Source organism: Amblyraja radiata, chromosome 4 (genome assembly GCF_010909765.2).
Source record: "Amblyraja radiata isolate CabotCenter1 chromosome 4, sAmbRad1.1.pri, whole genome shotgun sequence".
Classification (NCBI taxonomy): domain Eukaryota; kingdom Metazoa; phylum Chordata; class Chondrichthyes; order Rajiformes; family Rajidae; genus Amblyraja; species Amblyraja radiata.
Genome location: NC_045959.1, coordinates 97455812 through 97599990, shown reverse-complemented (window position 1 = coordinate 97599990; position 144179 = coordinate 97455812). Strand labels below are relative to the sequence as shown.

The following is a 144179-nucleotide window of genomic DNA, read 5'->3' as shown; positions in this document are numbered from 1 at the left end:
CCCTGATCACTTTAGCCACAAGGGCCACATCTAACTCCCTCTTAAATATAGCCAATGAACTGGCCTCAACTACCTTCTGTGACAGAGAATTCCAGAGATTCACCACTCTCTGTGTGAAAAATGTTTTTCTCATCTTGGTCCTAAAGGATTTCCCCTCTATCCTCAAACTGTGACCCCTTGTCCTGGACTTCCCCAACATCGGGAACAATCTTCCTGCATCTAGCCTGTCCAACCCCTTAAGAATTTTGTAAGTTTCTATAAGATCCCCCCTCAATCTCAATACGTCACCTATCCATGTTCTGCAGGGACGCTGCCTGACTCGCTGAGATTCTCAAGCATTTTGTGTCTTTTTAACGTTACTGCAAGGAATCTCGCAGGACAGATGCAGCAGTCGAGAACATGAAGCAGCACATGGGATTGTGCTGTTGTTGCTAAGACAAAAACATGGTTGTGGGAAGGGCAGGAGCAGCTGCTCAATGTTCCAGGGTACAGATGTTTCAGGTGTAATAGAGACACTTACCTTCAAATTTCACTTGGACCATCTCCGACATCTCCCTTCCGTTTCTTGATCTCACTGTCTCCATCGTAGACTATCAACTGACATCTATTATAAACCTGAAGATAGACACAAAAAGCTGGAGTAACTCAGCGCTTCCGACAGCATCTCTGGACAAAAGAAGTAGATGACCTTTCGGGTCCAGACTCTTCTTCAGACTGAGAGTTAGGGGAAAGGGCAACGAGAGATATAGACGGTGATATTGAGGGATATAGAACAAATTAATGGAAGATATGCAAAAAAGCTATGATGATGAAGGAATCAGGCCATTGTTAGCTGTGTGCTAGGTGAAACGAGTACAGAGTATAAGTCTCAACAAGACCTCTTTGGAGCTGGTATGACATGGGTGCAGGTGGATGTAGAGAGAGGGGATGCAAGCATTTCCTGAAGTTAGAGAAAACAATATTCACACTGCTGATATAAATCTACTGACTCCACAACTATGTAGACTACACTTCTTCCTACAAGTTTCCCCTCAGGTTCCCACCACATCCTTCCCCACACACCTTAAACCTATGTCCTCTGGTTTTGATTACTCTACACTGGGCAAAAGACTGGGCTTTCACCCTATTTATTCCCTCATGATCTTATACACCTCTATGAGATCACCTCTCATCATCCTGCGCTCCAAGGAATAGAGTCCTAGCTTGTCCAATCTGTCCCTATAGCTCAGGCACCTCAAGTCCTGGCAACATCTTTGTAAATTTTCTATGCACTCTTTCAAGTTTAACAGGTGACCAAAACTGAACACAATACTCCAAATGCAGCCTCACCAATTTATTGTACAACAGGAACTTAATATCCCAACATCTGTACACAATACCCTGACTGAAGGCCAATGTACCAAAAAGCTTCTTGTCCGCACAATCTACATGTGACAACGATTTCAGGGAACTGTGTACCTGCGCTCCTAGTTCCCTCTGCTCTACCACACTCTCCAGGACCCTGCCATTTATGGTGAAGATCCTTTACAGGTCCGAGCATCATTTTTCAAATTGATCTATGCCCCACACATACTCATTCTTCTTCCTCCATTTACCTTGCCGCAAAAGAATAGCACATTCAATCTTTAATTCTGCCAAGGCAAATACGACCCAGCCAATGAACACACTAACTTAATGGATCTCAGTTATCTTACCAGGCCAGTAACAGTGCAAGAAACTGGTTCACATTCATATTCTCAAGAATAGCTAGGGGTAGGCAATAAATATTGGCCTTGTCAATAATGCCCAGATCAAAAAATGATTCCATAAAGAAAGCCGATATCTCTGTGTGTGCGTTGTGTGAATTATTTAAAAGAAACATTTGTCATGTCCTCAATAACGTTCAAATTATTTGTTATTCAATCTGTAGTTTTGTGCATTGATAAATCGAATATCACAGCATGTGATCAGAGTACACCTCAGGCTCTTTTGTGTACCCACTGCCTTACGTACTCTAATATCGATCCCTTGGCATTGCTAAAGCAGTACCAGTGGAGAGACTATGAGGCTGGAATAGTTCTCGCAACAATAGGGAAGTCGAGTGTTAAAGTTTATGATGCATTTTATTGGAATCGAACAAGAACAAAAAGTTTACATTGATAGAAAGATTAGTGAGCCAAAACCATAGTTTAATGTAACTGGCAAAAGATCAGAATCAGAATTGTTTTTTTATGCAGTGATCTAAATGCACTGCACAAGAGAGAAGTGAAAACATTATCAAAAATAACTGGGAAAAATATTGAGGATATACATGATAATGAAGAAAGGAGATGCTTGTTATCGAGTGAGTGCAGCTAAGAATCCAGTCTGAAGAAGGGTCTCGACCCGAAGCGTCACCCATTCCTTCTCTCTAGAGATGCTCACATTGAGTTACTCCAGCTTTTTGTGTCTATCTTAAAAATCCCTACTTGTTTCTGGGATGGCAGAAGTATAATTTAAGGTGAGATTGATTAGGCCATGTTCTAGGCTCTTGAGTTTACAAGAATGAGAGTTAACCTCACTGAAAATTCAGAGAAGGCTTGACAAGCCAGACATGGAGAGTTTGTGTCCCTAGGCAAAGAACAATGGGTCATATCTTCATAATAACTGATGAATCAATTGGATAATTGAGGAAATGTTTCTTCATGCAGAGAGAGCATGGATCTCTGGAAAGATGGGGAGGTGTAACCATTGATCATATTCAAAGCAAGGGCTGATAGATTTCTGAATATCTAAGGGCCTGTCCCATTTGGCCGTCATTTGCGTGCCATTTACGCTACCTCCAAAAATCTGGTCGTCGCGTTATGACGCACGGGTAGCGTGAGGGTAGCACGGGATGGGCGCATGGAGAGGCGTGGAGGAGTGTGGAGTTGCGCGCGGTATCGCGCGGCACTCCAGGATTTCGTGCTGCACAAAATCTTTGCGCGCCTCCGACGTGACATATCGCGTACGCACGCGGACGTATTGCGGTCGCACGCTGACGTCCTGTCCTCGTACGTGTAGTGCGTGGTGACGCATGATTACCTCACGTGCGTAACCATGCGCCGCCGCGCGCCGCCCATACGCAGTCGGCCCGCCTTTTACGCATCATGGATATAAGTACGTGCGATTTAAGAGTACATTGTGGATAATTATTTTGCATTTTCAGAACAATGGGAATGTTGGCAATCTTTGGCAACAGGCAATTCACATGAGGAATGAGAAATTGAGGGTTTGGCAGATGTTTGTATTCAGAACGAGCTGGAAATCCTTGCACACAAATTCCTGAAAGGTTACATACAATACATACCAATATAGAAATGGAAGAGCAAACCAGATAAGTGATACAAAATGCTTGAGTAACTCAGCGGGACCGGCAGCATCTCTGGATAGAAGCAATGGGTGACGTTTCGGGTCGAGACCCTTCTTCAGACTAAAGAAGAGTCTCGACCCGATACATCATCCATTCCTTTTCTCCAGAGATGCTGCCTGTCCAACCGAGTTACTCCTGCATTTTGTGTCTATCTTCAATTTAAACCAGCACCTGCAGTTCCTTCCTACAGATTAATTTGGTCTGCAGCTTTCTACTTTTCATTCACCTCTTTTTTTGAATAGGGGCATTATATTAATAAGGGGCAGCAGTTTTTCCAATTCAAGAAACTGGAACATTTTAGAAAATCACCATAAATATCATAAACTGGGTATTCAAATGACGTCACGCGCTCCAGACGGCTGTGCGGACGCATGATGACGCTTGCAACTGTCGCGCGTCAGTCACTACCGGCCTGTCGCGTAAATGACAGCCAAGTGGGACAGGCCCTTTAACAAATTGGGATATAGAGATAGGACAGGAAGATTGTATTTGATTAGCCATGATCTCTTTGAATGCCAATGGCAGAGCGTGCTCTGAAACAAACGGTCTATCCTTACTCTCCTTTAGTTTAGTTTAAAGATACAAAAGTACAAACCTGCGCATCTTTGGAATGTGGCAGGAAACCAGAGCATGGGGAGAAAACCCACGCGGTCACAGGGAGAATGTAAAACTCCGTACAGACAGCACTCGTAGTCAGGATCAATCCCGGGTCTCTGGCACTCTAAGGCAACAACTCTACCACTGTGCTGCCCCTTGTTACTTGTGTTCTTATGAATTCCTGTTATTTTTTTCAAAGATACTAATGTGTGGAATGGCCTGATGTTAGTGATATATCAATATATTTTTTTCCTTTTGTCCTATGCATCTTAGGAAACAGTCAATCTCCTAGAAGGCATCTTAATCTTCAAATAACAATGATTATGATGTGAAATATTTGTTATTAAATGGAACTTTAAATTGTGAGAACCTCCATTCTGTTCATCTCTATGTATGTTTATCGCCTTCAAAGTACTTTCAATTAAAGTTTATTAAGTTAGCCTTTCTTTTCTCTTGATGTTGCAGCACACAATCAGAGCTTTGGCACTGCGGGTTTTAAAAGAGATTTTGAAACATCAGCCAGAAAGATTCAAAAATTATGCGGAACTCACTATCATAAGAACATTGGAAGCTCACAAAGATCCCCAAAAAGAGGTTGGTTTATTGCTGATCCTTTTGAAAGTGAAGACTAAACAAACTTAGTCTGCTGTATTCTTAAGACATAAGAGTCATAGCTTCATAGTGTTATACAGCGTGGAAATAGGCCCTTCGGCCCAAATTGCCAACTCCGACCTATCTACACTAGTCCCACCTGTCTGCATTTGACCCATATCCCTCTAAACCTATCCATGTTTTAAACATGCATTTTCTGGACATGCAGTCTCTTCTGGGGCAGAGAGAGTTTGGGTTGCAACTGAACTGAAGTGAGACTAATATCTTGGCTGGCATATTTGCTCGTGCTGCTCAGGACGGTTTAAACTAGATAGGCAGGACAAGATCCAATGCAGTAGTGAGGCAGGTGTGATGTTGGAGGTCGGAGCAGGTCAGTGACACCAAGTTCAGTCAACAGGACCACAGCAGGGATCAAGGAAAGACAGTTGTATTAAATTGTATTTATTGCAATGCAAGAGGCTCAATAGGTAAGGCGGGTAAACACAATACATGGATAGATGCGAGCGACTGGGTTATTATAGCCATTACATTAACCTGGCTAATGGAGGGATAGCGCTGGCAGCTTAATGTTCCAGGGTACAGTTGCCACAGATGAGATAGATGTGGGGTAAAAGAGGAGAAGGAGTTGCTTTATTGATTAAGGAGACCAAGATACCCCATCTAAGATTCTTCCATTTAATCACGTATGGCCCATATCACTTTAAACCTCTCCTATTCATGTGCCTGTCCAAATGTATTTTAAATGGTGTTTTGGTATTGTCTCAACCTTTCCTCTAACAGCTGATTCCTACACCCACCACCCTCTGTCCCCCCTCATGTTCCTGTAAAATATTTCTCTTTTCACCTTAAACCTACACTCTCTAGTGCTCCATTCCCATACCCTGAGAAAAAGACTGTGTGCAGGTGTCAACTGCTCTACATCGGTGAGACCAAGCGCAGGTTTGGCGATTGTTTCGCCCAACACTTCCGCTCAGTTCGCATTAACTAACCTGATCTCCCGGTGGCTCAGCACTTCAACTCCCCCTCCCATTCCGAATCTAACCTTTCTGTCCTGGGCCTTCTCCATGGCCAGAGTGAGTCCCACCACAAATTGGAGGAGCAGCATCTCATATTTCGCTTGGTTAATTTACACCCCAGCAGTATGAACATTGACTTCTCCAATTTCAGGTAGTCCTTGCTTTCTCCCTCCATCCCCTCCCCTTCCCAGCTCTCTCTCCACCTCTTCCTTTCTTCTTCATCCCCCACTCCCACATCAGTCTGAAGAAGGGTCTCGACCCGAAATGTCACCTATTCCTTCGCTCCATAGATGTGGCCTCACCCGCTGAGTTTCACAGGCATTTTTGTCTACCTTCGATTTTTCCCGCATCTGCAGTTCTTTCTTAAACAGTGTGCATTAATCCAATCTGTTTCCCCTCGTGATTTTATACAGTTCTACAAAATCACCCCTCAGCCTCCGGTGCTCCAATGAATTAAATCCTAGCCAGCCCGAGCACACCATATAACTTTTGCCTCGAGTCCTGGCAATATCCTCGTAAATCTTCACTGCAATCTTTCTATCTTAATGGCACATGTATAGCAGGGTGGCCAAAACGGAACACCACATTCCATATGCAGCCTCACCAAAGACTTGTACAACTGTAACAAAATGCCACTTAAGGGGATCTATGTGCTTGTACTCCTAGATCCCTCTGCTCTACAACTCTCCCAGGGCCCTACTGTTCATTGTGAAGGTCCTGGCGTAGTTTGACTTCCCAAAATCAACATGTCACACTTATCTGAATTAGACTCCATTAGCCATTCCTCAGCCCACTTGCCCAGCTGATCAAGATCCTGCTGTAATTCTTGACAACCATCTTCACTATCTACAATACCACCTATTTTAGTGTCATCTGCAAACTTACTAATCATGCCTTGTATACTCACATCCAAATCATTAATACAAACCACAAACAGCAATAGGCCCCGGGGTATGCCACTAGTCACAAGCCTCCAGTCCGAAAAACAACCTTCCGCCACCACCCTCTGCTTCCCAACATGATCCCAAATTCCATATCCAATTAGCTAGCTCTCCCTGGATCTCTGACTATGACTTGAATTGTGCAAAGTAGTCCACAATAAATACAGCCTCAACAATATTGATGAAATTGGTGCGTATGGATACGTAAGAGCAAACTACATAGAGGGATCTGTTTTGTAACACACGGAATGTGGATGATAAACCTGAGGTAAATCAGACTGAAGGAGAGTCTCGACCCGAAACATCATCCATTCCTTCTATCCAGAGATCCTGTCGGTCCCGCTGAGTTACTCCTGCTTTTTGTGTCCATCTTCAAATGACGTCACGCGCTCCAGACGGCTGTGCGGACACATGATGGCGCGTGCGACCGTCGAGCGTCAGTCACTACCGGCTTGTCGCGTAAATGACGGCCCAAGTGGGACAGGTCCTATGACACCAATGTTTATTTTAACCACATCGCACATACCTATGTGGATGTTGATATTGATTTCCCAGCACCACACCAGTGTTACATGGGTGTAAGTAATATTGTGGTAGCTAACAAGATTCCTGAGTTCTAACATCTGTTTCTTCTTCTTTAGGTGGTAAGAGCTGCTGAAGAAGCTGCAACAGCCCTGGCCACATCTATCAACCCTGAGCAATGCATTAAAGTACTTAGTCCTATTATCCAAACTGCAGAATGCCCCATCAACCTTGCAGCCATCAAAATGCAAACCAGGATCATCGAGAGAGTCCATAAAGAGACTCTAAACCAGTTATTACCTGAAATTATTCCCGGGTTGTTAATGGTATGTAACAACATTGATTTTAAATACAAATCATTTATCCATAGAATTAAAATCCCCATAAAACAGGTATTGTTGAAAAGTTGAATGGTAGGCAAATAATTGGCTTCTTAATATCATTAATGTAAAGGATTTAGATTATATATTGACTGAATCTTAAATGGGGTTTGGATGATTTGAATAATATGTTGGATAGATCGAACATATGTGGGGCACAGTGGTGCAGCGATAGAGTTGTGCAGCTGGTAGAGTTGCTGCCAGAGACCCATGTTGATCCTGACTATGGGTGCTGTCTGTATAGATTTTGTATGTTCTCCCCCTGACCTGCTCTGGTTTTCTCCGGGAGCTCCTTTTTTTTCCCCACTCTCCAAAGACGTACAGGTTTGTAGCCTAACTGGATTGGTAAAACATGTAAATTGTCTGTAGTGTGTGTAGGATAGTGTTAGTGTGCAGGGATCACTGGTCGGCGTGGACACGGTGGGCTGAAACGCCTGTTTACGCACTGTATCTCAAAATTAAGCTAAACTGAACTGCTGCCTTACAGCTCCAGAGACCCAGGTTTGGTCCTGACCTCTTGTACTGTCTACATGGAGTTTGCATGTTTTGCCTGTGACTGAGTGAATTTCCTTCGGGCGCTCTGGTTTCTTACTGGATATCCCAAAGACATGCTGGTTTGCAGGTTAATCAGCCTGTATATGCCCCTAGTGTGTGGGGAGTGGATGCCAAAGTGGGATAACATAGAACTATATGAATAGGTGATCAGTAGTCGGTGTAGACTGGGTATGCTGAAGCGCCTGTTTCCATGATGTATCTTTCAATATAGTCTAATTTCATTCTCTCAGGTTTAAGAGCTTAGATTATTTCTAAACTGTATTTTGTTTATTGAACTACTAATTATGTAATATCTGTGGCCCTAAACTATTCAGTCCTTTCCCAAGGGAAGTAGCATCCTAGGCATTTTACCTGGGACTGGCAGAAGTTTGCACACCACAGTTAAAAGTTCTCTCAGGATCCTTTATTGCTAACCCACATCAAAGGCCATCCATCTCCCTCCATCCACACTGCCTTTCGATAAAAAATCATGGCAGATCTTTTACCGATCACAACTTTCATCTACCAATCCCACATCTCCAGATGTCGTTGCCATCCATAAACTATCAACCTCCAACTTCAATAGATTCAGTCACTCAGCCTCCACTGCCCTCTTCAATAGAGAATTCCAAAGGCTCACTTCCATCTGGGTGATAACATTTCTTCTCAACTCTGTCTTCGAAGTTTGAACTCATGGTTGTAGGCACTGTGACCAGAGACGTGTTCCCTTCATCTACCTAGTCCAACCCCAGAAGAATTTTTCATGGCAGTATAGATTCAGTCTGAATATATGAATATTGATTTCTCTAACTTGAAGTAACCCTTGCTTTCCCTCTCTCTGTCCCTCCCCCACCCTAGTTCTCCAACTAGTTTTCCTGTCCTCTTGATTAATTTACCGATTGTATGCATCATTGTCATCTTCCCCTCAGCAAACAATGAACCATTCTATATTTCCTTGATCATGTCTGCTTTTAATCTGTCATTTTCTCATCTTTCCCTTCCATATCTCTAGTGTTCCTCTCCCCTGACTCTCAGCCTGAAGAAGGGTCCCCACCCAAAACGTCAACCATTCCTTCTCTCCAGAGGTGCTGCCTGCCTCACTAAGTTACTCCAGCAGTTTGTGTCAAACTGCTTGATACCATAGTCATGGAGTCATACAGCGTGGAAACAGGCTCTTCGACCCAACATACCCACGCCGACCAACAGCTACACGTCCCACCTGCCTGCCTCGATTTCCCAACACTGGGCATGAGACTGTGTGTCTAGCCGATCTATTCCTCTCATAATTTTATACACCTCTATAAGATCACCCTCATCCTCCTGCGCTCCAAGGAATAGAATCCCAGCCTTCCCAACCTCTCTCGATAGCTCAAACCCTCATCCTGGCAACATTCTCATGATGCAGCTTCACCAACATCTTATATAACTGCAACATGACCCCCCCCCCAACTTCTATACTCAATGCTCTGATGAACGCCATTGTGACAAAAGCCTTTTTGACCACCTTATCTACCTGCGACTCCACCTTCAAGGAACCATGTACCTGCACTCCTAGATCCCTCTTCTTTACAATACTCCCCAGAGCCCTACCATTCTCTGTGTAGGTCTCTGCTCTAGATGTCAGCAGATCTATATCGGTGAGACCAAGCGGAGGTTGGGCGATCGTTTCGCCGAACACCTCCGCTCGGTCTGCAATAACCAACCTGACCTCCCGGTGGCTCAGCACTTCAACTCCCCCTCCCACTCCGTATCCGACCTCTCTGTCTTGGGTCTCCTCCATGGCCAGAGCGAGCAACACCGGAAATTGGAGGAACAGCACCTCATATTCTGCTTGGGGAGTCTGCATCCTGGGGGCATGAACATTGAATTCTCCCAATTTTGTTAGTCCTTGCTGTCTCCTCCCCTTCCTCAGCCCTCCTGCTGTCTCCTCCCATTCCCCAGCCTTCGGGCTCCTCCTCCTTTTTCCTTTCTTCTCCCCGCCCCCCACCCCCCATCAGTCTGAAGAAGGGTTTCGGCCCGAAATGTTGCCTATTTCCTTCGCTCCATGGATGCTGCTGCACCCGCTGAGTTTCTCCAGCTTTTTTGTGTACCTTCGATTTTCCAGCATCTGCAGTTCCTTCTTAAAAACTCTGTGTAGGTCTTGTCTATGTTAGACTCCCAAAAATCCAACACCTCACATTTCTCTGTATTAAATTCTATCAACTATTCCTCAGCCCACCTGGCCAACCGATTAAGATTCTGCTGCAATTTACGATATCCATCTTCACTATCTGCAATACCACCCACTTTTGTATCATCTTGCTAATCTTGCCATGTGCGTTCTCATCCAAATCATTGATATAGATGACAAGCAGTAATGGTCCCAGCACCAAACCCTGAGGCAAACGGCTAGTCACAGGCCTCCTGTCCAAGAAGCAACCTTCCACCATTACCCTTTGCTTCCTTCCATGAAGCCAATTTTTTATCCATTCAGCTATCTCTCCATGGATCCCATATATTCTAACTTTCCAGAGCAGCCTATCAAGCGGAGCATTGTCAAATGCTCTTCTGAAATCTATACATACAACATCTGCAGCTCTGCCTTCATCAACCTTTTTGATCACATCTTCAAAAAACTCAATCAAATTTGTGAAGCATGACCTCCCATGTACAAAACCATGATGACTTCCTTTCCAGCCCTTGTCCATCCTAATGCCTGTATATCCCATCCCTCAGAATACTCTCTAGTAACTTTCCAACTACAGATGTTAAGCTCACCGGCCTATAGTTCCCAGCACTTTCCCTGCAGCCCTTCTTGAATAGAGGCACAACATTTGCCACCCTCCAGTCTCCTGTATTTAATGACAATTCATAAATTTCAGCCAGCGTTTCTGCAATTATTGCAATCTCTAATTTCCCACAATGTCCTTGGATATATCTGATGCGCCTGGGAGATTTGTCTATCTGTACCTGTACCTGAACAGGTGTTGCTCAATGTACCCCTCAAAGAGGCAGGCGTAACTGGGGCCCATAGGAGTGCCCATGGTTACACCTAGGATTTGTAGGAAGTGGTTGCATTACATATATTTATCTGCCTATTGGCTCATTTGCTCAAGAACCTGTTGTAATCGCAGATAATCCTTTTCACAGGCCATAAAACCACCAGTGCCAGCTACATTCACATCCTAATTGTTAATATATACAATGAACAACTGTGGATGGACCCAGCACTAATCCATGTGGTGCATCACTTTTTACGGGCCTCCAGGCTAAAAGATAACCCAATCTTTCGGCACTTTATGTCTGGCCATCAATAATACAATATATCTGCCAGCATCTTCCTGTGCGATTTTTTTTCCCCAGCTTCCCGTAACATCCTAGGATAAACTTCACCAGGTCCCAGGGATTTATCTACCTTAATGCGTTTTCAGACTACTGCAATGTAGGCTCTCTTCATGATATCACCATTAACTTACCCAAATTTCCACATCCATGTCTTTCTCTAATTTAAGGTTATTTTAAACAAATACCTAAACAGTGGATAGTTGTGTACAGTCCTTATGTTAGCAGTGTAGATAGCATGGATAGGGTGGGCATTATATTCTGAAGCTCAGCCACAGTATGCCCTGACTAAAATGACAGGTCATTGCTGTAAAAGTCTTTAGAAAGAGATTTATGAAATCTACAAAAATACAAGTTATTTTAAATAAAGTTAGTTAAAATACTTCAAAATTAATAAGTAATTAACAACATTAAAATGGAGATGCCTTAACATGTTACCTCAGGTTTGGTGAAAGAATTAAAAAGACTGGGGTCATTTTTCTTATGTCAGGCCTTTCCTGTTATAAAGCTGAGGAGCATCCAGAATCTATGCTTAGAGAATTACTGCGCTGCTGCTGGGCTAGTGGAAAACTGACAATCAGATATAGTGTCATTGGACCGTCGAGCGTCTCAGACTTACACACTTGACTGCATATGTGCACAAGTCCAATGCTTCCTGACCCATCAAGCAGGGGCGGAAATCGCTATCAAAAGATGGGGGGGGGGGGGGGACACACACACACGCAATTTCTTGGCGTGTGCGCGCACACACACACACACACACACACACACACACACACACACACACACACACACACACACACACAGACGCACACACACAGACAGACAGACAGACACACACACGCACACGCACACACACACACACACACAGACACACACAGACACACACAGACACGGCTTTGGCTTCGGTCGTGGGCCCTGTGGACGGTAACATTGGGAGCTGACCTGGTTGGTGACCGACTCCGAACTCCACAATTGTAGCTTCGTCCGCCCCGAATCGTGGGGCTTCAATCGGCCTGTTCGCGAGGCCTGTCATCGCCCGGCGCAGCTTAAAACCGATTCAAGCTCCGCTCTATGATCTTTGCTCCACTAAGACGTCTCCCTCCTCCAATCACCGCGCTCTATCCTCAGTCCCAACCCCCTACTTCCGCTTCTGACCGACACCTTCCTCCAATCATCACGCTGAATCTTTACGTCCCGCCACTCCCCTCCCCCCCACACTGCCTGCTGACTGACGTATCTCTCGTCCAATCGGCGCCCTCCCTCGATCATCAGTCCCACCCCCACTGTCTCGCGGAAAGCGGAGATTATTAATAGATTTTTTTTTCACCAAATTTCAAAATCCAAATTACAAAAAATGGGGGGGATTGTCTCCCACCTCTCAAAACATGGGGAGTACGTGTGTCCCCTGTCCCCCCCCCCCCCCTGGATTTCCGCCCGTGCCATCAAGAGTGGAAAGTCGGTGGTTCCCTTCTGAACCACTGGTTAATCCATCAGTTCAATTTCTACTCGTGTTCTGCATTTCTGAAAAGTGTGCCTTAAATATTTGCAAGCAAATAATAAGAAAATATGGAATATGTAGTTTAGTTTAGTTTTAGAGATACAGCGCGGAAACGGGCCCTTCGACCCATTGAGTCCGCGCCGAGCAGCGATCCCCGCACACTTACACTATCGTACACACATACAGCGCGGAAACGGGCCCTTCGACCCATTGAGTCCGCGCCGAGCAGCGATCCCCGCACACTTACACTATCGTACACACTTTACACTTATACAAAGCCAATTAACCTATAAACCTGTATGCCTTTGGAGTGTGGGTGGAAACGAAAGATCTCGGAGAAATCCCACACGGTCATGGGGAGAACGTACAAGCACCGTACAGACTGCACCCAGAGTTGGGATTGAACCTGGGTCTCTGGCATTGCAAGCACTGTAAAGGCGTTGTCCCACTGCGGTGACCTAATCCGCAAATTCAGAAGAGTTTTCCTCGACTCGTACTTGCAGCCTGGTCGACACGAGGTCCTAGGAGGTCTTTGTAACTCTTCTTCATGCTCGAGAGTACCCGTGTACTCAAGGCCTCAGCTAGTTCGCGGCGTATTTTTCAACATGTTGAAAAATGCCCATGAGTAAATAATGGTCGCCATGGAAAAAATCGATACTTTTTTTACTCGTAGGTTTAGTCGAGGTAGGTGGTAGTAGGTCGGCATGTTAGTCGTAGGTAATCAAGGGTAATCAAAGGTAATCGAAGGTAGTCGTAGATAGTCTTCATCATAGTTGAAGGGTGGTCGGAGGAGGTCGTCTTCACTCTCCACTATTCGGTGTCCAATTTTCCCGAAGCTAGTCGTAGCTAGTCTTCAACATAGTCAAAGGAGGTCGAAGGAGGTCTCCTACATAGTCGAAGGAGGTCTTCTAAACTCACCAATTAGGTCACCGCAGTGGGACAGCCCCTTAAGGCAGCAGCTTTACCGCTGCACCACCATGCCGCCCTATAGTACTGAAATGTTCCTAAACAATTCATTTTGAGATATCAATGTAACTCATAATGTAATTTTTGCAGGGTTATGACAACACGGAGAGCAGTGTTCGTAAAGCAAGTGTGTTTTGCCTCGTAGCCATTTATTCAGTTATTGGTGAAGATCTTAAACCCCATCTTGGCCAACTCACGGGCAGCAAGGTAAACTAAATGTATCATATTTTTATACATTTGCATCATACACTATGACTATACATGTTGTTAGTAATTGTTTTTTTGTACTCAGTTGGTATGCCAGCACAGTAGTCCATTAATATTTACATACTTTTCTTCAAAATTATGTTAATCTCTTTCAGGCTAATAGCTGTTGCAGCAGTTTAGTTTATTGTCACGTGAACCGAGTGAAAAGCTTTTGTTCCGTGCTAGACAGTCAGTGGAAAGACAATACATGATTACAATCGAGCCGTTTATAGTGTATAGATATAAGGGAATAACATTTAGTGCAAGGTAAAGTCAGCAAAGTCCGATCAAGGATAGTCCGAGGGTCACCAATGAGGTAGATAATGGTTCAGGACTGCTCAAAACAGCAGGACAATGGTATCAAATGTTTAATTACTGAGTTTATCACCAACTTCATTAACTTCATAACAGAGATTTGCATGGGGGGAATTTGGAAAGATTACAATTAGCAGTACACTAGTACCATGCAAGTTGCTGGAGCTGTAAGTGACAGATCTCGAGGTTTAGGTGGACTTCGTCCAAGGCTCTTCCCAGACTTCGGGGAAGGTTCCAGTCGATCTGAAAATAGCAAACATAACTCGATTAATCAAAAATGGAGGAAATCACAAAGCAGGAAACTACAGCCCTCGTGCTTCATTTGTTGAAGAGAAAATGACAGCATCTGCTATGAAACATGTAACAGCAGATAATCAGGGAATGTAAACATGTTGTTGTGAACGGGTAATAACATTTGACCAATTCTTTGGAGTTATTAAAGAGGTAGCATGCGCTGTGGTTAAAGCTGTGTGTACAAAACACCCCCTGGGTTATGTAAGGATTCCAGTCTGCGATATGATTTCTCCATGACAGAAATATCTCTTTACATTGTAATCCACATTACATAATTGTTATAGTTTAAGAAAGAACTGCAGATGCTGGAAAAATCGAAGGTAGACAAAAATGCTGGAGAAACTCAGCGGGTGAGGCAGCATCTATGGAGCGAAGGAATAGGTGACATTTTGGGTCGAGACCCATCTTCGGTTTGTTATAGTTCATTCATTTCATTATATATGTACCCTAACACAACCATAATTTGACTGAAATGTTAATTATTTCTCTTTTTACTGATGTTGTCTGACGTTTTGCTTGTTTCCAGCATTTTCTGTCTAACATCTGGTACTCATGATTGGTTTGTTAGATAAAGTATATTACAATGAGCTGTATTTTTGTTTAAACAATTCATATTCACATATTCTGGTGCAAAATTTTGGACAATATTTGAAACACAAAAATGCATTGGGATATTTGAAATAGGCAAACATAGCAAAGACCAATCCTCCAAACTCCTAACTTCATATCCCTGCTATGTGTTTTAAATATTAGACCAATTCAGAAGGTGTCATAGTATTGTTATAGTTATAGTAGAAGAGGATTCCAATATTCCTAATACTCCTTTAAATGTGAAGGGATTAGGAATGGTGGAATTTTTAAACTTCATTCAAGAGGGCTTCTTGTGGCAACATATCATTAGTCCTATTAAAGATCAGACAGTGCTATATCTAATGTATGAAACCAAGCTAGAGGTATGAATATTGATTTATCTAACTTCAAATAACCCTTGCATCCCCCCTCTCTCCATCCCTCCCCCACCCAAGTCACACCAGCTTCAAAGTCGTCTTGTTGAGTCTTATTGTCTGTAACTCGTTTTCACCTTGGCCACAGCTAACAATGGCCTGTATCATCGTTACTTATTTTCATATCTTTCATTAATTTGTTCTATATCTCTGTAACATCACCATCTTTATATCTCGTTTCCCTTTCCCCTGACTCTCTGTCTGAAGAAGGGTGTCAACCCGAAATGTCGCCTATTCCTTTTCTCCAGAGATGCTGTCTGACCCGCTGAGTTACTCCAGCTTTTTGTGTCTATCTAGTAGTTGAAGTGTCCGCGCTCGAGCATTTTGGAGATAGGAACCACCATTCTGTAATGTTCTAGGTAATTATAGAAAGCAAATTATGAATTATCCTTCTAAATTATTTTAAGGATAGTATGGAAATTACGGTTCCGAATTGGCAGAAGACCAATTTCAACATTATTAGACAGGACAAGGCAAACATACTAGGAGAAGCTACTTGCAGGTAAATCTACTTCCAACAAATTGGAGTCTTTTATAAGTAAAATAGCGCGAGAAGAGGGCCCATCTTCCAACAACGCAAGAACTGCAAGTTCATGGAACCTCAATGTCAAGGGATATTAAGGGTTTGGTTAAGGAAAAAAAGGGGTTTAGGCTTAGATTTATTATTGTCCCATGTACTGAAGTACAGAGAAAAGCTTTGTTTTGCATGCTATCCAGACAGATCAGATATACCAGACACAGTTGTAAGCAAATTAAACTCAAGTACTAAAGATAGAGCAAAGGGGAAGATACAGAGTGCAGAATATTTTTTCTCAGAAATGTAACGCATTAGTTCCATTGATGACGTTCAATGTTCTCAATGAGTAGCGGTGAATTGGACAGTACCTTAGCTTATGGAAGGACGGTTCAGAAGCCGGATAACAGAGGGGCAGAAACTGTTCCTGAGTCTGGTGGTGCGCAATTTCAAACATCTGGCCCTTCTGCCAAACTGGAGCATGGAGAAGAACAAATTTGATTATGCAGGCTGCTTTCCCGAGGCAGCATGAACTGTAAATGGAGTCAATGCTAAGACATCCGTTCTGTGTGATGGATTGGACTACATTTACAACTTCTTGCATTTTCTTGCTGTCTTGGGCAGAACTGTTCCCAAACCAAGTTGTGTTGCAACCCGACTGTATGCTTTCTATGGTGCATCCGTATAGTTTGTAAAAGTCACTGGAGACATTCTGAATTTCTTCAGTCTCCTCAGGAAGTAGAGACATAGTGTGACAAGGTGTGCCTTATTGTGCCGCATCAATGTGGTCGGTCCGTAACAGATCATTGGTAATATTAACGGCAAGGAACTTGAAGCTTTCAACTATTTCCACTTCCACATCATTGATGCTGATTGGGGCATGTATTCTTTGCATGCTGAAGTCAACATCTAGCTCCTTCACCTTGCTAATGTTGTTTCCGGATCTATGTTGCCTGACTATCCGTATCTATCTAATGTTGTTCCTCGACAAGTCCTACAGCAAGATTGTTACACCTAAGGTACTGGAAGAGAGAAGGTGGGAGACAGTGAGAAAGGGAGGGAAGCATGGAATGCCAACGTCCCCGGGTGTTGTACCTCTTGTGAACAGGTTCACCCATTTAGAAGCTGTCGGGACAGAAGATGTGTTTACACTGAGCGGCGGACTGGCTTGCGATGCGAATAGGGCTGTTGAGCCAAAACCAAAAAGGCCTAAGGCAGGCAACGCCATTGTAGTGGGAGACTCCATTGTGAGAGGTACGGACAGGGGTTTCTGCGGCAACAGACGGGATGCGAGGATGGTGTGCTGCCTTCCTGGTGCCAGGATCCAGGATGTCACGAACAGAGTGCAGAAAATCCTCAAGGGCGAAGGTGAACAGCCAGAAGTGGTAGTGCATGTCGGCACAAACGATGTCGGAAAGAAGGGGATGAATATTCTGCAGCGTGACTTTAGAGAGCTCGGAAAAATGCTGAAAAGCAGGACCTACAGGGTTGTTATCTCCAGTTTGCTTCCAGTTCCTCGTGCTGGCGAGAGCAGGAACAGGGAGATATGGGACCTGAACGTGTGGCTGAGGAACTGGTGCATGGGGCAGGGATTTAGATTCTTAGATCACTGGGATCTGTTTTGGGGTAAGGGGGAACTGTACAAAAGGGACGGATTGCATCTTAACAGGTGTGGGACCAGCATTCTGGCAGGCAGGTTTGCCACTGCTACACGGGTGGTTTTAAACTGAATAAGGTGGGTGGGGTGTCGAATGGGATAGTGGAGGATGGAGTTAAAGGGAAAGGGTTTCTTAAATGTGTGAGCGTAGAGACAGAGGGGTGTAAAATGAGGGTAGAAGCAATAGGTAGCAAGGTGAAAAGTAAAAGTGGCAGGCCGGCAAATCCAGGGCAAAAATCAAAATGGGCCATTTTTCAGCATAATAGTATAAGGGGTAAGAGTGTTGTAAAAACAAGCCTGAAGGCTTTGTGTCTCAATGCAAGGAGCATTCGTAATAAGGTGGATGAGTTGAATGTGCAGATAGCTATTAATGACTATGATATAGTTGGGATCACGGAGACATGGCTCCAGGGTGACCAAGGCTGGGAGCTGAACATCCAGGGATATTCAATATTCAGGAGGGATAGACAGAAAGGGAAAGGAGGTGGGGTAGCGTTGCTGGTTAGAGAGCAGATTAACGCAATAGAAAGGAAGGACATTAGCTTTGAGGATGTGGAATCGATATGGGTAGAGCTGCGAAACACTAAGGGGCAGAAAACGCTAGTGGGAGTTGTGTACAGGCCACCTAACAGTAGTAGTGGAGTTGGGGATGGCATCAAACAGGAAATTAGAAATGCGTGCAACAAAGGTAAAACAGTTATAAGGGTGACTTCAATCTACATATAGATTGGGTGAATCAAATTGGCAAGGGTACTGAGGAAGAGGATTTCTTGGAATGTATGCGAGATAGTTTTCTAAACCAACATGTAGAGGAACCAACGAGAGAGCAGGCTATTCTAGACTGGGTATTGAGTAATGAGGAAGGGTTAGTTAGCAGTCTTGTTGTGCGTGGCCATTTGGGCAAGAGTGACCATAATATGGTTGAGTTCTTCATTAGGATGGAGAGTGACATCGTTAATTCAGAAACAAGGGTCCTGAACTTAAAGAAAGGTAACTTTGAGGGTATGAGACGTGAATTGGCCAAGATAGACTGGCAATTGATTTTTAATGGGTTGACGGTGGATATGCAATGGAAGGCATTTAAAGACTGCATGGATGAACTACAACAATTGTTCATCCCAGTTTTGCAAAAAAATAAATCAGGGAAGGTAGTGCATCCGTGGATAACAAGGGAAATCAGGGATAGTATCAAAACAAAAGATGAAGCGTACAAATTAGCCAGAAAAAGCAGCCTTCCAGAGGACTGGGAGAAATTCAGAGACCAGCAGAGGAGGACAAAGGGCTTAATTAGGAAAGGGAAAATAGATTATGAAAGAAAACTGGCAGGGAACAAAAACTGACTGCAAAAGCTTTTATAGATATGTGAAGAGAAAAAGATTAGTTAAAACAAATGTAGGTCCCTTGCAGTCAGAAACGGGTGGATTAATCATGGGGAACAAGGACATGGCAGACCAATTGAATAACTACTTTGGTTCTGTCTTCACTAAGGAAGACATAAATAATCTGCCGGAAATAGCAGGGGACCGGGGGTCAAATGAGATGGAGGAACTGAGTGAAATCCAGGTTAGCCGGGAAGTGGTGTTAGGTAAATTGAATGGATTAAAGGCCGATAAATCCCCAGGGCCAGATAGGCTGCATCCCAGAGTACTTAAGGAAGTAGCCCCAGAAATAGTGGATGCATTAGTGATAATTTTTCAAAACTCTTTAGATTCTGGAGTAGTTCCTGAGGATTGGAGGGTAGCTAATGTAACACCACTTTTTAAAAAGGGAGGGAGAGAGAAAACGGGGAATTACAGACCAGTTAGTCTAACGTCGGTAGTGGGGAAATTGCTAGAATCAGTTATTAAAGATGGGATAGCAGCACATTTGGAAAGTGGTGAAATCATTGAACAAAGTCAGCATGGATTTATGAAGGGTAAATCATGTCTGACGAATCTTATAGAATTTTTCGAGGATGTAACTAGTAGAGTGGATAAGGGAGAACCAGTGGATGTGTTATATCTGGACTTTCAGAAGGCTTTCGACAAGGTCCCACATAAGAGATTAGTATACAAACTTAAAGCACACAGTATTGGGGGTTCAGTATTGATGTGGATAGAGAACTGGCTGGCAGACAGGAAGCAAAGAGTAGGAGTAAACGGGTCCTTTTCACAATGGCAGGCAGTGACTAGTGGGGTGCCGCAATGCTCAGTTCTGGGACCCCAGCTATTTACGATATATATTAATGATTTGGACGAGGGAATTGAATGCAACATCTCCAAGTTTGCGGATGACAACGAAGCTGGGGGGCAGTGTTAGCTGTGAGGAGGATGCTAGGAGGCTGCAAGGTGACTTGGATAGGCTGGGTGAGTGGGCAAATGCATGGCAGATGCAGTATAATGTGGATAAATGTGAGGTCATCCACTTTGGTGGCAAAAACAGGAAAGTAGATTATTATCTGAATGGTGGCCGATTAGGAAAGGGGGAGATGCAACGAGACCTGGGTGTCATGATACACCAGTCATTAAAAGTAGGCATGCAGGTGCAGCAGGCAGTGAAGAAGGCGAATGATATGTTAGAATTCATAGCAAAAGGATTTGAGTATAGGAGCAGGGAGGTTCTACTGCAGTTGTACAGGGTCTTGGTGAGACCACATTGCGTACAGTTTTGGTCTCCTAATCTGAGGAAAGACATTCTTGCCATAGAGGGAGTACAGAGAAGGTTCACCAGACTGATTCCTGGGATGTCAGGACTTTCATATGAAGAAAGACTGGATAGACTCGGTTTGTACTCGCTAGAATTTAGAAGATTGAGGGGGGATCTTATAGAAACTTACAAAATTCTTAAGGGGTTGGACAGGCTAGATGCAGGAAGATTGTTCCCGATGTTGGGGAAGTCCAGAACAAGGGGTCACAGTTTAAGGATAAGAGGGAAATCTTTTAGGACCGAGATGAGGAAAACATTTTTCACACAGAGAGTGGTGAATCTCTGGAATTCTCTCCCGCAGAAGGTAGTTGAGGCCAGTTCATTGGCTATATTTAAGAGGGAGTTAGATGTGGCCCTTGTGGCTAAAGGGATCAGGGGGTATGGAGTGAAGGCAGGTACAGGATACTGAGTTGGATGATCAGCCATGATCATATTGAATGGCGGTGCAGGCTCGAAGGGCCGAATGGCCTACTCCTGCACCTATTTTCTATGTTTCTATGTTTCTAATACTCTCTCCCTAGTCTGGGTCAGTAAACCACTGAGTTGAACACTGGAGTCCTAACCCTTCTTTATTTGTATGCAACACCGCGGGGCCAGCCTCGGATCCACTCACTCGAACCCTCAGCAGCCTTGCGTAAACAGAACAGGAGGAAATATCACCCTTATATACCCCTATATAGTGGCGGGAAAACTAACGGCATGAATCTACAAACCAATCACGGCACTTATTCATTACACAGAAACATATTCAGAGAGGTAACCCCTCTGAGACCAATCACAAATACCTACAGAAACAAAGTAGAAACATAAAACTCCCCTAACCAATCACAAACACGGGACAAGCATCAGTGTATTGAAACATAACAAAAACCTCTTTTTGTAATTCTTCGTGATTCGGCCACAGAGCTGCCGTCTGCAAACTTGTGGATGGAATTAGAGCCTAATTTGGCTGTACAGTTGTAAGTGTATAGGGAGTACAACAGGGGACTGAGAATGCTTCCTTGTGAGCATTGGTGCAGAGAATTATCATGGAGGCTGTGTTGTCACCTAACCTCACTGATTGAGGTCTTGAGGATCCATTGGCAGAGAGAGCTGATTCCTAGGCTCTGGAGTTTGGAGATCAGGGTGGATAGGATTAAGGTGTTGAAGGCTGAGCTATAGTCGATCAGTAGTAGTCTAATGTAGGAGTCTAGCGTAGATGCAGCTGTGGGATAGGTGTAATTGTGGTGTAGGTGTAGCGTACTGAAAACAGAAGAGGTCCTTCATGAGTATGGACAGTGTAGGAGGGTACTTAAAAACATATTTAAAAGGGTAAAAGCGGCCATGAAATATCATTGGCGGATTGGATTGAGTAAAATCCAGTTATTTTGTGTATATTAATGGACGTTCAGGAACAAAGGGGCAATCTGTGCGAGGAACCGCAAAAAGATGAAATCTTAAATTAATGCTTCCTTTTCATATTCACTACAAGGAAAAATACAGTATCTTAACATTTTAACGAGTGAGATCATGTCATAATTGATCAAAGCAGAATTAGGCCATTCATTCATTGCTGATCTATCTCTCCCTCCTAACCCCATCTGCCTTCTCCCCATAACCCTTGATACCCGTACTAATCAAGAATCTATATATCTCTGCCTTAAAAATATCCATTGACTTGGCCTCCACAACCTTCTGTGGCAAAGAATTTCACAGATTCACCACCCTCTGACTAAAGAAATTCCTCCTCATCTTCTTCCCAAAGGAACATCATTTAATTCTGAGGCTATGACCTCTGGTCCTAGACTCTTCCACGAGTGGAAACATCCTCTCCACATCCACTCTATCCAAGCCTTTCCCTATTCAGTAAGTTTATTGGCAAAATAATGATAGTCTAGAGCATATTATCATTCAAAAAAAGGAAGTATTGGCTATTTAGTAGACAAAAGGATGGATGAAACCGCAGGGCCAGGTGAGACGTATCCTGGAATGCTATAGGAAGCAAGGTAGAGATTGCTTGTGCCTTTTTTTTACATTTTTGCATTGCCATCTGGTGAAATGCCACACGATTAAAAGACAACAGATGTAGTTTCTTTATTCATGGAAGGTAGCAGGAATAAGCCTGGAATTACAAGTATATAAATCTTACTTCATTGGTAGAGTCATAGTCATACTGCACGGAAATCAGCCCTTTGGCCCTTCTTGTCTATGCCGACCAAGATGCCCCATCTGAGATAGACCCATTTGCCTGTGTTTGACCCATACCCCTTTAAACCCTTCCTATCCATGTACCTGTCCGAATATCTTTTAAATGTTGTTGTTGCACCTGTCAAAACTACTTCCTATGGCAGCTCGCTCCATATATTCACCATTCATTGTATGAAAACGTAGCCACTCAGGTTTCCATTAAATCATTCTCCTCTCACATTCATTCTATGCCCCCTATTTCATGATTTTCCAACTGGGAAAAAGATGCTCTGTATTTATCCTATCTAGTTTAGTTTAATTTAGAGATACACAATGGAAACAGACCCTTCAGCCCACTAAGTCCTACGCCGACAATCGATCACCCGTTCCCACTGGTTCTATGTAATTCCACTGTCACATCTACCCCCTACACATTAAGGGTAATTTACAGCAACCAATTAACCTACCAACACACAAGTGGTCACATGGAGAGCGTGCAAACTCCACACAGACAGCACCCGAGGGCGGGATCGAACCTGGGTCTCTAGCACATTGATCCAGCAGCTTTACTGCTGCGCCACTGTGCTGCCCACCTATTCGCATAATTTTATACATCTCGATAAGATCTCCCTCAGCCTCCTGCTCACAAAGAATAAAGTCTTAGCCTGCCTAACCTCTTCCAGTATCTCAGGCTCTTGAACCCGGGCAACATCCTCGTAAATCCTCTCTGCACTCTTTCCAGCTTAATACCAAATTTCCTGTAACAGTGTGACCAAACTTGAACATAACACACGAAGTGCGGCCTCATCAACATCTTGTAGAATGTTTTGTGTAGAAAAGTTATTGGAAAATATTTTGTGGGATAGGATCAAAGGCAGAAATTGATGAAGCAGTCAGGGTTGCGCAGGTGGGAGATCCTGTCTGATGCATATTTGAGTGAGTTTTTCAAAGGTGTAACTAATTTACAAAATGGGTAATAGGAAACAATTGTGAAGGGTGTTTTTATGATAAGAAGCCTATGATCAGGGATTGGTTCTGGGACTGAAACATCTCCAGAGATGCTGCCTGATCCGCTGAGTTCCTCCAGCACTTTATATTTTACTCACGGTTCCAGCACCTGCCATTCCTTTTGTCTCCAAAAAGATATTGATCAATTGGTAAATCAAGCAGATGATGGGCAGGTGGAATTTAATCCAGATAAGTGTGAAGTGATGTATTTTGGGAGATCAAATAAAGGTGGAATATACACTGTGAAGAGAGCCAGGGCATTCCAAGTAGGAACTGAGGAACGGGGGGATCTTGGTGCACAAATTCAAAGGTCCCTCAATATGGCCACATGAACATTGGATGCTAAAGAAGGCATATGAGATGCTGCTCTGAATTAGCAGAGCATGGAATATAAGAGCAGTAAAGTTAGGGGTTAGCTTTATAACACTGGTGAAGTCACACCTGGAATGTTGTGTAGTTATAGTTCACAGAGTAGAAAAGTTCTGGAGAAGCTGCAGAGGATGTTCACCAAGATATTTTCTGGGATGGCGTGGCTCAGTTGTATGGAGATACCCAAAGGTAAGTTGGGTTTTTTTGGAACAGAGAAGGCCAAGTGGGAACCTGACAGAGGTATACAAAATTCCGAGGGTCATAGATAGAGTAGATAATAGTAAACATTTCCCCATACAGAGGAGTCTGTAACCAGAAAGCATAGAATCAAGGTAAGGAAGCAATATAATTAAATGATTTTTTTCATCGAGAGGGTAGTTGGAGTTAGAGTTTGGAACTGGCTGAGAGGTGGTTGAAGCAAAAATTCTCACAACATTTAAGAACTATTTGGATGAGCACTTGAATGGCTAAAGCCTGGAACACAGAGTGAAGAAGATTAAACGTTATTGCCTTCCATCACAGTGAGGGATATGGGGAGTGTTTATGTAGCAATGTCATAAAATAACTTTTATGTAGCAATGTTACAACATTTTGAGATTTTAAAAATCAAGTCTGCAATTTATCTCATCAGATAAAGCATAAAAAGAACTTTAATTTGACACCTAATTCACTTTCATATCTTCAGTATTAAAAAAGGTATGGCCATTTTCATACTCGGAAATTAGCATCTTGTTCCCTATTGCTTTTCCAATGACTTAACTCAAAAGCTGTGATCAAGGACAGTCAAAAGCCCGTAACGTTCTTAAAAATTAAGAGAACTGAAAGAAATGTTCAGTAATTATAGATTGAAGCATTCTGAAACAAATATTAAACAATCTTACTTGGATGACCTGAAATTAAAGCATATAATTAGTTAGTTACCCAATTGTAGCTAATTACAAAATTCAATTACGAGATCTAAACATCTATCCATTTCTTAAGAAAAGATTAACATAGCCTTAGTGTCCAAGTAACATTCACACAAGAATTCACAATGTAACATGATTTTAAAATCTTATTGTCATGGATTTGTAGGCCAAATGGAAGGAATTTAGTGTTTAATTCCCGTAAATTAATGGCCATTTAAATAATCTTGCGAGTGGGTTTTTGAGGAACGCGATCGATTGGAACGTTGCGGTTGCTGTGAATTTAAACCCCATATCGGCAGGAAAAATACTGCCGGTTCGTATGGGTCCTAAATCACCGTTACGCAACGTAAAATGTGAATTAAAGGCATCTTAAGAAGCACTTTTATACATAAAATAAACGGCTTTCCTTTACCTGTCCCGTACGTGAAATCCGTCCCCGTTGTCGGCGTTGACGGCTTTAGAAACTGATTTTTAAATTACTCCAGCGCTGAACTTGTTGGGCGATTAAAAAAAAAAATTCACAGAACGGCCATCGGAACAATTCTTCAGCAAAAGCTTGCACTCCGAGAAAATATATCCAGGACAGGTAGGAGAAAAAACTCATTTTAACCCCGCCCCCCCCCTCAAAGGCGCCAAAGTCGCGCACACGATCAGTGGCAGAACTGCAGCGCCGCTGAAGGTAAGTTTTGTAACATACCTATTTTATGTAGTTGTGTGTCATGTTGCTTTTTTTAGTATGACTGTATGGTAAATCGAGTTTCACTGTACCTTAATTGGTACATGTGACAATAAACAGATCTTTGAACCTTTGAGTGCTGGTGAATGGGACTAATGTTGATGATACTTGATAGTTGGCATGAACCAAAGGCCCTGTTTCAATGCTGTATCACTCCATGACTTTATTGTTGAATTGAAGTTCTAACTTACCATCCGAACATCCTTAATTTCATAATTTCTTAAACTAGATGCATAGAGTCAGAGCTATACAGCACAGACACAGACCCTTCGGCCCAACTTGTTTGTGGCAACCAAATTGTCTAACTGAGCTGCAACCTTGTTTAAAATCAAGTTTATTGAAAAAGTAACCTTTATTTGTTTTGTGTTTCAGATGAAATTGTTGAACTTGTACATTAAACGTGCACAAACTGGTTCCAGCACAAGTGGTTCGGCATCAGACCTCACTAGTCAGAGCTAGAGTTTAGCAGCTGCTTTAAAATAGGTCTTCTGGGGAAGGAAGAACTAGCTCTTGTGTGGAACTTGATTCATCACGACTGGAACAGCAATGACTTCCCTCAGTCTGCATGTGACTGTTGCACCAACATTTTTTCCAGATTTGAGGAGACAGTACTAGCCAGTCCAGATAACACTCAAACCTTCTCACCCAAGATCTCTGCGTCTTATAACTGAAGTTTACCAGTATTACTGTCATATAAATGAAATGCTAATTATGATTAAAAAGGAATGCATTCAGCTTCAGAAAAGTTTTTTTTTGCTTCTATCCAGCAGCTTTATTGTTTCCATTTGCAGCATAATTTGCTTCTGGTTAGATTTCACTAATAATCACTGAAGCAGAAGCCTCCAGTAAACCAAACGGAACCAGATTGAAGCAGAAACAAACTGCCTTGTTTCGAGTATATGCTGTCATAACAAAGCTTTAGGGATTGTAACTTTGTTTCATGCAGAGCCAGGATCTAGTATGATCTGGTTTTGTGTGTAACTTACCTTTTCACCAATTAGCTCTGCTGTTACTTCAACACAAGTAATGCAAACTATACAGAAGGAAGGTGGAAGAGTTGAGCATTCCTGAAAAGCAACTACCCAACTAGATGAGTTTTTTTCTCAGCAGTAAGATAAAGTGTCTATGTGTTCCCAAATGGATATGAACCACACATGCCATCACACCTTCTTCAAGCAGGGTGCATCGGAATGGAGTGCTCTCCACAAGCACACTCAGTACGTAACATTTATATCTAGTATGTATTTCTTGTTCTCATAAAATGCAGGTGTTCTTCAGGTAGAAATGCTGTTGAGGGCTTTGCCTCAGCAGTAACTTTAAGTAAATAGACACCAATAACAGTGATAGTTGTTACTGGACTGCTTGTCTGTATTGACTGCATTTGGATTTTCCAGGAATCTCACATGCAGTACGAAAGTCAAACGATTTTGATAGTGTCCATTGTGGAAAGCAAGTATGACTGATAAATAGAAAAACGGCAGCAGTTTACATTAGTATTTTCTCTACCTCCTGTAGCAAATACCTGCTAAGTTCCACTTTTTAAGAAAAAACAAACAAAATTTTAAAAATATGAAAATACTAAAATACAAAAAAAATGCTATTAATTGGTAGCTAATTTGAGTCATAAATCTCCTTCAAGTGACTAACATTGTCAGACAATACTGGAACGTAATTTGTTGCCAGCTGTTCAAAGATGATGATGCTCATGGAGCTGGATGTGTAAAGCTGCAGAGAATGCACCAAGTGAAATGAAATCTAACCAAAAAAGCAAAACATGAATCTGATGGTTGTTTTGCTGCTGTTAGAAAAATTGCTCTTTTTTGTTTTACGGAAAATTTATATAAATTTATTTAAAGATTTTAAGGGAACCGTTTATCTGTCATCACAGTTTTTAAGCCCCTGCATCAAGAATATAGTGGTACGTGAATGTTTATTTGGACAACACTATTATTTGATGTATTTATAGTTATGTGCTTACAAATGTGCATACACTGGCAATAAACTGTATATATCATCAATATCTCATTTATGTGACTATTGTCTTGTACAACTGTAACAGGATATCCCACTTCTATATTCAATATCCTGACTGATGAAGGCTAATGTACCAAAAGCCTTCTTAACCACTCTATCCACCTGTGTTGGCACTTTCAGCAAAACTGTGTGCCTGTACTCCCAGCTCATTCGGCACTACCACACTTTATCTAATCTGCCAAAGCTCCTTTGTCCTCTCGATGCCCTCCTGATTTCCTCTGTAAGTATGCTCCGCAGCTCCCTAAACCCCTCCAGGGATACACCTGATACTACCTGATTCCTGACCTAGGACTCCTTTTTCCTGACCACACTGTCATGTTCTCATGCCATCCAGGCTTCCTTACTCCAAACTGCCTTGCCCTTCATTTTAACGGGAACAAGCCTTCAGGTGGGATACTGTCCTGTCCTCCTGTCAGCAGGCCCCAGTTGTGCCATCCAACGAGCCTTTGGGCAGGTTCCCAGTCCCATCGTCTGACGAATCTTTGGGTGGGTTCCCAGTCTGCAGTCTTTGGAGCCTTCAGGTGGGCCCGTTGACTGGCGAGCCTTCAGGCGAGTCCTGCCGATCGCCGTGCCTTCCGGGCAGGCACCGTAGCCACGGCACCTCGGGAAGGCCACCGCCATCGTCCGTGCAGGGCCCTCTACATACTGCCTGAAGAAACTTTCCTGAACACATTTGACACATTCCACTCTGTCTAAGCTTTTGACACCATGGCAGGCTCAGTGTATATTTGGAAAGTTAAAATTCCCTACTATAACAACCCTAGTAGTCTGCAGACCATAAGGAACTGCAGATGCAGGTTTACAAAAAAAGACACAAGGTTCTGGAGTGACTCAAGAGATTCGGGCAGTTTCTCTGGACGGACATTTCAGGTCGGGTCCCGTCTGATGGGACTATTTGGAGGCCTATCGTACACTTCCAACAATGCTATCATCCCCCTTTTATTTCCCACACATATAGCTTCAGTGGATGAACCATCCACAATGTAATCTTGAAAGATTGGTGTGACATTCTCCTTAATCAGTAAAGCAACTCGCCTCCTCTTGTACCCCCATCCCTATCTTGCCTGCAGTGCCTGTACCCTGGAATTGTAAGCTGCCAAGTCCCTCCCTTGCCAGGTTTCCATAAGAGCTATAATGGCCCAGTCACATGTACGTATCCACGCCCTGAGTTTAGCCACCCTACCCGTCAGGCCGCTTGCATTGCAAGTTAATTTTAGTTTAGATCAGTTTAGAGATGCATCGTGGAAACAGGACTTCGGCCCAACGAGTCCACGCTGACCAAAGATCACCCTGTACACTGGCACTATCTTATACACTAAGGATAAGTTACAATTTTCATCTAAGCCAATTAATCTACAACCCTGTACGTCTTTGGAGTGTGAGAGGAAAGCAGAGCACCCGGAGAAAACCCACATGGTCACAGGGAGAATGTACAGACTCCATACTGACAGGTGCTGTAGTCAGGATCGAACCCGGGTCTCTGGCACTGTAAGGCAGCAACTCTACCACAGCGGCACCGTGACATCCCATCCCAGTCCTTTCACGCTGCCTGTCGTGCTCCTGTGTATTCTGACCACAGACCTTGCTTGCATTGAATTCCAGCCTCTGACCTGCTTTGGATCCCATCCTTTTCTATTAAGACGGTGATTTATATATAGTTGGAACTTATTTTTTGACATTAGTAAAAATATTTAATTTTTGAAACCGGTCTTTTGGAAAATAATATATAGCGACAACCAATCCATCCATAGATAGGATGACAAAAAGCTTAATTTAATTTTGTTTGATTCCTGCAAATATTTTTACAGCATAAATAATGTATCTCTGTTTTCTCGATACTTAAGCCACAAGATTGTCATTCATGGCCACTGTTGTTTCAGGTTCATGGCTGATGAATTGGCCCACATTTACTGAGTGGTGAACACATGCACAGTTTTCGTGGCATTTGCATTGACCCCACATTTATAAAAATAATGGAGGATCTAATAGTCAAGCAGACAAGACTATGCAGAGTAGACGTTGTGACATCAGACCTTGTGCAATGCTGAGAAGGTGCTCGTGATGCTAAATTAGACCACAGTGATACAACTAACACACAGATTCACACACATACATGCGCTCAGGTATCTCGACATTCAACACAAAATCATCAACTGCACTCTGTGAAGTAATCCAATTAAATGCAGATTTATTGATTGATTGAAAGGACAAATGTTTGGAAAGATTGGCTGACGCTTGATCATTGACAATGTTTGGAGTTGGAGGTGTTGTGTTCAAAGGCACAGTTTATTTTCGGACTAGATCAAAACCAGTTGTGTAGGAAGGAACTGCAGTTGCTGGTTTAAACCAAAGACAGACGCAAAAAGCTGAAGTAACTCAGCGGGTCAGACAGCATCTCTGGAGAAAAGGAATAGGTGAAGTTTTGGCTCGAGACCCTTCTTCAGACTAAGAGTCAGGGGAAAGGGAAATGAGAAATATAGACGGTGATGTAGAGAGATGAAGAACAAATGATTGAAAAATATGCAAGAAAGTAACGATGATAAAGGGAACAGGCCATTGTTAGCTGTGGGCGACGTGAGAACAAGCTACAGACAATGAGACTCACCAGGATGATAGTGAAACTCGTACAACGATGAGGGTGGAGGAGTGGAGAGAGAGGGGATGCAAGGGTTACTTGAAGTTAGAGAAATCAATATTCATACCACTGGGTTGCAAGCTCCCCAAACAAAATATGAGATGCTGTTAAAGACTGGATAGACTCGGCTTGTACATGCTGGAATTCAGAAGATTGAGGGGGGATCTTATAGAAACTTACAAAATTCTTAAGGGGTTGGACAGGCTAGATGCAGGAAGATTATTTCCGATGTTGGGGAAGTCCAGAACTAGGGGTCACAGTTTAAGGATAAGAGGGAAGTCTTTTAGGACCGAGATGAGAAAATAATTTTTTACACAGAGAGTGGTGAATCTGTGGAATTCTCTGCCACAGAGGGTAGTTGAGGCCAGTTCATTGGCTATATTTAAGAGGGGGTTAGATGTGGCCCTTGTGGCTAAAGGGATCAGGGGGTATGGAGAGAAGGCAGGGATGGGATACTGAGTTGGATGATCAGCCATGATCATATCGAATGGCGGTGCAGGCTCGAAGGGCCGAATGGCCTACTCCTGCACCTATTTTCTATGTTTCTATGTTCCTCCAATTTGTGACCAAAACCATTTGCCAGAAACAAGGCATGCTATCCTGGTGGTTGAATGGGAGCTGTGCCTGTATATCAACTGCGCAACATGGCCAGAATCTGTTACTAGTGGCAGTTGAGAATACTGTTGTCGTGATTTTTTTTACCTCCATTGCTTTTCAGCCCAGTACCATTTTTTAAATTGTATCTGCACACTGATGCATTAGATAGGAAATGAATGCTACTACTCAAGGCAAGCTGATTTAAACTGGGTGGAGAATAGCACAAATAATGATTACAGAGGCTCTCGAGGATTATGGTCTTCCTAGTGACACCTGGAATCACCAAATCTCATAATCATGTCGCAAAAAAGACATGACATTTATGGGAACTCAAAGGATATTACTTCATAATGTTCAACTTCAAATAGTAATCGTGAATGCTCGATACCTGGGGAACAACTCTCTCAAAGTGCCTGCTATTTTGGAACCACACACCAAATATGGCTACTTGGGGCAAAGGATAGCTAGTGGACACCTGGCTCCTAGCTCCAATGCATGGACTGCAAACACCCCTCATTATGAGAGCCTTTATACCACCCAGAATATTATAGAGCAAAACAATGGGGTCTCAAAGCAACAATTCCACTGTTTGGACCACACTAGAGGAACCTCACAGTACTGCACGCATCAATTACCTCGATTCATTGTTTCTTCGTGTGTCCTCCATAAACTAGCCATCATGCTTGTGGAAACCTTACTATTAAAAGGAAAAGAAAGATCCATTGCCAAGAGCTCCTTTCTGGGTAGGCAGCAAGAGAATGGCTGATATAGAGATATCAACAAAGAGAAACCTAAATCCATTGATAGACACAGAATCCTGGAGTAACTCAGCGGGACAGGCAGCTTCCCTGGAGAGAAGAAATGGATGACGTTTCGGGTTGAGACTTCTCTTCAGACTGAGAGTCACGGGAAAGGGAAACGAGATATAGATGATGATGTAGAGAGGTATAGAACAATGAATGAAAGATATGCAAAAAAGTAATGATGATAAAGGAAACAGGCTACTGTTAGCTGTTTGTTGGGTGAGAGGAAGACGCTGGTGCGACTTGAGTGGGGGAGGGATAGAGAGAGAGGGAATGTAGGGGTTACTTGAAGTTGAAGAAATGAATATTCATAGCACTAGGTTGTAAGCTCCCCAAGTGAAATATGAGATGCTGTTGCTCCAATGTGCATTTAGCCTCACTCAGACAATGGAGGATTTGTTGTTATTAAAAAACAGGTCTTTTCATAAGAAATTAGACTTAGAAGTGCTTAACATTAAGTAGTTTTGGTTCAGACAAGTACCAGACAATAATCATTCACAAAGTGAGAAAGTTAAACGAGCTTCCTGTTTCATCACGCGGCATTACCTTTGTTGAATCTGCCACCATCAAGATATGAATGATAAACCTTTAGCCAGATACATAACTGGACCAACCATATAATTGTTTGGTGTACGAAGGAACTGCAGATGCTGGTTTGCACCGAAGATAGACACAAAATGCTGGAGTAACTCAACCTCACCCATTCCTTCTCTCCAGAGATGCTGCCTGTCCCGCTGAGTTACTCCAACATTTTGTGTCTATCTTCCACATAAATATTATTCTGGATACTGGGTATTCAGCAAGTAACTCACCTCCTGACTCCACAAACCCCTTTCACTATTTACAAGTCATGGGCTTGGTGAAATATTCACCACCTGCCTGGAAGAGTGAAACTCCACCAAATCACAAAAGGCTCAGAGTCATGTGGGATACACTTGATCGGCATTCACTTTCCTGAGTATTCCACGCCTCTCTCACTGACACAATTTGGTTACATTATTAGACACAAAATGCTGGAGTAACTCCAGTTTTACTTTAGTTTAGCTTTGAGATACAGTGCGGAAACAGGCCCTTTGGCCAACCGAGTCCACGCCGACCAGCGATCCCCGCGCGTTAACACTATCCTACACACACTAAGGACAATTTTACATTTACACCAAGCCAATTAACCAACAAACCTGTACGTCTTTGAGGTGTGGGAGGAAACCAAAGATTTTATAGAAAATTCATGCAGGTTATGGGGAGTACGTACAAACTCCGTACAGATAAGCACCCATAGTCAGGATCGAACCCGGGTCTCTGGCGCTGCAAGGCAGTAGCTCTACCGCTGTGCCAACATGCCGCCCAGTTGAGTTACTCCAACATTGTCTATCTTTGGTTTAAATAAGTAGGTATGTTACAATACTTACCTTCAGCGGCGCTGCAATTCTGCCACTGGCCGTGTGCGCGATTTTGGCGCGTTTGAGGGGGGGACGGGGTTAAAACGCGGTTTACTCCGACCTGGTCCTGGATTATATTTGTTGGAGTGCAAGCTTTTGCTAAAGAATCGTTCCGACGGCCATTCTGTGTGATTTAAAAAAAAATTTGCCCGACAAATTAATCGCTGGAGTGATTTTAAAATCAGCTTCTGAAGCCGTCAACGCCGACAACGGGGCCGGATTTTATGTAGGGGACAGGTAGTAGTTTATTTTTATGTATAAAAGTGTTTCTTAAGATGCATTTAATTCACATTTTAAGTTGCGAAACGGTGATTTTTTTTCCCGAACGAACCGGCAGTGTCTTTGCTGCCGATACGGGTTTAAATCCACCGCAACCGCAACATTCCAATTGATCGCGTTCCAGAAAAACCCACTCGCAAGCTGATTTAAATGGCCATTAATTTACAGGTATTAAACATTAAATTCCTTCCATTTGGCCTATAAACCCATGACAATGAGATTTAAAAATTATGTTATATTGTGAATGCTTGTGTGAATGTTATTTGGACACTTAGGCTATTTAAAAATGTTAATCTATCCTTAAGAAATGGATAGATGTTTAGATCTAGTAATTGAATTTTGTAATTAGCTACAATTAGGTAACTAACTAATTATATGCTTTAATTTCAAGTCATCTAAGTAAGATTGTTTCATATTTGTTTCAGAATGCTTCAATCTAAAATAACTGAAAATTTCTTTCAGTTCTCTTAATTTTTAAGAAAGTTTTGGGCTTTTGACTGTCCTCGATCACAGCTTTTGTGTTAAGTCAATGAAAAAGCAATAGGGAACAAGATGCTAATTTCCGAGTATGAAAATGGCCATAACTGTTTTAATACTGAAGATATGAAAGTGAATTAGGTGTCAAATTAAACTTCTTTTTATGCTTTATCTGATGGGATACATTACAGACTTGATTTTTTAAATCTCAAAATTTTGTAACATTGCTAAAATAAGCATCTGTGGTTCCTTTTTATTACATTATGGTTACATTATTTATCATCTAGAAAATACAGTATTACCATTCTGACAACTTTGTGTTCAGCACTTTTAGGGAGGTGGTCACACCTCAACTGAAGTGTGCAGAGGTAGAGAGGGGAATGTGGCTGGCAGGCAGACTAGCAGACTAGAAGGAGCAAGCAGAAGTCCAGCTAATGGTCCCATTTGTACACTGGTGAAGGCAGATGTTTCTATACTTGTCTATGTGACTTTGGAATGATGCATTGTCTCCCTCATGCAAGTTAAGGATGTTGCTGAACAACAGCAGAGCATCCTGAAAGAGGGTGCTCTGGCAGCAAGGTGGCGCAGCGGTAGAGTTGATGTGGCTGCCTTGCAGTGCTTGCAGCGCCAGAGACCCAGGTTCAATCCCGACTACAGGGGCTGTCTGTACGGAGTTTATAATGTTCTTCCTGTGACTTGCGTGGGTTTCCGCCCACACTCCAAATACACCAGGTTTATAGGTTGATTGGCTTATTGTAAATATAAATTTCCCTGGTGTGCGTATGGATAGGTTTAATGTGTGGGGGAGGCGGGTTCATCGTGCAGAAGATTCAGTGGGCCGGAGGGCCTGTTTCTGCACTGTATCTCTAAACTAATTAAGGAAGGCATGATCATATTGAATGGCGGTGCAGGCTCGAAGGGCCGAATGGCCTACTCCTGCACCTATTTTCTATGTTTCTATGTTTCTAAATAGCCAAAGGTCATGGTCCATATTGGTACCTCCGACGAAAGAGGGATGAAAAGGCAAGAAGTTTACAAAACAGGATCTCAATGTCACATGCTAGCAAACACAGACACAGAAAGATAAAGCAGTTGAATGTGTGGCAGGAAATATGGTGTCGGAGAAAGGTTTTCGATTTCTAAGGAAGATGGGACCACAACGAGCTAGAGGAGATGCATCTCAACAAGAACAGGTCCAGTTTCCTCACAGAGAGCTTTGTTAGTCCAAAAAGGAAGAGTGAAACGTGTTGGAACCCAACAACCTAATCAAAAGGGAGAAAAGCAATGATGGAAATAAAAGGTGAGGGGCTACTTAGGAAGGCAAAGCAAAAGGAAGAGGCGACAATATAGACTGTCTAATGCTAATTAGAGTGTAGGAAGGAACTGCAGATGCTGGTTTATACCGAAATGCTGGAGTACCTCAGCAGGCCAGGCAGCATCCTGAGTTACTCCAGCATATTCGATAATTAGAGTGTATTGGGAATGGGCAGAACATCCAAGCACAAGAATGTACCTGCAAATAGAGGTTTTTTTAAATGTCAAGATATGGACAAAAACAAACAAAAGCAGGTGAGAAATGCAGCTAATATATGATTAGGATTGTAATGGGCCTGTCCCACTCAGGCGATTTTTCAGGCGCCTGCCGGCGACTGTCAGAGTGGAACAAACACATCGCAAAGGCGGGGGACAGGGCAAGCAGGGGGAGCGCTGTCTGAAATTGACACGGTGCAAAGCCAAGGTGATACAGACACACACTGCGATGAACAGGAAGGTTGGAGCTGTAATTAAGATGGCTAAAGCACAGTGTACGGTAAGTCCTTTAAAAGGGGGGGGGAGAGGAGGGGAAGAAGGGGGGAGAAGGAGTGGAGACAACTTTTAAGAGGCCAGGCAATTTTTAAGAAGCCAGAGATACATGGCTGTGAAGCTCGGCGGACATTAACATTACCGGTCGGTTATCCTTGGTTCTGAAAACTACTGCTTACGTATTTTTCCCCAATGAGCCAATGAAATTCACCGGTCAGCACCGGCTACAACCTGCAAGAACCTACGAGAACCTTCGACCTCCTGGCAACCCAACTACGGCTCGAGAATTCTCGCTACTCTCCGTGGCGGCTTCATTCTAGACGCCGCTAAATTTTCAATATGTTGAAAAATTCGCGGCGACCATAATGAGGCCACGGCTAGTTTCCAGAATGCGAGAACTCCTCACGACCATGAAGGCGACTCCCCGGCAACCACCTGCGAACGTGTGGCGACTGCATAGTCTCCTGCAGTCGCCTAAAAAGTCACCTAAGTGGGACAGGCCCATAAGGATTTTATTATTTCAGTGAATCTGAAACTGAATAAATAGAAATGGTAGCAATATTGATTAGAAATAATATTACAGAGCTGGAGAGAGACTGTTGCGGAGAGAGAAACCACTTAATTGGAGCTAAGAATCAGAAGAGGAAACATTATAATGCTGGGCACATACCATCAAGTGGGAAATTTATAGGGATGTAAATCCACCACGATATATAGAGGTACAAAAATAGGAAAACTAATTATCCCAATGGAAATGCGGACGATAATTGTGTTAAAGGCAGAGAGAGTGAGGAATTTCTGAAATGGATAATTTTCCACTACAATATGTTTCTGGTCAAAAGCAGAATGTCAGATCTGGTTCACAGATAGAAGTAAACCAAAGTAAACCAAATTTCAGTCGGGGAAACATTTTGACATTGGGATTTTAAGATCTAAATTAGCTATTAAAAAAAGAGAAAGTACAATCCAATCAAAAATAAGTGGAGGAAAGGCAACTTCATTGGGATAAGAGTAGCCCCTGTTAAATGGAATCAAAAGTTGTAATAAAACATCAGTATGACTTAAAGGAAGAGATAGTTCAGGTATAGTTGAAGCACATTCCCCGGAAGGGCGATGTAAGAACACACAAATCTAGAACTCTGCATGCAAGAAACGGAGAAGAAGGTAAAACAATAAAAGTGGGTACAAGAAGAGTTGGGTTACAAACACCAGCAAATAGAGAAATAGGACATTAAAAAATGACAAAGGAGAAGTGAAAATAAATTGGGACTGCAGTTCATACTAGATTTCTATTAGGATTAGTGAAAATGAAACTGGAAGAAGTAAAGAGCGGGGTGAGGACTTGCAAGTAGAAAATAGATTTAACAACATCATCTCAGTGCCACGTACAAAAGCAGGAAGGAAGCGCAGTCAACTGCATGGCAGAAGAGATAGTGTCACAATAACAGTTTTACATTTCTGAGGAATTGGGACCATTCCTGAGTCCTTCCACTGTTGTTGGATACAAGGCGCTGGAGTAACTCAGTGGGTCAGGCAGCATCTCTGGAGAAAAAGGATGAGTGAAACTTCAGGCTGGGAACCTTCCACTGTTGTGTTTTTTTGTTCACGATTTCTAAATATGTAGATGGCACAAAACTTGATAATATTCTTTACTGTGAAGAAGATTGCAGCAGGATATAACCAGGTTAATGGAATGGGCGGGCACATGGCAGATTAATTCAACAATACGACGAATGAATAAACAATAAACAATAAGACAACAAATTATTAATTATACTAGGCAACCAGAGCATAATAGTGCAAGCCAAAATACATAGTACAACCTATAAAAAGTCCATGATAGTTTAATGCTGAGGTAGGGTTGTGGTTAGAGTTGTGTAGGGTAACTCAAGTGCCTAATAGTGATGGGAAGAAGCTGTTCTCATGGAGATAATGGTTCTCAGGTTTCTGTACCTTCTTCCCTATTGTCCTAGTAGAATGACAGCATAGCCAAGATGATGTGGGTCTTTGCTGATAGTAGGTGCCTACACTGCTAGTGAGCAATATCCACCACCTTCTACAGCCTCCTGCACTCTTAGGCCTTTGAGTAACTGAACCAGCCGTGATGTGCACAAGCATAATTCAGTTTAAAAAGATGTACACAAACACTTGTTTAAAAGGATATTGGGATGAGGATAGGTTGTGAGTGGGATATTTGTTATACTGATTGTATTGGGAAGGGTAATTATAGAGTGATGGGTTGTATATATGACTAAGATACTGTATAGTATATGAGGGTTTTTTCTTTTTTTCTTTTTTGTATGGCTTTGTAAATATTTGATTAGTGTATAAAAGTAAATAATTTGGTGTACATATAGCTGCTGGTGTACATATGGTGTACATATAGCTGCTAAATTTGTATAAGATAATTACAAGCAGTTGAATAAGGGGTGGGAATTAATAAGCTTTGGCTTCTTCCTGCTCCTTTTCGGACACATACGATTTCATTTATTTATAGATATTGTTTATGACACTTTATAAATATTTTTGTTTTGTTTTTTGTATGCTGTTTCACACTTGCTTTTTATTCTTTTATTCTGTTCGAAATAAATAATGTGCCCCCGACCGTACACCTGTAGAAACCTGGTAGAGTTAAACATCTGAGAAAGTAGGCATCAATGAGCTTTCTTTGTGTATGCATTAATGTGCTGGGTCCCGGACAGATTGCCTGAGATGTCCATGCCCAGGATCAAGCAGCTGTTGACCCCGCCACTGAAGACAGGTTTGTGGACCCTTGACATTCCCTTCCTGAGGTCACCAATTAGATCCTTGGTCTTGCTAATGTTAGGAACAAGTTTCTTGTCCTGGCACAGTTCAATTAGATTATTAACCTCCGTCCTGCACTTTGACTAATTGTTACCCATTATTTATCCAACAACGGTGGTATCGTTAATGAATTTATGGTTGACATTGGAGCTGTGTCTGGCTACAAGTCAATGGTGTGGAGAGAGTAAAGCAGGGAACTGGGCACACAAGCTTGAGGTGCTCCTGTGCTGATGGTTAGTTCGGAGGGGAGGAAGGGTAAAGAATAAGGGACTTAAGGTGTGTGTGCACAAATCATTAGAAGTGTCAGGAGAGCTTGAAAAAGTGGTTAGTAGGCTGCACATGGTTCCGTGCTTTATCAATAGAGACATGGAGTATCAAATGTCGAGACGGAGTGCAGGAAGAAGATAGAGAAACTAGTAACATGGTGTCAGGACAACACCCTCTCCCTCAAAGTCAGCAAGATGACAGAGCCAGATATCGACTTCAGGAAGCATAGTGGAGTACATGCCCCAATCAGCAGCAATGATGCTGAAGTGGACATGGTTGATTACTTTGTTCCTTGGCATTAATATTACCAATGATCTGCAGTGAACCAGCCACACTGAAGCGACACCAACGCTCTACGTCTTTGAGAGACTGAGGAAATTTGGCATGTTGTCCAATGACTCCTTCAAATTTGTACACCATAAAAACAGAGAGTCAGATGATGTGGGTCTTTGCTGATATAACCAGGTTGGTTTGGAAGCTCCCCCCAAAACTGTGAGAAATGGCAGGAATTTGTAGATGTAGACCAGTCCGTCACATCGACCAGACTCACCATTGACTCCATCTACACTTCCTTCAGTGCCTCCACCTGAGTTCCAGCCCCCACCTGCATGTAAAAAACCTGCCCCACACATTTCCATTAAACTTCCCCCCACTCACCTTATAGCTCGCCCCTCATGTGTTGGTTATTTCCTCCCTGGAAAAATGTTTCTGACTGTCTATCCTATCTATGCCTCTCATCATTTGATATACTTCTATCAAGTCTCCCCTCACGTCTGACATTCCAGAGAAATCCGGAAGTGGCGGCGCTGTTGACAGCTGCGGCTCGCCTGCAGTCCGTCTGTTTTTACTTTTTTTGTTGTTTTTTTTTGTCTTGTTTTAGTTAAATTTTAGTTTATTAGGTTGTGTATTTGTGTGGGGGGGGGGGGGGGGGTGAAACATGTTTTTTTGTCTCTTCCTTCGGGGGAATGCAACTTTTTCTTGTCGTATCCTTCTCTGCCTCCGTCTGTGCTGAGGCCTAATGGCGGAGCTGGCGGCCTCCAACTGCGATCGACCTTGAGGCTCCGGAGGCAGAGCCAGCCAGGACTTACCAATGCAAGGCTGGCCGAATTCGGAGCTGTGGTGGTGTTCCGGTGGCGATGGCCCGGCATCGGGGCTTCGGGGCTGCGGCGGCGTTCCGGGTGCGGTGGTCCGGCTTCGGGGCTGCGCCGGCGTTCCGGCAGCGGCCACCTGAATTCGGGGCTCGGCCGCGGGCCCAGTGGATGACATCGTCGGGAGCTCGCAGGTGACAGGTTGATGACATGTTTTTCCGGAGCTCCCGCAACTACAGCTGCGTCCGCTGGACTGGAGGGCGGCATCTTCGGCAGCTTCTACCACCCCGGGCCACGGAGCTTGAACCGGCCCGTTTGCGGAACTCGGTTGAGCCGCGGGACTTACTCACCATCATCCTCCTGTGCTCCAGGAATGATGTCCTAGTCTGCTCAACCTCTCCCGATAGCTCAGGCCGACGAGTCCTGGCAACATCCTCGTAAATCTTCTCTGCACCCTTTCCAGCTTCGCAACATCTTTCCTATAACATAGTGCAAAAAATTGAACACAATGCTCTCAATTTGGCCTCATCTACATCTTATACAACTGCAACATGACCTCCCAACTTCTATACTCAATACTCCGACTGATGAAGGCCAATGTGCAGAAAGCCTTGTTGCCTATCTACCTGTGATGCCACTTTCAATGAACTATGTACCTGCACTCCTAGATCCCTCTGCTCTACTACACCCCCCAGAGCCACGGTGTAGGTCCTGCCCATGTTAGACTTCCCAAAATGCAACACCTCACATTTCTCCGTATTAAATTTCATTAACCAATCATCAGCCCACCTGTCCAACCGATCAAGATCCTGCTAGAATTTTTGACAACCATCTTCACTATCTACAATATCACCCACTTTTGTGTCATCCGCAAACATGCCATGTACTGTACGTACCAAATCATTGATGTAAATGGCAAACAGTAACGGGCGCAGCACCGAACCCTGAGGCACACCACTAGTCACAGGCCTCCAGACTGAGAAGCAACCCACACCATCACCCTCTGCTTCCTTCCATGAAGTCAATTTTCTATCCATTCAGCTATCTCTCCTTGGATCCCATGCGATCTAACCTTCCAGAGCAGCCTACCATGCGGAACCTTGTCGAATGCCTTGTTGAAATCCATGTGTACAACATCTACAGCTCTGCCCTCATCAACCTTATTTGTCACATCTTCAAAAAACAATCAGATTTATGATACACGACCGCCCATATACAAAACCATGTTGACTGTCCCTAATCAGCCCTTGTCCAACTAAATGTATGTATATCTTATCCCTCAGAATACTCTCTAGTAACTTTCCGACCACAGATGGTAGATTTACTAGCCTGTAATTCTCAAGCTTTTCCCTGCAGCCCTACTTGATCAGAGGAAGGACATTTGCCAACCTCCAGTCCTCCAGCATCTCTCCTGTATTTAATGATGGTTCATAAATCTCAGCCAGGGCTCCTGCAATTTCCTCTCTAGCTTTCCACAGTGTCCTCGGATATATCTGATCAGGCCCGGGAGATGGTAGCCGGACGTGGTGTCGAAGGACGAGAAGCCGAAGCAAAGAAGTAGAAGCCAAATAACCGAACGGAAACAAAGCCGAAACGGCAACTAACCGAAGGTGGGACGCCTAAATGCAAACTAACCAAATTTGCGGGATGCCTAAAAGCCCGAAAGGCTGTGTCGCCTACAAGCCAACTAACTGAATGGCCCCTCTGCCGAAACGTCAAATAACGGACATGATGTCGCCCGGAAGGAGGGGGGGGGGGGGGGGGGACTTATCAGCGATTGGTCCAGACACCTGGGTCCATCACATCACTGGCCAGTGGAGATGGGAGGGTGGGGGTTATTTTCCCATACAAGCCACAGGTGACTGGGCACTCTGAACCCGAGCACCAAGTTGTAAGCGGCCGAAGAAGCGCATCCTTCGGGACAGCCCCAACTCTCCCACGGCCACGGCCGCCCTCCGCCTAGTTTCGCCCGTGCGGCCGCACTGTGACGGGCTGTGTGTCGGCAGCGCCGGGTGGAGTAGAGGTGTGGGACAGGCTGGTCCCTCTGCCCACCCAGAGTCATCGTACCAACCCCCACATCAAGGTAATTCACCCCCCCGGACCCCGACCCACACACGGGGTGATTTACCCCCTGGCACCCACACCAGGTGATTCACCCCCACCTTGGCCGTGGGGACAGACGGCTCGGGGCATTGGCAGCCATAGGATATCACTTTTAAAACATGGGGGGGGGGGGACACCAATTCCCTGGCGGGCTGATGACAAGTTTGCATGACAACGAACAATTTTATCTCCACCCACTCCCCCCCCCCCCCCTGATAACATGAAGCACATTTTATTTATTACCGTCTGGTTGCCTGCGTAGCGCACACAACAAGCTCCCACGCACAAAACGTCAGATAATCTGTAAACTGTTTTAACCGAAGATGGACACAAAAAGCTGGAGTAACTCAGCGGAATAGGCAGCATCTCTGGGGAGAAGGAATGGGTGACGTTTCGGATCGAGACCATTCTTCAAACCTGAAAACTGAGTCTGAAGGGTCTTGACCTGAAACGCCACCCATTCCTTCTCTCCAGAGATGCTGCCTGTCCCACTGAGTCACTCCAGTAGTTTGTGTCTATCTTTGGTGTGACAGTTGTCTCATTTCATCGGCTTCATGTATTGCGTGAATGGAAGAGACGCTTTACATGCCGCTTGCATCTATTCATCCAAGTGTGCTCTTAATGAAATCTCACATCTTTGTGAGGGAGGGATGGAATGGATGTAACCACCGGCTAAAGCAAAGGCATAGTTAAGACAGGGAAATAATCCCACGATTTAATTAACCAGGTTCCCGAATGTAAGAACTATTTATATATGTAACATTTTTGTTTTTAAATCAATGTAACTCTTTTTTGATTTTTAAAGCCGAGTTAAAACCCCGTCCTGTGGGAAGGGCTTGCGGCAGCTGGTTTCATAGTGCCTTCATTGTTGGTAGGTGCTGTCCTTTCACATGGACTGCTTACAACTTGGTGCTCAAGTCCAGAGTGCCCAGTCAACTGTGGCTTGTGTGGGAAAATGACCCCCACCCTCCCGTCTCCACCGGCCAGTGGTGTGATGGACGCGGGGGTCTGGACCAATGTGACAAGTCCCGCCCCCCCCCCGACGACATCATGTCCGTTATTTGACGTTTCGGCAGAGTGGCCATTCAGTGAGTTGGCTTCTAGGCGACGCAGCCTTTCGGTGAGTTGGCGTTTCGGCAGGGCGGCCTTTCGGTTAGTCTGCATTTAGGTGTCCCACCCTTTCAGTTATTTGCTGTTTCGGCTTTGTTTCCATTCGGTTATTTGGCTCCCACTTCTTTGCTTCGGCTTCTCATCCTTCGACACCACGTCCGCACACGCGGGAGATTTGTCTGCATTCATACACGTCAGCACCTTCAGCACCTCTTTCTGTTATTTGCACTACCAGTTTATTTATTCATGTGTGTATATATTTATATCATGGTATATGGACACATTTATCTGTTTTGTAGTAAATGCCTACTATTTTCTGTGTGCTTAAGCAAAGCAAGAATTTCATTGTCCTATACAGGGACACATGACAATAAACTCACTTGAACTTGAACTTGAACTCTTCGACCATAATACTGACTTCTCTCAATACACTTCCATTGACTGCTCCATGTTCCCCCAGTCCAAAGATGCTGTCTTTCTCTTCAGTAAATACGGAGGAGAAATACTCATTGAGGACCTTGCCCACCCCTGTGGCTCCACACAAAGTTGAACGCTTTGATTCCTGAGGGGTCCCACTCTCCCTCTAGTTACCCTTTTTCCCCTTTATGTACTTATAAAATCTCTTAGGAATATCCTTAATGCTATCTGCCAGAGCTACCTCTTTTTGCCCTCCTGATTTCGTTTTTACCTTGCTCCTTAGTTCCCAAAACTCCACCAGGGGTACACTTGATCCCAGTTGCCCATGTCTCCTTCTGACTCTTGACAGAGCTTCAATTTCCCTCGTCATCAAAGTTTCCTTATGCCCACTACCTTGCCCTTCACTCTAACAGGAACATGCATGTTCTGGACTCTTGTCAGCACACTTTTAAAAACAATCCACTCTCTGGACGTCCCTTTTCCTCTAAAAGACCTGCTCCAACCAACAGTGCATCGAATGTATTGAACTCATTGGGAAGGATGCGTTGTTGCAAGCGATACTGCATGACTTCACCTTGTAGCCCCTTACAGCACAAAACCCTTGCCACAATGTACAAGTGCCCATGTGGTTATTGTGGGACTCTCGCTTGGATGGTGGGCATGTTGAGCTGCGTGAAAGCACTGTCCTGCATACTCCATTTTGGTTGGCATTTGTTTAGTATGAGTTTGGTTTATATTTCAGCTCAAAAGGATGCAAGAAACAGCCACCTGCCTGCTACTTGGAAATTAGCCCATTCCTTTCCCAAGAAATATTTACAGTTGATTCAGTCTAAACATGCTGTGCCTAACGTTTACCTTACAACAATACACATGGCCAGGTGTATCTGTTATTAGATACACAGTGAAATCTAAAACACTTGACAATCAGTGTAGTCACTATGGGCAGCTGCTTTAAAGCACAGGGCGTCAAGGCCCAAGCTTCCAATGTCCTGGTTTAAGTTGGATACATGGGAGGTTGGTCTTGGAGGGGAGGATGCTCCTCAAACTGCAGAGCATCCTGGACAATGTATCTCACCCCCTCCATGACACACTGGTCAACCTAAGGAGCACCTTCAGCAACAGACTGATTCCACCAAGATGCAGCACAGAACGCCACAGGAGGTCCTTCTTCCCTGTGGCTATCAAACAGTGGAACTACCCCTTCTGTCGTGGGGTAGACCGAGACTGACTGCCCTCCCCACTCCCCACCCAATCTTTGCACATCCCCCAATTCGTTGCACTCGTCATTTTAATTTAATGTTTCATGTATTTTGTGCTTTTGTGATTGTTGGCAGATCAATTTCCCTCCTGGGATGAATAAAGTTCTATCGTATCGTATCGTATCGTAGGCGCACAGTATTTTAGATGTAGTCATCTGGACTTAGGGATAAAAGACTTAAGTTTGAAGATTTGTGGTTCAGGATGGAAATATCAAACACTAGAGAGGGGTAGCTTGAAGGTGAGAGGGGTAAGGTGTGCAGGCCAGATTAGTTTACACAGAGTGTGGTGGTGGCCTGATTGCACTAATAGTGGAGGCAGATATGATAGTGGTGTTAAAAGCTTCTGGATAGGCACGTGAATATACAGGGAATGGAGCGATATGGATATGCGGGCAGATAAGAGTTGTCTTGCCATTATGCTTGACACAGATACCATGGTCCATAGAGCCTGTTCCAGTGCTGTACAGATGCTCCCCGATTTAGGATGCTTTGACTTACGATATTTCGACTATACGATGGGGCAAACCAGACACGTGCCGTGAGTAATTACTCAGCGTAGGCAGTCAGTCGGCTTTTTTAAAAATTATCTTAAACCGCGCAGGATCAGATTGTTCTCCTCTCCGTAAGCTGTCAGTCGACTTTTTATAAAGTAATTTGCCTTCAAAAGCCATATCTCTTAATAAAGTACCGTATTTCCCGGCAATGAAGACGCACCCCCATTTTGAGTCGCTAAATTTTGATAAAAGGCTGGCGGGATATAGAATTTCTCACGCTCAAACAAATAAAAAATAAAATTAAAGAAAGTAACATTTCAATTTGCCCAAGGTTTCCAAATCTCTTCCATTCTGAATTACTGAATGGGTGGGGGGTGGAGGGCGAGTAACCTCAATTGGTCCCTTGATCGCGCTGACACAGGAGTAAGCTCCACTGCCCGCTGTCCTGTTATCCATCGCCCACTGACCCACTCTTCAGCTGGTCCCCTCACTGTCCCCTCCCCTACATTGAAAGGCAAGGACCGGGCAGTGAATTCCATGCAGTGTCACCCAGCGCAGCAAGTGGGGCCATGTCCTGCTCCCGGCGGCAGCCGGAATTTAAGGATTTGCGGGAAGCGGCTGACATGAGCGAGGCCGGTGAGCGGCAGGAGAGAGGTGTTCAGACGGAGAGCACTGCCAGAGGTGAGCGGGCCGGCAGAAGGCGCTGAGGTCCCGGCAGCCGCTCGCTGCCACCCGAGCTACTTCCCTCCCCGGCCACAATGCGGTGGCTCCGCGCGCGGAGCGTCGTGGCAGGGTGGGTGAGTGAGTGAGTAGCTGGCATGATCTCCGAACCCCTCCTTCTCAACGCTCCTGCCCTCCCCGCATGTTTACCCCTGGCCAGGCTCCCAACTCGCTGTGAAAAGAACCCTCCCCCCCCCCCCAGCAGTGCTGTCCTTTTACAGCCGCTTCCCACTTTACAGCCGCTTCCCATCAGCTGCCAGCAACGAGGGATAGACTTGGCTTTCCCTCAGAACAGCAACATTGTTATTGATGTTTCTGTACTGAGTCTATATTTCTTGGCTAACAACCTAACCTTCGGCCTCCAAGACGCAGGTAAATTTTCGTGCCTTATTTTCGGGTAAAAAATAGCCGGAAATACGGTAATTAAAAACATATAGCTCAAAGAAATTTACTTACCACAATATTTGTACACAAACTCCATTCTTCTCTCTTTGTTCCTTAAGATACTCTTAAGTTAATGACAATCCATGTTTGAAAAACCCGCCAAAAAACTTGGGCTGCACATGCACGTGCACGCAGTCCACGGTGCAAAGGCAGAATTTCACTCCCCTTGTCATTGAAGGCTTGAAGTAGCATCGACAGCACGTGAGTTACACATGCTTTTGTGTATTACATGTACTATTTATAGTAAATAATTACCATTTTATAATTTTAGTCAGGGTAGGCACTGCCTACCTTGCCTACCCTGATGGCACGTGCAAACGCTCGGCAACAGCAGCGAGCCCACGTCACTTCCGGTCACGTGATCGCTTTGTATTAAATGCGTTTTCGACTTGCGATATTTTCGATTTACGATGGGTTTATCGGAAGGTAACCCCATCGTAGGTCGAGGAGCAGCTGTACTGTTCTTTGTTCTATTCTAAATGCCGAAAGGTTCAGAAACGTAGTGAACAGTGAGAAGAGTATTAACAGACTTCAGGTAATGTCTGCCCTGATGCTGATGGAAGAATAGAAAGGATATTAAACATAAAAGCAGGAGAGTTATGTTGAAGATTTCTAAAGCACTGGCTAGGGCTTATCTGAAGAATTGTGTGCAATTCAGTGCAACATGCTTTGGGGCAAGTGACAAGGTCTCAGCGATGCAGAGGTAATGTATCCGACTGGCATGAAGGATATAGGTCCTCACTTGAGCAACAAAACTGTAAATACTGACTTTATTCTTAGAACAAATATGGTGAAGAGAAAATTGAAAAGTAATTAATTAATTTTCCTTTATGTGTGAAATTAAGAATTTTGATTTCACACTTAAAGGAAGATTAATTAATTATTACAGATGATTTATTACTGAGGACAGAATTAAGGGCAGAATTAAAAAGAGGAGAAATTAGAAAAATGAAAGTCATCTTTGCATAGCGAGATGTTTCGATCTGTAATGCACCACTTGAAAAGTCAGTGGAAACAACTTCAGATAGATTAAAAGGGAAATGAGAAGAGTTCCTTTTTACCCATTTGTTTTCAAATATAATACTTTGCACAGCGATAGGGAAAGAACAGGGAAGTACAGCACAGTGTGTCACATAATATCATTCTGTTTACCACGATGATTCTTCTGTTTTGCCAGTGTCATTAGAGTCATAGCGTGATACAGCGTGGAAACAGGCCCAACTTGCCCACACCGGCCAACATGTCCCACACCAGCTACACTAGTCCCACCTGCCCGCGTTTGGTCCATATCCCTCCAAACTTGTCCTATCCATGTACCTGTCTAACTGCTTCTTAAAAGTTGTGATAGTCCCAGCTTCAACTACCTCCTCTGGCAGCTTGGTCCATTCACCCACCATCCTTAGTGTGAAAAAGTTACCCCTCAGATTCCAATTAAATCTTTTCCCCTTCACCTTAAACCTATGTCCTCTGGTCCTCGTTTCCCCTACTCTGGGCAAGAGACTGTGAATCTACCCGATCTATTCCTCTCATCTCTCAACTACCTCCTCTGGCAGCTTGTTCCATACACCCACCACCATTAGAAAAATTAACTAATCCAGTCAAATGGATTGTATAATGATTATAATTAGAACACACTAGCATTATTAGTCAGTATTACACACTGGAGTCATCTACAGTTGTTGCAATGTTTTGCTGAACTTGTTTTGGAATTCAGATCATACTGCTTTTTTATGTTGAAAAATGACAATCAGGATAGCTGAGGAAATGTTCTGTTGAAGTTTGATTTGTGAAATTGACATGTTCTCATGAGAAATTAGGACGTTTGGAGGCATGATGTTTACTCTTCCAAAGGGACTGGATAATGTAACCCATGGTTTCACCTTTTGCCACAGCAGTAGAACCCGAGCATATTGTCTGGGCTTGACTTAAGTTACTATCAAAAATAATGTCCAAAGCTAGGCCTGGTGTTTGGCAAAGAAACAAGCAAAGCCAGTGTAGTGGAATATTTAAAACAGAAGACACAAAGTGCTGGAATAACTCAGCAGTTCAGGCAGCATCTCTGGAGAACATGGATAGGTGGCATGTGTAAGAAGGAACTGCAGATGCTGCTTTAAACCGAAGATAGACACAAAAAGCCAGAGTAACTCAGGCAGCATCTCAGGAGTGAAGGAATGGGTGACGTTTCTGGTCGAGACCCTTCTTCCGACCTCTATAATCAGCCTGAAGAAGGGTCTCGACACGAAACGTCACCCATTCCTTCTCTCCATGGATAGGTGATGTTTCGGGTTGAGACCCTTCTACAGGCTGATTGTAAAGGGGTGAGGGAGAAGAAAGCCTGAAAAGGGAAGAGGGCGGACAAAGTGTGGCAGGTAATAATAGGTCAACACTGGTGAAGCCACTCATAATTTTATATACTTCTATGAAGCTTCCCCTCAACTTCTGACGCACCAGAGAAAATAATCTAAGTCTATCCAACCTCTTCTTGTAGCTAATAACTTTGAATAAAGGCAGCATTTTGCACCCGCTCATAAGCATCCACATACATCCTTCCTGTAATGAGGTGACCAGAGCTGCAGGCCATCGTCCAAAAGCAGCGTAACCAAAGTCCTATAAAGCTGCAACATGGCTTACTGTCTCTTGGATTCAATGAAAAGCTTCTATAGATTCACTATTGGAAGCGAGTTAATAATCTGTACAATTAAGTAAACACCAGTGAAAACCAGGAACTGCAGATGTGGCGACACCCTGGTGCAGCGGGGACGGCACAGTGGTTTAGTTTAGAGATATAGCATGGAAACAAGCCGTTCAGCCCACTGAGTCCATGCTGACCAGCGATCCCTGTACACTAGCACTCTCCTACACACTGGGGACAATTTACAATTCTGACCGCGGCCAATTAACCTATAAACCTGTACGTCTTTGGAATGTGGGAGGAAACCGGAGCACCCGGAGAAAACCCACGTGTTCACGGGGAGAACGCCACCCTGGTGCAGCGGTAGAGTTGCTGCCTTACAGCGCCAGAACCTGGGTTTGATCGTGACTACGGATGCTGTCTGTATGGAGCTTGTACATTCTCCCTGTGACGGCATGGGTTTTCTGCGGGTACTCCTGATACCACCCACTCCAAACAGGTACAGGTTTGTGAGTTAATTGGATTCTGTAAAAAAAATTGTCAATTGTCCCTAGTGTGCAGGATAATGCTAGCGTACGGGGTGATTGCTGGTCAACACAGACTCAGTTGGCCGAAGGACCTGTTTCCACACTGTATCTTTAAACTCTAAAGATGCTGGTTCATAAACAAAAGGACACAAAGTGCTGGAATAACTCAGCAGGTCAGGCAGCATCTCTGGAGAACATGGTTTAGTGACGCTTCGGGTCGAGGCCCTTCTGATGCAGGTGAGATGGTCTGAAAAAGGGTGGGGGGGGTTAGTTTTATGTTAACTAAAATTGGAGAATTCAGTGTTCATGCCGTTGGGTTGTAGGTCGCCCAAGCACAAATATGAGGTGCTGTTCCTACAATTTGCGTGTGGCCTCACTTTGTCAATGGAGGAAGCCCAGGACAGAAAGGTCACTGTGGGAATGGGAGTTGAATGGTCAGCACCCGGAAGATCCAGTGGCGGACCAAGCATAAGTGTTCAGCAAAACGGTTGCCGAGTCTGCTTGGTCTCGCTGATGTCCACCGGATGCAGTAGATGTGGTTAGTGGAGGTTCGCGTGAACCTCTGTCTCACCTGGAAGGACTGCTGGCGTCCCCAGATGGAGGCAGGGGAGGGGCGTAAAGGGACGAGTGTTACATCTCCTGCGGTTACAGAGGAAAGTACCTGGGGAGGGGATGGTTTGGGTGGGAAGGGGTGAGTGAACCAAGTTGTGGAGGGAGCGGTCTCTGCAGAAGGCGGAAAAGGGTTGAGATGGGAAGTTGTGTCTGATGGTGAGATCGTTAGAAAGGATGATGTGTTGGATATGGAGACTGGTGGGGAGAAAAGTGAGGACCAGGGGGAACTTTATCCTTGTTCTGTCTGGAGGGAGGTGGAGCGAAAGCAGAACTGAGAGGAGAGGAGGAGAGGAACACAGAAGAGACGCGGGTGATGGATCCATCAATGACAGAAGGGGGAAATCACATTTAATAAAGGAGGACATTTCAGATGTCCTAGAATGGAAAGCCTCATCTTGGGAGCAGATGTGACGGAGATGGAGGAATTGAGAGTAGGTGATTGCATCTTGGTAAGAGGCAAGGGTTGGAAGAAATGTAGTCCAGATAGCTGTGGGAGTGGGTAGGTTTGTATTAGACAAAGTATTAGCGGGTTTTGAGGATTCACATCAATGATGGAGGAAGAACACTCAGGCAATATAACATTTAATGCACAAACATTTATTAAAGCAACAATCAAGCAATGAGTATATAGCAATGAGCAGATAGCCATAGAATAGCAATGCAACTTCAATTAAAGCAACAATAAAAATTCAAATAAACTACAATATAAATAGCAGCAGAAAATGTCCCTCCCGAAGGCTGTAACTTCAAATGTTTGTCAGGAACTGTTTAACAGCTGGAGGTTGGCGCACTCAAAGTATCCTCTGAAGAAACTGTCCTGAGGCCACTCTGGCAGCTCGGCCTGAGGTGAAGCGTGGGGAGCTCATGTGTAACAGGTATCTTGTACTTAAAAGGCTGCACTTCTACCCAAATCTCAAAACAAAAGACAACTATGTTTTAACACAAGAGTTATTTGTTGTCCAGCTAGTCTCAAATAAAAGTTATCTTATCTCACTACTAATGACCTTGCAGGTGTCCCCACGGTTCACTGGTTCTTCTAATTGAGCCCAAGCATGTTCCCAAACACCTAATTGTTTGGCTAAGCTAGCCAGCTTGCTTCACATGTGGTGCTGTGAGCAGATCAACGCCATCCTTGCTGAAATGCTTCTTTAACTATTATAAAACTATTATAAAATTATAAAAGGACTGGGCAAGCTAGATGCAGGAAAAATGTCCCCAATGTTGGGCGAGTCCAGAACCAGGGGCCACAGTCTTAGAATAAAGGGGAGGTCATTTAAGACTGAGAAAAAACTTTTTCACCCAGAGAGTTGTGAGTTTATGGAATTCCCTGCCACAGAGGGCAGTGGAGGCCAAATCACTGGATGGATTTAAGAGAGAGTTAAATAGAGCTCTAGGGGCTTGTGGAGTCAAGGGATATGGGGAGAAGGCAGGCACGGGTTATTGATAGGGGACGATCAGCCATGATCACAATGAATGGCGGTGCTGGCACGAAGGGCCGAATTGGCCCCTCCTGCACCTATTTTCTATGTTTCTATGTTACATTGCAGCCGGTAACCTGGAGGCATTGGCAGGTGTCGTGGTCCCCATATGAATACTTGTTTGGTTCTGACAATCGCCCAAATTTACTGCCTAGCCAGTGGAAGTGATCAGTAATGACAGCTGGCCACAGCATCCATATCACTTGTACAAAGAGGAAGGATATGAGGCAGAAGATCCAGGCCGAGATATGGGCAGGACAAAGCCAAAGATTTGCAGTGATGTCAGGCTTTCCCTGCCTCACAAGGAAGTAATCTTCCATATTTACCAATAGTCTAGATTTCCCCCTGGGCTATAGTTAAGGCTTGTCGTGGCTCCGATAACACCATTAATTTACAACTTTCAAATGTTGATGAAACCTTTGAAAAAATGTTGGTAAATAGGAATAGGGTAGAATGACTGAATCTCAACTTTACAACCAATTCCTGCCCAAGTGTGATTTGAAATCAGGACTAAAACATTTGTGAGTGTAGTTGATTACAAGTTCATCGGTTGGGGTGGGAGATTGCAACCTTCACGTGGTCCACCCTGTTTCGGCGAATGCAATCAACCTGGCGTGCGCAAACAGAAGATCAAACAGAATAAGTTGTCTTGCAACTTTAGGCTGTGCACGCCATACACAAGAAGAAGAAGTTCATCAGTGACAGGAGCAGAATTCGGCCATTTGGCCTTTCAAGTCTCGTCATCGTGGCAATCCCTCGAGGATGATGGTCTACGTTCCGTTGTTTTTATGGACTCTCAGGTGGCTTATGAGTCCAATCCTGGCTTTTGAAAGTACTTCAACATTCAGGTAATTCCAGATGGCAGATCAGACTTTGGTTGTAGCTGCCTCTATTTTCGTTTTCTTCTCTTTTCTTCTAATTCTGCACATCTGTTGGCTTCAAAGGTCACTGTTCCTTCTTGGGTTATGGTTCGCCAGAGTTTCCTGTCCTTAGCATTGGTTTCCAATTGTCGATGTCGATTTCACATTTCTTCATGCTGGCTTTTAAGACGTCTTTGAATCTCTTCTTTTGTCCACCTCTTTTACGTTTTCCTTCTTTAAGCTGGGAGTAGAAGGTTTCCTTTGGTAGACGCTCGTCTTCCACCCGACCAACATGATGACCGACCCATCTTAGTTGGTTCTTAATGACGAAGGCTTCGATGCTAGATGTTTTTACTTCATTCAGCACGCTGACTTTGGTTCTTCTGTCTTCCCAGCTGATATTTAAGCTGCTTCGAAGACATAGTTGATAGAACTTTTCAAGTGTTTTCAGATGGCGTCGGTATGGTGCCCAGATTTCTGATGCATACAGGAGCCTTGGAATCACCACTGCCTTGTACACTAACATTTTGGTGTCTGTTCGGATGTCACGGTGTCTGTTCGGATGTTAATAACCCCATTCTCCTGTGGAGAAAAAGATGAAGACTGGGAAGTTAATGGAAGTATCTTGAGGACAGTCAGTATTAGGGTCGGGAAGGTGTTGAACATCCCTAGGCATATGAAGGGAGACAAATCTGGGCCTGATCAGATATATCCGAGGACACTGTGGGAAGCTAGAGAAGAAATTGCAGGCCTCTGGAAGGGATATATGAATCATGGTTAGATATGATTGAGGTGCTGGTAGACTGGAAGGTGGCTAATGTGCCTCTATTTAAGAAGGAAAAGCCTGGACACTATAGATCAGTGAGCCTAACTGTGGTCGGCAAGTTACTGGAGAGTATTCTGATGGATAAAATATATATATGTATTTGGCTAGGCAGGGATTGATTAGGGATAATCAAGATGGTTTTAGAGATCATGTCTCACAAATCTAATCGTGTTTTTGAAGGATGTAATCAAAAAGGTTGATGAGGGCAGAGCCATAGCTGTTTCTATATGGATATCAGCAAAGCATTTAATAAGGTTCCGCATGGTAGTGTTAACGTTCGATTACTTATCACAGACATGTCAGACACTACTTAAGGCAAGATTATTTTATTCGCTAGTCGGAGTGCGCTGGAAGCACCTTAGCTTCCCTGTCGCAAAGTCTCCGAACAAAGAAAAATTAGTACAGTTATAGTTATTTCTTATCAATAAACACATTCTACCAAGTCTGATATAGCATGATTGAAAGATTCTGTAGCCTTACAGGAAATAAAAAAGGCTGGACCCATATCAAACTAAACCAATAACAAGTTATTAGTAATCTCTGCAATATCAGCAAACTTGGCTCAGGCATCTGCACATGTTTCTACTGTATGCATTCATTTTAGTTTCTTGACCAAGTTTCTAGACAAAGGATAGTCAACTTCATTTTACTAAATTTGTTGCAAAATTTGTATAAGATAATTACAAGCAGTTGAATAAGGGGTGGGAATTAATAAGCTTTGGCTTCTTCTTGCTCCTTTTCGGACACATATGATTTCATTTATTTATAGATATTGTTCATGACACTTTATAAATATTTTTGTTTTGTTTTTTGTATGCTGTTTCACACTTGCTTTGTATTCTTTTATTCTGTTCGAAATAAATAATAAAATAATAATAAATGTTGTGTCAAGTTTACCATAGATTCATATTATCTGGAGTTATGCGCCCTGTCCTTGATTCTAGAAATGTGTTGCATAAAATCTGCCAGTAATACCAGATTAGGCACCGAGCATCTTGTTTTAAACAATGCTTTCTCATATAAAATATAGATTGTTGTTAGTAGAGAGCTAGAGACTAAAGCAAAGATACTACTTCTCAAATTCCTGTGAGAAAACGACTGAAGAATTAATATCTTAAATCTTGTTAAATAAAGCATTAACTCGTTCATTCCCTCCTTTTATCAATTAATGATAACATTCACAGTCCTCGGTATCTATACATTGGCTGCAAGCAATTAATAATAAGAATTAAAGTAATTATCAGCAAAAAGGTAGATCCTTAATGTATCACATTACCCCAAACTCCACCGAACCAATGGTAAGGCCACTAATTCCCATTTTTCTCACCATATCCACACATGTCACTGCCAATCTTACAGATCTTTTCAATTTCTTCAGAAACATGGGTAGAAAGGACAGTGATATTAGAGGATTCATCTGGGATATAGATGCAACACCAGGGCTCAAAATTAGCGGTTGCCTGGTTACCAATGGCAACCTACAGTCCGGCTGGGCAACCCAAAAGCCATGCAATTTTGCCCGGCTTGACAAGCACCTATTGTTTAATACTGAGCAGGCCCCCTCTCTATCTCTCTCTGTCACTCTCCATCTCCGCCCGCCACCCGTATCCGTTTCGGGTGACGTTTCGGATAGAGACCCTTCTTTAGATTTCCTCTGGTTTTAGTGTTTTTAGTTTAATTTAAAGATACAGCGTGGAAACAGGCCCTTCAGCCGACCAAGTCCATGCCGATCACCGATCACCCGTACACTAGTTCTATCCCACATATTAGCGGAGTAAGTCAAGAGTCAAGAGTGTTTTATTCTCTCACATCCCAGTTAGAAAGGACGAGGCGGAGACAGTAGGCTGTGGGAGAGCTGGGAATGGGAGGGAAAGGAGGGAGAAAGCAAGGATTACCTGAAATTGGAGAAGCCAATGTTCATACCGCTGGGGTGTAAACTACCCAAGCAAAATATGAGGAGCTGTTCCTCCAATTTGCGGTGGGCCTCACTCTGGCCATGGAGGAGGCCCAGGACAGAAAGGTCAGATTCGGAATCAGAGGGGGAGTTGAAGTGCTGAGCCACCTCGAGATAAGGTTGGTTATTGCGAACTGAGTGGAGGTGTTGTGCGAAGCGATCGCCAAGCTTGCACTTGGTCTCACCGAGGTTGATCATACGTTGAATAATCCAACCAGAATTTTGTTTGGATTTGGAAAGAAATAATAGAAATTGCATTCATTGCAACTTGTAAAAAGAGATGAGATGCTGTATTGTAATTTTGCTGTATGTCATTGTGGTATATATCATGTCTTGATTGGTGAATATGTTTAGTTTGTGACTTTATTTGAAGCAGAAATAATATGTGAATGCTTCATTGACCATAATTCTGACTGGTAACTACGCACTTCATCCAAGCACATTATCGCACGTGTCATGCAAGCCGTCTTAAATGACCACCTAAACTGTCATTTGGCAACCTAAAAAGCTGCCACGGTTGCCCGGCTGGCAACAGGGAAAAAAGGTTAAGTGAGAGCCCTGAACACTCTCGTCCTATTATGGCGCAGATGCCCCCTTCTTCTGCCAAGATAATGTCTCATATGCTAGGGCTACGACAGTTGCATTTGCCATGGCAGAGGCCATATGGAGCAACTCCCTAGCTGACTTGGCTATTACATGGGAAAAGAGATCAACCAAAATCTCTGTGCTATTAACTCTCGGGGTATTGGCTACCTCTTCAAGATCCTGGACCATTCTCTTGCAAGGAACCACAGAGGTTAGATAGCAACACCCTATCCAGTGGTCATTCCTTCCAAACTCCCTTCTCTCCCAAGTGTTGTAGTCTCCCGGTGGCATCCCTGGCAACCATGGTTATGCCCATAACCCACACACAAAGTATGTTCCATTTACTGGTTGTGGTGGTCTCTGAGGAGAGATTGTGGTGCATGAGCTGTTTCCCAAATATATCCCTTTCTCTGGGTTGTTGCAGTGACATGAGGTATTTATTGGTATACAGGGATTGCTTATTATACTCAACCTTCCAGCCTGGTTTAAACGGGGGGGTGTTAAAATTGTTATACTTAGGTTCCCTTTGCTTGTTGGTCACTCTCCCATATGCTTGTGAGGTTACTTGGCAACTGCTAGACGCCATGATGTTGTGAAAACAGAATAGGGCTTTCGGCTTTCAGTCTGGTTCAGGGGTATTGGCCCTAGTGGTGCATCTGCTCTGCTGTTGTGCACACCCAACGGTTACTGCCATTCTCCCTGCGAGCGAACTCATAACTCATAGACAAAAAGGTAGTCCAGGGCATCTGGGCCATTCCCAGAACACCGAGGAGAGTCATTAATTTTATTGTCCTTTCTCCGGTTACCAATCCTTTTACAATTGATTAGGTGTGTTGAAACAAGGATGATCTTCAACTTTCACTACTGTAGGTGTGGTCAGTAGTACTTGGAAGGGCCCCTTCCAACACAGTCTCAATTTCTTCCGATCCCAGTAACTTATCAGTACGTAGTCTCCCGGCAGTATGGACTGTCCCTGTGGCTTCTGTGCCTCTCGTACTTGGGAATACAGATCTGGCAAGGCATGAGTTAATTGCTGTGCATACGTAATTAATGCATCGTTGAGGGCCTGTAGGTCAAAACTAACTTCCACAATAGGGACATCTTCTGGTTGGTTCATAGCTTTTCCAGTTATCAGTTCAAAAGGCGTTAACCCTGTCTCTCTAGCTCGCTGTTCAGAACCGTCAGAATAGCTGGGAATACCTTAACCCATTCCAGTCCAGGTTTTACTTAAACTCTTAAGTGTCCTATTCATTCCCTCCACTGATCTAGAACTCTGGTGGGGATGAAAGATCACTTTTTAACTACTTACAAGGCAGACCCTTTAAAAATAGATCATTATTTTTTTTAGACTATTTAAAAATATTCCCAATTGTTCGAATCTATCTCCTCAAATTTACAATTTCAAATTAACAGATTTTGTTCTGAGATAAAGGCATCTCCAATCTCATCTAACACATCTACCTGGATGCCACGTGGCCATCGTGGAATTCAGGTCTCTATTTGAACTCAATTCAAAAGGTAAGAAATAGGAAGAAAAGAAACTTAAAATTAAGAGAAAACAAAGAATAAACTGTTAATTTTCATAGATTGCAAGATCATTCAGTTACATCCTATTTCATCTGACGGACCATATCATCAAAAGGGGAATATATAGGAATATATAAATATAACCTGGGACTGGATGTCAAGTATCCCGATAGACTTTGGGAGAAGTGAAACAGACAGAGCGAAAACAAAGGAGAATAGAGCTGCAAGTATCTAGGCAGCATAGTCTTGAAAAGAACAGAGAGAGCTCTCTAGTCTGATAAGGGACAGGACTTGGATGAGTGACAACTTGAAAGAGCATCCTAGAATACTTTGAGAGAGCTCTGAATTAGAACAAATACTTTCCTTCGAACATTGAAAGAAAACTGGTACAAAAGAATGGGCAAAACATACATCAGGTACACAAATTTGTCCGAGAGGAGTGAGCCAGAGTGGCGCAGCCCCCTCCTTTCCAAAAAATCGCGCTGTGCAAAGGCAAGATTTTAGAGGCGTCCCTCTGTATCAACTTTACATATCCATGTCTGACATAGCTGTTCTGTCTACTAGAATCTTTGTTTCTGTGGGGACCAATGTGCAGAATTCATAATCTGCCATGCGGGCAGTAAGTCAGCTAGGACATTCCTCTGGGAGGCTTGATGATGGAGTCTTTGTAGTCGTGGCTCGTATGGGCATTGCACTTAGTAATGTCAGCTGGACTGGGAGGGCTAATGCTTCCAGTAGGTTCGTCACATAGAGCGGCTGGGAAATTGTAAATGTCTTCTTCTTGTTGGAGTGAGAAGTTAAAATGAACAAAAGGAGTAGTTAAGTGTAATGGTGGGAGGGCTGTTGTAGTTCAAAATGGGAGTGCTCCGAGCTGTAATTGGACAGTGATCCAGATTGTGATTGGCCAGACTCCCCGTCATTCAGGGTCCTGCCACACCTCACACTTTCTTAGTTACTTACAAACTTTCCTCCCTCTCCCTCTCGAGTCGATCTATTGCAAGAGTTTATTCAAAACGCTCAATTTCACAGCAGGCAGATTCTAGTCACTGAAAACCCTAGTCACAAAGCCTTTGTTTGAATCCCCATTGCTCATCGCGTTCTCCTTATTTCTGTGTTTGCAGACACAAGGTCAATTTATACAAAGTTCTGAGAGCAGCCTCGATTCTCGACACCGTGGTTTTTGTGACACCCTTTTTCAGTCTTCTTTGATTTTTCTGCTGTTGCTTTCTCTGGTGCTCTATGTTGTTTAACTCTCACTGCCCTTCATCTTCTGCCTTAAGTCCTCTCCCTGCTTCTTTCTCATCTTCCTTGTCAGTTTTTCCTTCTTCTGGGCTTGCCCTTTCCCTGTCGGAGTACTGGAGCCCCTCCATCTTAATGGGGTAACTCCTGTTGTCAGTGACTGGTGGTCAGGGCATGGGGGAGGTGGTCTATACTATTTCCGAATTTGTTTCTCTCCCTGAATTTGTTTCTCATCCCCCATCTATACAGGGTTGCAATGTCAGATAAAGGGTCCCGGGGATATTTTACTTAGGTTTCCGTTTTCACGTTACCAATTGTTTATTATCTTATCTTTTTGTTAATGCAGCAGACAATTGTCGATAATCTTTATATGACCCTGGGTCTAAATAACACATGCGTTGTACTGGAGTTCCTCCACCACTCTTATCCAGAGCTTATCCCATATAATATGTTTACACAGACTATCCGATTTATCCATTTAATGTTTGCACAGACCCTGACCTATCTAATTAATGAAATTAATGGGAACCATTGTGGGGGGATGTTTTTATGTCTTTATGTTGAAGCTATTTATTATTGCTATGTTTGTATTCTTTTTTATGTGCTGCATTGGCAAAAAGAATTTCACTACACCTAGGTGTATGTGACAATAAATACAACCTTTGAACCTTTGAACCTTTGAAATAAAATTTACACAGATTATATCCGACCTGTCCAATCAATAAAATTATATTATTCTCAGATCTGACGTTATTCACAGGCTTATATCTGACATCATTCTGACTTAACCAATATTCAATAATCCCCCACAAAAAAATAATAAAATAAAAAAATAAAAATAAAATCTTACCTTACGCTGTCTGTGATAAGGATTTTGGTAGGGAACCAAATCGACCCTAGACTGAGGGACCAGAATTTTCCCGGGAGTTTTCTTTGGGAGGTCGGTCTCAAAGGGTCCGACAAGTGCACTCTTCTCCCCTTCTGATCCCGGTCGAATTGCAGCCACTTATTCAGTCATCTGTGACGGTCCCATGCAAAATCCTGCCGACCAAAGCCAATGTTAAAGTTCGATTACTTATCACAGAGAAGTCAAACACCACTTAAGGCAAGATTATTTTATTCACTAGCGGGAGTGTGCTGGAGCAACCTCAGCTTCTCTGTCGCACACTCTCCGAACAAAGAAAAGTTAGCACAGATAGTCATTTCTTATCAATAAACACGTCTACCAAGTCTGATATAGCATGATTGAAAGATTCTGTAGCCCTACAGGAAAAAAGGAAGTCTGGACCCATATCAAGCTAAACCAATAACAAGTTGTTAATAATCTCTTCAATATCTGCAGTATTCTCGAAACTCAACCTCAGACTGAGGGACCAGAATTTTCCCGGGAGTTTCCTTTGGGAGGTCAAATTGGCCCACTTATTCAGTTATCTGTGACTGTCCCATGCAAAATCCTGCTGACCAAAGCCAATGGTAAAGTTTAACAAAATATTAAGAAATTATCCTGCAGTCATTTTCTAACAGGAATTTGAGAAGTGGAAATTTATTTTAGTCTCTAGCTCTCTACTAACATCAATGTATATTTTATATGAGAAAGCATTGTTTAAAAGAAGATGCTCGGTGCCTAATCTGTTATAACTGACAATTTTGAGTAAGCACATTCCTAGAATCAAGGACAAGGCACATAACTCCAGATAATAACTCAGAAACTTACAAAATTCTTAAGGGGTTGGACAGGCTAGATGCAGGAAGATTGTTCCCGATGTTGGGGAAGTCCAGAACAAGGGGTCACAGTTTAAGGATAAGGGGGAAATCTTTTAGGACCGAGATGAGGAAAACATTTTTCACACAGAGAGTGGTGAATCTCTGGAATTCTCTGCCACAGAAGGTAGTTGAGGCCAGTTCATTGGCTATATTTAAGAGGGAGTTAGATGTGGCCCTTGTGGCTAAAGGGATCAGGGGGTATGGAGAGAAGGCAGGTACAGGATACTGAGTTGGATGATCAGCCATGATCATATTGAATGGCGGTGCAGGCTCAAAGGGTCGAATGGCCTACTCCTGCACCTATTTTCTATGTTTCTATGTAATAATGAATCAATGCTAGCATTTACACAAAATGGAGTCGGCAATAACTTGTCATTGATTTAAATTATATATGGGTTCAGCCTCCCTCGTTTCCCTTAGGCTACGGATCTTTCAGTCAGATTTAAAAGGTGTGCTAATTGATAAGAAATGACCATAACTGTACTAACTTTTCTTTGTTCAGAGAGAGTGCGACAGGGAAGTAAGAGATATAGCTGTCAGCACACTCCCACTAGCGAATAAAATAATTTTGCCTTACTTGGTGTATGACTTATCTGTGACGAGTAAGAACCTTAACTTTAACAATATGTCCCAGATAGAACAATGAAATTCTTACTTGCTGCAGCACAACAGAATATGTAATCATAATAAATAATATAACAAAAACTCAGAAAAAAAAGAATAACAGTGCAATAATAATAATATATTGCAGTTCCGAGCTTATGAGGTTTTAGTGTTCAATAGCCTGATGGCTGTAGGGAAGAAGCTGTTCCTGAACCTGGACGTTACAGTTCTCAGGTTCCTGTACCTTCTCCCCGATGGCAGTGGCGAGATGAGTGTGTGGCCAGGATGGTGTGGGTCTTTGATGATGTTGGCTGCCTTTTTGAGGCAGCAACTACGATAAATCCCTTCGATGGTGGGGAAGTCAGAGCCGGTGATGGCCTGGGCAGTGTTTACAACTTTTTGCAATCTTTTCTGCTCCTGGACGTTCAAGTTGCCAAACCAGGCCACGATGGAACCAGTTAGTATGCTCTTCACTGTGCACCTGTAGAAGTTCAAGAGAATCCTCTTTGACAACCGAATCTCCGTAATCTTCTCAGGAAGTAGAGGCGCTGATGTGCTTTCTTTATGATTGCATCAGTGTGCTGGGTCCAGGAAAGATCGCCCTGTAACCCCCTAGCATACTCTTTGCAGTTCTCACTGCCACCCAGCTTTGTGTCATCTGCAAAGTTGTGTCATCTGCAAATTTGCTAGTGTTACTTTTAATTCCATCATCTAAATTATTAATATATATTGTAAATAGTTGCGGCCCCAGCATCGAGCCTTGCGGCACTCCACTTGCCATTCTGACATGGACTCATTTATTCCTACTCTTTGTTTCCTGTCTGCCAACCAATTCTCTATCAATGTCAATACCCGACACCCAATACCAAGTGCTCTAATTTTGCTCACTAATCTCCTGTGTGGGACCTTATCAAAGTTTTTCTGAAAGTCCAGATACACTACACCCACTGGCTCTCCTTCATACATGAGAATATCCTGAGTTATGTAATAATTGTAGTGTAAAATATTTTAGTAAGTAAAAGATTAGCTTGACTTCTTTGGGTTCTGAATAAGCTGAAGTTTGCAATTCTGTACTAGAGGAGCTGTGGTTATCAGGAAGCATACCAAGCTTTTCTGATAGTGCTTCCTGTTATGCTCGAGGGAAAGACAATTGACACTGGTGGGATAGAGTCCACATTCCCTGTGGACTCGGAATTTCTGTAAACAGAAATCTTCTGTGGTGTTACTGATATTGATCCTTGCATTGTTTAAGAAGGAATTGCAAATGTTGGGCTTTTGACTAAGTTCCTCTTGTTTAGGGGTTTTGTAACTAAAATTTGTGATTGATTTAACCACATTATGACAAGTGTATTGTATAGTGACAAGTATGCTTTGAGACGGGTTCAGCCTGATTGATTTGAGTATTGTGTTGAATGTCATTGCTGCAACTCTGTATAAGCATGTGACCACGTTTCCAAAACATTATAAAAGATGCTGTATGTCTTCATTCATTAGAGTGGTGGCTCAGGGACAGTTAAGTGTCTGTTGCATACTTGACTATGTATCCCTGACACCCTCGCTGGCTGATGATCAGTAAAGCTTGAGTTGACTTGTTAGTTGTCTGTTTTTAAGAAGTGAACCTTAATATCCATTTTACTTGTCACGTCCTCAAAAAATTCCAGTCAAGTCAAGCAGGATTTCCCCTTCATAAATCCATGCTGACTTGGACCAATCCTTTTACTGCTATCCAAATGCGCCATTATTACTTCTTTCACTATTGACTCCAGCATCTTCCCCACCACCGATGTCAGACTAACTGGTCTATAATTGCCCCTTTTCTCTCTCCCGCCTTTCTTAAAAAGTGGGATAACAAAAGCTACCCTCCAATCCACAGGAACTGATCCTGAATCTGTAGAACATTGGAAAATGATCACCAATGCATCCACGATTTCTAGAGCCACTTCCTTAAGTACCCTGGGATGCAGACCATCAGGCCCTGGGGATTTATCAGCCTTCAGTCCCATCTGTCTACCCAGCACCATTTCCTGCCTAATGTGGATTTCCTTCAGTTCCTCCATCACCCTAGATCCTCTGGCCACAAGTACATCAGGAAGATTGTTTGTGTCCTCCTTAGTGAAGACGGATCCAAAGTACCTGATCAACTCATCTTCCATTTCCTTGTTCCCCATAATAAATTTACCGTTTTCAGTCTCCAAAGGGTCCAACTTTGGTCTTAACTATGTTTTTCCTCTGCACATACCTGAAGAAGCTTTTACGATTCTCCTTTATATTCTTGGCTAGCTTACCTTCGTACCTCATATTTTCTCCCCGTATTGACTTTTTAGTTATCTTCTGTTGCTCTTTAAACATTACCCAATCCTCTTGCATCCCACTCATCTTTGCTACATTGTACTTCTCTTTTATTTTTATACTGTCCCTGACGTCCCTTGTCAGCCACAGTCGCCCCTTACTCCCCTTGGAATCTTTTTTCCTCTTTGGAATGAACTGATCCTGAACCTACTGTATTATTCCCAGAAATACTTGCCATTGCTGTTCCACTGTCATCCCTGTGAGGGTATCTTTCCAGTCAACTTTGGCCAGCGCCTCCGTCATGGCTCCATAGTCCCCTTTATTCAACAGTAACATGGACACCTCCGATTTACCCTTCTCCCTCTCCAATTGTAGATTAAACCTGACCATATTATGGTCACAACCTCCTAATGGCTCCTTAACCTCAAGTTCCTTTATCAAATCCGGTTAATTCCCATAATGTTGTCTCTTGTCTGGACCCTGAGTCTGAAATAAAGTTTAATAATAATAATTTAATATGCCCAGAAATTCCTGCCATTGCTGTTCCACTGTCATTCCTGCTAGGATCTTTTTCCAGTCGACCTTGGCCACCTCCTCTCTTATGCCTTCATAGTCTCCTTTGTTCAACTGCAACACTGACACTTCTGATTTAACCTTCTCCCTCTGAAATTGCAGATTAAAACATCATATCATGGTCACTACCTCCTAGCGGTTCCTTTACCTTGAGTTCCCTTATTAAATCTGGTTCATTAGACAACACTAAATCCAGAATTGACTTCTCTCAGTTTGGCTCCAATACAAGCTGCTCTAAGAATCCATCTCAGAGGCACTCTATAAACTCCCTTTCTTGGGGTCCAGAACCAACCTGATTTTCCCAGTCTGCCTGCTTATTGACATCTCCCATAACCACAGTGGCATTACCTTTGTTACATGCCAAGTTTAACTCCTGCTGCAACTTGCACCCTATATCCAGGCTACTGTTTGGGGGCCTGCAGAAAACTCCCATTAGTGTCTTTTTGTCTTTATAATTCCTCAATTCTATCCGCAGCGACTCTACATCTTCAGTCCCTATGTCACCCCTTGCAAGGGACTGAATTTCATCCCTCACCAACAGAGCTACCCCACCTCCTCTGCCCACCTGCCTGTCCTTTCTATAGGACGTATAACCCTGAATATTCAGTTCCCAGTCCCGATCCTCCTGCAGCCATGTCTCTGTAATCCCCACAATGTCATATCTACCAATCTCTAACTGAGCCTCAAGCTCATCCACTTTACTTATACTTCGCGCATTCATATATAATACTTTAAATCCATTACTCACCTCACCTCTCACATCAATTCCTAATTCACTCAATCATCACTGTAGATAAGCACAAAAAGTTGGAGTAACTTAGTGGCTCAGACAGCATCTCTGGAGAAAATGAATAGGTGACGTTTCGGGTCATGAACTTCTTCAGACTGAGGGTCAGGGGAAAGGGATACGAGATATATAGATGGTGATGTAGAGAGATATAGAACAAATGAATGAAAGATATGCAAAAAAGTAACAATAATAAAGGAAACAGGCCATTGTGAGTTGTGTGCGAGGTGAAAACAAGTTCAGACAATGAGACTCAACAAGATGGCTTTGAAGCTGGTACGACCTGGATGGGGGAGGGACGGAGAGAGAAGGTTGCAAGGGTTACTTGAAGTTAGTGAAATCAATTTTCATACCACCGGGTTGTAAGCTACCCAAGCAAGATATGAGATGCTGACTTAGGATACGTCAATTTCCAGATACATTTCTTTGTGGAGAGCTCAAATTAGGATTGTAGCTTCTTAAGGATGAGGTGTGAATTCTGGACATGATCATAAAAACCTTTTACTCCGTCGGTCAATAGGGAAGGAGCAACAAGTTCCTCAGATTCAGCTGCCCAAGCAAACCTGTGTCTGTCTTATGATTGCTCCATGATGGCATGCATGTTATGAAATTCACCAATGGGTTTACAATGGAAACAACCTTAGTGAGGACTGGTGACAAACACGACTGTTTCATTGCCCCAACACTTTTCTCAATCTTTCTCACTGCACGTCTGCTCCACACGTCAACAAACTTTGCATGGGATGTTTACAAATACACAGGACAAGATGTTAAAAGTCCAAAGTGCCAAATATCAACTTACTCCCGATGGTAATGGGAGCCTTCTGCACTCACCTATGCTCCTCCGATGTTGAGAAAGACTAGGCAGACACGTCATTGGGGTAATCAAGTGGGCACTTACTTTCATCGACATTTCGCTGATTGAACCCACGACGTCTCCAGTAGGCTCAGCGGTGCATTCTGGTGTCCCCGAACCACCCCCCTCTGCATCTGTCTAGTCGGCTATTTGGGAGACCAAATGGGGTCTTTCCTCTTCAGCCAGAGCCACTCTGCCACCCGTGATGTTTCTTTGATGGCCTGGCATAGGGCTTGTCCGCTGATCCCCAGGTCCTTCATCAGTCTTAAGGTAGATGTTGCCACGAATCCTCGACATCCAACTTCTACCGGGCAGATCTTAGCTCTCCAGCCCCGCTGTTCTGCCTCCGCTGCAAGCTCTGTATATCGCAGTTTCTTTCTTTCGAAGGCTTCCTGCACAGCATCCTCCCAAGGGACTGTGAGCTCCACAAAATACACCATGCGCTGAGAGTTCGACCAGAGCACAAGATCAGGCCTCAAGTTGGTGATGGCTATCTCTGATGGAACTGTAAGCCATTGGTCCACATCCACCAGCATCTGCCAATCCCAGTCTGCCTCCAGCTGTCCAAACCTGGTCCTTGGTGGAATTTTCCATTTCCTTTGTCCCCCCCCCCCCCCCCGAACAAAGGCAATTGGCTTAACTGGGTTGGTTGTTCTGGGCGGCAAGGCATTGTTGGTTGTTCTCCTGCTTTCCAGAGTCGCTGCCAGGCATTTGAGCACTTGATTATGTCTCCAGGTTTACCGTCCTTGGGAGAGGCTTACTTTACACCCAGTGAGGATGTGCCTAAGTGTGGCTGGTGTTGAACACAGGGGGCATGATGGATCTTCGCCCATTTTTTGGGCTAGGAAGGACATCATAGGTTGCCCGAATGAGGAAACTTATCCTGCTCGCCTCCATCTCCCACGTGTCCTTCCAGCTGATCTTCCTCTTTTCCACACTCTCCCATCTCATCCACTGGCCCTGTTTAGCTTGCTACACAGCCTTGGCACACCTATTCGACTCCTCCTGTCGGCGGACTTCGGCCGCGACCAACTTCCGGCGCTCCAGTGATGATGCCTTGTTCAAGCAAGGTCGCTTTCCGCCAAGCCCCAAGCCACTTCTTCCGTGTTTAATTTGCCCTATCATGTCGCCTTGGTGTAGAGCAGATTTTGCCTGCTGTGTCGCATTCTTAGCCGTCCACTTCTTTCCTGTTGCCAGGGTTGGAGCAGCAGCTCGGATGACAGTGTCCCTTGATTCTGTCAGGGTCATCTCTAGTCTGACTTTGGTGCACTTGAACTCCTCTGTGAGACTAGAGAGAGGCAGCTGGAGTACCCCCTGACCGTACAGGCCTACGCTGCTCAGGCACCGAGGAACACCTAACCACTTTCTCACGAAAGAGCTGATTGTTCTTTCTATCTTCTCGACTCTTGTGAGGGTGATGTCATACATGGTTAGTGGCCACATAAGGCGAGGTAATAACCCAAACTGCAGGCACCAGATTTTCAGTTTTCCAGGCAGCATGGATCGGTCAATGTTCCCCAGACCTTTGATGACTTCTTGCCTAAACTCGTTAGCCTGATCAGTGTCCTTCAGTTTAGAGTTATGCCATCTTCCCAGACTTTTGATTGGCTTCTCTGACACAGTTGGGATAGGTTCTTGATCAATGAAGAACCTTTGATCTGTCAGTTTGATTATAGAAATGCTTCTTGATTTGGATGGCTTGAATTTCATTCTGACCCCAGTGATGTTCTCTTGAAGCTTCCCTAAAAGGCACCTGGAGCAAGGTGCTGTTGGTGTTATGATTGTCATGTCATCCATGTAGGCCCTGATGGGTGGTAGACAGACTCCAGACTTCAGCCGCTCGCCACCCACTACCCACTTGGAGGCCCTTATGATAACTTCCATAGCCATTGTAAAAATCAATGGGGAGATGGTACACCCCGCCATAATGCCAATCTCCATGCAGTGCCATGTGGTCGTGAAGTCAGGCGTGGTGAAACAGAGCTGCAGATCTTGAAAATAAGCCTTGACAAGGCTTGCGATAGTCTCTGGTATCCTGAAGAAGTCAAAGGATGCCCAGAGGAAACTGTGAGGGACAGTTCCGAACGCGTTGGCAAGGTCAAGGAAAATGACATGCAGGTCTCTCTTCTCTTTTCTTGCAGTCTGGATTTGGTGCCAAATCATGCTGGTATGTTCGAGACATCCAGAGAACCCTGGGATGCCTGCTTTTTGGACTGTTGTATCCACAAGGTTGTTTCTCTCTAAATAGCTGGTCATCCTCTGAGCTAGGATGCTGAAGATTTTACCCTCTACATTGAGGAGACTGATAGGGCGGAATTGGCTGATATCTGTGGATTCCTTCTCTTTCGGAATCAGGATTCCTCCTGCCCTGCGCCATGCTTTGGGTATGACTCTCTTCTCCCAAGCCACTCTCATTAGCCTCCACAGGAAGCAAAGAACATCAGGAGCACCCTTGTAGAGTCGATACGGAACCCCATTTGGCCCTGGGGCTGAAGATGCTCTTGCCCGCTTTACTGCCTGTTCCACCTCCCTCCACTTTGGAGGTCTAATGTCCATCTTATGCTCTGGTTGTTCAATTGGTGGAATGTCCGCTGGCATAGCTGTCTTCTGGTGTCTCTTGTCATCCGCATGCATTCTTTTCTTCCAGATGCTCGTCCAGCTCCTGCCTTGGTGATTTCAGGTTCACTCCCTTTTCTTTGATGAAAAGTGATTTTATGAACTTATAGGGGTCCTTGATGAAGCGTGATCTCGTTCGTTGTTTCTTTTTTCGTGATTCCCGCAGGTACTCTGCTCGTCTCAGGGTTGCTAAACGTTTTTTTATGTTTCCCTGGAGAATGTTGATGCCCTCCTTCTCACTACCAGATGCCTTCCTCCACTGCTTCTTGAGCCGCCTTCTCTCCCAGATTAGGCATTCCATCTCCTTTTGCTGTCTGGACTTGCTTTCCAAAGCTGGTGCCTTTTCCTTTTTCTCCCTTATTCCATATTGTTCTGCTCCATAGCCATAGATGATGTCCCCCATCTTGTCAAGCTTTCTTTCAACTGTACCCCTTACACCCTGTAAGATACTGGTCAGGTCTGCATTCATGGTCTCCCATTCTTTCTTCTCCGAGGCTCCAGGCCATTTCACACGAGGTTTTCTACCGCTGATCTTTTTCTCCATTGCTGGTTTTCTTGGCTGGATGGGCTCCATAAACTTTGCATGGGAGTTTAGCTAATGTTCAGAACTAATGGAAACTATTTAACTTATAGGATCTACACCAGTAGCAGGTCACTTGAACTTAATTAATCAAGCTGCAGTATGGAGATGACCAGTGTCTTTATTAGGTCATAAGATCATAAGGAATGGGAGTAGAATTAGGCCATTCGGCCCGTCAAGCCTACTCCGCCATTCAACCATGGCTGATCTACCTCTCCTTCCTAACCCCAATTCTCCTGCCTTCTCCCCATAACCTCTGACACTTGTACTAATCAAGAATCTATCTATCTCTGCCTTAAAAATATTAATTGACGACCTCCACAGCCTTCTGTGGCAAAGAATTCCACAGATTTAACACCCTTTGACTAAAGAAATGTCTCCTCGTCTCCTTCCTAGAAGAACGTTCTTTAATTCTGAGACTATGACCTCTAGTCATAGACTCTCCCACTAGTGGAAACATCGTCTCCACGTCCACTCTATCCAATCATTACACTATTCTGTATGTTTCAATGAGGTCCCCTCTCATTCTTCTAAACTCCAGCGAGTACAGGCCCAGTGCTGACAAACACTCATCATAGGTTAACCTTTCTGTAGACAAAAAGGTGCTGATACTCACGATTAATAAATAAATATGAAATTAGCACTGCATATGACAATGACAGTACCTAACTAATGGCTTCCTCATGTCACTTGGGACAGTGACCCTCTTATTAGTAGCTAGCTCCCCCTGCTGTACACTCAGTAGTTAACCTGACATTCAGCATACTGTGTAGGAAGGATGCTGCAGATGCTGGTTTACACCGAAGATGGACACAAAATGCAGGAGTCTTGTGGAGTACTGGTATTGATAATTATCGCAAAAGATGATTTTTTTTTGCCTATCCTTATTGATTGTGGTCTTTGGGTCAAGGAACTTGTTGCAGACAATGGTGCTGAACCCAAGGTCCAGAAATTTGTTGATGAATTTAGTTGAATTTTTGATGTTGAGAGTGGAGCTGTCATCAATAAAGAGGAGTCTGACATTGGTGTCCTTGTTATCCGGATGTTTGAGGGATGAGTGTAGGGACAGTGAGATGGCATCTGCCATTCCAGTATTACAACAAACACATACAGTTGAACAGCACATCACAAGAACAAGCCCTAGGGCCCACAGTGTCTGTGCCAAACATGATGCCAAAGCAAACTCTTATCTGCCCACACATAATCCATATTCTTCCATGCCTTGCATATCCATAAGCTGAACTAAAAGCCTCTTAAATGCCACTATCGTGTCTGCCTCCACCGCCATCCCCAGCAGCGCGTTCCAGGTACCCACCACCCTCTGTGTACAAAGGTTGCCTTCACATCTCCTTTAAACTTTGCTCCGATCATGACAAAGCTAGGACCGCCATTATTTCATATTTCCACCCTCGGAAAAGGGTTCTGACTGTCTCCCCCATCTAAGCACCTCGTAATTTTACATTAGATCTCCCCTCAACCTCTGGCGTTCTGGAGAAAACAATCCAAGTTTGTCCAACCTCCCTGTAGCTAATACCCTGTAATCCAGCATCATTCTGGTAAACCTCCTTTGCGCATTTTCCAATCCTCCACTTCTTTCCTGTATTGGGGCGACCAGAACTGCATGCAGTACTCCAATTGCAGCCTAACCATAGTTCTGCATCGTTGCTTCCTGACTCTTATACTCAATGCCTCAACCAATGAAGGTGAGCATATCATATGCCTTCTTTACCACTCTATCCACTTGTGTTGCCACTTCCAGAAAGTTATGGGTTTGGACCCCAAGGGCCATTTGTAGATCAATGCTGTTGAGGGTCATGCCAGTAATTGTATATTTTTCCCATACATTCGACTGCCTAATGTGCAACACCTTGCTCGGATTAAACTCCATCTGCCATTTCTCCACCCATTCCTGTAGCCGATCTACAGTATATCCCTCCGTGTATTTTGAGTCTTCCCCACATCCTGCAACACCAGCTGCAAACTTTCTAGCCAACCCTTCCACGCCATCTATAGATATCACAAATAACAAGAGGTCCGATCATCCTTCCACCACAACCCTCTGTCTTCTATCAGTGAAATCATACGACCAAGTCACTGTTAATCTTATCTTAATCCATTGAATCAGCCTACACTACGGGTGACATTAACACATGCCTTATTGAAATCCATGAAGTCAGCAACATAGAAAATAGGTGCAGGAGTAGGCAATTCGGCCCTTCGAGCCTGCACCGCCATTCAATATAATCATGGCTGATCATCCAAAATCAGAATCCTCTCCAATAACTTCCCTACCACTGATGTGAGCCTCACTGGCCTATAATTCCATGCATTGTCTCAGCTTCCCTCCTTAAAGAGAGGAACATTAGTTACTCTCCAGTCCTCCGGGATCTCGCTTGTGGCTAGACAAGATGCAAAGATCTTTGTCAAGGCTCCTGCCATCTCCTCTCTCAATAACCTGGGATAGATCCCAAGAGGCCCTGGGGATATATCCACCTTCATGTTCTTCAAGAGCTCCAGCACCTCGTCCACCTTAATCTCAAGCTGCTCTTGCATATTAGATTCTCCAGCTTCCTTCATCCTTATGCTTATATCTCTATCTCCTCCTGACTATGTCTCATTATTGTTTTGATATTTGGTCCACTCAGTGGTGTCAGCTGCAAACATGTAGATGGAGTTAGAGCAGAAATTAACCACACATTCATGAGTGTATACGGAGTACAGCCATGGTCTGAGAATGCAGGAGCCGTGTGGAGTACTAGTATGGATAATTATCATGAAAGATGTTTCGTCGCCTATCCTTATTGATTATAGTCTATGGGTCAAGGATCTAGTTTTCCATCTCACTATCTTCCTTGTCGTTCTGCTTAGTGAATAGATGCAAAGTACTTGTTTATGACCTCACCTACATCTCCTGACTCCAAGCACATATTTATCTGTATCCACAGATACTGCCTGTCCCGCTGAGTTACTCCAGCATTTTGTGTCTATCTTCGGTTTAAACCAGTATTTTCTTCCAACACATTCCCTCCTTTATCCTTGAGCGGTCCTACCTTAATCCTGTTTACCCTCTTGTTTTTAATGTACGCACAGAATTTGGTGGCCGTGCACCCTGCTTGAAGTGGTACGAAACTGCACTTGAATTTGGTGGCCTTGCACCTTGCTTGAAGTGGTCGGAAACTGCACTTGAATTTGGTGGCCTTGGACCCTGCTTGAAATGGTATGAAACTGCACTTGAATTTGGTTGTCTTGCACCATGCTTGAAGTGGTATGAAACTGCACTTGAATTTGGTGGTCTTGCACCCTGCTTGAAATGGCATGAAACTGCACTTGAATTTGGTGACCTTGCACCCTGCTTGAAATGGCATGAAACTGCACTTGAATTTGGTGGCCTTGCACCCTGCTTGAAGTGCTCGAAAACTGCATTTGAATTTGGTGGCCTTGCACGCTGCTTGAAATGGTAGGAAACTGCATTTGAATTTGGTGGCCTTGCACCCTGCTTGAAATGGAATAGCCGTGAGTCAACTGCTAGCCCACCAGCCGTGAATGATGTGCCAGCACATCAGGCTTGAGTGACTGAGCTGCCACCCCAATAATCCATTTGGCCCACAATGCCCATACTAGCCCTCTGGAAACCAGTCCCTTCGGTCCACAACACCCATACTAGCGCTCCAGAAAGCCACCAATATTGGAATTGGTGGAGGTGGAATATTGCATTGGGGGACCAGCCCTCGCGTGTGAACATGGGAACCAATGGGTCCCACTTAGTCTAGTATATATATATATATCTATATTATTACTAAAAGTCTGATCTTGACCACTTCCTGTTGTTCTGTATATTGATTTTAGAAAAAACGCTGCCACTTACGGCTGTGATTTTGGCCATCTTACTCAGAGTCCCCCTCCGCTGTGCAGGACAAGAGGATTTTCCCCATCGATGAAAAATAAAAGAGTTATTAGTGTTTAAAAAATGTTGAGATTCTCTCTGCTGAAGGCCACGCCCCTTCCGGAGGGACTATAAAACCCAGAAGTGTTGAGAACCTCAGTCAGTCTCTGCAAGATGGGGGAGCGAGAGGGTCATGTCTCTCAGTATGAGCTGTGAATAACATTGAACACATGTATACTAAACTGTGAGTGTGATTTGAATGACCTTGAGTGCCCTTAATGTGGTTTGAAAATGAAAATGTGGTTGGTTTGAAATAGACCACAGCAAATGGTTGGTGGTGGTGGTTGGTTTGGAACAAAGCTCAGCAAATGGCTGTTGGTGGTGGTTGGTTTGGAACAAAGCTCAGCAAATGGCTGTTGGTGGTGGTTGGTTTGGGCAAATGATTAAAAGTCTAAACTTGACAACGTCCTGTTTGCACTGTATATTGATTTTAGATAAAACGCTACCACTTACGGCTGTGATTTTTGACCAACTTACTCAGTCCCCCTCCGCTCATCAGGTGCAGAGGATTCTTCCCATCAATGAAAAATAAAAGTGTTATTAGCGTTTAAAAAATGTTGAAAATCTCTCTCCTGTCAATCACGCCACGAAGGCCACGCACCTTCCGGTGGGAGGGAGGAGGGATTATAAAACCCGGAAGTGTGGGTGTGGCTCAGTCTCCGCAAGATGGGGGAGGGAGAGGTCACGACTCTGTCTGAGCTGTGAATCAACTGAACACACTGAATGTCTACTGAACTGTGAGTGTGGTGTTTTGTGTGGTTTTATGGTGGTTTCACCCGGCTTGAAATGGTATGAAACTGCATTTGAATGTGGTGGCCCTGCACCCTGCATGAAATGGTATGAAACTGCATTTGAATTTGGTGGCCTTGCACACTGGATGAAATGGTATGAAACTGCAATTGAATTTGGTGGCTTTGCACCCTGCTTGAAGTGGTATGAAACTGCACTTGAATTTGGTGGCCTTGCACTCTGCTTGAAGTGGTACGAAACTGCACTTGAATTTGGTGGCCTTGCACCCTGCTTGAAGTGGTTTAAAACTGCACTTGAATTTGGTGCCCTTGCACCCTGCTTAAAGTGGTCGGAAACTGCACTTGAATTTGGTGGCCTTGCACCCTGCTTGAAGTGCTCGAAAACTGCATTTGAATTTGGTGGCCATGCACCCTGCTTGAAATGGAATTTCAAGGAATAGCCGTGAGTCAACTGCCAGCCCACCATCCGTGATTTAGCTGCCAGCACATCAGGCTTGAGTGACTGAGCTGCCACCCCAAGAATCAATTTGGCCCACAATGTCCATACTAGCCCTCTGGAGACCAGTCCCTTCAGCCCACGACCCATACTAGTGCTCCAGAGAGGCCCCCCCCCCCTCCCCTCCCCGCCACCAATATTGGAATTGCGTTGGGGGACCATGTAAAACATGTAAGGGGAATGAAATAAATAGTAGAGACATGACTAGTACACAAAGTAAAGACAGAATTCAATTCAAAACACAATATGAGTCAATTAATGCACAGATGAAAAGGGAGGGGGACGTGGAGCTAAGGATAGGCAGAGGTGAAGAGATGGGTCTTGAGGCGGGACTGGAAGATGGTGAGGGACACGGAATTGCGGATCAGTTGGGGGAGGGAGTTCCAGAGCCTGGGAGCTGCCCTGGAGAAGGCTCTGTCCCCAAAACTGCGGAGGTTGGACTTGTGGATGGAGAGGAGACCGGCTGATGTGGATCTGAGGGACCGTGAGGGTTGGTAGGGGGAGAGGAGGTCAGTGAGATATGGGGGGGCCAGATGGTGGAGGGCTTTGTAGGTGAGGATAAGGATTTTGTAGGTGATCCGGTGGGAGATGGGAAGCCAGTGAAGTTGTTTGAGGACTGGAGTGATGTGATGCCAGGATTTGGTGTGGGTGATGAGTCGGGCGGCTGTGTTCTGGACCAGTTGGAGTCGGTTGATGTAGGTGGAGCTGATGCCAAGGAGAAGTGAGTTGCAATAGTCCAGTCGGGAGGAGATGAAGGCATGGATGAGTCTTTCAGCAGCGGGAGGTGTGAGAGAGGGTCTGAGTTTGGCGATGTTGCGGAGATGAAAGAAGGAGGTTTTAATGACATGGCGGATGTGAGGCTCAAGGGAGAGGGTGGAATCAAAGATCACGCCAAGGTTGCGGGCCTGGGGAGATGGGGAGACAGTGGTGCCGTCGATGGTGAGAGTGGGGTTATTGATTTTGCTGAGTGTGGCTTGAGTATGTATGTATATATACTCAAAATTCAGGGTGTGCATATTTCCGAAGATCTTTCCTGGACCAAGCACACTGATGCACTGAGCTTTTCTTTTCCCTCTCTCGTTTGTCATATCATACTATGTTTGCATATTCTGTTGCGCTGCAGCAAGTAAGAATTTCATTGTTCTATCTGGGACATATGACAATAAAACACTCTTGACTCCTGACTGTGTGACTATGTTCGGCTGGAGGTGCTGGTGTGCTTGACGTCAGGTTAAGGGTAGAGATGCCAAGGAAAATGCCAGGCACATGCTAGTTCATCGCTAATTTTCCTCTTTATTTCAGTGACCACTTGGCTGAACATCCCGGATCACATCACAAAATGCTCTTCTGGCACTCGCAACCCGAACAATATCATCAGTATCCCAACAACAACAACAGTTACCTCCGGTAAGAATGTCTCACCCTTCCCTACGATACGATACGATAGAACTTTATTTATCCCAAGAGGGCAATTGGTCTGTCAACAGTCATAAAACACAACAAGATACAGTACATGAAACGTGAAATTAAAGTGACGAGTGGAACGTCCAGGATTGGGGATGTGCAAGGATCCCCAATCCTGGACTTACCTTTTGCTTGTCTACAGTCATTGGAGCTCTGTATCGGGTTTGTGTTGATATTTACAGATGTTCTCATGGTCAAACTATCCACAAAATGTCATTATGAATTTTCGAATTTTTAATGATCGTGTTGACCTAACATTTTGAATCGACTTTGGCACTTGCTTATACTATTTGGAAAGAAAACTGTTAAAACTTCACTAAAAAACAAAGTCCTTTTTATATGTAGGAAGGAACTGCAGATGCTGGTTTGAACCGAAGATAGACACCCTAAAGAGCTTGAGTAATTCAGCGGGTCAGACACCATCTCTGGAGAAAAGGAAGAGGTGATGTTTCGGGTCGAGTCTGAAATTTTCGGGTCTGAAGAAGGGTCTCGACCTGAAACGTCACCTATTCCATTTCTCCAGAAATGCTGTCTGACCCGCTGAGGTACTACAGCTTTTACTGTCTATCTTCCTTTTTAGTTTCGGATTGATTAACTTGGTTAATTTGAGTAGCCTTTTTATTATGATTTTATGGCTTTTATATGGCTGAAATGATAAAGAACAGAAACTTCATTAGTTTATTATTTAGGTTTATTATTGTCTGTTGTACCGAGGTACAATGAAAAGCTTTTGTGTGCTATCCAAATAGATTGGATATAAAATACATTAATACAATCAAGTCAACCTCAAGTACAATAAAACGAGCAAAGGGGAAGAGACAGAGAGTGTAAGACCAGTGCCAGTGACACTGCTTTTCAGTAAACAATTATAAATATAAACACAAATATAAACACTGATAAAGTAGAAACAAAGAACTGCAGATGGTTTTTTAATACACCGAAGGACGCAAAGTGCTGGAGGAACACAGCAGATCAGGCAGCATCAATGGAGAACATGGATAGGTGACGTTTCTGGTCGAGGAAGCTCAGCTCAGTGAGGAAACTCAGGTGAACTGGAGTGACGGAGAGAGAGGGAAAGCAAGGGTTACTTGAAGTTAGAGAAATCAATATTCATACGGAAGATAGACACAAAATGCTGGAGTAACTCAGTGGGACAGGCAGCATCTCCGGAGAGATGGAATGGGTGATGTTTTGGGTCGAGACCTTTTTTCAGACTGTGGGAGGAGTTGAAAGTTGTTAAGGGTGAGGACCAGCTCTGCTAAGCAGAGGAGAGTGTTAGTAGACGGAAATTGGCTGGCTGTGGGAGGAGTCGAAGGAGAAGTTGTTAATTCATATCAATGGGTTGTAAGCTGCCCAAGCAAAATATGAGGTGCTGTTTCTCCAATTTGCTCACTATGTCAGTGGGGGAGGGCCAGGACAGAAAGGTCAGTGTGGGAATGGGAGGGTGTTTATAACACGCTGTACTTCGCAGTCAGAGAAGAAAGTCCGCTCTACTACAGGTACTTTGACTCAAAACATTTCATGTTAGGTGGGAACACCTTTCACTGTTCATTCTGCGGATTATACGTATGTTACATAAGATCAAACTAGAATTGATCAAAAGGCTGAACATCTGAAATTTTAAAAAATGCTGAAAATGTTCAGCAGGTCAGGCAGCGGATGCAGAAAAAGAGATGGAACTAACATGGGGAGGCACGGTTGCGTAGCGGTAGAGCAACTGCCTGACAGTCAGAGACCCGGTTCGATCCTGACGATGGGTGCTTGTCTGTGCAAAGTTTGTACGTTCCTGCGTGAGTTTTCTCCGAAATCTTCGGTTTCTACCACACTCCAAAGACGTACAGGTTTATTGGTTAATTGGATGGTATATTGTAAAATTGTACCTAGTCTGCGTAGGATAGTGTTAATGAATGAATGAATACGTTTATTGGCCAAGTATTCACATACAAGGAATTTGCCTTGGATTAATGTGTGGGAATCACTGGTTGGTGCGGACATGTTGAGCCGAAGGGCCCATTTCCGCGCTGTATCTCTAAACTAAAATTTCAGGTTGATGAGCTTTCATCATACTGGAAAAGTTGCAAATAAAACATGTGTTAGGTTATAGAGAACAGAGGGGGTAAGAGAAAAAGGAAGGATTGGATGTTACAGCATGGAGACAAGAAACACAGTGACAAACGTAGTCGATGTGACTCTGAGGACTGTGAAGACCAGAGAATCACAGTTGACAAACTAAAAAACAGAGGATGCTGAAAACCTACAATAAAGACAGTGTTCAAAATACTCATCTAATCTGATGCGCCCTTGGAAAAATAAACGGTTAACGTTTCTGTGCAAATCAGAGGAAATTATGACGATGGGTCATTGATCTGAAAGATTAACGCTACCTATCTAATTACTTGAGTATTTCCATCACTTTCTTTTTTTTTTAAATTACTGCTGACGAGTCTGGGGGAGACAAAGGTGGATGAATGAGTTAATACAAAACTGGGATAGACACTAAATGCTGGAGTAACTCAGAGGGACAGGCACATCTCGGGAAGAAGAATGGGTGAAGTTTCGGGTCGAGACCCTCGTCAGACTGAAGAAGGTCTGAAGAAGGGTCTCGACCCAAAATGTCACCCATTCCTTGTCTCCAGAGATGCTGCCTGTCCAGCGGAGTTACTCCAGCATTTAGTGTCTTTCTACAATTTAAACCAGCATCTGCATTTCCTTCCTACACATACAAAACTGGGAAGTTGCTGGAAATGTGATGACATTTCATCAGAGCTGACCGATTCATCAGAATAGTCAAAATGGTAATTTGTGTAGATAGACTCAAAATCAGAATCAGAATCACACTTTATTTGCCAATTATGTTTTCCAACATATGAGGAATTTCATTGGCCAGGTCAGTCATACAATTAAAAGCAACAGATCACTCAAAAACACATTTACATGAACATCCACCACAGTAACTCCTACACATTCCTCACTGTGATGGAAGGCGAAATAAAGTCCTTCCCTTAGTTCTTCCTCGGTCGTGGGCCTCGAGCCCCCGTTGACGGGATGATCTTGACTCCCGTAGCCGACGGCGTTTGGGCCCTCCGCGTCGAGGCGATCAACTCCCGCATCGGGGGGATGTCAGCTCGCCCGCGCCGGGCGATCGAATCTCGCGTCGGGGCTGGTCGAACCTTCCGCGACATTGGAGCTTCCCGACTAGCCTCTCCCGACTGCGTGCTCTCGATGATAAAGTCCGCGGTGGGATCCCAGGCAAGGGATCAGCTCCGATGTTAATTCCGCTCAAAATAGGTCTCAAAATCAGTCCGAGGAGGCTTCCAGCACCATCGATGGAGGGGCCGCAGAGAACGTGATCCGAAAATTAATCACATCTCCGGCAAGGTAAGAACTTGAAAAAAATTTCCCCCGATTCCCTCCCCACTCCCCCCACATAAAATAAACCGAAGAACATTAAAACAAACTTTTAACACAATAAAAAATAACAAAAAGAATGAAAAAACTAACAGACTGCCGGCAGGGCAGCCAGGGCAGGTGACCCTGGAGGATTATGCTGGAGTAACTCAATTGGACAGGCAGCATCTCTGGAGAGAAGGAATTGGTGAAGTTTCGGGTTGAGACCTCGAGACCCTTCTTTAATTTGATAGTAAATTGTAGTTGTGTGGTTTTCTGTTAAATTGTTCATAAATGTATTCGGAAAGTACTTGATAGTGAAACTAAGTTCTTGTTTTTTAAATTGAGAAACAAACAGTTGGGTCAGCATACCTTCACTGGAATATATCCTCAATATCCAATCTTCTCTGGTCAAAATAAGGCTGCTGGAAAACCTAAGCAATCAGGAAATGTTACGCAGATCAGACACTCTCTGAGAAGAGAGATAGGGTGAGCAAAATTTAACTCCTCAGGTCCGTGGCCTTTGACATGCGATTGCCCGATATGCAGTTGGTTACTTGCTGTGAGCTCTGACTTCGCAGTCCTCTCCCGGTTACTGGTGGTGGGTTGGAGTCCCACAGCCTGATTCGGGAAACTGGGAATAAATAATAACAACAGATGCCGGAAAGATGAACTTTAAAACAACGTTGGGAACTTTTCTGGAAATAAATTAAATTAAAACATTTCGAGTTGTCATGGGCTGTGCACCCTCTGCCTGCACCATCTCTTCCCCATTTATTCTGCGCTCAACTCTGGCATGTTTGTAGATGCAGTCCCGAGATAGTTCGGGAGCCGCTGATTGACTGGGAAGTACAGCGTGTTATAATCCCATTCCCGCACTGACCTCTCTGTCCTGGGCCTCCTCCACTGTCAGTGAACAAATTGGAGGAACAGCACGGCAGCTTCCAACACAGCGGCATGAATATCGACTTTCCTAACTTCAACTAACCATTGCTTTCCCTCTCTCTCCGTCCCTCACTCATCCTAGTTCTCCGGAGTAACTCAGCAGGACAGTTGAGTGTCTGGAGAGAAGGAATGGGTGATATTTCGGGTCGAGACCCTTCTTCAGACTAGTTCTCCGACTTGTTTCACTGCCCTCCTGACTAAAATGTATTGATTGTATGCCTCGTTGTCAACTTCACCTGAGCTAACAATGATCCATTCTACATTTCCATGATCATCGTCCCCTTTGATCTGTTTTTCACACCTTACTCTTTCATATCTCGACTCCCTCTCTCGACTCTCAGTCTGAAGAAGGGTCTCGACACGAAACGCCACCCATTCATTTTCACCAGAGCTGCTGCCTGTCCTGCTGTTACTCCAGCTTCTTGTGTCCAACTGCAGATATGTTACCTGTCCCACTGAGTTACTTCAGCATTCTGTGTCTACAGAGATGCTGCCTGTTCCGCTGAGTCACTGCAGCATTTTGTGTCTATCTCTAGAGATGCTGCCTGTCCCGCTGAGTTTGAGTCATGGAGTGATAGTGTGGAAACAAACCTTTCGGCCCGACTTGCCCACACTTCCCAGCTACACTAGTCCCACCTGCCCGCGTTTGGTCCATATCCCTCCAAACTGGTCCTATCCATGTACCCGTCTAACTGTTTCTTAAATCATCATAATCATAATCATACTTTATTAGCCAAGTATGTTTTGCAACATACGAGGAATTTGATTTGCCATTCAGTCATACCAACAAAAAGCAACAAGACACACAAAATAGATTTTAACATAAACATCCACCACTGTGATTCCTCCACATTCCTCACTGTGATGGAAGGTGAAAAAAAAGTTCAATCTCTTCCCTTCTTTGTTCTACCGCGGTCAGGGGCCACGGGCCTTCCGTAGCTCTTGGCTCCCGTAGCTGGCGACCGGGCCCTCCGCGTCAGAGCGATCAAGTTCCTGCATCGGGGGTATGTCAGCTCCCTGCACCGGGCTATCAGACCCTGGATCAGGGCTAGTCGAACCTTCTGAGTCATTGGAGCTTCCCGACTCGGTTTCCTCCCGAGACTGCGAGCTCTGCAATGTTGAAATCCGCAGGCCGCAGTTGGAGCGTCGATCCCAGGCAAGGGATCGGATCTGATGGTAAGTCCACGCCCCCGTGGTGGGGCTCAAAGCCTCCAGCTCCATGATGTTAGGCCGCAGAGCGACCAGAGATAAGATCCGGAAAACAATCGCATTTCTGGCAAGGTAAGGGATTGAAAAAAAGTTTCCCCTCCCCCCTCCCCCACATAAAACAAACCAGAAAACATTAACACAAACTTTAAAAACTCACTAAATATAACAAAAAAGACGATAAAATTGTTGGCAATGCTGCCATCATGCGGCGCCCCCCTGGTGGTATGTTGCAATAGTCCCTGCCTCAACTACCTCCTCTGGCAGCTGGTTCAATACATCCACCACCCTTTGTGTGAAAAAGTTACTCCTCAGATTCCTATTAAATGGTTTCACCTTCACCTTAAACCCTTGTCCTCTGGTCTTCTATACTCAATGCTCTGACGAAGGCCAATGTGCCAAAAGCCTTTTTGACCACCCGATCGACCTGCAACTCTGCCTTCAAGGAACCATGCACCTGCATTCACCCATTCTGGGCAAGAGATTCTGTGCATCTCATGATTTTATACACCTCTATAAGATCACTCCTCACCCTTCCGCGCTCCAAGGCATAGAGTCCCAGCCTGCTCAACCTCTTCCTATTGCTCAGATTCTCTAGTCCTGGCTACATTCTCGTAAATCTTCCAGCTTGACATCAGCTTTCCTATAACATGGTGCCCAGAACTGGACACAATACGCTAAATGTGGCCTCACCAACGTCTTATACAACTACAACATGACCTCCCAACTTCTATACTCAATGCTCTGACTGATGAAGGCCAATGCGTCAAAAGTCTTTGTGACCACCCGATCTACCTGCAACTCCACCTTCAAGAAACCATACACCTGCACTACTAGATCCCTCTGCTCTACAACACTCCCCAGAGCCCGACAATTCACTGTGTAGGTCCTGTCCATGTTAAGACTTCCCAAAATGCAAACACCTCTCATTTCTCTGTATTAAATTCCATCAACTATTCCTCAGCCCCTCTGGCAAACCGATCAAGACCCTGCTGTGATTTTTGGCACTTGCTAATCTTGCCCTGTACGTTCTCATCCAAATCATTGATATAGATGACAAACAGTAACGGGCCTAGCACCGAACCCTGAGGCACACCACTAGTCACAGGCCTCTAGTCCGAGAAGCAACCTTCTACCTTCACCCGAAGATAGGCGCAAAATGCAGGAGTAACTCAATGGGACAGTCAGCATCTCTGGATAGAAGGAATGGGTGACGTTTCGGGTCGAGACCTATCTTCAGACTGACCACCATCACCCTCTGCTTCCTTCCATGATGCCAATTTTCTATCCAGCTCTCCAGCACTGTGTGTGTGTGTGTGCCTGTGTATCTCCAGAGATGCTGCCTGAACTGCTGAGTACCACCAGCACCGTGTGTGTGTGTGTGTCCATCCCGAGATGCTGCTTGACCCGCTGAGTAACTCCAGCAATGTGTGTGTGTGTGTGTGTGTGTGTGTGTGTGTGTGTGTGTGTATCTTTCTCCAGAGATGCTGCCTGACCCGCTGGGTAATGGGCCTGTCCCACTTAGGCAATTTTTTAGGCGACTATCAGTCATAGCCGAAAAAAAACGGTGACTGGACCCTTCTATGACAATGTCTATGACAAGCGGCAACAATCTCCCACCTAGTCGATGTCAAGCTACCGACAACTGGCGACCCAATCGTCGCGACTTAGGACGTCCACCTACGACCACACCTACGACAACCGAAGTCAACCTACGTCCACCCGCACCAAGACCAGAGAGACCACCTCTGCACTTACTACAACTCAGAACTAGGCAGTGTACCATCGCAGAATAACATGATCTGAAGACCAGCAGCAAACAGCCCACACCAGAAGCAGAAGTCCACCTCTCCAGGAAGAGAGCCCGCAACAGACCACAAGAAAAGGCAATTTTCAGGGCCACCCACATCCTCCCAAAATATTTTAATTTTCAATGCAGTACAATGCTTGTGTTTGTTTTACTGATCAAAATATATGAAACAAGTTTGCTTTTCAATGCAGTGCAATGCTTGTGTTTGCTTTATTGATCAAAATATATGACATTTAAATATTTGAAAGTAATGCCATGAGACACTATTATGAAATAAAATATCTTCATGCATCAATTTGCCATCAAAATGCAACACAGAAACATATCAATATTAAGTGGAAGGCAAATAAATTAAAACTTTTCACAAGCTGTGTGTGATAAAGAATTCACAAAAAGTATTATAAAATTAAATACCTGGTGAGCCTGCTGATGTGGTGATCCCATCAGCCCCATCTGTTGCTCTCCCATGTGTCCCAACAGCTGCAGAGTCTGCAACACACATGATTTCGTTGTGAATATTTCAAATAAATACATTAATTTTAACGTCAAATATTAAAGTCAAATTCCACAAAAATTACTTTAAATATTTACCGGGTGGGAGAAGTTATGGGCCACCTTCATGGCAGCCATGGTGTAGTTGAACCACATGTTTTCTGGTATTTTGAGCAGCTCAGTCTTTAAGAATGCCTGGAAGGTGTCAACAGCTCTCTCATGTGGTGTCTGGGGCTGGGTCATGGCCTGTCTGGCCTCCCTGGCCTCTGTTGCCTGTTGCATGAGCTGCAACATAAATGAGTACGATACAGGTAAGTACATTTGGGAAAAAAAAGATGGATGGAAGAGAAATCTGCCAAAAAAATCCCCTAAAGTACTTACCTGCTTGATCAGCTCCTTCTGACTTGCCCCTCTCTCCTCTAACTCAGTTGCATTAGGGATGGAGCCTGCAGTGGAGTTGGCAGTGGTCCTGCTCCTCTTGCTGTGCTGCTGACTGGTGGAGGGTGTGGATCCAGAGGTTCCCTCAAGTGAATCAAACTCCTCTTCACTTGACATACTGGGCAATGGCTTCTTCTTGTCAAACTGGAAGAAAATAAATGTGTTTTATAAGGTTTCACGACCATCAGGACATGGCAAGCAAGATGACAATCAAATTGTCAATGTCACAATAACTAATTTATAATAATTACCTTCTTGGTGCTCTGTCTCATCTCTGCTCGTACTATATGTGATTTGATAAAGCCCCATTTGTCGATGATCCACTGCTGCCTGGGGGTAAAGTTTATGCCACCAGACCCTGACTTGTTCCCACTCTGCGACAGCTTGCCATATCTTGTTCTCTGACCTGTGAACCACTGACAGAGTTGGGCATCTGTAAAAAAAAAAATGAAGACCAGTGTGAAACAAATTTTTGTTTTCATTATATTTATTCTGGATCAGGAGACAGCTGCAGCAGTAGTATTAAAGGGCCTGTCGCACTATGGCGACCTTATTGGCGAGTTTAGGAGAGTCTGCGCTCACCACAACCTCGCAGCATGGTCGACACATGGTCGTAGGTGGTCACTGGTAAGTCTCCTCCACGGTCGAGAGGAGTTCCCGCACAGTGGTTACTGCTCGCGTAAGTTTGGTCGCGGAAAACTTTTCAACATGTTGAAAAATTTGTTGCAAGCAAAAATTGGTCGACATAAAGAAAATCGATACTTTTGAACTCGTAGTGCAATGGTAGTAGGGTCGCCATGTCGTTGTAGGTAGTCGAGGTAGCCGTAGGTAATCTCCATTGTTGACTGGGCATTTTAATTGGCTCATTAGGGGAAAAAAAAGTAAGCACGAGTTTTCAGAACCAAGGAAAACCGACCGGTAATGTTAAATGCCCGATAAACTCTGGCTTATTAAAAGTTGTCTGGCTTCTTAAAAGTGTCTCCACTCCTTCTTCCCCCTTCTCTCCTTCCTACTCTTTTAAAGGACTTACCATACACTGTGCTTGCTGTCTTTAACCTTCCTGTTCATCGCGGGTATCACCTTGGCTTTGCACTGTGTGATTTTCAGACAGCGCTCCCCCGCTTTCCCTGACCCCCGACTTTGCTGTGTGTGTGTGTGTGTGTGTGTGTGTGTGTGTGTGTGTGTGTGTGTGTGTGTGTGTGTGTGTGTGTGTGTGCCGCGCTGACGGTCGATCCAGGTCACGGGTTTTCAGGCAAGTGCCCCCGAGCTTGAAGGTCACACACAGTTTGCTGAAAAGTCGTGTAAGTGGGACAGGCCCTTTAGTAGTTTTCATTTATTTTATGGCTGCTACACAACCTGAAGTTGCAAATTTCAGGAACAGAAATAGAGACAAACAACCCAGCAAATAGGTACTTACATGTGCAGTCAGGGAACTCCTTCGCCTTGCTGTCAACTAGTGAGTACTTCCTGTCCTTGTTACGATATTGTTGGCAGTTCTTATCATACAACTCAGGGTTTGCCTGATACCACTCGACCAGCTCTCCTTCTTGTTCCCTGCTGAACTCATAAGGAAGTACCTTGCGTGTCCTGCCCTTCTTCACCTCACTTGAGGCATCAGTGTCCTGAGCATAATCTGATGGTGAGTCTGGGTCAGCAGCAGCAATACCTGCAGTCTTGGCAGAGCGGCCACTCCGGGTGGTGGTGGGGACACTGGCCACCTCCCTGCTCTCCTCCTGTGCCTTCTCCTCCTGGGTTTCCTCAGTCTCCACCTGCCTGGGGGGTGGGGATGGGGGTTGGGCCTTCCCCTTGGGCTGCCCCTTCCTTCTCCTTGGAGCCATGTTGCACTGTCCAATGTCCCCAACACAGAATGCAGAATGTCCACGCACTATAGTCGCCTGACCACGTGGAGCTGTGGACGTGTTTTTCCAATGCCTGTCGCTACTTGACTTCCGGTCAGCACCGGCGACAACCTACGTCATCCTGGCGACAACCTACGACAGCACCTTCGTCAGGAGAAGTCAAGCTATGCTCATTGGCGTAAGGCCCACTGTCGCCGAAAATGTTTGGGCATTTCAAAATCCAGCGGCGACCGGAAAAACGCTACGACTCTTTCGGCGACTGAGGAGACTACTCACGACCATACAGGCGCCACCCCTCGCCCATGTGGCGACTGCCTAGTCGCCTAAAAACCCACCGTAATGGAGAAAGGGCCATAACTCCAGCGCCGTCCACGCGTGTGTGTTTGTGTCTATCTGCGGGGTTGTAGTAGGAGGAGGAAGCGGCGGCGACGGCGACGTACACAGCTTACGCGATGATGTGTTTTTTGTGGCCATGTTGGTGCAGGAGTCGGCGCGGGCGGCCATGTTGGTGCAGGAGTCGGCGCGGGCGGCCATGTTGGTGCAGGAGTCGGCGCGGGCTGGGCTGGGAGGGAGGGAGGGAAGGAGGAGGAGGCGGCGGCGGCGCCGACAGCTCAGGCTGTGAGCGAGCGAGTGAGTTAGCGAGTGAGTGAGGTGCAGCTCCACGCTCTCTCAGCGCACTCGGGCAGGAGGAGGAGGAGGAGGACGAGGAGGAGGGGGAGAGGGAGAGGGCGGCCGTGAGCGGGTCATGGTGCCGTGAGGGCGGCTCGGGGAGGCCGCCGTGAGCCAAAGGGAAGCCAGGCCGCGCTGCAGCCGGGGGCCGGGCCTGGGCACCGCCCGCCCGCCGGCTCCCCTCGGCCGGCCGGCCGTGCCCTCCCGCCCCCGGCCCTCTGCACCCTCCCGCCCCGGCCCTCTGCACTGACCATGGCCTGGGTGCTGAAAATGGACGAGGACATCGAGTCGGGCCTGGTGCATGAGTTCGACTCGAGTCTGTCGGGGATCGGGCAGGAGCTGGGCTCCGGCGCCTACAGCATGAGGTGAGAGCGGCGGCGGAGCCATTTCCTCAGCCCTTTGTTCCTCTCTCTCTCTGTCTGTCTGTCTGCTGGGCCGCTGCAAGCTCCTCTCCCTTTCCTCTGCGATCACCATTCATCACTCTTCCTTTCATCCTAAATATATGCTGTTGTTATTGAGTAGGAAAGAACTGCAGATGCTGGTTTAAATCGAAGGTAGACACAAAATGCTGGAGTAACTCAGCGGGACACAAAGTCTGTGGAAGGGTCTCGACCCATTCCTCTCTCCGGAGATGCTGTCTGTCCCGTTGAGTTACTCCAGCATTTTGTGCTCACCTTGTTGTTATTGACTTCCTGCAAGTCGTTCCACTGCAATGTGCAATATGCCAGCCGGTTGACACGGGGTTTCAGGTTCAACATTGAACTTCAAATGCATTGAAAAATAGCAATCACTTCGCTTCTCAAAACTAGGATTAGTGTAAACAAAAAACTGGAAACACCTTGGAGGTCAGCAACGTCTATGGAAAGAGAAACTGTTAATCTTTCAAGTGGGGAGGCCTTTTCCTCAGAACTGGGATGGATTGGACATGGTACTCTAATTCTTGTTCTCCACAGTTACTGTCTGACGTGATTTTCAGTATGTACAATTTTTTGATTATTCTTGTACTATAAACTGCTGGGAAAGTTTAACAGGTTTGGTAACATTTAATGATGTTGATTTTAAACAACACTGTTACTACTTTGTGAACTAATTTTCATTTTGTTTTGCTTGACACCACAACTTCCAAGTAATTTTTAATTATATCTTACCCTGGAGCTGCACAAGTGCTGTTCACTCTTCAAGATTTCAGTACTGCGCATCAAACATGAAATATTAATGTCCTTGATACTAAGAGATATGTAGACAGATTACCAAAAGATGCCAAAGCAACAGGGTTGTTTTAGTGGGTGACTTTAGCTTTCCTCATACTTCCACAGTTTAAGAATAAGGAGTAAGCCATTTAGAACGGAGACGAGGAAACACTTTTTCTCACAAAGAGTTGTGAGTGTGGAATTCTCTGCCTCAGAGGGCGGTGGAGGCCAGTTCTCTGGATACTTTCAAGAGAGAGTTAGATAGGGCTCTTAAAGATAGCGGTCAGGGGATATGGGGAGAAGGCAGGAACGGGATACTGATTGGGGATGATCAGCCATGATCACATTGAATGGCCGAAGGGCCGAATGGCCTACTCCTGCACCTATTGTCTATTGTCTATTGACTAGGACTTGCTCAGTGTTACAGGTTTAGACAGGACTGAATTTGTGAGGTTTACCCAATAAATTTTTTTGAAACAGTATGTGGATAGTCCAAATCAAGAAGGGAATGTACTGGACCTTGTGTTGAGAAAAGAGCTGGCCAGATGACTGATGTTTCAGTGGAAGAACATTTTGGTGATAATGATCACAATTCCATAAGTTTTATGATCGTGTTGAATAGGGAGAAGGCTGGGCCTTGTTTGAAGTACTAAATTGGACTAAGGAAAGTGGCAATTTTATTAGTCAGGAGCTCGAGAGGGTTCATTGGGTATGTCCATATCAGATGTGTGTAAAATGATAAGATCAGTTTTCAAGTTCAGAAGGGACACGTTCCAGTGAAGCGTAGGGATAAGGATGGCAAAGTAAGGAAACCTTGGATGGCCGAAGCGGTTGTAAATTTGGTCAGAAAGAGGATACATAAGAGGATTGAATCAGACAAGGTCTTTGTGGGATATAAAGAAAGAAGGAAAGAACTCACGCTGGCAATTAGAAGGGCCAAAAGGGGCCACAAAACACCTTTGGCAGTCGGATTAAAGAAAATCCCAAAGCTTTTTATACCAATATAAAAAAAACATTGCGAAGATAGGACCGCTCGTGGATCAAGAAGGGAATTTGTGATTGGTGTCTGGGGATGTAAGTGAGGTACTAAATTAGTACTTTGCACCTATTACCACCAAGGAGATGGACATGGGGACTGAGCGATCCGTATGGAGAATACTAATATGCAACGGCTGTTTGAGATTAAAGAGATTGGGGATCTTGAAGAGTTTTTGGGTGAATAAATACCCAAGGCAAAGATCTTTGCATCTTTTCTAGCCACAGGCGAGGTCCCAAGGCGCGTGAAGGTAGCTAATGTGCTTTTATTTAGAAGGTAAATGGAGGTAGTCCAGGAAATTATTAGCTGGTGCGCCTCATATCAGTGGTTCGGAAGCCATTGGGGACGTGTCTTTGGGATAGGTTTTGCTCCCATTTGGAAGACATTGGGTTAATTAGTGAGTCAGCAAGGCTTTGTATATGGCAGATCATGTCTTACAAACTTGATCAAAGTGGAATTTAAGGTGACAAAAGTGATTTGAGTTGATGAATGTTGCCTACATGGATTTAAGTAAGGTATTTGATAAAATCCCCCATGGTAGGGTGAACCAGAAGATTAGGATACAGGGGATTAACAGTGACTTGGTCATATGGATTCATAATTGGTTTAGAAAGATAGACATAGAAACATAGAAAATAGGTGCAGGAGTAGGCCATTCGGCCCTTCGAGCCTGCACCGCCATTCGATATGATCATGGCTGATCATCCAACTCAGTATCCCATCCATGCCTTCTCTCCATACCCACTGATCCCTTTAGCCACAAGGGCCACATCTAACTCCCTCTTAAATATAGCCAATCAACTACATTCTGTGGCAGAGAATTCCACAGATTCACCACTCTCTGTGTAAAAAATGATTTTCTCATCTCGGTCCTAAAAGACTTCCCTCTTATCCTTAAACTGTGACCCCTAGTTCTGGACTTCCCCAACATCGGGAATAATCTTCCTGCATCTAGCCTGTCCAACTCCTTAAGAATTTTGTAAGTTTCTATAAGATCCCCCCTCAATCTTCTGAATTCCAGCGTGTACAAGCCGAGTCTATCCAGTCTTTCTTCATATGAAAGTCCTGCCATCCAATTTCTTCCTATGAAAGTTCTGCCATCCCAATCTGATAGAAGAAAGGGTAGTGGTGGAAGGACAATATTGAGGCTGGAGTTCTGTGACCAGTGGAGTTCCGCAGGGATCGCTTCTGTAATCTCTGTGATGTATATGTAATTTATATATAAATAAACTGATGTATAAAGTTAGGAAGTTATGATGCAGCTTTATAGGACTGGTTAGGCTGCGTTTGGAGTGTTGCGTGCAGTTCTGGTTGCGCTATTACAGGAAAGGGCGCAGTGGAGGTTTTGTTTAGTTTCAAGATACAGTGTGGAAATTGGCCCTTCTATGTTATCCCACTTTCACAACGTCCACACCAGGGGCAATTTACAGCAGCCAATTAACTCACAAACCTGCACCTCTTTGGAATGAGGGAGGAATCCGGAGCTCCTGGAGAAAACCCACATGGTCACAGGGAGAACATATAAACTTTGAACCGACAGCACCCATAGTCAGGATTGAACCCGGGTATGTGCCACTGAGCTGTCCTAAATGATGCTTTGATTAGGGGGTAATAGCTACAGGGAGAGGTTGGGCAGAAGTGGATTGTTTTCTCTGGAACGCCGGAGATTTCGGGGATCTGGATGTAATACGCTGCAAAGCTCTAGGTAGAGCATCACTCAGCACTGGAAGATGGACAATTTTACATTTTTTATCAAGCCAATTAACCTACAAACCTGCATGTCTTTGGAGTGTGGGAGAAAACCGAAGATCTCGGAGAAAATCCACGCAGATCACGGGGAGAACGTACAAACTCCATAAAGGCAGCACCCGTAGTCGGGATCGAACCCGGGTCTCTGGCGCTGCATTTTGCTGTAAGGCAGCAACTCTACCGCTGCGCCACCGTGACTGCCCTGATAGAAGTATATGTGGCATAGATGGGGTAGGAAGTCAGAAACCTTTTCTCAGGAATGTAAAATCGAATAGTAGAAGTCATATTTCTAAGGAGAGTAGGGCAAAGTTTAAAGGAGATATGCGGGGCAACATTTTTTAGCGAGGGTGGTGAGTGCCTGAAATGCGCTGCTGGGGTTGGGGATGGGGCTGAGAGGATAGTGGCATTTCAGAGACCTTTACATAGACGTAGAAGGTGCTTGGGAATCCTAAAGGTCTGATGGTCAATGTCACCGGGGCCGGATGGATTACACCCCAGGGTTCGGAAAGAGGTGGCTTTAGAGATAAAGGAGGCATTAATAGCGATATTTCAAGAATCAGTAGAGTCCAGATGATCGGAAAATTGCCAATATTACCCCGCTGTACAAGAATGGAGCAAAGCAGAAGAGTGGTAACTATTGGCAGGTTAGTCTAGTTTCAGTGGTTGCTAAGATGTTTAGAGTTTGAAGAAGATTCTTGACCCGAAACGTCACCCATTCCTTCTCTCCAGAGATGCTGCCAGTCCCGCTGAATTACTCCTGCATTTTGTGTCTATCGTAAGATTTTTAGAGTCCATTATAAAGTATGAGGTTAATTAGAAATTTATGATAAAATAGCCTCAAATTTGCATGGATTTATGAAGGGGAGATCTTGCCTGACGAATCTGCTGGAATTTTTTGAAGAAGTAAACAGCAGGACAGACAAAAGGAGAGTCAGTAGATGTTGTTTACCTAGATTTTCAGAGAGCCTTTGTTAAGGTGCCACACGTGAGGCTGCTAAGGAAGATGAGAGCCCATGATATCAAAGGGGTGATACTAGCATGGATAACAGGCTGGCTGGATGGAAAAAGGCAAAGAATGGCAATAAAGTTTTTTTTTTCTGGTTGGCTGCCAGTGACTAGCAGAGTTCCGCAGGGGTCAGTGCTGGGGCCGCTGCTCTTCATATTGTATATTAATGATTTGGATGAGGGAATTGAAGGCTTTGTGGCCAAATTTGCAGATGATAGGAAAGTAGGTGGAGGGGCAGGAAGTGTAGAGAAAGTAGGGATCCTGCAGAAATCCTTGGACAGGATGGGAGAGTGGCCAGAGAAGTGGCAGATGGAATACAGCGTAGCAAAGTGTGGTCATGCATTTTGGTAATAGGAAGAAAGGCGTAGACTATTTTCTAAATGGGGAGAGGGTCCAGAAATCGGAGGTGCAGCTGGACTTGGGAGAGCTGGTGTCGGATTCCCAAAAAGTTAATTTGCAAGTCGATTCGGCAGTAAGGAAGGTAAATGTAATACTAACATTTATTCCAAGAGGTCAAGAATACAAAAACGGGATGTTATGCTGATCTATAAGGCTCTGATCAGGTCGCATTTTGAGCAATTTTGGGCCCCATATCTGAGGTAGGATGTGCTGGCTCTGGAGAGTGTCCAGAGGAGGTTTACAAGAATGATCCCAGAAATGATTGGGTTAACATATGATGAGCGTTTGATGGCACTGGACCTGTACTCGTTGGAGTTTAGAGGATGAGGGGGCACCTTATTGAAACTTACCGAATAGTGAAAGGCTTGGATAGAGTGGATGTGGAGAGGATGTTTCCACTAGTGGGAGAGTCTACGACCAGAGGTTATAGCCATAAAATTAAAGAACGTTCCTTTAGGTGGGAGATGAGGAGGAATTTCTGCAGTCAGAGGGTGGTGAATCTGTGGAATACTTTGCTACAGAAGACTGTGGAGGCCAAGTCAATGGATATTGTTAAGGCAGAGATAGATAGATTCTTGATTAGTACGAGTGTCAGAGGGTTTGGGGAGAAGCCAGGAAAATGGGATTAAGCGGGGGAGAAAGATCAGCCATGATTGATTGGCGGAGTAGACTTGATGGGCGAATGGCTGAATTCTGTTCTTATCACTAATGCTTACGACATATGGATATGTAGGAAATGGAGGGATATGGATTAAGTGAAGGTAGAAAAGAGATGGTTTAGCATCATTTTCGGCACACATTGTGGGTCGAAGGGTCAGTTCTTGTACTGTATGTTCTACCACAGGGTCATAGTGTAAGGATTTTGGCTTGTGCATATTAGCAGTGAAAACTTTGCTTATCAATGCATGGATGGACTAACCGTACACGGGAACTTGGTCTAACATTAACGTGCAAAGTGCTGATTTATTTATGCACTCTCCAGCCAAAACACTCGCGGGTATGTACCCATCATGCTTAATAGTAGGCATCTACTTGGGCTGCATGCTGCTGCATTATGATCCTGCTACATACCCGTCCCTTTCACGCTATTGCATGTTGTGCTGAGAACTGTGCACTCACAAACGCACTGTGTACTCTCAAATGTCCTCTGTAGCTGCCTGTGGGGGAAATTGTTGCGATAGCTAGGGCAATTGCTACACTGCTCAATAACGTGATGTGAGGTTTTGGACTGCACGCTAACCAGGACAATGACTCCAGACGATATTTGGGGTTTGGTAGCAGGGTACTGCAGCATTAAAACCTTCGTAAATGCTGGGAACACTCAGCAAGTCAGACAGCGCTTGTTCAAGGAGAAACTGCATTTCGTTGTCTCTGTACTGTACACGGACAATGACAATTAAAGTTGAATCTGAATCTGAAACTGGTAATATTTCCGATCTGACTGTCTGACAAAGGGACTGTTCTGAAACATTAAAGCAGCTTTTTCACGGTGCGACTTGACGCAAGAGTTAACCAGAGTTTAACATCGTGGGAACCTCGTGCGATAACAGTACGGCATTCGTGGACCACCGTGGCGCTAACGGCAGGTAATCGTGTAACTTGATGACTCGGGAGAAAATTCAAGCAAGCTTGAATTTCTCCAAGAGTGACTTGTACACTTGTGGTTGAGCATTGCAACATTATATGAACGTAGTGGCCAGTGCGATATCCGTAATAACTCTTGCGGTTACCGTGGGAACTCCTGCGAACGGTGAACCCGGAAGCTGGACAGAGGGGACCGAAGGTGAGTAAAAATTGTCTTCTGTGGGATTGAATTTAAAAAATAAAGATTTGCATCCGCATATGGACATCAACTTATTCATGCGTTATGTTAATGAGATTCAAGAAAATAACTATAATCTTTAAAAGGGACTTTACTGAAAGGTCCCGCATTTTTATGGTCCGTGAGAAATTTTTCACATGTACTTCTTTAAGAGATACAGCTCGGAGTCCTCGCCGACTAGCGATCGATGCCTTTCCGAAGCAGGGTCCGGAACGCTACTAATCAATGTTCTCCAGAGACCCGTGTAAGGAGTGAACTGCACATGCTGGTTTAAACCAAAGACAGACACAAAAAGCTGGAGTAACTCAGCGAGTCAAGCAACATCTCTGGAGAAAAATAGCTGATGTTTCGGGACGAGACACATCTTCAGACTCAATTCCGATTAGGATGTCTGAAGAAGGGTTCCAATTCGAATCGCCACCTATTCTTTTTCTCCAGAGATGCTGCCTGACCCGCTGACTTACTCCAGCTTTTTAGATTAGATTAGATTAAACTTTATTAATCCCCTTATTCAGGGGAAATTCTGATGTCCTTGCAGCACACTAATAAAAATACAACATAGTATTCAAAAAGAAGTTCAACACAAAACATCCAGCACAAAGTCCAGTCCCCATCCTCTTGTCCACCCAAAGTCGGGCCTATTGAGGCCTCCACAGTCGCCGCCACGGCGCCCGATGTTCTCGCCGGGTGATGGTACTCCGGCGTCGGGAGAACCCCAGCGGCTTGGGGTGCCAGGAACGGCCGCCTTCCCACCGGAGACCGCGGCTTCCAAGTCAACAGACCGCGCCGGACGGAGCTCCACACACTGGCGATCTCAGCAAGAGATCCCAGGCTCTGAGATGTAACGTTCAGCGTCGCAGCTGGCTGCTCCACAGAACCGCGGTTCCACGATGTTCTCATCGGCGGTCCCAGCATACTGGAGTTCCAGCGCGGCGACCCAGGAAAGGCATCGCCCGCTCCGCAATAGCGCTCCAGCGCTGTGCCGCCGCCAAAGCCGATGTTCTGGCCAGGTCCCCTCAGGGAAACGTCGCTCCAGGACCCGCTGGTAGGCCGCAAGGACAGGTCGAAGTCGCTGCTCGGAGGAAAGCAACCCCTCCGACCAGGTAGGGACTCGAAAAGCAGTTTCCCCCTTCCCCCCCACCACCCCCCAACACATAAAAAGATTAGGCCCCCTGACTGTACACTCAACGTACTAAAAATAATAAAAAAAGAAGGGAAAAAAACGGACAGCTGCAGGACAGGCAGCCGTTCAGGACAGCGCCTCCTCCGGAATTTTTATGTTTTTCTTCCCTGATCTGACTTACCTGCTGAGTTACACCAACATTTTGTGTCCTTTTGTGCGTATTAACCAGCATCTGCAGTTCCTTTAGACATTACCTAACTTCAGATTTTAGAGATATAGCGCGGAAACAGGCCCTTCGGCCCACCGAGTCCGCGCCGACCACCTATTCTTATCCGGCTTCAGAACGGTTCTTCCTTCCATTCGTTTGGGCACTGACCTGACCTACCAACCTACCTCAATGCGGACATTGGACTTTTTCCCCCTGGAACTGTCCTGAAAACATATATTCTGAACTCTGGTATTTTCCTCTTCGCTCTACCTGGTGTTCTTGTGCATGTGTCGGAAGGAACATGTGCCGGTTTAAAGAGAATGCTGGAGTAACTCGACGGTTCAAAATGCTGGAGTAACTCAACGGGACATGCAGCATCTCTAAAGAGAAGGAACGGGTGACGTTTCGGGTCGAGGCCCTTCTTCAGACTGTACGTGGCTTGGTTATATTCATGTATAGCATTATCTGATATGATTGTATAGCACGCAAACAAAAGTTTATTCCCTGCATAGAATCATACAGCGTAGAAACAGGCCCTTCGACCCAACTTGCCCACACCGACCAATATGTACCATCTACACTAGTCCCACTTGCCCGCGTTTGGCCCATAACCATCTAAACCTATCCTATCCATGCTTCAGTCTAATGCGTCTTAAACATTGCGACAGTACCTGCCTCAACTACCTTAACGGATAGCTCATTCCATACACCCACCACCCTTTGCGTAAAATAGTTACCCCTTAGGCTCTCATTAAATCATTCCCCCCGAACCTAAACCTGTATCTGCTGGTTCTCGATATGAGACAATAATAACAAACCAAAGCGAGTTAGGACATCAACGGGGAGATCCTGGATAAACCCAAGGTAGCCACAAAATGGAGGAACTCAGCGCAACAGGCAGCATCTCTGGGGAGAAGGAATGGGTGACATTTCGGGTCGAGACACTTCTGATATGCTGCCTGTCCCGCTGAGCTACATGTTGTGTCTATCTTCGTTTTAATCCAGCATCTGCAGTTCCTTCCTGGCCGAACCCGATTGAAAGATGAGAGGCTGGGCGATAGAGCACTGGGTGTGACAAGGATCAGGCTTCAGTAAGCAAAGTAAAGAGAGGTGGCAACGTTATGGAAATGAAGCGGGTAATCCGAGTGATGGCGAGACGGTATCCTCTAATGTGTCGGAAAGAACTGTAGATGTTGGTTTGCGCTGATGATAGACACAGTAATACTGGAGACAGACATAAAATACTGGACGGGCAGCATCTGGATAAAAGGAATGGGTGACGTTTCGGGACGAGATTCTGAAGAAGGGTCTCGAACCGAAACGTCACACATTCCTTCTCTCCAGAGATGCTGCCCGTCCCGCTGTGTTACTCCAGCATTTCGTGTCTATCTTCCGTATGCTCTGTGATGGTCATCTCGGAGTCAAGTGGCAACTCTGGTCTGTAGACACGAGGAACTGCAGATGCAGGAATCACGAGCAAAACACAGAGCGTTGGACGAGCCTGACCCTTTGAGTTCCTCCATCACTTTGTATTGAAGTCAGGTCTGGACATTGCTTGGCTCAGTCTCAGGCGCCGGCTAACTAGGAAGGTCGAGGCAAAGTCCAGCACTAACACTCAAGAAATAACGTTTGCGGCCTGATGTTCCCAATATTTAATTGAAATCATTAATAAAGTAAATAAATAGATACCGGTCTAATCAGTATCTACGGGATTGGACAGGCTAGATGCAGGAAGAATGTTCCCGATGTTGGGGGAGTCCAGAACCAGGGTCCCAGTTTTACAGTCTACTGTGGGAACTCTTTACTCAGTAAAGTAAAGTAAAGTAAAGTAGCCTTTATTGTCATATCAGCGCACAGGCAGCAGTTGATTGTTGCTCTATTCAGTTTCCCAGGGGGTCGGGACGGGACTGGAGTTGGGAGGGAAAGGTGGGGGAGTCGAGGGAGAGGAGGGGGAGACAGATGGGGGTGTCTTCATTTACTGGCGGCGGGTGTCTGTCACTGAAACAGGCAGGTGAGATTTCACATCCACCTTGTGTGTGCCTCTCTCTCTCTCTCCCTCCCTCCCTCTTACACAGGCTGAGAGACTCTGCCTCTGTGAGTGTACGTCTCTTTCTCCCCCTCTCCCACACACAGTAAGACCGAGGTACTGTGCTCAGTCCATCTGTGTCTCCCACATACACATGTCTCCAAATGAGCCAATTCAACCAAGGGAGGATATTTATAGTGTGAAAAAAAAGTGACATCATTTGTGCCACGTGATGATTTAACAACACTTCACAATGTTCATTCAAGATTTAACGGGAAAGCTCGGGAGACGGACAAGTCACTCGCACAAATAACAGAAATGCCGAGTACCGTGGGAACGCTTTATCTACCCCCCGTTATATCGTGCTAGACCACGACCACTTCACTCTGGTTACATCTTGCGTCAAGTCGCCCCGTAAAAAAGCGCCATAACTCTTTCTCTTTCCACAGGTTAATGATAAATGTTTCCAGCACTATTCTTTTATTTTGGCTTACTGGCAATTGGAGTTTTTATTTTCATGTACAGGATTGAAAAGTGTATGATGATAACCAGAATCTGTTGAGAGGAGACAGTGGGGATAGTCTTCTCCATTTAGTCTTTGTTCCCGCTTTTACAAAATTAAAGGATCTTTATCCGAATCCATGTACTATTTGTATTTAGGTGGGTGGATTAATGGTGCAACTACAAATAAAGGTATGACTTATTGCACATTAGTGGACTGGTTGGGCATTGTGGGTTACTTTGAATGAAGCATACCATTTGAGAGAGGCAAAATGATAGGATAGTTCTAGTTTTAAAGGTAAGAACAGAATGGAGGAAGGACTCTGGCTATGAAAATAAATTAGCTTAGCTTCAGCTAAGAAAGGGCAAAAAGCAACCCCTTATGAATAGGGACTGTTTATGGGCCCCAATGGTAATGAAGGATAAAATATAAATTGGTGCATATCACAAGGTCGATGCAACAATCGTGGGAGATGGGCAGAGCAAATTAAGACTAGAAGTTAAATTTATTGAGCAGATAGCTAGTGCAACATGGATGTAACCAATAGCCCTGCTGTCTCAGCTCCAACAACCTGGATTAATTATAATCATAATCATACTTTATTAGCCAAGTATGTTTTGCAACATACGTGGAATTTGATTTGCCATACAGTCATGCCAATAAAAAGCAACTGAACACACAAAATACATTTTAACATAAACATCCACCACAGTGACACCTCCACACGCTCACTGTGATGTAAGGCAAAAAAAAGTTCAATCTCTCCCTTCTTTGTCCTCCAGCAGTCGGGGGCCTCTAACCTTCCGTTGACGGGACGATCTTACTCCCAAAGCCAAAGCCGGCGATCAAGCTCCTGCATCGAGATATATGACATTAATGTCTGATATCTACCAATGTCTTTGTGGAGTTTATCCAGGGCAGTTCATGTCTCACAAACTTAAATTTTTTGAGGAGGTGACAAAGGAGGTTGAGGGTAGGACAGTGCACATTGTATACATGGACTTTAATATGACATTTGATATGGTCCCGTATACGCAGATTCAGAGGATTAAGATGCACTACACTAAGTTGGACCCGTTGGGTCCCAGTCACCGGGAGGCCTGGTCCCCCAACACAACCCATTCCCCAACGCAATATTCCACCACTCACCCATTTCCCTCAATGCAACACGTTCCCTCAACGCAATATTCCACCACTCAGCCATAGCCCCTAACTGCGCAGGCGTGGCTCATTTCCCCTCATCCCCCAGCACTTCCTTCCCCCCCCTCATCTTCATGTGTGTGAGGAGGGGAGGGGGGGGGGGAGGGAAGTGGAGTGTGTGGCAGGGCAGGGTGTGGGGTAGGAGGGGAGAGGGGGGTGTTTGTGGTTGGGAGGTGTGAGGGGGGGGGGAGGGTGGTGTGGGGGGAGTGGAGTGGGAGGGGAGGTGTGTATGTGAGCGGGGGGGTGGGGAGAGGCTGTGTGGACGGGGATGGGGGTGTGGGCGGGGGGGAGAGCTCGGGGGAAGAGTTATGAGGGAGAGGGGGTATCATGGGGAGGGGGGCTGGTGCCAGCGAGGGGGACCAGGGGGGAAGGGGCTGGAGCTGGCGGTGCGATGGGGACTCACGGCGGTCGCTTGTCGTTCTCCTCCGCCGGGATCAGTGTCTCCGCTTTCCGTTTGGTGACATCTCTGACTCCGGGCTGGGCTGGGCCGCTTCCGGTCCCTCCGAAAATTGTGTCCGGTTGGAGACCTCCGCCGGCCATTCTCAGCTCCAGTAAAGACGCGATGGCGCAGGAAGGGGCGGACCGTCCCGGGGAGTGACAGGAGAAGAGACTAATCTGCACGGCGCTGACTGGCAGGAGAGGAGATCGACCTGCGCACGCGTGGTTTTAAAGATTTTTAAACCTCACTAACTTTTACAGTAAGCCACTGATTGGAATTAAACTTGGTGCACTCGCAGCACAGGAGAACATGAGTGAGCTGACGAAAAATCGTAGCGCTATCACGTACTGTTTTTGAGCAAATGGAAAAACAGCGCAAGTTAACAAGATCAGAGTTTTTGTTATCTATAGAAGAAGATAGATAGATAGATAGATGGGATCGATCGATGGTGACTTGATAGATTTGATTTGAACTGACAGGTTAGTAATGGAAAGGTATTCTGGCTGGAGGTGCGTGACCCATTGTGTTCTCCATTGTTTGGCGCTGGGACCTCTGTTTTAAATATAAATGACTTGGATGAAAATGTAGATGGGTGGTTAGTAAGTTTGCCGATAATGAAAAATGGAGGAGTTGCCAAAAATGAAGTAGGCAGTTGAAGATGCAGCAGGAATCATGGTTGTGAGATGGACACGACTGGCGGCTAAACATACCTGGGATTCGATGCTTCAGATGAGATGGGGGGGGGGGGGGGGGTGGGGGTCAGGGGTATGGGGTATGGAGAGAAGGCAGGTACAGGATACTGAGTTGGATGATCAGCCATGATCATATTGAATGGCGGTGCAGGCTCGAAGGGCCGAATGGCCTACTCCTGCACCAATTTTCTATGTTTCTAATTGCTTTGCTAATCGGGGAGAATGTCACAGCAGAACTTGGAAAAGATGTACCGAGAGGGTACATCTATTGAGACATTATGGGTTGGGCTAAAAAATAAGGAAGGAGCAATTACTGTAATAGGATTATATTATAAGCTGCCCAATAGCCAGCGGGCGATAGTGGATCAGATATGTAGACCGATTATGGAAGGATGCAAGAATCACAGGGTTGTTGTTGCGGGCGACTTGAACTTCTACAATATTTACTGGGACTTGCCCACGGCAAGAGGATTAGATGGGGCACAACTTGATAATTGTATCCAATAAAGTTTCCTTAAACATTTTGTAATCTTACCAGATTTCTTATTCCTGCTTTTGGATTTGTCATTTGCATTTCTCTACATTTAATGGAAATATTAATTTTCAATGAGGTAACCAAAACATAACATTTCCCACACTCCTGGTGTTTGGGAGGAGACTGTTTAAAATTTGAGGGGAACAATTTGTATTTTGCAAGGGTTTGTATGATTGCACAATAGCAGTCTCGCTTCTTCCATGTTTGGTATCAAGAGTAGTTGGGAAGAGTAGTTTGTGATGTAATATGATTTTCTATGCATAAACTGTGATTTTGCAGCTTGCTGGCAATTAGCTTGCTTCCGAGAGGCTTTGTTATCCTTGTGGCAAAAACAAATATCAAAGTATCAGTAAAGCTTTTGAAATGTAAAATGTGAAACAGGTTATTGAAACAATTGCGGGAATGTTCGAGTCAGTGAAGGCAAAAACAGTTAATGCTTCAGGCTGATAATCTATCAACAGATTCCAAAGGGATAACTGCCTTCTGAGTATTTCCAACATTTTCTGTTTTTACATCAGATTTCTAATAGTTACAGCATTTCTGCTTTTCATTAGGAAAATAGTTGCTTTCTGGACTGCAGGAACGTGTGAATTGGAGTTCATCACGATTTGGGATAAGAACTAGTGCTTTACCCTGATGATCATTTAGATAAATACATATATTATGACGAGGAATTGGTTGGGCACGATTTCCACATTTGTTGATGACAAGTGAAGGAACAATTCGAAGAGGTACATGGAAATAAAAATCTGGGCTATTTGCAATCATTTTATTACCAGAGGCAGGGCAAGAAGCTAAGTGCCGGTATCAGTTTTAATTAATGTTTAAACATAGAACAATGCCACATGGGATCAGGCCCTTCAGCCCACAATATCATGATGCATAGGTAAACTAATCTCCTCCGGCAGCGTATGCTCCATATCCCTCCAAACCCTGCATATCCATGTGCCTACCTAAAAGCCTCTTAAATGCTCTATCTGCCTCCATCACCACCTTTGGCAATGCATTTCAGGCACCCTTCATTCTCTGTATTGAAAAGGAAACTTGGACAAGTTTCTCTCATCTTAAAGCTATGGCCTCCAGTCTTTGATAATTCCACTCTGGGGGGGGGGGGGGGGGGGGGGGGGGGGGGGGGTTGTGACTGTCTATCGTACCTATGCCTCTCATAATTTTATATACTTCTGTCAGATCTACCCTCAACTTGCAATGCTCCAGAGAAAATAATTTGTTTGCCCAACCTCTTCTTGTAGCTAGCACCTTCTAATCTAAGCTGTATTGGTGAGAAAACTGCACTCTCTCCAAAGCCTCCACATCCTTTCTGTAAAGGGGTGACCAGAACTGCAGACCACGTTCCAAATACAACATAACCAAAGTCCTATAAAGCTGCAACATGACTTCCTGACTCTTGGATTCAATGAAAAGCTTCTATTGTTTCATTATTGGAAGCGAGTTAATAATTTGTACTTTGAAATGAACACCAGTGGAAACCAGGAACTGCAGATGTTAGTTAATATAAAAAAGGACACAATAACTCATCAGGCCAGGCAGCATCCCTGGAGAACGTGGATAGGTGGCGTTTTGGGCTGAGACCCTTCTTCAAACCGATTCTAAGAGGCGGGGGAGGGCGGACAGTTGGGAGAGGGAGGACCAAGGGAAGGCATGTAATAAGTGGACACAGGTGAGGTGAGTTTGGAAGGCAGATGGTTGGAAGATAGGCCAGAGGAGGAAGCAGAAGGTGTGAGACACAATTGATGATGTGTGATTTGCGACGATAAAGGAAGGAAAGTAGCAGGAGGTGAGGAGGGGGAGGGGGGGGGGGGGGGTGGTGAGGAGATGAGGAGATAAATAGATGGCAGCATTGGTGAGGCACAGGGGAGGAGTGGAGGGAGGAAAATGAGTGTGGGTGGACGGGGTAGCAGTATTAGCTATTTTAAAGTACAATTTCATGATTCTGTTGTTTTAAAATGTTTTTTAAGTTTACTAATTTTGTTGAGCTGCAGCTTTGTTTTTCCATGAAGTGGAAGGAATTGACTGAGATTCTTATTTTTTGCAGCGATGTTTTGGCACTGCCCATTTTCAAGCAGGAAGATTCAAACCTTCCTCCGGAGAATGAAAGTAAACATCCACCATTCCAGTATGTGCTCTACGCAGCCACATCACCTGCTATTAAGCTACACGATGAAACGCTCACCTACTTGAACCAAGGTATACCTGTACAGCTTTGCTTCAACTTTTATTTGTGTTTTTTAATGCGATTCTGTATCAAAAATTGATGAATTTGGTAGATGGGTGGCTCAGAAAAGACAAACTACCCAAGTCATACTAGGAATACTTGCAAATTCATTGTTGAAGTATATCAATACTTGCTGAGATCTGGGGAAGCTATCAGCAGATCGGAAAACAGTGAATGTTGATGTGCTGGAGGGAGGGAGATAAAAAGGAAGTGTTGATCTTGATAACTTTCTGGGAAGGTGCTGGGGTCTGTAGGACACTGGTGTTAAGTGAAACAATTTGATCATTTAGTTACAAGAAAACAAGAGTAGGAATAAGGAATTAATGTCATCAAGCCAAGGACATATTTTATGAAAGAGAAATCATGTTTGATAAATTTGCTGGAGTTCTTTTTAGAGTATAACGTTACAAAGGGAATTTAGGTGTAATATGTTTGTATTTTCATGAGATTAGAAAGATCCATTTAAGATTTTGTGGCATTAGAGACGCCTGCTAATGTGGGTTATCATACAGAAGACCCGAGTCAGAACAAGTTGATCATAACTAAAGGGATTCCCCAAGGATTGATCATTGGCATTCAATTCTTAAATGTCTTGTAATAATGTGGGAAGGTGTGATGCTCAAGGGATATTTGGGCTCTGTTATAGAATATAGGTTGTGATTAAAAACTGGGCAAATGGACTGTAATGTGGGGAAAGTGAGAGTTTGTTTCAGTAGGAGTAATCAAAAGGCCGACAATAATCTAATTGAAGAGAGATGGGAATTTAGTGAAATACGGAGGAATTTTGTGTTTTTTGTGCGTGAAGCAGTATTGATGTGCAGATCCACAGGTAAGAAGGCAAAAACATTGGCCTTCAGTGCTAGAGGATTGTGCCAAAAAATGTTGATGAGGCCATATCTGGTGTACTGTGTACAGTTTTGATCCCCTTATTTGAGAAAAGCAATACTAGCATTGGAGGTTGTCCAATGTGATTTATGAGTTTGCATGCATGAATGAAAAGGTGGTTCTATCACACATAGCTAATAAAAAGTTGAATGATGAGGTCATCTCATTGAGACTTGTAAGCTCCAGAGAGGCGTGACAATGTAGATGTTGAGATGTTTCCACTAGTTAGGAACATATTAAATAAGGGATCAGCCATTTAAAACGGGTGTATAGGAATGTTGCCTTACATGAGTTGGCAAATCTCTGGAATTCTACACCCCAAATAGCCTAGATCACAGGGGATATTAAAACAAGAGAGCATGTTTTTTTTTTAGAACTTTGTGGACTATGGAATTGGCACAAATGTGCCCTCGAGCAGATTAGCCATGATCACATTGAATTGCAGGGTAGAATGTGGAGAGGAATACTACATTCATTCCACAAACCAAAAACGGCTTATTTTCTCTTGTGGGGCAGACTTGATGTGCTATTGAACCTATGGGGTATAAATAATGAAGTACTGTTCCCTACTGTGGCCGCATCCTAGTGTGACTGTATTGAAAACTGTTTGATTGGAGAATCTGTTAAACTCCTGGGATACATTGGGACAAAGACCCGTCATTTATTTATTTGTCTCTGTACTCCATAATTTGAGATTTGTAATAGAAAAAATTACATGTGGTTAAAGTGCACATTGTCAGATTTTAATAAAGGCCATTTTTATACATCTTGGTTTCACCATGAAGAAATTATAGCAGTGTTTATACATAGTCCCCCTATTTCAGGGTGCCATAATGTTTGGGACACAACAATGTCATGTAAATGAAAGTAGTCATGTTTAGTATTTTGTTGCATATCCTTTGCATGCAATGACTGCTTGAAGTCTGCGATTCATGGACATCACCAGTTGCTGGGTGTCATCTTTAGCTTATGCTTGTTTTGGGGGCTAGTCCCCTTCAGTTTTCTCTTCAGCATATAAAAGGCATGCTCAATTGGGATCGGATCGGTGATTGACTTGGCCACTCAAGAATTGACCATTTTTTAGCTTTGAAATGGCCTTTGTTGCTTTAGCAGTATGTTTGGGATCATTGTCCTGCTGAAGAATGAACCGCCGGCCATGAGTTTGAGGCATTTGTTTGAACTTGAGCAGATAGGATGTGTCTATACACTTCAGAATTCATTTATGCTACTACCATCAGCAGTTGTATCATCAATGAAGATAAGTGAGCCAATTCCTTCAGCAGCCATACATGTCCAGGCCATAACACCCCCACTACCGTGTTTTGGATCTTGGGCAGTTCCTTCTCTCCTCCATACTTTGCTCTTGACATCACTCTGATATGAGCTAATCTTCGTCCCATCTGTCCACAAGACCTTTTTCCAGGACTGGGGTTGCTCTTTTAAGTACTTCTTGACAAACTGTAACCTGACCATCCTATTTTTGCGGCTAACCAGTGGTTTGCATCTTGCAGTGCGTCCTCTGTATTTCTGTTGATGAAGTCTTCAGCGGACAGTGGTCATTGCCAAATCCACACCTGACTCCTGAAGAGTGTTTCTGATCTGTCGGACAGGTGGTTGGGAATTTTTCTTTATTATAGAGAAAATTCTCTGACATCAGCTGTGGAGGTCTTCCTTGGCCTGCTAGTCCCTTTGCAATTAGTAAGCTCACCAGTGCTCTCTTTCTTCTTAATGATGTTCCAAACAGTTGATTTTGGTAAGCCTATGGTTTGGCTGATATCTCTAACAGTTTTATTCTTGTTTCCCCGTCTCATAATGGCTAGAAAGCAGTATTTTCCCACCGATAAGAATCAAAGCTGGAAAATACGGATGAAACAAAGGTTCAGCTGCTTAGCTACCAACAATGTTTATGGCGAGTAACCTATGACATGGGCATACACAGTCGGAATACCGAACTCGCTTATTTCCCACTGAACTATATCCCTGGAAGAAGTATGTTACTTAATAGTTGCTCTTAAACCAAAAGTATTGCCATTATTACAAATGTATCTAATCTCCAACAGGTCAATCTTACGAAGTTCGAATGTTGGATAACCGAAAAATAGGAGATTTGCCAGAAATAAGTGGAAAAATGGTTAAGGTGGGTCATTTCTTAATTGATGTGTTTTTAATAGAAATACAACAAGTCTAAACTGAAACAATTTAGCTGAGTGATTTCCTGTCAGTGTAGAGCATGAACCCCCCTCGCCCCCCCTCCCTCTCGTCCCCCCCCCCCCCCGCCCCCCCTCCCCCTCGTCCCCCCCCCCCCTCTGCCCCCCCCCCCCTCTCTTCCCCCTCCCTCTCGTCCCCCCTCCCTCTCTCCCCCCTCCCTCTCTTCCCCCCCCCTCTCTCTTCCCCCCCCTCTCTTCCCCCCCCTCTCTTCCCCCCCCTCTCTTCCCCCCCCTCTCTTCCCCCCCTCTCTTCCCCCCCCTCTCTTCCCCCCCCCCCTCTCTTCCCCCCCCCTCTCTTCCCCCCCCCTCTCTTCCCCCCCCCTCTCTTCCCCCCCCTCTCTTCCCCCCCCCTCTCTTCCCCCCCCCCCTCTCTTCCCCCCCCCTCTCTTCCCCCCCTCTCTCCCCCTCTCTCCCCCCCCCTCTCTTCCCCCCCCTCTCTTCCCCCCCCCCTCTCTTCCCCCCCCCTCTCTTCCCTCCCTCTCCTCCTGCCCCCCTCTCCTCTCCCCCCCCCAACCCTGCAATCGGGCGTTGAGGGGACGGGACCCAACGGTCTAGTAGAACATAAAACCTAGAACAGAACAGCATAGAAATGGACGCTTTGGCTCACCATGTTTGCACCAAACATGCTGCCAAGTTAAATTGATCCATATCCCTCTATTCCCTGCACTTCCATGTGCCGATCTAAAAGCCTCTGAACCCCACTATGGTATTTGCCTTCACTACCATACCTGGCAATGCGTTCCTGACTACTGTGTGTCAAAAAAAACGTCCCACACATCTCCATAAATCTTTCCCCCTCTCTTATAGCTATGCCCTCTATTGTAGGACATTTCCATCCTGGGGAAAAAACTGTCTATCTATGCTTCTTATAATGTTACATACCTCTATCAAGTCTCCCCTCAATCTCTGATAACCTACCAGCCCTGCCTGGACTTTACGGGAACGACCGCCCAGGCTTACAACCAGCGCGGAAGAAGCAGCGCTAACTGTAAGTTAACCCGGCGAGACAGGCAGAGTTGAGCTGGATTTAGCGCTGCTTCTCCGCGCTGGCTGTGGGCCTGGGGGCGCCGCTCCCGTCTGATTCCCAACGTCTTTGGCCGCCCCCGGATGCGGGGGCATTCGGGTGGGAATGGTCCAGTGGCGGTTCGCCAGCGATTACGGCGCTTTAGACCCAGGTACGGTCCTGGCTGCAGATGAGGCGCAGGTCTGTGTCCATGCCGCGGCACTGCTGCCGAGAGTTTTAATCGCTTGTGACCTTTGACAAATCCCATGATTCCTTGGGTTTTTCGGAATACCAAACTCACTTATTAAACGGGATCAGTGGAAGAAATTAAATCATATATCAATTGTGTTTATAAACTTAAATTTTGATTGTTGCAAAACACAACTCTGTATTTGCATTTCAAGTATTCTGCAACATTCCCAAGAATGTCCTCATTAACCTACCCTTATTTCGACATTTCCAGACACTTTTCAAAACGTGTTTGTGCTTGCATCCATACATCTTCCAATCACTAGATAATAATCCTAATTCCATCTGTCAGTGATTTTTTTTAAATTTAGCTTTGATATTAAAATATCCGCTCATCCATGCTTTTACCTAATGATCCTTGCTATCAACTACAATATTTCATCAGTCCATATACTAGCCAATATTCAAAATCTCCGTGATCAGCTTTGGCTCATGAATGACCCGTACATTTAGATTATTGGGGAAAGTGCCTATCCCTTGCATTTTAAAAGCTTTAATAACAAACTGAAAATATTTTGTTTTAAATGTAGGTTTGAAGTTGCTTTTCGTAGTTTCTCATACTTTTTGGTTATTACTTTGCAGCTGTCTGGATTTTACCACAGTTACAAATAACCTGAGTCTATATTGTGGGCAGCTGGGATCTTGATCTGTCTCTATATTTGGCATCTGGACTAATGTGCTTTTGCATTAACTTGGACGTACTCTCCCACACCCATGTTTCAAACTGTTAGTTTTGCAACTGAAAGGCTTGATATCACATAATTCATTATCTAGATGAGCACTTCAGTTGCTGAGGCATTGAAGGCAATAGGCCAGCTGTGGTAAATGGGATTATAAATTCATGTCATAGGAGCAGAGTTAGGGTGTTTGGCACCGTCTCTGCACTTCAATCATGACCTATCTACTTTTCCCACTCAACCCCATACTCCTGACTTCTCATTAGTCTAGATGGGTTCTTGATGGTCAACATGGATGTGCTGTATGATGCTGAAATATGTTGAATAACTCACGAGAGATGTTTAAAAATTGCACCCAAGGGTGCATTGCTACACCCAAGGTTTAAAGGAATAAGGTTCACTGTTTCAAAAATATATCTATCTTGTGCTTTATCTCCTAGAGTATAATTCGAGTTGTATTCCATGACCGAAGACTCCAATACACTGAACATGAGCAGCTGGAAGGTTGGAAATGGAACCGCCCCGGTGACAGACTCCTTGATTTGGGTGGGTTTTCTGCAATCTCTTTTTTTCACGAATTATAGCTTCTCCAAGATTTAGTTTGGTCTTGAGATACGTAATGGGCAGAATTAGTCACCTTAATTGCAAGACTTTAATAATATTCAAAAATGGGCAACATCATGAAATCATCTGCATAATCAGAACGAGTTAAGCAAAATACTCTTTCCAGCTGAATTACATCTTTCGTATAGCAAGGTGACCAAATCTGTACCCAATACTCCATGTGTGACACCCCAACGTCTCGTACAATATAACATAGCTTCCCAACTTCTATAGTCAATACCCTGATTGATAAAGAGCAGCATACCTGCGCACCAAAATATAAAAGTGCTTGCCTGCCCAATCTCATCCTATAGCTCAGAGCCTCGTCGTGGTAATATCCTTGACATTCTTTTTCCTTTCCAACTTGATGGCCTCTTTCCAATAGCAGGGTGACCAAAACTGAACAAAATACTCCAAGTGTAGTCTCACCAATGTCTTGCACAAATGTAGCATAATGTCCCAACTTGTATGCTTAATGACTGATGGCCAGGGCTTCGCCGTTCAGTGTGAAGGTCCTGTTCTGGTTTGACTTCCTAAAATGCAGCACCTCTTGCATATCTGGATTCCATTTGTCATTCCTTTGTCAAGATCACGCTGTAATTCTTAATAACCATCTACACTGTCTACGATTTCTGTGTCATCTGCTAATTTACTAATTGTGCCTTGTATATTGTCATCCAAGAATTGAAATAGATGACAAACAGCAATGGGCCCAGCTCCAATCCCTGAGGCAAACCACCAGTTACAGGATCCCAGTCCAAATAATAACTGTCCTCCACCATCATTGAAGTTAATTCTGCACCATGTTGGTTAGCTCTCCCTACATTTGATCTCTTACTCAACTCATCAAAAACAAAATAACTCATCATCGACCTAAGACGCCAGCCATCCCCCAAAACTCCTGTGCTCATTAAAGGTGAATCAATCTTCATCACTGACACTTTCAAACTCCTTGGAACCCACATCAGCAACAACCTCAAATGGAGAACAAACGCAGACCACATCTATGGAAAAGCCCAGCAAAGACTTTTCCATCTCCGACAGCTAAGGAAGTTCAGAGTAAGGTCTCATCTCATGCTCCGCTTCTATACAGCCATCATCGAAAGCATCCTCACTTCATCCATCACAGTCTGGTTCGGCAGTCTCGACTCACTCTCCTGGAAGAAATTACAGCGCATCATAAACAGAGCATCCAAAATTATTGGCTTACCCCTACCATCCCTTGAATCACTTTACCACAAACGGACACTTCACAAAGCCCGCAAGATCATCTCTGACCCCACTCACCCTGCACACTGTGCCTTTCAGCTACTGCCCTCTGGGAAGCGTTACAGGTCAATTGCCTTCAAAAACAGTTTCATTCCTACTGCAATTAACTTTTTAAACTCTGTACGGTGAGGAAATACGAAATAAGCATGGCCCTTATGTATTATGAAATGTGTCTGTTTGTATGTATATCTATGTTACAAGTTTAATGTTTGATGAAATGTTGGAACCTGTACCGAGCTGTACTGATAACAAATTCCACCAGCCTGGCTGTGTGGTCATTAAAATACAAATACAATACAATTTCAGCGCAGACTATCATGTGGAACCTTATCAAAGATCTTGCTAAAGTCCATACCTCTCTTGCCCTTCCCTTATCAATCTTCTTGGCTATTTCAAAAAACACAAATTCATGAGACACAGTCTCCCATGCACTGAACGATGCTGACTATCTCTAATCACAGTCTTTCAAAATGCATGTATATCTTAACCCACAATCCTCTCCAGTATATTTCTTCCCACAAATGTTAGACTTGCTGGTCGATTGTCACCAGGTCTTTTCATTGTAGCCCTTGATAAATAGAAGAACAACATGAGCCAGTCTGGCACCACACCATTGTATAACAATGATTCACATATTTCAACCAGGGTTCCTGCAATTTCTTCTCTAGCTTCCCACAGTATCTTTCGGCATACCTGATCAGGCCCAGGGTGAGTTATCTACCATCATGTGCTTTGGTACATCCAGCACCTCCTCAACTGTAATATGGACTGTCTGCAAGATATCTCCATTCACACTCCCAAGTTCCCTTGTCTTTAAAACAGAGAAGATATATTCATTGAGGATCTTGCTCCTCTCCTGTGGTTCCAAACATGGATGGTCACTGATTTCTGAGGGACTTTATTCTCTCAAATTACCCTTTTTCCCCTAATATACTTAACATCTTTTTGGATCCTCTTTAATCTGAACTGCTCGAGCTATCTCTTACCCCATTTTTGCCCTCCAAATGTCCTCCTTGAGTATGCTCCTCAATCGCAATGGAATTCTCTAGCACAGAAGGCAGTGGAGGCCAATTCACTAGATGTGTTCCAGTGAGAGTTAGATATAGCTCTTGGGGCTAATGGAATCAAGGGCTATGGGGAGAAAGCAGGCGGGGTACTGATTTTGAATGATCAGCCATGATCATGTTGAATGGTGGTGCTGGCTCGAAGGGTTGAATGGCCTACACCTGCACGTATCTTTTGTTTCAATCACCTATACTCCAGGGAAACACCTGATTCCAGCTGCCTGTATCTGATTTAAGCCTCATTTTTTCCTGACCAGAGCTTCAATTTCCCTTGTCATCCAGGGTTCAACCTGCCTTGTCCTTCCCTGTAGAAGTTGGGGTACGGATACTTGGCGGGAAGTGATCCTTGCTGAATGAAAAGGTGTTCTGCAAAGCATTAATCCGTCTGCATTTGGTTTCTCTGACATAGAATATATCACATCTGGAGCAGTGCACTAGATTAGCCCAAATGAATAGCAGCATGCTTGGAAGGAGTGTTTTTTTCCCTAGATGCCTGAAGAGACAAGATAACAAGGCATCAGCTACGGTTGTATTAAAAATGCTGCAAGAAGGAGAATGATTATGGGGATGCGAGAGTGAGCCAGGGAGTTACAAAGGGCACAGTTCCTTCTGAATGCTGAGAGATGAGGAAATCTCACTGAAGATGGTGAAAATTGTAGACCATGAACTTTTAAAAGCTTGGCATCTGTGGTGGCAGGTGAGGACAAATGCAACCCTTGGACGGTTTAGAAACAGGGCCTGAGAACAGATAACTTGAGCTCTGTCAATAATGATCAATGAGCCTGGATAGAAAATGGGATGACTTAAGATGCGCAGAGGTGGAAAACGTGAATCTCCAATATTCTTGTACTCTTATCTATTATGAAATCTTGTCCACACCAGCTCCCAGCAGAGCAATCCCATTAGCCTCATCCCCCTTCTTGCTTGTCTCCAGCAACTTGTGCTCTCTCACATTGCCAATAACTCTGTTTTGATACTTTTTGCCACATGTATTTGCTAATTAACCTACCAGCGCATCTTGATCATGATGTAGGTGGCTGTCTGTAATTTAGCTCTTTCTCTCTGGCTGACTGCTGATGCATCGTTTTGAGTGTATGTCAGTGTTGAATTAAGGATTTTCTTTTTTGTTTGTGATACAGATATCCCAATGTCAGTTGGAATTATTGACCCCCAAACTAATCCAGCTCAATTGAATACTATTGAATATTTATGGGACCCAGCTAAACACACGTCTGCTTTTGTTCAGGTTTGTGGATATATTGTTTTTCACAACCCCAGAAAAAAGGGTTGTGATTCGATGTAAATAATGATTTAACAGATTATAAATGAGATTGGTTATCAGATGTTGGAAGTACAAGTTTCATATACGACAGGACTTTATTTTGTGTACAATGTTTAATACTACACAATGAAAAACATTATCTGTATAGTTGGATAACATCACTGCGAGCTGTAATTATCTAAAATAGTCCACCTGTGATTTGTGGTGGTATGGTTATTGTACAGAGCTGTTTTAAACCAGAATTTGTTTTTTTTTAAAGGTACATTGCATTAGCACAGAATTTACTCCCAGAAAGCATGGGGGCGAGAAGGGGGTTCCATTCAGGATTCAGATAGACACATTCAAGGAAATTGAATCTGGAGAGTACACAGAACATCTGCATTCAGCCAGCTGCCAAATAAAAGTTTTTAAGGTATTGTCATTTGATTTTTGGCATTAAGGTGATACTACTTTTGTTACATCTTGAAGATGGTACAGCTGGTGATTTATTTTTCTTACATTCTACAATGCACAGTAAGTATATTTGTGACTTGACAGTTTGCAGAATTTAAAGGTCTTGATGATACCATTTAAAATATAAGTTTTTAATTCCTGGTATATATTTATTGTGGTGAACCTTGCTGATGTTTGATAATTCTGAAGTGAGCCATCTAAGTCCAGTGAAATAAACTGAGACATTTTCTGGCTGAGAGTCCAGAACTTGGTGTCAGATTGGGTTGGGGAGCGGAGAAGAAGAGAGTGATTGCAGGGTAGCTGAATGGGATGGTGTTATACAAGAATTTTGCCCGAACAGTCTGTGACCCATAGCGCTGTGGCCATAGCGCTATGTTTAAAGCCCATGTCGCTGTGGAGGGTAGTGCTATATTTAAAACCCATAAAGCTGCAGCCGACAGCTATTTGTTTAAATTCCCACACACTAAGCTGACAGCGCTCTGTTTAAACCTTTGTGCGCCAAACCAGCAGCGCTGTGTGTATTGCTTTACGCGCCAAACCGGCAGCGCTGTGTGTATTGCTTTACGCGCCAAACCGGCAGCGCTGTGTATTGTTTTACAGGCCAATCTGCGGCTGATAGCGCTTTGTTTCCTAAGGGGGGGGGCTTTGCTCGGATGCAGCCCCCTGCCATTGGTTATAGTTTGAACTTGGGAGCAGCGCTATTGGCCAGGACGTACCGGCAGTTATTTAAACGGCTGATATCTTGCCTATATAAAGGCAGGCGCCAGGAAGCCATAAGTCAGTTTATGTACAAGAGGGGTTCACCCATGGGCTGAGTTGCGATCAGCGTCACGGCCGGAGGCAGGGAGAGAGAGAAAGGTGTGTTGCTGTAAACCGGGCCCCGCGCATACCAAGACGAGTATTGTTTTTGTTCTCTCTTGCCAATAAAACTGATTTGTAACTAAGCAGAGGAGTGAGCCTTTTTCTGTTCTACTAGTCAGATCCTTGAAGGTTTCAAAGGTTCAAAGGTTTCTTTATTAGTCACCTACACCAATTGGTGTAGTGAAATGCTTGTTGCCAATGCAGCACATAAAAAAAGAATACAAACATGACAATAATAAAGAAATTTAAACATAAAAAACATCCCCCCACAATGGTTTCCATTATGAGGGAAGGCACAAAGTCCAGTTCCATCCCCATGTCCACCCATTGTCGGGCCTATTGAGGCCTCCGCAGTCGCTGCTACGGAGGCCCGATGTTCCAGGCCGTTCTCACCTTGAACCTGTTCCCTTGTAACAGATGGTTAGTTTTAACTGTTTATATTCATGTATAGTCTTTTTTTTGTCCGGATAGCACACAACCAAAAGCTTTTCACTGTCTCGGTACACCTGACATGAATAACAAAAAATGTTTTGTATCACGTCCAGCCCCATCTTTGCTTTCTGTCAAAACCTGCCAGTGCGGTTCAGGAGTAGGATTTCTGGCATCCAATCTTTGTTCCCTCCCTCTGCCAAACTCAGGATAGGGAACAGGGGTAGCGAAGTTGCAATGGAGTACCTGTAAAAGTGTTTTGTGGTGGGTTGCATTCTGTTTCTTCCTCCAACAATGCCCTACTCTGATGATACATTTTCAGTGAAATGGAGGAGTAATGAAGCTGGACACCCTTCTTTCAGAGCCCGAGACTTCAATTTGAATTTCTGTTCATTGCTATGTTGACATTAAAACCGGTAACAATGCAAGATAAAAATCTACTTCCAATGGCCTGAAGTTTTAATATTAATGTAATACTAAATCATTTACCATATTGGCTGTTGTGGGGCTCTTTTGTTCCCTCTTGATTCTCTGATGCATTTTCCACCTCTGCAACCTGGCCCCTTCCCACCATCTTCGTTCTATCAAATGTGAATGAAACTGGGCACAGACATGAGAGCAGATCCTAAAATGATAGTCATAGTCATACGGTACAGAACAGGTAATTCAGACCAATGTGTCCATGCTGGTCCTATCTGCCAGCTTTTAGCCCAGTTCCCTCTAAACCTTACCTATCCACGTACCTATCCAAATGTCTTTTAATGGGTTTCCTGTGGGTGCTCTATTTTCCACCCCCTTTTCCCCAAGGCTATGTGGGCTGAATAATTAACTTGTCACTATAAATTGTCCTGATCGTGCATGTGAGAGGCAGATTCTGGGGAGAGTTGATGGGACTGTGAGCACATTAAAAAATTTGGATTAGTGCAGGATGAGTGGAGATGGTCAGCATGGAGTCAATGAGCTGAAGAGGCTGTTTCTGTGTTGTATCTCTGACTCTTGAGTAAATGGGATAACTGGAGCTTCAGCATCATTATTAATACTTGGTTGTGTAAGTTCTCCACCTCAATCTTCATTTACAGTATTTCAGTATTTTTGTTTTTCTAGCCAAAAGGAGCAGACAGAAAACAGAAAACAGACAGAGAAAAAATGGACAAACGAACAGCTCAAGATAAAGAAAAGTATCAGCCTACATATGAAACAACTATCTTGACTGAGGTAAATTCAGGAAAGTATAGGTTAAGGAGGAACAGTAAGAGTGCAGGTAGTGCAGGTGCATTTTCATTTAAATTAAGGATGCACAGCGTCCATCATTTTGACAATCTGGTTTGTACTGAACCCGCAATCATCTTTTTTAAGTGTTCCAAAAATGCATTGTTTTAGTTGCCATGTTACCTGTTCTTTTATTTCACCTCTATTTCATGCTGGGGTTTTTTTTGGGGATTTCTAAATTTCTTTGTTCTTTGATTCCATTGCTGTGAAAAAATCTAATTGGTGCATCATTTTCTTGCGTATGGCATGCACAGCCTAAAGTTGTAGGTCAAGGGTAGACAACCAGGCCAGGTCAGCATCAGTTACTGGGTGGATGGCTTTGATGCCACCAAGGAAAAGCCTCGGTGGGCAGTCATTCACGATGGCTCATGCAGTGAGGTTAAAAAGCATTTTACTATGTGGTGCTTACCCTTTCTGACATGACTAGAAGTTCCAAAAATCAAGCATATCTTGCAAGTTTTCACCTTTTTTCACAATATAAGCTTCAGAATAACATCTAGATTGGAATTCTTTGTTCCAATTTTGCAAGAACCATAATCAAGAAGTAGGTTATTCATTTTTATCTGGACTGCAAAATATTCTTTCTTAGTCCAAGATAGACTTTCCAAGATCATTGTGTCAGTAGTTTTTGTGTGTGAACTGTGCTGAACCTTTCCTCGCATTGGTGGATAAGAATGGTTTTTGCACCTGCTTTCTCTCCAGCATGGGGATAATGTTTTCCGTTGTTATCTCAAAAGTACAAGTTATTTTCTGAGAATCTGTCTGAGTTAATTTTCCCTTCAAGCGCCAATCAATAATATTAGTTCTGGGATTCTATTATGCTTTGCACAATTGGTTGTTCAATCATTCTTGCTTAGATTATCTATCATGTAGCCCTTTGCTGCTAACTCTAATCCATTATACCTTTTAGCAGATGATAATATGCTCAAAAGTCTGGTTGAATTCTTCCCTCCTAAAAACAGCTACCAAGGTCAATTCCCATGTTTCATTTCTTAGCAAGGACAGGCATTTTTAGGAGAGGACATGTAATTGGCTACATCAACATTTTTGCATAGTTTAAACTAAAATCCTTGGGAGAACCACTAAAAATGAAATTGCCATTCTGGGTTACACTTTCAAATGCAACAGGACCTAAATTCAATCATACATCTTTATGCTTATGAATACCTAGCGTGTCTATTAACATAAAGCTTTAATTTCTGCAGCTGCTCTTTCTGTTGTTTACTGAGCTTCCTTGGTTTGTTTTTGTAAGGTAATGTCTCTTTTAGGAAGGCACTGTACCATGAGTTTAAAATAACGTGTGTGTTTTGAAGCTACATGCCCTGATATTTAACCTCTTACATGAAAAATAACTTGAGGATAATAACTTTGCATTGTTAACATACTTCAATGAACAGTCAATATTCACACAGTGCTCACTCTCCATTCCTAGTTATATTTATTAGACATTTATTAATTGTATATCTTTGCTTCCTGACCCCCACACCTATTACTGAGCCCTGAATATGCATTAAAATCCTTTCACTTTGGCATTATCCCTTACATGGATCAAAAGTCTCTTCCGTTAAACTCCTCCTGATCATTTGAGGGCCAACCTTTGGTGTCATTAGTACATTTTGTAACTGGCATAACAAAAATTAGTATAATATACAGATTTCCATTTTGTTGTACGCCTGTTTTTTTGGATGGGAGGGGGAGAAGACAACTCAATTATCTGATTACAATGAAACACTCCTGTCACATTTATCTTTTTTTCCTTGTTTATTCACCCCATGCGTCCTCATTTGCCCATTTTAATTTCACTTTACTGTTTGTAGTTGGGAGTTTCACTTTCTGTAATTACTTTCCCATTTATTTTAAGTATATGACCATGCAAATAACTTTCAATGTGTATTTTAGGATAGCAGTGTCGGGTTTGTTCTAGTTGAATGTTTATGATGTTCTGGTACTACGTGGCTGATCAGCCCATAATCATTATCTGTTCATCTTGAGGCAGTAACCGAAACACGTCAGTTTTGGAAGGATACACACCTTTGGAGGTGTGCGTAGGAATTGGTCTTTTAATGCCAATTAGCAATAGTTCGGACACGGAGTATGAATCTATGGGACTGAGGGCATGAATGTTTGATGTAATATAATTTACTTAACTTTAGCATTTATTGATTTTGGATTTGAAAGGATGACAAGATTATCTAAGCTGCTGGAACGGGCAAATCTGTGGAAGTTTGAGAATAGTTACTTTCATGTGAACCATGGTCATATGAGTGACTTTATTGTATGCAAGGCAATGCATTGTGTTAACTTAAAAAGGGTGACAAACATCCCAATTTTGGATTTGATTAATCACTAAAACTTGTATTTTTTTTTAAGGTTTCAGCAGGTTCAAGAACTTTTGTCACTGCCATGTGAAGTATGAGGGAATCTGCTTTTTGGAACATTTAATAATTTCTTGCTAGTCAGATTAATTTTGTGTGTAATGAGTTTAAAACTAGAAGCTTTCAATATTATGATTTTATTTATATCAGGGTTATTCAAGTTGAAAGGTCTTAAAAACAAGTGCCTTTGAACATAAAACATTACAGAACAGAAACCGGGCCCTTCGGCACACAATGTTTGTGCTGAACATGATGCCGTGCTGAGCTGATCTTATCTGCCTGCACATGATCCGTATACCTCTATTCCCTGCACTTGCATGTGCCTAGCCAAAAGTCTGTTAAACGCCACTATGGCATCTGCCTCCACCACCACCCCTGGCAACGTATTCCAGGTCCCCGCCACCCTCTATTTATATTTTAAAAAACACAAACTTGCCCTGGACATCTCCATTAAACATGCAGCCTAACCAAAGTATTATAGAGCTGCATCATAATTTCCTGCTTTTTGTACTCGGTGCCCCGAGCAATGAAGGCAAGCTTACCAAAGGCTTTCTTTACTATCCTCTCTATTTGTGTTGCCACCTTTAGTGAGCTAAGAACTGGACTCCAAGGCCCCTCTGCACATCAATGCTGTTAAGGGTCTTGTCATTAACTGTATACTCTCTCCTTTCATTTAACCTTCCAAAGTGCAACACCTCACACTTGCTCGTGTTAAACTCCACCTGCTATTTCTCCGCCTATTTCTGCAGCTGATCTAAATCTTGCAGTATCATCTGACAGCCTTCCTCACCAACTCATCTACATTTACATCTAAGCCATTTATATATCACAAACAGCAGTGGTCCCACCACAGACCCCGCGGAACTCTATTGTTCAGACCTCCGGCCAGAATTATCCACCTTCCATCACAACCCTGTGACTAAACCAGTTCTGAATCCATACGACCAAGTCATCGTGAATCCTGTACTACATCTTGATCTTTTGTATCAGTCTACTATGAGGGACCTTATCAGGAGCCTTACTAAAATCCACGTATCCACACATCCATTGCCCTTCCTTCATCAATCTCCTTTGTCATTTCAAAGAAATCTCTCCAATAGTTTCCCTACCACTGACGTGAGACTCTCCGTATAGTTCCTGGATTCTCTCTACTTCCGTTCTTAAAGAAACAACTTTGGCGACGCTCCAGTCCTCCACAACATTCATTGCCTGTGGCTAGGGAAGAAATAACAATCGTCATCAAGGCCCCACCATCTCCTCTCGCCTCCTTCAATAACCTGGGATAGATCCATCAGGCCCTGGACACTTATCCACCTTAATGTTCTTCAAGAGCCTTAGCACCACCCCCTTCTTGATCTCAAATCAGTCCTACCTTCCCCCTGGTCGCCCTCTTATTCTTATTTTTAATGTACGTATAAAGTGCTTTGGGATTTTCATTATTCCGACTTGCCAATGACACTTTATGACCCCCCTTCTGGCTCTTCTAATCGCCCACGAGTTCTTTCCTACTTGCTTTATATTCCTTAAATCCTGTTTAAAGCTGTCACCTTAAACCTGCCGTATGCATCCTTTTTCTTCCTGACCAAATTTACAACTTCCTTTGTCATCCACGGTTCCTCCTTATCCTCCGGAAAATGTTGGTCCTGCACTTTGGTCAGCTGGCCTTTAAACGACTCTCACATATCCTCTGTCGACTTGCCCAATGACAACTGATCCCAATCTACCATCCTCAGTTACTGCCTAACGACATTGTAATCTGCTTTCCCCCAATTAAATACCTTCCTCCAACATCCAGACCTGTCACTATTCACGCCAATCTTAAATTTTATGGAGTTGTGATCACGATCAATAAATTTTCCTTCCATCCCAACACCAAACACCAGCCCAGGCTCTTTTCCCACTACAGGATCCAGGAAGATCCCTTCCCAAGTTGGACTATCCACATACTGTTTAAGGAAACCACCTTAGATATACCTAATGCATTTTGCCCTGCTAATCTTCTTGCCTTTGTTAAGTCCCAGTCTATATTGAAGAAGTTCAAGTCATCCACTACAACAACCCAGTAGTTCTTACATCCTTGCATAATCTGTCTATATAAATCCTCTCTAACCTGCTGTTTGGCGGTTTTTGATATAATCCCATTAGAGTAATTACTCCTTGCTTTGAGTTCAACCCATAATGCCTCATAATGTACTTAAAGGTTCTGAAATGGTGAATGCGTTCCATCTTCCTAGATTCCAAGATTTTCATTGAATGGGGGAACCTAGAAATATTTCTAATTATCTCTTTCCACTTGTGTTTAAACACAATTTTTATAGAATGTGTAATGGTGGCTTTGGAAAATTAATGGCTGTGTGTTTGGAATTGCTTTGAGAAAGCAAACCTTTACAATGATGAATAAAGGATTAGCTACTAGGCTTCCAACGCATGGAATCACTGCTAAATTTGTGCATTTTCCCTTCGGTTTTGATGCCCTGTATTTTGTATTGGCAGTACATGTTATCCACAGATCAGTGTATTCACAAAGTCAGCTGCAGATCCTACCTTGAATTTTTTTCTGACCAGTATATCTATATGCATCTATCGGTTGAGAAACCTTTCCTAATAGAGAGCACTGCTGTGTCATGTGATGTCGAAACTATCACTTAGTTTAAATGGAATTACCGCAAAGGTCTGATAATCTGGCATCCTCTGCCAAATTAGCCAATGTTCTGAACTATTGGATGACACTTCTTTCAATATTTCAACAATCTTTAATTGTGTTTTGATTTTATACAACATGATTTTTCTAATTGGTAAATTGAAAATTAATACATGAATTTAATGCACGAATACAGGGCCTTAGTAAGTGGAAAGACTGCATCAAACGTTACTTAGCGAGCCAGATGTGGAACCATTGGGATATCTGAATAGCCAGTTACCAGATTGTCAGTTTTACAATAGTTTATTAATTATGGGAGATCTCGTGGTATAGGATTTATTTTAACTACAAGGAGTTCATGCCCCCATCTCTCGTAGATGTGAAAGACTATATATATTTGTGACGATGACATATCCAAATTACTTGTCCTTGCTACCGTTCCAATTGAATTTCATTGTTAAATAGAAAAAAACTTTTTTAGAAAACATGTATAAAAACTGGAAATGGGACCCTTGTGAGCCAAATTGAATTGATTTTTGAGTTCTAGAGCTGCCAATTAAACCATAGTATGCTGAATTACAGCAATCAGTTTGGTTTGTAGGTGTATACGATGCAAGGGAAGTTCTTTTGGGGAGGTAAGAAACTGCTAATATGCACATTTTAGCAGAATAAAAATATGAAACATAGAAAATAGGTGCAGGAGGAGGCCATTCGGCCCCGAAGATTAAAACACTGCTACATATCTCGTTGGTGTATGTGTAAGTGATTATAGATATTTAAATAATGTCAAGAAAGATTTACAAATAATTTGAACCAAATGTAGCAAGAAGATTCTAACTTGTAATTGCAGTGTGTGCCCCATTAGTATAACTGAGATTCTTCTTCTCTACGATAAACAAATGTACATTTAATTCCTACATTGTATGTGATCGAAACTGCATTTTATCACTGATTGAGGTATCCTATTTATCCCAAGATTTTTGATGCTGGCACAAAGGTTGCAATTGTTGGAGCAAATAAGCAATATGATTGAAATGTTGCTATTTCTGAAATCTTGCTAATGACTTTAGAAACTGGAAAATGAAAATGTAAACTTACTGTATGTCCATTTTTCGTGTTTTAAGTGGATGTTCAGGCTATCTGGATTTTTTTTGAAAAGCATTTAAAATTAATTAGGTCATTGTAAAGCCAGATGTAGACAAAATGGCACTACTTCCATTTTAAACTGGAATTCCGTGACAGTTGTAGATGAGAGTTAATGGGAGATTTGATTCATCGCATCTGAAAAGCAAGTTGAAGGTCAAAAAGGATTCTGTTTTCCATATGAAAATTGAATTTTTTTAAAAGTTGTTGATGTTAAAGAAATGCTTACACTGCTAGGTGTTGTGCTCATGATCTCATGATGTACTGTATAAATTGATCCTAGTCTTTGGTGTCTGTCCAGATGAGGCTTGAGCCTATTATTGAAGATGCACTTGAACATGAGCAGAAAAAGTCCACCAAGCGGACTTTGCCAGCAGACTGCGGTGATTCTCTGGCAAAGCGAGGCAGTGTAAGGACTTCTGCTTACCTTTTTGTTGTACAAGACCGCTTGTGCAAGAATACAATCAAAGTGTTAGATATAGGATTATGCCATATCACCATATAACACAACTGTTAAAAGGACTTATTTTGGATGTTTTATGCAAAATTTTCAACTTAACGTCCTTGACTCTCCTAAATCTAACACCTGATACAGAAGCTCTTAATTCCACAAAGGCCACAAAAATGTGTCTAGTTTGTTACATTACATTAAAATGAATACTGCTAATTTTCATAATATTAAGTTTTCAAATTGGCAGATAGTTTTTACAACAGTTGAGATAAAATGTTCAGAGGAAATTACTATTGAGAATTTCTTGAACTGTTTAATATGGTATTAATAATTTGCCCCCAAAAATCATCTGTATTGAGATTAGTGTACACTTTGGTTTTTGTGGCCTAAATTACTGAAACATTTTGCATAATTTAATAAGTGAATAGTAGAATGATTCAAATTTGTAATTCATTGTGACAAATTTGGTTTTTGCATTTATTTTGCCTTTTTATCCTTCTTGCCTTTTGAAATGCTGTTAGGTGTTTGCACTGCCAATCGTTTTCTACCCCAGAGTAGCTGAAATGATGCAATGATTTTGTAAATATTTTTGGAGGTGTGCATTTTACTTTAGGAATTATTTGCATAATTTGTTGCATATTCTCTTTTCATAGAGAATTTAAAACTTTCTTGACTGCAAACTCCAGATTTTGAAATCATTATTAATACAGCATTATTTCAAGAATTTGTTATTTGCATATTTCTTTGAAGAGGTTAAGGTTTTAAGTGTGGGGTATATTGGGTTGATGTTTATTCCATGTATGGATCTTCAATTGGATTGAACAAAGTTTGCTCCAGATTTTTGAGGGAAGCCAACAGGCAATATTTTTCAATGGTTCACAAACTAAGTCTACAGCTGTAGTTTAATTTCTGTTTCTGATCATTGTTAATTGGCATTGTATTTAAAAGCAGGTTATTACAGAGATACTTGAACTCCTTAAAAAAAATAGAAAAGTCTCTGGTTATTTTAATGGGGAATTAATGCGGAAGGGGAAAAAAAAACAAGTTGTTAATTGGGAGGTTCAGAGCAAGTCAAAGAATTGAGCAGAGTAGAGAGACCAACTTATGACACATGACCTGGTATTACTTGTGGAATTGCATGTTCTGTTATGGATAGTTTTTTTTCTAACAAAGTTTGGCCTAATGTTTCTGGTTGGGAACCTAAGGTTTAAAGTTGAGCAGCTTATGCCATTTCTCAGAGCAGTTTTAAATATTTGTTGGAAGTGCAATTGCTTTGGAGTGCTTCATTTTAATTGATAAACTGGAGATTTATCTGCGAGAATTCAAGGCAGGTTAATATCTATATAGAAAATAAATTGAGTTTGCATAACCATCCTTTTTTAAGCTGCATTATCTTATCTTTCAACCGTTGATTTAAAATAGAACCGTAAACTAGTGACAATTTGCACAAAATCATAATACTATAATTGAAGAGATTTCCTCATTGTGCCATGATTATAAAATACTAGTCGGGTTATAGTTATACAGTGCCGAAACCAGCTCATTAGCCCACATATCCATCAATTTTGCCTACCTATGCCAATCCCATTTACCTGCATTAGTTCCATATCTATATCTTGCCATTAGAGTGCATGTATCTTACTCCATTTCCTCTGGCAGCAAGTTTCAGAAATAAGGTTAGAATTAATGAAAATTATAGCTAACATTGTCAACCTGAGCACTTCAGCAAGATACTACTCTTTAGTTCAGGATGGCAGAATCTAGTGCTGAGTTAATTTTTGTCCACACACAATTGGGAGAAAGGAAAGTCTAGCTGGCATCTTCGCTGTCTATAGATGATCTTTCATTTGCTTTGTGGAGTACCTTTCCTGTCTGGGACTCAGAAATTGTGGTGGCGAGAAAATGGATCCAGATTACAGAAAATGTGAAAAGTCTGCTCCAATCATTTGGAATTTCTTTTTCTTAAACTTAATTGGATTGGCACTTTGTGTGAAATTGAAAGTTTGCTTCATAGAGGGTTAATGCTGTTTGATCCAGCTAAGGTGTAATAAATACGTTGCAAGGACCATCTTTGAAATTTATTCTGAAATGTGGAGACTTTTGCATTCACTATAACAGATTTTGCTCCTCTGTTCAATGGAGGTCTTGAGTGGTACAATTCTCTGCTTGAAAGTTGAATGTTCAAGTCCCATTCCAGAGCTGAATGTTATTATGCCTGACACTATGATGCCTTAATCAATGAAGTGTTGTAATTTGATTTGTCTCTTTTGAAACAACTGTTTAAAATCTGATCTATGTAGGTTACTGTGAAAAGTTTGTAGAACAACAGGGAGTTATCCCTCATTTCATGGCTACCATGTCATCTTTCAACTAACGTGAACAAAATAACTGAACAGATTATTAAATCTAATTTGTTGTTTCCAAGTCATGCGTACCTATTTGACTGATGTATATCTCTGATACGGACTGTGACTGAAAAGTAATTCACTTTTGTAGTTGTTTGTATAATGGAGAATATCATGAGGTACCAAATTAACATAGATTCCTTCTTTATTAAATATATATATTTTGCATCCAAATTTTTGGAATGATCCATCTCTGCTTAAGGTTTCTATTCACTAAGACAAACCTCACAAATGCTGCAGAATTTATGTTTGAATTCCCAAGTTGCATCCAGGGGATTTGAGCATTTGCTCTGACAATTTCCCTTAAACACAAGGTCAGAACCGTTTTGTTTAGGAAGGAACTGCAGATGTTGGTTTAAACCGAAGATAGACACATAAAGTTGGAGTAACTCAGCGGGTCAGACAGCATCTCTGGAATAGGTTACAGCTTGGGTCGATATAGAACCGTTCTCCTTATTCTACCAATCATTTGGATACAAACATTGCAATATTGTGACAATGACTTGATGGGAATGTCGATTCACTTGCAAATGGGGTCCCATGTTTAACTTGGGTGATGAAACTGAAAAGCAGCATGCTGATCTTGGGGCAGCCTGCCTTATTATTGGGAACCTGGAGAATGGTTATGTATTTTGAACACCAATAAGTTTCACTTTTGATGGATAACGATTGTCTAGTTAGCTATTAGTACAATTTAGCTAAACCTGCGCTTCTGCCAATCATTTCTCCTGAATATTGGACTAATATTTTTTCTTGTATATTTATATTTTTGTTCACACAGTTCTGTACATTCTGGTTTATGCAGTTTGCTTTCAACTTTCTGCAGAAATTGAGGAAAATAAATGTCAAGCAACTGAAATAATAACAACTATGAATTGAATATTTACTACTTCAACCCTGTGCTGTGATGTATGATGCAAAAACAATTTTTTCCAGATACGAAATCATAACTTTTCATTGCGTCAATTGTTTGTTTGAAGGAAGTTCCTGTTATTGAAATTAAGATAATGCAGCCAAACCATTGAGCATCATCTATTCTTGGTTTGCAGCGTTTTATTTGTGTTGTTGCATGAATAGTTTGTAGTTGGCCTGGTCCACTTTGTTTTTGTATGTCATGACAATTATCTGCCAAAATACAGGATGTATGTATTCTTGGCAATTTATCATTTGTCCTTTGGACGTATGTGGAAATGTCAATTCTTTCCTGCTATGCACAATATCTCAATCAATTCATTTGAACCCAGTTTTCATCAAGAATTTCAAGTTCTAATCTCTTTTTTTCCCTCTTGATGCGACAGTGCTCTCCTTGGCCAGATAATGCATATGTGAACAGCAGCCCTTCAACCACTCCAGCATTTGCACCAGGACAAGTTGCGGCTTGCAGTGTTCCTCCTGACAGGTATAATGATGCTGATTAAGTTTAATATTGCTGCATTATGACTGAATATAAATATTAATCCTGCTATGCTTAACATGTCAAATATTGGGCAGTACAGACTTCTAGCTTTAAGATCTTTTCCTTTTTTACTAAAATGCAAGAAGTTGGAACTGCACCTCATGAATGCTGTTGTTTTACAGTAACTCCTCTTCACCAAATCATCAAGGAGAAGGGACACCACAGTGTGTAGTGGAGGTATGTGTCTCCCCATAGCAGTAAAGGTAGACGATTACTTCTGTTGGGCAATGAACAGTTTACCTTTATCAAAACGTAAACCATAATTTTTGTTTTCAATGCTATATCTTGTCCGATTTTTTAAAAACATTAATTCACAACATGGAATAGATTTTCCTGTTGAATGTGAGGTAAGATCTGCGGACTCCACATAAACTGGATTAATTACAATTGGAAAGCTTTTACAAAGCTTCCTGCAATGAAAAGCTTGAGAATATAAATTGTTGAACTAGGAATATAGTGATATATAGAAAATATTCAGCTCTTTATACATTATATCTCCAATAGTTATTAAACGTTTAAATTTATTCTGAGTTTATATATTAAAAATCTTGATCTGGAAATTCTTATTATTTGAAATCTTTGGTTAAAATATTGAGGTACTGTACTTATATTCTCAATTATACTCTTTTTTTATGAGTAGATCCACAGTAGTTTTTAAAAAAAATGTAAATTGCTTTTAACATTGGGACATTCCTTTTAACCAAAAGTATTTCTGGCAGGATCCAAACATACTTCATTTTGTTAAAGTAGATGAATGATATGTTTTGGCAAATTTTGGATTCAAGAATATCTACAGTCAGCAACATGACTCTTGTACATGGATCAAAATTATGTTTTGATCACAGATCACCCAGAGAGTTGTGAATCTGCGGAATTCTCTGCCACATAAAGCGGTGGTGGCCAATTCACTGAATGTTTTCAAGAGAGAGTTAGATTTAGCTATTAAGGCTAAGGGAATACAGGGATATATGGAAAAATCCGGAACGGGGTACTGATTTTGGATGATCAGCCATGATCATATTGAATGGCGGCTCGACGGGCTGAATGGCCTAGTCCTGCATCTTTTTTCTCTGTTTCTATGTCAGAGAATAAGTGTTCCCATGATGGCATTACATAGTAAATCCGTTTACAATGTATAATTCTGTTTTTGTAAAATGAATTTGTTTGCTTGAATTAAACGGGAGTTCCAATTCATATTTGGAGTTATGGAGAAAAATATTTTTTTCCAGGCTTCATACATTTAGACAAAATTTACCAAATTGGGGCTTTTCCATGAAAAGCTTTGGTGGTGGAAAATATTGTTTGGAATTTAGTGTTTTGAAATAATTAAATAATATTACATTGTTTGATTGGTGGCCGATTATGAAAAGGGGTGATGCAACGAGACCTGGGTGTCATGGTACACCAGTCATTGAAAGTAGGCATGCAGGTGCAGCGGTTGTGAGGAAAGCGAATGGTATGTTAGCATTCATAGCAAAAGGATTTGAGTATAAGAGCAGGGAGGTTCTACTGCAGTTGTAGAGGGTCTTAGTGAGACCACACTTGGAGTATTGCGTCCAGTTTTGGTCTCCTAATCTGAGGAAATACATTCTTGCCATAGAGGGAGTATAGAGAAGGTTCACCAGACTGATTCCTGGGATGTCAGGACTTTCATATGAAGAAAGACTGGATAGACTCAGCTTGTACTCGCTAGAATTTAGAAGATTGAGGGGGGATCTTATAGAAACGTACAAAACTCTTAAGGGGTTGGACAGGCTAGATGCAGGAAGATTGTTCCCGATGTTGGGGAAGTCCAGAACAAGGGGTCACAGTTTAAGGATAAGGGGGAAGTCTTTTAGGACCGAGATGAGAAAATCATTTTTCACACAGAATGGTGAATCTGTTTAATTCTCTGCCACAGAGGTTAGTTGAGGCCAGTTCATTGGCTATATTTAAGAGGGAGTTAGATGTGGCCCTTGTGGCTAAAGGGATCAGGGGGTATGGAGAGAAGGCAGGTGCAGGATACTGAGTTGGATGATCAGCCATGATCATATTGAATGGTGGTGCAGGCTCGAAGGGCTGAATGGCCTACTCCTGCACCTATTTTCTATGTTTCTATGTTGATGTGGTGTTTTACAAGCAGAACTATGTGCAAACATTTTTTTTAATTGTCAGCATCTATCCAGAGAAAATACGATAACATTTCAGATCGATGACCTTGCATCCCTTCGAGCATCCGTTTTTCTCCTTTATCCATCGTCAAAGATTTTAAAATACGTTGGGAACAAGGTGCTTGAACCTTTTTCTACTGATGCTACCTGATTTGAGTATTTCAATAATTTTCCATTTTTATTTCAGATTTCCAGCACATGCATTTCTCATTAAAAATTAAAAACTGTATTTTTAGCTGGATACAAGGATCTGCAGATGTAGTTTAGCCTTCAGTTAACTATGTTAAAAATGCAAAACTATTCCTTTCTATTGCGGCAGAAGGTTAAATTTTACTGAGGACAATGAAAATGCTTCAAAACATAGCTGCTTGAGATACTGAAAATATGAAGTTTTTAAATGCTGAAGCTGGTTGAAATACTGATAAGATCCGGGAACATTTATGGAGAAATTATCCATTAGTATTACAGAAAAATGTCCTTCAATTAGAATAATGAATCCAAGAGCAATGGAATCCTTAAAGAAAACTCTTGGTGTAATTTGAAGCCAAATTTAACAAGTAGATTTTATGAAGTTGTACCTGTATTACTCCACCAACTTCATCCACTCTTTTTCTCCTTCCGATGTAACTTTCCATCTTTTTGCAACTGTGCTTGCCGCCTTAGCTGAAATTTTAAGTTTACTTGGCAAGAACAGCTGCTGAGTTGAATTTTCAGACACTTTTTGGTGGAATTACATGTTTTTCACAGCCCTAGGTTCACAATTGCCATTTCAATGTATCCATTTTACTTGACCTGTATACTTGATATTTTGAATCCAAAACGTCTAGCAGGGATTCACATTCGTGTGACACGATCTCCCATGTACAAAACTATGCTGACTATCTTTAATCAGCCCTTGTCCATCTAATCTTATCCCTCAGAATAGTCTCTAGTAACTTTCCGACTATAGATGTTAGACTCCCTGGCCCGTAGTTCCCGGACTTTTCCCTGCAGCCCTTCTTAAATAGAGGCACAACTTTTGCCACCCGCCGGTCTTCCAGCATCTCACCTGTATTTTATGATGGCTCGTATATCTCGGCCAAGGCACCTGCAGTTTCCTCTAGCTTTCCACACTGTCCTCAAATATATCCAATCAGGCCCAGGAGATTTGTCTACCTTTATACACGTTCAGTACCTTCGGCACCTCCTCGACTGTAATACTGACTGCCCTCAAGACACTTCCATTGACTGCCCTCTCTCTTCCCACCCCTCTCCCTCCAGCAACTCTGTCCGGCAACAACAATACAGGAGGCTCAACAGTGGCTGCACAAGAATAGATTCGCGACGTACGCAAGATTATTTTCAAACTTCTCAGGTATTGATTGCTGCTCTTTACATTTAAAAACATGTAGTTAGCAAGTATACTTACGCTGTAATAAATGTGAAATGTGTTGTGGCACTTCTGGAACCTTACAAGGATACAGAATTGAGTTCCCATTCTTAAATCTTCAGAAATGCAGATCTGTTTTCCCACAATGAGAGTTGCAGGTAGCAACCTGCGACCTGCAGGTTGTAGGGGAGTAGGGATTGAATACTGATGTCGCATTGCAATGATCAGTTCACTTCTATCTTGCTTGGAACTGTGATCTGAGGAAAAAGATGGGATTTTAAAAATGACACCAGAGTTCCAGTAAATGACAGAATATGTCCACGTTGAGATTTTTGTTGCTGAATGTATTGCAAATGAATATCTGTTAGTGCAAATTGTGTTGTATGACTGAATACCAAAAAAGACAAGGAATCCACAGTAAGTTGTCATGTCCAAGTCTAAACATTGAAATAATTTTTAAGCTGTTAAAATTCTATTTTCCTTTGTTTAAGTTAAGCTCGACTCTACACCTGTGAATGCTTCATAATTAGTGTCATTAATTACTCTTTTCCCAGGTTCAGATTTATTAAAATTGACTCGAGATGATCTTGTCCAGATCTGTGGCTCGGCTGATGGGATTAGATTGTTTAATGAACTTAAAGCTAGGTAACTATTCAGAAAACTTCTTTTAAATCAGTTTGTCTCTTGAGCTTGATTTTTAACACCAATGCAAATGGAGGTGCCCACATGTCATTTAAAGGTAATGGCAATTGAAATCAGTGCAACCAGTCTGTATTTTGAATATTACATTAACAGATTTTCTATCTGCCTGTGCATGTGATCCTGCAACTAATACATGCAACTGAAATGACTGCAGCCATGTTTAGCCTCACCTTTTCAGATATGCCTGACAGATTTATATTAAATAATCTCATATCTGTCTTGGTACTATTCTTAAAATATTGAAGTAGTTAACTCTCCAAACAATTCAATAGTCTGATTCTTAAAAGAATGATACTGAGAGTATTATTTTACAAATAAGTAGAACATTAGAGTTCCCAACTGTGTTGATATGAGCCTTGCCAGACTATTGTCCCTTTCATTGCTGAATACTTGTGCTGAGTCTACCAAGACCTGCTGGATCTCCCAATTGCTAACCATTTTAACTCCGATTCCCACACTGATCGTTTTGTTCTGGCCGTCTCCATTGCTAGAGAGTGAGGCCACATGCAAACTGGAGGAACAACCTAATAGTTACAATAGCTGGGTAGCTTGCAACCTAATAGTATGAACATTGAATTCTCTAACTTTAGGTTACTAACCTACAATTTGTTTTTCCCATCCTTCCCCCCCCCCCCCCCCCCCCATACCTATTCCCTGGGCCGCACATGGACTCGTACCCACTTCTCCCCTTCCCCTTTGTGACTCCCCATTTTATCCAAATGGCCACTTGTCAATCTTTCCTCCATCTGAGTGCTCAATCACAATCCTCCGTGTTGGTGATCATTATTAAAAACTAGAGGACGAGTGAGGACCCATGTCTCTTATCCCCATGATCATCATTTAATTGCCACTGGAATCAATCTTTCTTTATCCCTCACTTATCTAGCTTACTAATTTTATTTCCCAATTGTCTGACTGCTCTTGGCTTATTTCTCTCAATGTTGCAAATGGTTCTCTGAATGTTGCAGGCCCACATATTTATAATTTTCCTGTCCCAAACTCAACTGAGCTTCTTGCACCCTTCTCACCACTTTCAAAAGCAGACTTTTATCTAAACTCCAGTTTTCTATTTCCTCGTTCCACATTTTCAGACCCCAGACTCCCTCTTTCCAATCCAATTTCCTCCCAAGACTAGGGCGATTGCAATGCAACCAGCACAACCAACGCATCTTGCCGTACACTGATTCATTCTCCCTTGCCAGTTCCATTTCTTATTATTGCTAAATTGTTTAGGATGTCACCGAGCGGAAGAAATGCTATTGTGGCGTAAAGTTTAGCTGGGCCATTTGCAGTTATGCATGGGACATTAGTTTAATTTTGTTTATTAAATGTCTATAAAGCTACATGATAGTGGAAGTGACTAATTTTCAGTTAAGAGTATATCTTGCCCTGTGGCAAGTCAGCACCAATACATTAGAATAATTTGCACACAAGCTGCAATTTCAGAGTAAAATTTTAAGTACTATCAGTGAAACTTGATGTAAAGATTAGTGAAGTTTTAATTGTGCAGAGTGCATTTGAATAATCTCTACACGTTTCTTCTACAACCTGTTCTTTCCATCCTACCATTTGCCAGTCAGAAAATCTTCAACATTGAACGCCTTCGATCGTGGCTACCCAGCAATTATACCCATTTATTTTATATTCTTTCCATTGAATACATCCATTAAAAATGCAAATTAGAAAATCAAAATACGCAGATACTGGAAATCTGAAATGAAATGTTGAGCAAATCGGGCAACATTTGTAGAAAGAGGAACAACGACAGTTTCAGATTGAAGACTCTTCATCAGAATTGTTTTGATGAAAGGTCTTTGACCCAAATGTTGACTTTTTCCCTCTTCACAAATGCTGAGTATTTTCAGCACATGGTGTATAACCTATTTGAACTGATCTAGGCTTTTTCCGGTACCATTACTTTGCATTTGTGCACAGTTAATATTTCTGTACTATATAGATGTAGTATAAAGCAGTTTGGAATATGCTTTAGAGAAATTCCGGTTGAGTTATCGTTCGCACTAAAATAGGGTGTTAGTGGTTGGCAAGAATTATAGTGGTATCTTGATCAAGTGGGCCAAGGAATGGCTTATTGAGTCTAATTCAAATAAATGTAAGGTGCTGCATTTTGGGAAATAGAAACAGGGAAAGATCTTCACAGTAAATGGCAGGGATCCAGAAATACAAGTACATAGTTCCCTGAAAGTGGTGTCGCTGGTAGATAGGGTGGTGAGGAGGCTTTTGACATGCTGACCCTCATCAGTCAGGGAATTGAGTGAAAACATTGGAACATTGTGGTACAGTTGTACAAGACAGCGAGGCTGCACTGGGAGTCTGTTTTGATCGCCCTGCTAAAGGAAAGACGCCTTTAAGGTAGAAATGTTGCAGAGAAAACCTCCTAGGATATTGTCAGAACTCGCTGGTCTGATCTATGGGAAATGATTGCGTTTATAAGGACTTTCATTGTCCTTTAATACAAGGACTGACACAAAGATAGGTGGAGGGGCCGATAGTGTAGAGGAAGCAGGGACTCTGCAGAAAGATTTGAACTGGTTGGGACAGTAGGCAAAGTGGCAGATGGAATACAGTGTAGTAAAGTGTGTATTCATGCACTTTGGTAGTAGGAATAAAGGCGTACACTAGTTTCTAAATGGAAAGAGAATAAAGATATTCAAAGATGTTCAAAGATATCCTCTCTTGCTCGTTCAATAACCTGGGACAAATCCCCTCGGGTCCCGAGGATATACAGTGCGTTCAGAAAGTATTCAGACCCATTCACTTTTTCCACATTTTGGTACGTTACAGCCTTATTTTAAAATGGATTATTCATTATAAGCGAAAACAGGTGTTAAGAATTTTTTGCAAAGTAATTAAGAAGAAATAACTGAAATATCACATTTACATAAGTATTCAGGCCCTTTGCAATGACACTCAAAATTGAGCTTAGGTTCATCCTGTTTCCATTGATTATCCTTTAGATGTTTCTACAACTTGATTGGAGTCCACCAGTGGTAAATTAAATTGATTGGACATGATTTGGAAAGGCACACGCCTGTCTATACAAGGTCCCACAGTTGACAGTGCATGTCAGAGCAAAAACAAAGCCATGAAGATGAAGGAATTGTCCGTAGATCAAAAAATCCGAGACAGGATTGTGTCGAGACACAGATCTGGGGAAGGGTATAAACAATTTCTGCAGCATTAAAGGTCCCGAAGAGCACAGTGGCCTCCGTCATTCTTAAATGGAAAAACTTTGGAACCACCAGGACTCTTCATAGAGCTGGCCGCCCGGCCAAACTGAGCAATCGGGGGAGAAGGACCTTGGTCAGGGAGGTGATCAAGAACCCGATGGTCACTCTGACAGAGCTCCAGAGTTCCTCTGTGGGGATGGGAGAACCTTCCAGAAGGACACTATATCTGCAGCACTCCACCAATCGGGCCGTTATGGTAGAGTGGCCAGACGGAAGCCACTCCACAGTAAAAGGCACATGACAGCCCGCTTGGAGTTTGCCAAAGGGTTGCATTCTCTGTTGCTCTGGTCTGATGAAACCAAGATTGAACTCTGGCCTGAATGCCAAGCATCACGTCTGGAGGAAACCAGGCACCGCTCATCACCTGGCCAATACCATACCTACAGTGAAGCATGGTGATGGCAGCATTGTGCTGTGGGGATGTTTTTCAGTGGCAGGAACTGGGAGACTAGTCAGGATTGAGGGAAAGATGAACGGAGCAAATCAGTGAGATCGTTGATGAAAACCTGCTCCAGAGCGTTCTGGACCTCAGACTGGGGCGGAGGTTCACCTTCCAACAGGGCAATGATAACGCAGGAGTGGCTTTGTGACAAGTCTGTGAATGTCCTTGAGTGGCCCAGCCAGAGCCCGGACTTGAACCCGATCAAACATCTCTGGAGGGACCTGAAAATAGCTGTGCATCAACGCTCCCCGTCCAACCTGACAGAGCTTGAGAGGACCTGCAGAGAAGAATGGGAGAAATTACCCAAATACAGGTGTGCCAAGCTTGTAGCGTCATACCCAAGAAGACTTGAGGCTGTAATCACTGCCAAAGGTGCCTCAACAAAGTACTGAGTAAACGGTCTGAATACTTTTGTAAATGTGATATTTCAGTTATTTATTTTTAATAACTTTGCAAAAATTGCTAAACACCTGTTTTCGCTTTTTTATTCTGGGGTATTGTGTATAGATTGATGATTAAAAAAAAAGAATTTAATCCATTTTAGAATAAGGCTGTAACGTAACAAAGTGTGGTAAAAGTGAAGGGGTCTGAATACTTTCTGAATGCACTGTATGTACATTTATGCTGTTCAACAGCCCCAGCACCACCACCTTAATCACAAACTGTCCTTGCATATTGGTATTCTTCATCATGATCTCGCTGTCCTACAAGTCCTGCTCGTTGGTGAAAAACAGATGCCAAGTACTCTTGTAGTAACTTGCCTACATCTTCAGACTCCATGCACAAATGCCTTCCTTTACCTTTGAAATTCCTATAATCTCCCTGTTTATCATCTTGTTTTTAATAGTGGTTGTAAAGATATAAAAAGCTTTGGGGTTTATTTCGGCTCAGAATCTGACTCACGACAGCCATTTTGTGGCTCCTTTTGGCCCTTCTAATTGCCTGCTCGAGTTTGTTCCTCTTTTATATTCCTCAAAGGCCCTGTCTGTTTCCAACTTCTTATGTCATGTATGTGCTTCCTTTTTCTTTTTGACCAAATTTACAATCTCTGTGGTCATCCATGGTTCCTTTTCTTTGCCATACTTATCCCTCCACCAGTCCTGAATATCAGTTAACTGGCCTTTAAACAATTCCCTCGTCAGATGTGGATTTGCCCAGAAACAATTGTTACCAGTGCATCCTCCCAAGCTCCTACCTAATAGCATTGCAGTTTACCTTACTCCATTTAATCACCTTCCCACAATGTCCTGCCTTCTCCCTATTCAAAGCAATCTTTAAAGTTAAGAATTGTGAACACAACTGATAGCTGCGGCTAAAGACTTGTTGTGCAATGTGGTCACAATGTGGTTTAAAAAAAATGAGATGGAGTTTAACTTCCTTCAAGCTAGCTTACTATACTTTGTTATAAACACCAACTTTGTGAAGTTCAGCTCTCATCCCTGTGAATAATTGATCTTTGTAGTTTACCTACGGGATATACAGGATTGTTAATAGAAATAATGTAGAATCTCTATGACCTGTCAATGGATACATGATGAGATAAATGGCTCTTTTTTTTTAAAGAATGCGGCAATAATTGAAAATACCACGTAAAGCCATAATTTTGCCAATGGTTAAGTTGATCATTTATCATCTTTAAGTGAACCAATGGACCAAATGTTCACCCGAGTCTTGTGTCTTTGTATTTTCTGATGTAGATCTGTGAGACCGAGATTAACCATCTATGTCTGCCAAGAATCGCAGCGTGTACAAAATATTTTGCAGCTGGTTGGATCACGAGATAGTGAAAATGGAAAGGGTGACAGTCGTGCAATATATGGTAAATGTAATTTAGATTATTATTGTTACATGAGATACTGTGAAGATTCTTTGTTGCGTGCTGTCCAGTCAACACAAAGACTGTATGTGATTACAGTGTACATAATTACTGTCCACAGTGAACATGATAAATAAACAGTATATTATTTAGTGCAAAATAAAGTCCAATTAAAGAAAGTTCAAAAGTCTCCAATGAGGTAAATGAGAGGTCAGTACTGCACTCCAGCTGGTGAGAGGACGGTTCAGTTGCCTGATAACAGCTGGAAGAAACTGTCCCTGAATCGAGAGGTATGCGTCTTCAAACTTCTGTACCTCTTGCTGGAGGGGAGACAAGGGAATGACTGGGGTGAGAACAAGTCTTTGATTGTGCTGGTGGCCATGCCAGAGCAGCGTTAAGTGTAGATGAGGTTCGTAGAAGGGTTTGCGTGATGGTTTGGGCTAAGTCTACAACTCTGCAATATCTTGTGGGCTTGGATGGAGCTGTTCCCAAACCATACTGTGATACTTCCTGATAAAATGCTTTTTACGGATGCATCCATAGCAGTTGGTGAGAGTTGTTGGGTCATGCTGAACTTTGTATGCCTTCCAAGGAAGAGGAGGTGTTGGTGTGCTTTCTTGGCCATCGCCTCTGTGGCTGATCCAGGACAAATTGCTGGTGATATTTGTTCCTAGGAACTTGCAGCTTTCAACCATCTCTACTTCGGTGCCATCAATGTATACCATGGTCTATGTACTACTTCGCTTCCAGAAGTCAATCACAATGTCCTTTTGTCTCGATGACATTGAGACAGAGGTTGGTGTTCTGGCACCAGATTACGAGGTTCTCAATCTCCACCCTGTGCTCCATCGCGTCATTATTTGATATCCAGCCCACTAAGGTGGTGTTGTCTGTGAACGTGCAAGTTGAGCTGCATTGGTATTTGGCTGCATGGTCATGAGTGCATAAGCATAGTAGGGGGCTGAGAATGCGTCCTTGCGGGGCACCTGTGAGGATTATCATAGAGAATGTTTTATTACCTATCTTCACTGATTGTGGTCTTGGTCATGAAATTGAGGATTCTGTTGCCGAGGGGATGCTGACTCAAAGTTTCACAAATCTGGAGATGAGCTTTGTTGTGTATTTGGATGCTTAGAACAGACTTAAAATAACACTCAGACACGAGATTTACTAACAAGCTTCTTTATTCCAGGACCCCACCTTGAGTCTCTCCCGCGCATGCGTACATTGCCCAAGACATCACATATGCTAATTATATCACATACCTAATACTCCTCCCCCTTTAACTTGGAGGCAGGTAACACCATTTCTATTACATACCTAACAAGGTTGGATGGAATAATGGTATTAAAAGCAGCTGTAGTCGATGAATAGGAGTCTGACATAGTTGTCCTTCTTGTCCAGTTGTTCCAGGGATGAGTGTATGGCTAGGGAGGTGACATCAGCCGTGGACCTGTTGTGGCGGTAGGCGAGCTGCAATGGATCAAGGTTGCGTAGTAGGTTGGAGTTAATGTGTGCCATAACCAACCTCACAAATCACTGCATGATGGTAGAAGTCAAGGCCACTGGGCTGTAGTTGTTAAGGCATGAGATCTTGCTTGTCTTTGGCAACGGGATGATAGTTGTCATCATGAAGCAGGTGGGTACCTCAGAACAGAGCAGGGAGAGATTAAAGATGTGTGTGAACACTGCTGCTAGCTGGTCCACACAGTTCCTCATGACCTGGCCAGCGACTACATCCAACCTGTTGCTCTTTGTGGATTTGCCCTCGGGAAGGACGATCTTACTTCTGCAACACTGACCCTGGGAGAAGACGCACATGGGTCCTAGAGTCATAGAGTGATACAGTGGAAACAGGCCCTTTGGCCCAGCTTGCCCACACTGGCCAACATGTCCCAGCTACGCTAGTCCCACCTGCCTGCACTTGGTTCGTGTACCTCCAAACCAGTCTAACTCTTTCTTAAATCTTGGGATAGTCCCAGCCTCAACTACCTCCTCTGGCAGCTAATTCCATACACCCACCACCCTTTGTGTGAAAAGGTTACCCCTCAGATTCCTATTAAATCTTTTCCCCTGGTCCTCGATTCACCTACTCTGGGCAAGAGATTCTGTGCAAGTACCAGATCTATTCCTCTCATGAATTTATACACCTCTATAAGATCACCCCTCATAGAGACCCAGTCTCCTCAACCTCTCCCTATAGCTCACAGCCTCTAGCCCTGGCAACATCCTCGTATATCTTCTTTGAATCCTTTCAAGCTTGACGATATCTTTCCTATAACATGGTGCCCAGGACTGAACACAATATTCTAAATGTGTCTCACCAACTTCTTGTACTACTGCAACATGACCTCCCAACTTCCATGTCATCACCCTGTTGGCCTTCTGCTCAAAGCAAGCATAGAATGCATTTTCGTCAGGGAGGGTTGCACTATCACCATTTCAGCCATTTATAGCTTTGTGGCCTTGCCACAGTTGGTAGGTGTCCGAGGGATTGTACTGGGACTGAAGTTCATAGAGAGCTTTCTTGTAGCACTCAAATGTTTGACTTCTTTGAGAACAAACAGGACTGTTTGTGATTGGGGAAGACTAGAAAAGTCTGAATATGCATGTGGTGGAGGTGTTGCTGCTGATTGATTGTGGCCGATAAAGTTAAGTGTGCAGAAGCTTGTTTGAATCCACATCTGATTAATCTCTGGCTAGAGATTTCTAAAATAATTAGCACCTCCCATTTGCCTTCAGGACAACATGTTCATGTAATGGGCCATTCCAACCCTGTATCTCATTTCCAACATTCAGTTCTCTTTCTCTCTGGCCTCGTATTTCATACTTCAGTCACCTTTTCCACAGTCTCCTGATGCACCTTTGGTCTATGCCATCTTCCTTTTAAGTCAACATCATCCAGTTTCATTTGGTCTCTGCCCATTTAAAGAGTTTTCCTTGTGTTCACTTGATCATCTTTCTCCCCTCTACCTACACAAACACTCTTTTTTTTTTCTAATATTGGTTTTAATGAAAAGTCATCAACCTGAAATGTTAGCTCTGATTCTCTCTCTCTCTGCACATTTACCACAAGCTTCTAAATGTTTTCAACGCTTTGCATTTGTATCGTGTAAATGCTATATTTTTGTCCAATGGGATTTGCTGGAATGCACTGCATTGCTTGTGCATTTGTATTTATGTGCTCATCCTAAATGCTACTTCAATGAATGAATGTTTGGTTCATTACCATATGAATACAATTTTTTAATATGAATCTCTTTTTTTAGTAACTGCTTTGATTTCTTCAAATTTAGTCAGATATGATACAGCAAGGAAACTGGCTTTACAGCCCAACTTGCCGATGCCGGACAATAGTTCTTAGAGTGATACAGTGTGGAAACAGGCCCTTTGGCCAACTTGCCCACACCGGCCAACATGTCCCAGCTACACTAGTCCAACCTGCCTGTGTTTAGTCTATGTCCCTCCATACCTGTCCCATCCATGTACCTGTCCAACTATTTCTTAAATATTGGGATAGTCCTTGCCTCAACTACCTCCTCTGGCAACTTGTTCTATACACCCACCAGCCTCTGTGTGAAAAATGTACTCCTCAGATTCTACGTTATTACCTATTCCTATTCCTATTCACCAGTTCTTGGTGAAACTCTTATTTGAAAGGGCAAGTAAGTTCCCTGTTGGCAGATTGAATGTACTTGCTGGGATGGTAACTGACACCATAGTAGTACCTAAGGCGAAGGATGGAGGAGTTATGCAGCTCATCACATTCGGAGAAGTTGAGCATTAGTATAGGGTTTTGTGGAACGTGACTGAACTGGTAAGCGTTGGAATTCAAATTCCATCGTGTCATTTCGTTACTGTGATGAAAATCTAGAACAAAAATATAATGTAACCTGCTGGATTCTCAGAACACTCATTCATGCTCAACACTGGTCTTCATGCTGCTCTCAACCCCTTGTAGTCTTGTTGACTGAGTTCTTCAATGACCTAGTAAACCATTCTTTACTTATCAACCTGTTGCAAAAGGCACTGCCAGTTCTAAAATTGGTTTGTAATTTGAAAATCCAAAGGTTGCTGTTGAGTGATTTCCTGTGAGCAAAAAGCTCTTCTCTAAACACTTGCAGTGGAGAAATCGCCCAAAGATTCAGTGTCGGGACATTGTTAGTGAAGTTAAGGGATTAAGACAACTTCTGTATAAATTCATATCTGTATGAATTTTAGAGTATTTTTAGTGTTTGAACGTTACTTATATTTCTGGTAAGTTTTTGACAGTCTTGGCTAAACATAGAAACATGGACAATAGGTGCAGGTGGAGGCCATTCGGCCCTTCGAGCCAGCACCGCCATTCATTGTGATCATGGCTGGTCGACACCTATCAATAACCCGTGCCTGCCTTCTCCCCATATCCCTTGACTCCACTAGCCCCTAGAGAGCCATCGATCTAAAACAGTACATTGTTTTGAAATTTGTCATCTGCCATAATGGTATTTAGATTTATAGTTCCAGACTTTTGGACTACTTTTTGGTAACAGTCCCACCATGTGCCTGTACATCCTACGTATTAGTTCTAATGTGCATTGAGTTTTTTTTTATCTGGCAGGAATTGGAAGACCACACAAAGATTCAATCCATTTTGTAACCTTTTTAATGATGCTTTCTTTTCAGTATACCATGCCATCTACCTGGAGGAATTGACAACAGCCGAACTTTCCAAAAAGATTGCAACTATCTTTAGTATATCCCAAAATCAGATAAATCAAGTTTACAGACAGGGTCCGACAGGTATTCATGTTCTTGTCAATGATCAGGTAAGTGTCAAGTCTGAAGATCATTTACTGATACTAGTAACGGATTCCACTGTCATGATTCAATGTCGAGTTCGATTGGGGCTGTTTGTAATTATGTGTAACGTTCCATTCAGTTCTCAAGAATGTAAACATGACCATTGCTTCTTCAGTAGACATTCGCTTGCCTGAGCCAATGGATCACAGATTTAAACCATGAAGAAATATATATGCATGTTCCAGATCAAAATATTTCAGTGCCATTTTGTTGTGTTTCAGGATATACTTTGAGACAATTCACTAGTCTATACCTAAAATGAGAATTTTCACATGATGCATTCTAAGAGGGATTTACAGTGGCTGCTCAGATTAGATATCTTAATTTAGAGAATCGAAATCAACACTGCAACATTTCAGTGAGTTCAATTGTTGAGTAAATTTAGTGCTATAATCAGCAGATGTTTGGACAAAAGCCATCAAGGAAGGTAATAAGTAAGCAGGAAAGTGGAAAAGATACAACAGTTGCCTCGTTTTTATTTTATTGGTTTATTGTCACATGTACAGTGATCAAATAGTCTAGTCATATTACACTACACATGAGTACAACAGTGCAAAACAGGAAAAACACTGCAGAATATGGTATTACAGCTGCAGAAAATAAAGTGCATTGCCACAGTAAAATAGATTGTGAGATCGGAGATGCCTCCTTAGCGTTTAAGAGGTCGAGTTTTTGACAACAATTGTGTAGTGGAGCAAGTTTCAGGGGCAATGTGGCCCGACGTTGTTCTCTCGTGCGTCTGAATGATTGTACATTAACCTCAACTGTTTGTCACTATCACCCCATACTGCCCCCAAGTGAGATCAATATTTTAAGAGTAGGTGAGATTTCCTGATGTTCTGGATGCATCCTTCAAGTGACACCTACAACCATTATTTTCACTTGTTTAGTTGCTCCCCGTGGAACCTTGCTCAAATTGGCTGCCTGCTGCTACATGATTTCTTTTAAGTCCAGTGATTCCCCGGAACTCGTTTGTACTAATCACACTAGCAGCATTCGGTCCTTGGTCTTCTATGCCATGGCGATTTAGCTGCTTATCACTGTTGCACGCAGCTGCCCCCTTTGAACTCTCTGATAGTGCTTTCCAGATTGCAATCAGTCTTCAAATGAAAAATCTCTTCTTCGGATCACCCTTTCCTTTTCCAGTGCAATCACATCCTTTTCCTAGTGTGGAATTAGAACAACACACAATACTCCAGTTGTGGCTTAACCAAAGATTTTATTGAATGAATGAATGAGTTTATTGGCCAAGTGTGTACACATACAAGGAATTTGCCTTGGTGCTCCGCTCGCAAGTGACAACACGACATACGGTAACAATTAAGAATAAAACATAAAACGTTAAAAGCTGTACCTTGATCTCCATACTCTCATGCTGTAGCTAATGAAGGCAAGCATCATGTATGCTTTCTTCACCACTTTGTTTACCTGGAATCTACGGCCTTAGACAAGATATCTTACTTCCTTTATGTCCCATCGTGCCTTGACACTCCTATCTTTATTTGATTTCTGAAAAGGCATCACCTTGCACTTATTTGAATTAAATTCCATCTGCCATTGTTCCATCCACCTAATGCAACAGCTGATCAATATTATTCTGTAACCCAAGACTATCCTTGTCACTGTCGTATGATCTGCAAACTTAGTATCTCTTTGGCACACAACAAGTCAAGGCTTTCAAATCACAAAGGAGACTCTCCACCTCCTATGAGTGACCCAACTTTTGATCTTAATTTGCAACGTGCCTTCCATCTCATCTACTCTTATTACTTTTTTGGACCAGCCATTCAAATGGGAGCTTGTTTCCCTTAACTAATTCCTCCAGCTGACTGCAATATATACCTGATCAAAATATTTTGCGAAATGGATGTTCATTTTCTGAAATTTTTTTTTGCAGATGGTTCACAACCTCCAAGATGAAAGTTGTTTTGTAATCAGCACAATAAAAGGTAATTGTTTTCTTAAATGATTTTGTACATGCCAGCCTTGCATCAAACAGATTGATACCATAATTGTTTTATTTTATTTTGCAGATGAAAATACAGAAGGCTTCCATGTGATTTTGAAGTAATTTGCCCCGCTTAGGAGTTGAGCTGGACTACATTTTTGCATATAGAAGCTATCTTTATTATGACAAAGGACATTGTGCAAATCCATGTAAATGTTAGAATCTGACTTCACTGTACAAAATGTTTCATATTGAAAACACAGCCGGACTGTTCAGTTACCTTACTGTGAGTTTGAAACTTCTGAAAGTATCACTGCCACCACTCAGCACCCTCTCTGCACATCTCGGGGTGCAGCAAGTTTGAGGGTAGGCCTGGATTCCACAAATTATGGTTCAAAGTGGTCTTTATAAATGTCGAGGAGGAAAATGGCCAGTAGATACAGTTTTGCACAATAATTGTCTCATTTGAAGCATTAATGCTTCATCCTATTTGTCTAGTTTCTCGATTATTGATTTTAAATTTGTGTTGAAGTATGCTATGTTATTTTAAAATGTTTTGCCTTTCTTTGTGCTGTCATATATTTTACTGTCTTTAAAATGCTAGTTTGCCCAGCTAAAACTGTATTCCCAAGATCATATAGTGCAGTTGCTAATCTGCGGGAAAGAAAGACAGTATCAAAATTGCAATTTCAATTCAAAGTGGCAGCTTGCACTTTCTTAAACTTTATTCTATCCCAATTCCCTGAACTGTTTCCTTTAGGTTATGTGACTTTTGGGGGGGGAAAACAGTCAACAGCTTCATTGTGGAGGCTGACCTTATTTCTGCATTAAAACATTTAGTGCATTTTAATGTTTCATTTCATCGTCAGATCTTTTACCTGTAGATAAACAGCAGTTGTGGGAAAATAAGCAGCTACTTGTTTTAATAATAGCCCACAATTGCTTTTGGATCAGATGAAAGGCATTTTCTGTATTTAAAATACAATAAATTTGAAAGTCCATAATCAAAACCTATGCTTTTGAAAGCAGTAATTAATGTAATTGTCCTATAATTGATTTAAATCATAATTGTGCCTCGGTGACCAAATCTCACTGCACTGATATGTTAATAAAGTATTCTTTGCTTATTTTCTAAATGTTGAGGGATTATCATTATCACTTGGCATTCGAGCATTTTCAGGTCGAGCATTAATGACTACAAATCGCATTTGCTCAACACTACTGCCCACTTCAACTTGGCAGTTAGAATTTTTTTTACAACAAAGCAGTATAGTATCTTTAGGTGTGTAAAGTTCAGATCGCAATTTATTTATTGGTGTCCAGGTGCAAAGAAAACAGCCATAGGTATTGTTTCACTTAATTTATGATTACAATAAGCACCGGCAACTTTGTTTATCTTGATTTAGAGATCTTATTCTGAGATGCATAAATTGAACTTGCCTCTAATAAAGTTTAAATTTTTTTTTTGCAAAAAAAACTCTGTAAACAGTGTGTTGAAATTACTGTGAAGGTGGTGGGTCTTGCACTTGATCAGGTAATCTGCCAACCTGCTTCTGCTATACATCACATTGAGCCGGCGAGAGCGTTGGGAGATACAAAGCCAAGTATACAGCCGATACTTGGCTCTCCCTGGGCTAACACTCTAATGAATGAAGACATACACCAGATTTTATACTGTTTTGGAAACATAGTCACATGTTCATACAGAATTGCAGCAATGATGTCTAACATATCAATCACAGCTCTACCCATTCAAAGCATGATTGTCACTAATACAATACTTATGCTATGGTTATATCGATCACAAACTTTAGTTAGAAACCCACAAATTACAGGAAGTTAGTCAAAGGTCTATCATCTGCAGTACCTTCTTAAACAATGTAAGGATCCTTATCAATTGCCCACAGAAGTTCCTGCTAGTAGAGAATACCAATTTCTCAGGAAGCTCATCCTCTCTCAAGGCTTGTATTTACAGAAGCCAGAACCTTCTCAGCAAGTACATCCCCTCTCACCATTGTCAATATCTTTTGCTTGGGCACAACAGGAAGCAGCTTGGATGCAGTTTGAATGCTGGCCTCCAATTTCCTGATTACCCAGCCCTTCTACAGACCCCAAATTTCAAAGCTTTCATTTACTCAGAACCCCAAACCCAAAGAAGTAAAATTAATCTTTACTTAATAAAATACATAAAATATTCCATTATTAACTAGGATATTATCATTCCCTCCTATTTATCATATGAATGATAACACTACAGTCCTTGGTTAGTACATAGTAAAGGCATCAGGCAATTCAGTACATAGATTAATACAACAATCAACAGTACAATAGATCCATAGTGAATTATCATTCCCTATATTCCTCCAAACATGCTAAATGGCCACCATTCTCCACCTTTAATAATGTTTTGCATTTCTTCCCCAACCTCTCTAATCTTAATTTCTCTGGTGATATGTGCTGCTAAATCTGTAATGTTAGAGGATTCATCGAGAATGTAAGTGCAGCATTCACACCCTTCCTATTATCCTATAGGGATATACGACAAAGTGCATCCATTTCAGCCATAATGGATGAAAGG

The 144179-nt window shown here is 43.2% G+C and overlaps 3 protein-coding genes and 1 long non-coding RNA gene across 36 annotated transcripts in view; 2 read left to right on the top strand and 2 right to left on the bottom strand.

Annotated features, from left to right (window-relative positions):
• Positions 1-27680, top strand: part of clasp2 (cytoplasmic linker associated protein 2) — a 348555-nt gene extending 320875 nt beyond the window's left edge. For 26 of the 27 annotated variants that reach the window (XM_033020019.1, XM_033020014.1, XM_033020023.1 and 23 more), the window contains 4 exons: positions 4433-4561; positions 7178-7384; positions 13851-13967; positions 26035-27680. In XM_033020019.1, coding sequence (XP_032875910.1) covers positions 4433-4561; positions 7178-7384; positions 13851-13967; positions 26035-26121 — 540 coding nt within the window. In that variant the 3' untranslated portion in view covers positions 26122-27680. The remainder of the gene's footprint in view (positions 1-4432; positions 4562-7177; positions 7385-13850; positions 13968-26034) is intronic. The other variant, XM_033020017.1, reaches the window with a different exon arrangement.
• Positions 27681-50783: 23103 nt separating this feature from the next.
• Positions 50784-52881, bottom strand: LOC116972392. Its single transcript, XR_004411794.1, has 2 exons — positions 51834-52881; positions 50784-51191 (listed from the first exon to the last, which is right to left on the bottom strand). It is a non-coding gene; the product is annotated as an uncharacterized LOC116972392 (long non-coding RNA).
• Positions 52882-52987: 106 nt separating this feature from the next.
• On the bottom strand, positions 52988-85745 carry LOC116972391. 6 transcript variants are annotated; one of them, XR_004411793.1, is made up of 7 exons: positions 85092-85743; positions 83926-84107; positions 83618-83818; positions 83336-83521; positions 83159-83233; positions 59527-59717; positions 53016-53127 (listed from the first exon to the last, which is right to left on the bottom strand). XR_004411793.1 is itself a non-coding variant. In XM_033019992.1 (6 exons), exons 1-6 carry the CDS (start codon positions 85510-85512, stop codon positions 53065-53067), a joined length of 1119 nt encoding a protein of 372 aa, XP_032875883.1. In that variant the 5' UTR covers positions 85513-85745; the 3' UTR covers positions 52988-53064. The 6 variants fall into 6 exon arrangements, 5 of the variants coding, with proteins under 5 accessions (XP_032875883.1, XP_032875884.1, XP_032875882.1 ...); XM_033019992.1 differs by lacking the exon at positions 59527-59717 and having other exon boundaries at positions 52988-53127; positions 83618-83809; positions 85092-85745; XM_033019993.1 differs by lacking the exon at positions 59527-59717 and having other exon boundaries at positions 52988-53127; positions 83618-83806; positions 85092-85745.
• A 382-nt stretch (positions 85746-86127) lies between these two features.
• ubp1 (upstream binding protein 1) lies at positions 86128-143078 on the top strand. 2 transcript variants are annotated; one of them, XM_033019989.1, is made up of 16 exons: positions 86128-86567; positions 102183-102334; positions 105308-105384; positions 107824-107929; positions 111459-111565; positions 111861-112013; positions 114449-114559; positions 121074-121181; positions 124927-125027; positions 125207-125261; positions 128495-128588; positions 129158-129248; positions 134693-134814; positions 139477-139619; positions 141551-141602; positions 141687-143078. In XM_033019989.1, the coding sequence occupies exons 1-16, from the start codon at positions 86455-86457 to the stop codon at positions 141722-141724; spliced, it is 1623 nt and encodes a 540-aa protein (XP_032875880.1). In that variant the 5' UTR covers positions 86128-86454; the 3' UTR covers positions 141725-143078. The 2 variants fall into 2 exon arrangements, with proteins under 2 accessions (XP_032875880.1, XP_032875881.1); XM_033019990.1 differs by lacking the exon at positions 121074-121181 and having other exon boundaries at positions 86130-86567.
• The last annotated feature ends 1101 nt before the right edge of the window (positions 143079-144179 follow it).

Excerpts from the sequence above, each read along its gene's own strand:
- LOC116972391 (XM_033019991.1), bottom strand. The coding sequence starts at position 85,512 with ATGGCTCCAAGGAGAAGGAAGGGGCAGCCCAAGGGGAAGGCCCAACCC. Across the intron at positions 83,522-83,617 it reads AGAAGGAGCTGATCAAGCAG|CTCATGCAACAGGCAACAGA; the intron begins GTAAGTACTTTA and ends TTTATGTTGCAG. Across the intron at positions 83,234-83,335 it reads CCCATAACTTCTCCCACCCG|ACTCTGCAGCTGTTGGGACA; the intron begins GTAAATATTTAA and ends TGTGTGTTGCAG.
- ubp1 (XM_033019989.1), top strand. The coding sequence starts at position 86,455 with ATGGCCTGGGTGCTGAAAATGGACGAGGACATCGAGTCGGGCCTGGTG. Across the intron at positions 114,560-121,073 it reads AAACAACTATCTTGACTGAG|ATGAGGCTTGAGCCTATTAT; the intron begins GTAAATTCAGGA and ends GTGTCTGTCCAG. Across the intron at positions 139,620-141,550 it reads ATGTTCTTGTCAATGATCAG|ATGGTTCACAACCTCCAAGA; the intron begins GTAAGTGTCAAG and ends TTTTTTTTGCAG.